The 137,520-nt window shown below is 39.0% G+C and overlaps 1 protein-coding gene across 1 annotated transcript; it reads right to left on the reverse strand.

Moving 5' to 3' along the window:
* Positions 1 to 32,574: 32,574 nt before the first annotated feature.
* rasef (RAS and EF-hand domain containing) lies at positions 32,575 to 119,759 on the reverse strand. Its single transcript, XM_039750577.1, has 17 exons — positions 119,093 to 119,759; positions 98,106 to 98,252; positions 90,845 to 90,935; positions 79,696 to 79,791; positions 75,074 to 75,151; positions 74,852 to 74,967; positions 70,180 to 70,248; positions 67,309 to 67,393; positions 60,572 to 60,654; positions 57,766 to 58,000; positions 57,023 to 57,166; positions 53,019 to 53,166; positions 51,983 to 52,064; positions 51,692 to 51,806; positions 43,371 to 43,490; positions 36,488 to 36,564; positions 32,575 to 33,714 (listed from the first exon to the last, which is right to left on the reverse strand). The coding sequence occupies exons 1-17, from the start codon at positions 119,401 to 119,403 to the stop codon at positions 33,609 to 33,611; spliced, it is 2,103 nt and encodes a 700-aa protein (XP_039606511.1). The 5' UTR covers positions 119,404 to 119,759; the 3' UTR covers positions 32,575 to 33,608.
* Between the last annotated feature and the right edge of the window lie 17,761 nt (positions 119,760 to 137,520).

Here is a 137,520-nt window from a genome sequence, read left to right on the forward strand (position 1 = left end):
CGTCTTGAAACAGGAACCGGAAGTGACGTCATCGGGATGGGACGGAGGTGATGTGAATTGATGGAGCCGGAAGTGACGTCGTCGCGGCCATTTTGGAATCCGGAAGTGGAGGAGTTATTTTTCTTCCAGTTTTCTGTCAGGCAAAAGAGATTTAGGTAAGTACCACGTGACAACCCTCTATCTCGCGATGTTTCACTCACCTTTAGGCTCTTTGACTGCCTCCTAATCGCACATGTGTGACAATGTATATATATATATATATATATATATATATACAGTATACTAGGGGCTTACCCCCTGTTTGCTTCACTCGCCAACACCCCTTGGCTGCACAACGCACCAACCACTTCGTGTCTCTGCTGCTCGTGTTGTGAAGAAGATGGCTGAACGCACCCCAAGGAGATGCGGTCGCTCCTCCGAAACCCCCTCATAATGGTGATACAATGGGAAACAAATGCCTCCTCTTTACTCGATCACCTGCTGGCTTGCTGCTGCTGCCGTGCTGCGTGATCTGCATCTTGTGCAACGCTTCAAACATTTAAAAGCCTGTACAGCAGCTGTGCTACTCTTTGTCTTTTATTTCCAGCCCCGGGCGTGGTTAAATCTGTTAGCACAAAGGCTCATCTGACATGTCTGAATTAAAGAATTATGGTGTCATTTTGCTTGGCTTTTCTCTAGATTATAGTTGGATTATTTAGGGAAGGAAGTAGCCACAATGTGGTTTCTGTAGCTTTAACCAGCACTAATACAAGTTTAGAAGCAGGCCCAAAGTTGTTACTAATATTTTATCAAATAGCAATTAGTCAATCAGCCTTTATTTTATGTGGTGCCATCACAAAGTTCTTTACAGAGCAAACTAGACTGACATTCAGTAGCATATGTATACACTAGATACTATCCTACAGTGCATTTACATGATTATTTTGAACATGCATACTGCAGCATCTCTCATCGTGTACATAGTTTTTTTTTTTATAAAAAAAATGTCATATAAAAATATTTTATTTCTAAAAAACAATTTTCTTTAACCACTAATAGAAAACATCATTATCTTCAACTCTGTGCCATAAGTAGTGTTCCCACGGATAAACCATGACTTACGAAGGACAAAGAAAAAGCAATTAAATTTTACAGCGAGTGAATTTCATATGGGAAATTAATCTAGGCCAGTGCCTGAGTTTCTCAGGAAGAGCAGGTTTAGCACCCCTAATCTTAAAATGGGTACTGTGAGATTTCTGTTGACTAGAATTAGTCACATCTCACCTAAAAGATAAAAAAAATATATTCTATAATAAACATTGGAGGTATACTTTCTTAGTTTATAGGATATTGCATTTAGGGATTCGATCAATTTGATAAGTCTCCTGTATATTGGCTATTAAAAAAGAATTCAGAAGTTCAGGAGAGAGAACATATAAAAAAAGGAAAATGCCATCATTTAGTGTTTTACACGTATTCCTGAAAGATATCTGTAAATGTGCAAACATAACTTGGCCAAGCCAATAATTGAACTCTGCAGCTCCTCCAAAGCAAACAGTTCTCAACTAATGAGTAAAGTTCAGGCTATCTTGAAGACCTGATTAGAAGTAATAAATCTGACAAATAAAGACATTTTGTGCTTTCTTTATTACTCTTGGAAAACACAGTGAACGTTTTTCTCAGTCTCTGTAATAAAACCAAAAGCTTGATTTTTACACTAGTGGATACGCCTGGCAAAAGTAAACTTGGCCATATGAGAAAAGAAAGGCAGAGAACACAACTGACTGTTTGTTTCTAAGTTGTTTTTTTTAACTTGGTCTTGACTAATGGAAAAGTACAATTTCTTTATTGAAATGTTGATTACAACAAGAAATCGCTTACTGAGGTTGTAAATCCAGACTTCTTTTTGGGAATAAATAAATTGTTTGCTTAGAGGTGCTTAACATTACTGCTTGGACACCTAAGGAAACCATTTGTCTCTTTATGAGCGGCCAGTTGTCCATTGGAAGTGCATCACAGTACCACACATTTCACGTGCCCACAGACATTTGCAAGACTTAAAATTTCTGATTTCTCACGTTGCATAATCAACAAGTAAGCTTTTCACAAGTGAAGGGCCTTGAATATACTCATTATTCTGTTTTTTTAACTGTCATCCCCGGGAAGAGAGATATAAATTATTTGTGAGAGTCAGAGATTTTAAAGGACTTTCTGTAAGGTTAAAGCAAGAGAATATTCACATTATTCAGGTTATTTAATCTTTCAGCCTGTTAATAAAACAAAACACAAAAGGAGATTTTTTTGAGAATGTTTGCTTGAGCGATAAATCTCTTGCAAAGTTTATTTATTTTTTTGCTGATTTATCACAGAAAAGCTTTCAGGGACTCCCTCCCCTCAAAATATTTATACCTTTTCGTACCTGTGTAGATTTCTTTTAAGTGTCCCAGAGTATAATATCTTATACTGTTTTACTCTGACTTTTATTAGCACTTGGGGAATGCAGTATAGCCACCACTTAATTCTAGCATTCTAGTGTAATAATTCTATACAGCCTGCACTTTATTCTATATTGTGCTACTGTAACAATTCTATTGGAGTGTCCTCCTCACCTGCTAGCCTAACTAATGCACTTAGGCACCAATAGTGGAGTAAATATGTTTACAAGCCAGAGAAATGTTGGAGTGAGTGAACTCTGTTTATTTTTATAAAGTTCAAATTAATGGCAAAGCAAAAGCAAACCAAGATGTTTCAGTCAACACCATACAACCTGGTAGTGCAAGATGTTTAGTCTCCCAGACAGTGCTGTTCTTTGGATGCTTTTTGGTGTCTTTACCTCTTCCAGCGCTACACCTGTGCCTCAGTCATAATGGTAGTGGAAGACTCTTGGCCACTTCATCAACTAACCCAAGTAAGCTAAAGCTAAATATGAAGTGTGGTGATATTGCCCCAGATTGGCTCATAATTTTCGGAGACAGCTAGCTTCACATTGTTTTAGCTCATAACTTAACTTAAGGTTTCTGGCATCTAAATCAACTGCTGCAACAAATGTGCTTGTGCAACTTTTAATACTGTCAACAGGGTGCTTCCTTCTTTCAGTTGAAATCATTTCATAGTCATTGCATACAGACAATAACCACAAATATCAGATGTGACAAATATACAAATGACGGCTCAACGCAGCAAAATGCATTTTGTGCAGTCCTCAGTACAGTTTCTAGCTTTATTGTTGAGCATTCATTTAAATGTTCCTGACCATGATGTAGAAACAAATAACAATGACAAAAATGAACAATCCACTCAACCATGCAGTTCCCACATTAATGTTTATAATTCCACAAATTTAAATTTAAATTAAGTTTATTTTTTCTTTTTTTGGTTTTGGCCCTGGAGACAACTTTCTTCAGGTATTGGTGTCTCAATTTTATTATAAACTCACCCCTTGAAATTTGCAATGGTTCAGAGTGAAAGACCCCTACAAAAGGGTACATTCATGAATAATGCATGGTCTGTCCTAACTGTGGTGGAGTATGTGACAGCAGGATGTTTTTTAGCTTTCTTTTTCTTTTTCCTTTTTTTTTTTGTTTGACTTACCCTGCTGGTTAATTGGTGCCGCCACTTACGTGCACTCGACTTAATGAGTTGATTGCCGTTTATTGGCTTGGTGAGCACATGGATAAAAAAGCAAGGCAAGGGACAGATAAGGAAAGAGAAAAAGCAAAACTGGAAGAAAGGAAATTGAGAAGTGAGCCAGTGGAGGAGGCGTTCATGAGTGTGAGCAAATGAGAGAGAGTACAGAGTGTGAACCAGCTAGGAGGAGAAGTCTGGCTATCATGAATAAGAAAGTAGTGATGGCAGCTAGCTGGTGTAGATTCCACAGTCCTTTTTTTTTTACCAAATACTACAAACACCTTTTAGAAACACTAATATTTATATATTATATGTTTTTGTACAGGGTGGCGCACGTAAAACCGAACCATCTCCAACTCCAACGTCGACGTACGTTTCTTAGCCCGTACACGAAATGAGCAACGGGGGCTGATTCTTTTGGCAGTTTGCAACTGACCCAGTCTTACGCCACTTCTTCACCAACTCATGAATACTACTCTTTGCTGATAGGTTTACGCCAGGAAACGTCTGTGTGAAAATGTCCCGCGTTTCCATAAAACAACCAGTAGACATACATGCCTCCATTATTCTAATCCTCTAATACACCTTCCGGATCTCTTTTCATGCACGTCTGTACCCACTGGTTCACAGCTTCCTCATTAATGCACAGTTGGAGCTGTTGACCCCGTTGCGACAACAAGGCTCTGTGATTGCGACGGCACCCACCTGTATAATAGCTCTAGCCAGCCGGTTGGAGACAGTTCGGTTTTTTGTGCGCTACCCTTTATAACTGAAACTGTGAATGTCAAATTCATTAATCTTGAGGGGTGAGTGTATGTCAAATAATTGAGATGTCCTGCATTATACTCCCGATGAGGTTTTCTAAAGCAATGAAAACAATACAAGCCCAAAATGGTAACCTTCTAAAAATCTCTAAACCCAACTTCAGAGTGATATAATATGGTTTGCTACAAGTAGAGGCACACTAAAAAACAGATTAATAGGACCTGGGGCAGGACGTACGGCGCGTGGTGTTGCAGTTGAGCAAGATATTAGCGTATCCTTCAGACTGAAACAGAACGTCTGTAGTGAGACTCAATGGAAATCAATAACAGGGACTCATCCATCTTCATCTACTCTAGATCTAACATCAACATTAACTGGCTAGACCATGGCACAAAAGATTGTACAGGCAATCTTTCTGAAATTAAGTAATTTAGGAACCTGAAAATTAGAATGGGGTGGATATATGGAGAAGAGAAGGAGGGTAAATGAATGAAGAAGTGAAATGTTTAGTTAATCATTGCCAGGAAGTAATGGAAAAAACAGATAAACAGGCTATGATTGGTGTCCAACTTGACGATGTGTAATGCATGTTAACATGCAACACTGAACGGTTTAAAATATTGCAACTATGGCAGACAAGAGAGTGGGTACCACAGTAAATGAAAATGACATCTTTGGAAATTTACAGATTTTGAAGACAGCTTGAAGAAAAAGTATGAGAGCACTTCAACATTCTAAAGAGTGAAAATGTGGAAATCCCACTAAATTCAAATCCTGGGAGACACCTTCAAGAAGATCCCAAAAGCTGAGAGCACATTTTACTAACCTGGTAAATGCTCTCAGAGGGATTTTACATTCATGTATTGAGAAAAGAAAATGTATTTTACCGAGCCAGAAAGAAGAATTTTTTTTTCCTGATAATTGGATGTACATCTTTCCAGACTTATATGCTAAGGAACACTGAATAAGGGCTACAAAGAATGCTAAGAATTGATGACTACCTCTTATAGGCATCAAGTAAGATTATACAAATCAAGATAATAATAATTCAAAATGATAATAATTCATTACATTTATATAGTGCTTTTCTCAGTACTCAAAGCGCTATCCACACAGGTAGGAACTGGGAAGCGAACCCACAATCTTCCACAGTCTCCTTACTGCAAAGCAGCAGCACTACCACACATACTGTGCAATTCACCTCAGGAGTTGAAAAAGAATTTAAACATCTTACGATATTTAAATTAAGTACTGCAACAAAGAATATTTATGGACATACAAAAGTAGACAATGGAAATTAATCTATGAAAATTAAGATGTAAGAAGTGTGGTGGAAATCAACATCTTCATTAAAGGACAGGGCAAATCAGTAATCAGGCAGGAGAAAAGCTGTTCATTGTATCTTTTATTTACTCCTCGGCAAAATGCCTTAGAGGGAGCATTCATCAAAAGTAGTCTGTTACATCATGGTCAGAATGATCAGAAAAACAAAGGAGAGAGGTTCATTTTATAAACTATTGAATTTACAGACCGTATCAATTAATGCATACATTTTATTCTGATTGATTCATTGGTTTACACCCAAATGACTTATATACAATAAAAGTTTATCTGGGTGTCCCAAAAGTCACTATACACTTCCTTTTTTCTATTTCATTCCAGGTATCATTCGGAAAGACTTAAGTCATCAGCATATGACAACTTAGGCTTTGAAGTTTTTGTAAGCATATAATTCCATTAACCATAGTTTGCCGATTGACATTGAAGCAGTGCTGCAAAATTGCCGATTGGCAAGAAGTTTTTCAGTCCCTGACTGAAGTTCAGCGTGAGTTTGAGAAGTTTTATGGCCGTCACACTGCTCCAACACGTAACACAATTTACACTATCCATGGCAAGTTTCTCAAAACAGGATCTGTTCTTGACAAACCACCAGCGGAAGGCCTGCTACTGCCACCACCGATGAAACCACCAAACTCCTGGAGCAGGCGTTCGTGCAAAGCCAAGGAAAGTCAGTCCGGAGGGCTGCATTGAACCTCAGCTCGATTCAGCAGATGCTTCAGAGAGTGATAAAATTCTACCGCACCAACTTCAGATTGTTCAAAAACTTCAAGCGGAAAAATATGATGCTCGTGTGTAAATGTGTGAATCACTCCTACACCATTACTAAAACGACCCTCCGCTCTTGGAAAACTTATAATTCAGCGACGAGCCTATCTTTCATTTTTTTGGTGAGATTAACCGACACAACTGTCGAATTTGGGGAAAATGAAACCCAGCAGAAATTCTCAAGCATGAACGAGACTCTCTGAAGCTGGAGGTTTGGTGTGCAATGTCTAGCACTGGGCTGATTGGACCATTTTTCTTCCGCAATGAATCAGGTAACATGACCACGATTACAAAGGAAAATTACCTGGAGATGCTGCAGTAGTTTGCTGTGCCACAACTTGAGGCGAGGACGGACCTTACCTATTTCTTTTTTCAACACTTTGCCAGGTTAGTCAGAGATTTCCTGAACATCAAGTTTCCTGACTGATGGATCGGTTGAAGGGGTCTCTGCGAATGGGCTACACGCTTCCCTGACCTTACACCTTGTGACTTTTTTTGTGGGGTTATATTAAAAGCAAGGTGTATGCCACTGAGCCCCATAACCTGTCACAGCTTCAGGAAAGAATCTGCACGGCCTTTACAGAGGCCTGGGAAGAGATGCTGCAAATCGTCGGAGACGATGCGTCCGAAGGTGGCTGAAAGTTGTCGAAAATGGAGGCGCTAATGTGGAGGTATATAACTAGTCTTCAAGGCATTGGAACGTGATGGCAAACCTAGCAAGTAAAACTGCAATGACTCGTTGATGCAAGAAATATTAATAAACTCAGTTTCTTGTGTAATTTTTAGGAATTTATTAAAAGTGTATAGTGACTTTTGGGACACCCTATATATTATATTCTGGTTCTTCTTATACCTTTGAGGTGAGCCACTACCCTTGAAATTCCTGTGCATTTAACAGCTGTTCCATTCTGGTTGTTTTACAGGACATCTACTGATTTCTTAGTCATCTCTCAGTACATTATGTTGTTCACTTGACCTTTATCTGGTTTCCTGATATGCCTGAAAAGGTTTCTGACATTCATTAATGCTTTATGCTATTTCTTTAAGATGATTGCTATATTACCCTAAAATTATTCTTCCACAGAAGGGGGCTTTGCTACATCAGCCTGGCTTTGGTCCCAATGTACTGTATATGCTATACTAGTATGGAATAATTTCAAGTATTTGCTATCTCTTGCTCTACATATACTTTTCAGTACCTTTCCTCGTGATCTGTGTGTCTGATCATCTCTCCACCAGTGTTCCAGTCCAGTCACACCATAGAGAGCGTGAAGGACTGGACACACACACAGTCTGTAGTGTTTTATTTTGCATATATAGTCTGGAAGCTTCTTTTTGCATAAACATTTTCAACTTTGTTTTATTCCATAATGTACAATCAGACAGTGCTCTCCTCATTATCACCTATGCCTTTTGCAGTTGATTTTGAACTCTTGGAAATCTGTGTACATAACCATGCAGAGACAATATAGCTGAATGTTCATAAGCTTGAAAAAACTGGTATAGATAGAGAACTGCCTGCTTCTTTTACACTAAATGACAGCTTCCATTTTCATGTCTAGCATGCCTTCACACACTAAAGAGTAACGGTCCTGTTGCTGTTGTACTGAGTGTCAGTGTGTCTTTTATATCCATCTAGTTAACCAATGTTCTTGTGTTATTTCTGCCTGATTTCAACACACCATTCAAAACATTTGTTACATATATTACACATTTTTTTTGCTTTTGGATGGCTAAATAGATGAACATTTCTTTCATATTAATATTATTTAAATAGATGTGATCAGAATTAGAAATTTTACCATCAAATATAATATGACACACATACAATTTTCTAGATATCTTGATCAATTTTCCTAAGGAAAAACGCTAAGTAACCTGGCATGTTCTTAGACATACAGTATTCTAATCACTCTAAGAAAATAAACCATAGCCCACTAAAGAACTGCAGTTTATTCAATTTATTTATTAGTGTTCTTGGATCTCAAAAGAGACCAGTCTGTAACTTGATAAGTGAGTGTTATTATTGTCCGCGCTCTTTCTAGTAAATTAGATGTAACACTAGAGCAGTGACTCCTAAACTTATAATTTGAGAGCCAAAATAAGAACATCAGTACCATACTGGAACCCAAGAAGAGTATTATTACCCTAATGACAGCAGAGCCACACATAGACAAATAACATAAAAAAAAATACAGTAAAATTTTTGCTTTTCTATTCAAGCATATTTCTCACATGAATATTCCTAAGAGAAAAAAAGTAGAAAGAATATTGTGAATAAAGCGATAATTATCATTCAAAATAGAGAGTATGTTCTTGTGCTATATCATATGCATTAGTAAAGCTGAGAGAAATTAATTTACATTTATAACAAAATTATGATGATTTTTAAAAGGACTCTTGGTCTGGAATCCCTACAGATTTTATTTTATTCTCTAGCCGTCTGGAGTTTTTTTTTTTTTTTCTGTCCCCCCTGGCCATTGGACCTTACTCTTATTTGATGTTAATTAATGTTGACTTATTTTATTTTCTTACTGTGTCTTTTATTTTTCTATTCTTCATTATGTAAAGCACTTTGAGCTACTTTTTGTATGAAAATGTGCTATATAAATAAATGTTGTTGTTGTTGTTAACTTAGTCACTTGATTAATGCCACTGGATAAGGAATAAAGCAGTTACAACATTCAATGTACTCTATTAAACTTGTTTTAAATAGCATTATTTTTTAAATAATATTTTAAAAGAGTTCCACCATTACCAATGCATTTTTATAAATGAGTTCACAGATTATTTGGCATATCCTGGTTTTCATTTAATAATTTAACAAACTGAGTTTAAAAAGTTCAATTGCGTAACTAAATTATTCCTAAGAAATGTATATGCTATTTGTATGTTATACAGGATAAATCTTGAAGAAGAATTCTGAGAACAATCCAGTTCGAAGTGTTTAATGGTACCAGCTGATATTGTACTGAACACCAAAGGCTCTGCTCTATAGCCTGGTTTTCTTCAAGTTCTCAGGGGTCCAACAAACACGTCCTTCGCAATATCAGTAGACTGAAATTCATTGACCGACTTTAAAGTAGTGTGACTTGAAGAAAGTCTTCAAGAGGCACATTACTCTTAATCGAGAATCTTCTTTGCACTTCAGTTACAGAATTTCAATTCAGTTAGCTGCAAACACACATTGAGGCACCATCAAGCTGGCCTTGGCCACTGAAATTGCATTTATTATACAATACTGCTACACCACTACATATACTCCCAACTTATTGGCTCAGTCCCCCACAACCCCCAAAAATAATCAAATCCTTGTGTCTTACCTGTTATTTATATTTTGATATTGCTAGTTTCTACCAAGGCTCCTTCATCTCATAAGCTTGTGTGCCATTCCCTCCTGTCTCCCCGTCTTATTAATGCCTTTGCTGTGAGTCATCTCAGTTAAATTGTTTTGCAGGTTGCAAGGAGAATCATTATGTTGTGGATACATGTATTATGTTTCTGTACCTTAGAAAGAAACCTCTCTGTGATGCAAAAGTTTCATTATTGGATCACATACTACCGCAACAAAAAAAATATGCTAAATAATGAACGATATTTCACTCCCCACACAAATCATATTAGGATGGATTTGACTAATTTTACTACACAGTCATTTGGAGACCCATCACAGACATGTCTGTGACCCAAAGTTTAAGAAACACTGCTCTGAAGCACAACAGCAATAGTCGACAATCGTTTGAGAGGCATCCAGTAGTAAGACATTTCAAGGAAGGTAATCACAAAGCAGAAGACCTGACATTTATGCATATTGAAATTATTAAGACACACAGTGGGGAAGGTTATTTAACATATTCAAAGGAGGCCTTTTAGATTTTTAAATTCAACACAATCAGTATTTTCAAATGAACTTACTGAGAGAAATGGTGTATCTTGTTTTCTATGAACCCATCATGTTTTGATCCAGTATCATAGCTGGATACTACATGAGACACTACATATTTTAAATTGGTAAGTTTTTGCTAATTATATTCTGAATGGAGACTGTACGGTCTGGTTGGGGCCTGAAAACAAAGCTAGATGACCGTTGGTGTTTATTCTGTCTTGTTTGCTGTGTGTCAATATCTTTTGTATAAGATATTGTAAATAGGCAGATAGGGACTCTGAAGAGGAGGATGGATTGGTTTAGGAAAGACGAGTGAAACAAAGCATTGACAAAGACAGTGTTTGCTTCTGGAGTTACAAGATGTGGCTTACGCATGGAAAGGCCAGTCTATAATAAGAGAATCTGTATACCGTGTGCACTCTTCCTGGCATGTGCGTGGACTTTGTCAGTATTAAAATTTGGGACTATTCTGGCGAGTACTTGGTGAATGTGCTTGGTTGCTCTCCTTCCAGATAGGAAATAGGAATTTTTTGGATCTTAGTATTGTATTTTTGTGTAACGTGTTTATTTTATGTGTATTAAATATATGCTGAAATTTTAGGGTATCTAATAATATTCATAATTGAGGTACCTGTATAGTGTGAGGTTTGGGAGCTAATAATAGTAATAATAATAATAATAATAGTGGGTTGGGTGATATTAGTTATGTAATAAGAGTATAATTGAAAGATAAGGAGACAACTACAAAATAATATTTATAAAGGTGTGATGTAATGATATAATAGTATATAATAGTATCTTTCAGATCAGAAGTGAATTAATATGTTTTGATTAGTGTATACATGCACAACAAGCTGATCTGTGCACATAACCTACACATGCTATTCATGTACAGTAGTTGATACAGCTTTTGTTTAGGAGTTTATTAACTCTTTTTGTGTAAAGGCAGTTTATTAAAGCTACGTTTATACTGTAACTAGACTGTTGCAGAAATTCAAACCAAGCTGATGACACTCACACTAAAATGCATATATGGCCACTACCTGAGGAGCCATTGTAGTTAAAGCACTCACTACTGTTTTCAATAAGTGATATGTAATAAATATCACCAGTGGTATGCAGCTCACCAGCTCACTGAAGTGTAAATTCAAATCCATTATTTTCCTTCGGATCCTTAATGACATTTTACATAGCTTTTTGGTTTAATTAAAACATCCTTAACTCATCTCATGTGACAAATGCATTTTCATGCCTTGTTAGATCCATGGCCATGTAAACAGATGGACTTGTAACTTGAATGCCTACCAATGGTAATCAATTCCAAAGCTATCAAATGAGGAATAACGACGTCCTTCATTAAATGCTCTCCTGAAAATCATTTTTTACATCATTATGAAATGAGAAGTTGATGATATGTCAGAGATTTTAAATTATGTTAACCTTTCAAGTGTGAAAAGATAGGAAGTAGAGCTGTCCATTTTTTAAATATAAATGTTACTTTAATGACACCTTCAGTATCTCATAATATCTCGAATTATAATCTGCATGAGGGCAGTACAGTGATGAAGTGGTAAGCAACAGCAAATCTAGGAATTACAAAGTGAGGGTCTGGAAAGAAATGGGTGGACAAGCCATAAGCTGTTTTTAAATCCTAAAACTCGAGTATCAAGTGGGGAGTTTACAACAGCTCCCTTCATTGACAATTGATTTAAAGTTTGGGCAGGGGGGTCTTGATCCATTCATAGTCGATATAAAGTTCAGGGTGGCCCTCTTGGAGGTGAGCAGCTCCAATGATTGACAACTGACGATGTATATAAATCAAACAGAAGTGTTTGGGGAGGGGTATTGTTTTCTGAATGTGCCCCCCAGTACCTTCTGCTACTGCTTTAAAGCTACAGAGACTTGTGTTAAATTTCCTGCAAGGTCCTTGTGGAATTGACATGGTCTTCCTGAGACTTAGTAGGTTTTCCCAATCTATTTGAATTTTTTTCTGTATCCCAAGTTAATTTGTGTATTTCAGTTGGCCCAGTATAAGTAAATATGAGTGTGGGTGCGCATATGTATACTCTGCCCTGGACTGACATCCAGTTCAAGGCTGGTTCTGGCCCAGTAACAAATGCTACCTGAGTAGTCTCCAGCACCCTAATACTCTGTCTACACAATAAGCTATTTCAGAAACTAGATGTATGGGTGGATGTGGCACACAACGTTCTTCCTTTAACTACAAAAGTAGAATCCTTCTATATAAAAGCAGTCAGGATTGTCCTACCGTCCCGTGAGTGCTACGCAGGTGCGGAGTTTCACACACGCCCTGTCCATTTTGCAATGCACGATGGGATTTGTAGTTTCGTTTTTCCATGTAAAAGATGATTTTCTACTCCAGACTGTGCGATATCTTCTTCTTCTTTCTTACTATTTAAAAGCGGTCGGGATTGTCCTTCCATCCCGTGTGTGGAAAGTGTAGCGGACTTACTACTTGCAGCTTGCGGTACGAAGCGACATGATGTGAGCAGAGTTCTGGTGCTCCCATCGTTCCCTTGCTTTTGCGCGATGCACTGAAAAAATAGACAAAATTATGTCTCTGGAAATAATTAATGTTGATGGAGTACAAATGCCTCACTGCGTAGTAAATATCAGGGGGGTTCAAAAGGGCGACCTCAATATAGAAAAAAAGTTTAAATTTCATCACAAAAATAACAGAAACTACGAGTATTAAAGTAATACCACTCAAATGCAATATAACCAAATTAATGAGTTTGTATAAAATACCAAATTGATCTACATATTGAATTGCCTTAAGAAGTGGTCAACTTAAAAGTTGGTCGCCTTAAAAGGAGGGTCAGCCTAGTGCTTTATAAAGTGTGTAAAGAGACAAAAGGCAACAGAATCAGAATAAGAAACAACACAAAGCAAATATATTATTAATTTGTGGGTAAAACATTGCATTTTTCTATAACTATTTAAGGAGGTTAGTTGACATGAATTCTCATTCATAAACACTTTATACTTCCCATTTTTTATCATTTTTTTCATTTAGGAAGAAATACCCCAGCCACAGGGGCAGGTACAGTGGAGTGGTGCTGTTTGTGTATAGTGTGGGAGCTTTAACATCTATCAGAGATACAGACGGTTCACTGCAGTTTTAAACAGCTGAAGTGAGCTTGAGTGAGATGATGGCTTCACTCTGAGTTAACAGGTTCATCCACAGGATGATTATTTTGGGCAGCAGGAAGACTCTATGATGAGTGGTGTGTTAGCAAGGTATGGTAAGAAAGCAGTTTTGTCCAGCTGAGATTTCTGGTCCCCTGATGATAATGACACTTTGGGACTATGTCTGCCAAACCTGGGGATATCACCACTGAAACATGGTGGTATAGAAAACATAACACTTTGGCTATGTTGGCTTAGGGCTTATTTATACTTCACGCTCAGAACACGTACGCGTCTGCATCATGGCTGCCACACGTTCCCAGCGTTCATTTCACGCATCCTCTGAGCAGGTCCTCAGAAATTAACGCGACGCGTGCGCGAGTTGCATTACCAGCAAAAAGTCGGGGGGCGCAGTGTGCTAAAAGTCGGAATGTGACGTCAGAGTCTCTGTTTACTATCTACATGTGACAGCAAGCCTCTATGGAGTTCCTACGGGGATCGATGTGCGCATTTTGCTGTTTGACGAATGGTTCAAATACAGCGCTATACATTATGTAGCCGATGTGAAGTTGCAAAAAAAAAAATAGACGGCACAAAAGATGGTATGTGAGACTTTTAAAATGTATCGTGTCATTTATATATGTCTTTTTTATGTTTTAATTTTTTCAACTTAACAACAGCAACATAATGCATAGCATTGTATTTGAGCCACTGAGAAAAAAATAAAGGACTCAGTGAAAACGTGTATTTTGTGATTAAAGTGGAAATTTCGGCTTTAATCTCGAAATGGCCACTTTAACCTCGTAGTTTACTTTATCATTAAAGCAGACGGTCGTAAACGTCATCCCAGTTTTTAATCGCTACGAGCTTCTTGGACCTGACAGCAGGTAAAGTAAAACAATAAAAAATAGATGGCACAAAAGATGGTATGTGAGACTTTTAAAATGTATCGTGTCATTACGATCGGAATATGCGACGCTTGAATATAAAAGCACCACGAATGCATCTGTATGTCGGCATTTTGCTTCAGCAGCGGAAAGCAGCAGCCAAACAGAACAAATTAAATGTATGATATTCCAACTCTCTGCACATTTAGAATCTTTAGATTTATACTTGATATCACTTTCATGATGAAATTCATTAAAATGTGTATGTTACATTTTACATATAATTTCGTTTAAATAATGAATACTGTTAATAAATACACATATGGGGGAATAATTACACACATGAGGATGTCACGGTGGCGGAGCGATAGAACTGCTGTCTCGCAGGGAGTTATGTTGCTGGTATTTCCTGCTTGTATTCCAAAATGTGCTCCGGTTTCCTTCCAAAGATATGCAGATTTGGGGATTTGGTGCCGCTAAAATGACGCTAGTGTATGCGTGTGCTTGTATTCACCTTGCGATGAGCTGAGGTCTCGTCAAGGGACTGTTTCTCACTCATGCCCAATGCTTCCTGGAATGGACACATACATCCCTGGATTTATGGATTTAATCAGTAAACATCTTTTTCAGAGATATTGCGGTAAGGTGTTATCGGAATTTAATAGGTGTTTTAGGCAATTCACAACACAGAGAAGCCAAACATGTTCTCACCGCGATAATATCTCACACTACCACCTGGTGGATTCCTCCAGATTTACATAAAGTACGTGCGCAAGTATAAACACTACAACGCTTGCGTAGCAGGAGCGTCCGCTGCAGCATGCGTCGCCTCGTGTGAAGTATAACTCCGGCCTAATATTCTGCTTTCTGATTGCCTCAGAGTTATGTGGATCTAAGGTAAAGACACGGAGTGTTCTTCACTGAAAGGAACTGAGCAGGATCAAATCAATGGAGAGTTCACTAGCTCACAAAAGACAGCAATGCTCTGTGCTTGGTGGTAGTTCAACAGACAAGGTTCTGCTCTAGTACCTATGGACCTGAAACCTTCCCAAGAGAGGTGACAATAGAGGCTAATACCAACAACAGCTAAATAGTTCTCCTCAACCCTTGTTTGGCCCTAGCAGACAATGGTAGGATAAAATATCTCAACATTCAAGATATGCATGATGGTGAGGATGTTTGTCTTTCCAGCATTGAATAAAATACACAAAAACTGTTTGTTCAGTGGATAAGCAATATCATGGCAGGCAGTTTTGAATGGAATCACTTAGTCCAAGGCAAGTGTTGAAAGTTGAAATCGACACATTACCTGGTTTATTTGGTTGTTTTTAAACACCAGGAAAAGCATGGGCTTTCAGAGAATACCTGGAAGTGTACGGGTATTTAGGGCATGAGCTGCCAACTCCTGCTGAGATATGATCTTTTCCTTTCTAAAAGGTCACATGCTAATATGTGTGATTGTCTAAATGCTCTAAAACCATTGAACTCCTAACCAGATATTCATTCACCCATTCATTTTAACCTTTTTTTTTCATTTTAAGATTTAAAGTGAATAAGTGACCATCCTGGCAACATCTGTTGCAAACAAAAGGAGAACTGACAGATTCTATATAGAGGACACTGGAGCAAAAAACTCCCAAGTGTTGAAAAGGAGTGACAGTTAAATGTGGAAAAATCTGGCAGGAGTGAACACTTTCACTTTAATTGACGTTCTGTTGTAATTCTAACTTCAAGGTGAACTAGTTAATTCAGATTAAGAAAGACAGAAGTTTCAAGGTGAGGAACACAAAAGTTCAGACTAAGTTGTTAAATTCATTAATTACGGTGCCAGAGGCTAGCAATATGTTTCATGTTAATTAGTACAATCAAGTAAGAATTTCACTGTACTCTGAACATGTGACAATATACTGTACACCCTTTAAACCTATGAACTTGTGTGGACTGCTGTGCCAAATTCTGTCTCAAACCGAACATGGTATTAAAAATGTTTAAACTTCTTTGTCCCAAACGTGCCACCTGTATTGTACACAGTATAGATATATATGTGTGGTAAATAAGGAGAGCAGGAGACTCAGAAAGGTTTGGCAATGGCTACCCTGTGTACTGAAAAATGCAGCAAAAATAAACACTGATAAACAGAACTGAATTCAAAAGGGAAAATAGAGGCATTTATAAAGGAGAGATAGGAAGGGCATGGTCCGGGGTCCTGGAAGAGGAAGTGATGACTTTGGTAGGTGGTGTCACACACATGTGCATAGGAGGCAGCTGAGGGGCTCACAAAGGGATAATTATGTGCCAGAACAGGGGGTGGCAGAGTGCACTAATCTTTCCTCTTTTTCATTGCCAGACCAACCATGGGAAATTTTGCATGGACCCGAGGACGTCACTTCCAGCTCTGGGCCCAATGATGACACTTCCAGTTCCAGTCCCGATGACATCACTTCCGGTTCATGACCTGATGAAACCACTTCCCCTGCCTGGCTTTAAAACCGCCATGTTTGCCTGTTTTTGGTGTTCTATTGTTGGACTGAAATCTGTTGAAGCATGTCATTTGGAACCAATCTTTCATCTTGGCAGCCTGATTCAAGTATAAAGGTGGCTGCCCTCAAACCTCTTTCTGTATCTGTTCAATCATTTCAGACTGGGTTCTGAGAGGGAAGATGTCATCAGGAAAGGCCGGAAGTAACGTCATCAGAGGTAAGGTGGTGGTGACATCACTGTTTGGGTGGTTCTTCTGCTGGTTTGCAGAGGGACAAAAGGAGAGTTGGTTAGATGACAGCGCCAACCATTGATCTGGGTGAGAAACAACGTTATTTGAGCCTACCAACCTTTTCCCAGGCACACGTGTGTGACACAGCCCTCTCCCCATCAGCCCAGGCTGGGTGGCCCAAACCGAGAGGTCGTGAACAGGGGAAAGAGCATCAGTGCTGGCCTGAAGAGAGGTTTGACAATAAAGGACAGAAATATGTAAGGTTAGAGATCCAAGAACCACATTGTGATGTGGGGATTTGACTCTTTATTCATAGTCATCGACTGTAAAGCGGTATCGTCCATGACAAGAGTAAAATAATTTCCCAAGAGGTAGTATCTCAGCTGTGTTACTGCCTTTTTTGATCACCATCACCTCCTGCTCCTCTGCTGCAATTTCCCTGTCATACAGGTTCTGGCTCAGGTTCATTACTGGGTGTTTGACGCCATCAATGCTTTGTCTTAAAATGGCACCCAGTCCTGTGTCTGCAGCGTTGGTCTAGAGAATAAAAGGGAGAGAAAAGTTAGGAGCAATTAATAGAGGTGCCGATGTAAGGGCCTGCTTTAGGACACAAAATGCAGCATCCGCAGTACTGTTCCATACCACAGTATTAGGGACCCTACTCTTTGTTAAATTAGTCAAGAGCGCTGCTCTTTCGGAGAACCAGGGTATAAACCAGTGGTTGTACTCAACTAGACCAAGAAAGGCTTGGACCTGCCTCTTGGTTTTCATACGGGGCCACTTTAGGATGGCATCAACTTTATACCACTGTGACTTGAGCGTTCCCAGTCCCACCAGGTAGTCTAGATATTTTGCTTTGATTTACCCAAAGAAACATTTCTTGGGATTAATATGAAGATCAGCTCTACCAAGTGCCAGGAGTACAGCCCCAATCTGAAGTAGGTGATTCTTCCATGTGTTGGAATAGATGACAATGTCATCCACGTAGGCAGCACTATAGGCATTGTGGGGACAAAGCACTCTATCCATCAGAAGCTGGAAGTAGAGAGTGCCCCATGCAATTCAAATATTCCCCTCTAAAGAGTAAGCATCAAATTGGAAACTTGATTAAGGCAGCACAAATTGTTGCAAAACTTCCAACTTCCATCAGGGTTAGGGATCAATACGATTGGGCTGGATCAGGAATTATGGCTTTCCTCGAGCACTCCTAAGTCCAGCAAACTTTGATCTCAAGTTCCACTCAAGTGTGTTTTGCCACTAGGAGACGATAAGTGCACTTTCTGACGATCACCCTGGGTTCGGTTAAAATGTCATGCTTAATCAGAGAGGTTACCACCTTAGTGACAAACAGGATCACTACTTCAAGCTCCTGTTTCAGTTGGGGAGTCAAATTAGAGCTGAAGCTACAAGATACATTTTCTGCGATAAGGAAACAGGGCTAGTCAGAGTATGGGTCGGTTTCTCTATTCTTCCATGGCTTCAGCAAGTTGACGTGGTAGACCTGTTCACTCGGTCGACAATTCAATTTTTTAACAAAATAATCAGTTCTTTCCATTCCAGTTCTTTCCATTCCTTAACTTCTTATGGAGCTTGCCAATGGGCTTTCAATTTGGAATGAGAGGTAGGAATGAGGACCATGACACAATTGCCTGGGCAGAATTCCTGATGCACCATCCCACTGTTAGAACACTGTGCCTGCCATGCGTGTGCTTTCTCCATATTTTCTTTAAGTAGGGATCTGATTTAAGCAAATCTATTGTATAATTGTGAGATATATTCTAAGATATTGGTGGGTAGTGCTGCTGCCTCGCAGTTAGGAGAACCAGGTTCGCTTCCCTGGTCCTCCCAGTGTGGAGTTTGCTTGTTCTCCCCGTGTCTGCATGGGTTTCCTCCGGGTGCTCCAGTTTCCTCTCACAGTTCAAAGACATGCAGGTTAGGTGCATTGGCGATTCTAAATTGTCCCTAGTGTGTGCTTGGTGTGAGGGTGTGTGTGTGTGTGTGCCCTATGGTGGGCTGGAGCCCTGCCCAGGGTTTGTTTCCTGCCTTGCGCCCTGTGTTGGCTGGTATTGGCTCCTGCAGACCCCCTGTGACCCTGTAGTTAGGATATAGTGGGTTGGATAATGGATGGATGGAATCAGAGGAGTGTGGTCCTTCCTAGGAATCTGCCATAACTGATACTCTGGACAAGAAGCACAGAAACTGCAGACCTCCTCATGGATTCCCGGCTATAGAAACAGAATTTAATTCTCTCCAGTGTTTTTTTTGGCTTCCAAATGAGCACCCAAGAGGTGGGTGTGAACCATTTCACAGACCTGACCCCGGTAAGTCCTTGGTACTAGTAACAGTGACCTCACCTCCCCCTTATGCTTAGCCACTCGGTATAATAGACCATTTTCAATGACAAAGTGGGGACCCGTTGGCATGGGATATGATGTGACTTGGCTGTTTACTGAGACCACTATATTTCTGGCAGACTTCAGGGAAATGTCATTCCACTGTTTGTATTTAAAAGAAACCAGAGTTTACCAAAACTTGAATTGTAAAATAGATAAAGGATCTGGTCTAACGTCAATGTGCATGGCGACCGGCTTTGACACCACAGGCACAGGCACTGAAGATTCCAGCTGTGATGTCACTTTGTCCACCACGTTACACTGGGTAGCTACTTGGGTCCTACTTGCTGGCTGTGTAAACGGCGCAGAGAAAGGTTGGGGCATATTATCTCCATCCAGCACAAGGCCCATGTCGATGAGAGTGTTCTTTGTGCTACCATTTTTGTTATCAGATCACTCACAACCTAAAATATCATGGGAAAGGGTAGGTTTGTGAGTATTGCTACGTGCAGCGCCCTAACAGTGTCTTCATAGCTGATAATCCAGGACATGGAGCGGTACCACCGTTAGACTAGTCTTTCACTTTATGCATTGTCACAGTGGTACAAAACAGCAAGGTACAATAGAAATGTTGCTGCCAGTATCTACTGTATAAGTGTTGTCACCCAGTATCTCTTCTCCACCACTCCTGTTCAAGGAAAAGATAAAGGGTTAGCAACTACACAATACCTCTCCCCCTTGGCCCAGCTGCAGTCTATGGGTTCACTGAGCTGCAGACAGTTGGCGATGGTACTCCTTGCCTCCCCACACTTGAAACAGTGCTGGGGGACCATGAGCTTTTCCTTAGCACACGCCACATTCTCCATAGCATAGCAGGTAGGCTCAGGATGAGTGACACGTCACTATCTATTTTTCTCGCCCCAACGCTCATTCTGGGCTGCTGCACAATGTCTTTTCATGACTTCCATGTTTTTATACTCTTGCCTGTGGACTGGCTGGGCCATGTTTGCCCATTCCGCACACTCCCAGAGCATGCCTCATTGTCATGTGTTCAAAGATAAGGAGATATGACTTGATATTGTCATTTTCTTGCAATGGCAAGAGCACTTGGGATGGAGCCTGCGACCAATCCTGTGGTATAGAGACACATGCTTGAGCCCGTGCCTCAGACGCACCGAGCTGTGTCCAGGTTTCACCTAACTGGACCTTTAGATTCTGAATTTCCAATGCCATATTGCAAATTACAATCGTCAGGTCCTGCTCTTCCATCATCTTTGAGCTATATCCTGCCAACTATGGCAATGTAAATAACAAGTGCAAGAGACTCAAAAAGTTTGAGAATGGCTACCACGTATACTGAAAAATGCAGCAAAAAAAAAATACGTGGTTACAACCAAGTTCAAAGCTGAACTGAATACAGAAGGGAAAGCAGAGGCATTTATATGGTGGAGACAGGAAGGGGGTGGTCAAGGGTGGCTGGAAGAAGAAGTGATGTCTTTGATACAGTAGGTGGGTTCTGAGAGGGAGGATCTCATCAGGAAAGGCTGAAAGTGACATCATCAGAGGGAGGGTTGCTGGTTACGTCACTGTCTGGTTGGTTCTTCTGCTGCTCTGCAGGGGGACAAAAGGAGAGATGGTCAGATGACAGCAGCAAACCTTGGTCCGATTGAAAAACATTATTTGAGCCTACCAACTTTCTCCTAAGCACAGGTGTGTGATGATACATATATATATATATATATCAGACTATATAAATATATAGTAAGAAAATAGACAAACAAGGAAAAAGGTTTGAAGATCCATCCCGTATATTATTAACAGCAATTATCTCTCTCAAAAAAAAAAACGGCAGAGTAATGGCCAGTGTGGAGTCCAGAACAGGACTGACTCATAAGATGAGGTGGATGGGTTTTATAGGTGCTGGGCAGGAAGAGGCGGGTCCATGATGGAAGGGGTGGAAATGAGGTCAGCAGGGAGGTGTGGTTAGGAAGGAAGTGCAGGAGCAGGTAGTGTTTTAGCTGGGCTTCCCTTCTGGCAATCTGTAGTTGTGGGAGAAGAGACATTAGTGCACTTCGTCAACCCTTGACTCCTCGTCTTACCCTTAGTTAAGCCCTTAGACTTCCTCCCAAGTGCACGTGTGTAACAATATATATACAGTAGGAAACACACAAAACAGGCTCTCAGGGTGTTGAGGTGCCAAGGTGGTAACCCCATTTAATCTAGAACGAAAAATCAAAGGACTCTCTGTCCGTCAAACAGGTAACTTTGTTTCTTTAACACCACATCTGTCCTAGAAGGGATCAGGGTCCAAAATGAAAAGAGATGTCCACTTCCTCATCGTCTTATATATATACAGGTCAAATCCTGTTATAGTGAATACCAAAGTAACACATTTTTCAGAATAATGAATACTTTAGAAACATTTAACAAACGTTTTTTAGACCAAAATGGCCACCAAAGATAATAATGTGATGCTAAAAATATTTAATGACGCAACTACACTTTCATAGAGTCTCAGGGATCCTTCAACAGGCTGTCTCTTTCTGGTTAAACAAAAAGAAAGTAACAGTCTGTTGTGAAATTTAAGGTCAATCTTGGCATGGTATGGCAGTATTCTGATTCAGAGCTCCACTGAGTGTCCACATGGTTAATTCCTGTACAGATACTGTACTGTTGGAGTTTCATAGCGCTTCTCAAAGCTTTCTTTGCAATGAACAAAAAAAAACACGAGAAATGTCATCAGTTTACGCTGAAAGAAAAATTAACAATCCTGGAAAATGTTGATTCCAGAATGAAGAAAAATGATGTGTCAAAAGCATTCAGAATGGCATCTTCACTGCTGTCAACAATTCAAATGGATTGCAAAAAAAAAAGTGGAAGACAAAGTTAAAGATCAGACGTTGGGACCTGAACAAAAAAATTAGTAGCGTGTTTGTATTATTATATCTAACATCTCATGTTCATTCTGAATTCATACTTGTATTTCTATAAAAAAAAGTAACATCAAACGTGAAATTTTCAAATAAGATTTTTTTGTAGTTTAAGAAGCACTGCTTTTTAAACAGGTATTGTCAAGCTTGTCACAGAGTTAGTTGAATGAGAGACAGAAATGGCCCAAATAAATGATCAATATTAAAATTATATACTTTGACATTTGTGACAATGAGACAAGGTCAATCAAAGAAAGCTGTTGACCGTCTTTCATTTGCTTCATAACTTCATCTTCTTTCGGCTGCTCATTTGCTTCACAACAATGTCCTTTTTTTTTTGCTCTGCAAAACCGTGGATTTGAGAAGTTGCCACACTATTCTCCATATGTGTTCCTGCTTGCTCACCAACTGTCCCCTAATCTGAAGGGTCACCTACAATGCATGGGACACCAATGATGAAGACATCACATAACCATTACAGAGGTACGGTTACACTTGAAAGACAAAATGCTTAACATGTATTACTGTTTACAGGGTTAATGTTGAAAATACTTTTTTGGTACAGTGCCTACAAGGCCTTGAATTTTAGCATATTTTAGCATGGGATTGTTGGAATCACGTCTATAATTTATAAATTCAGTATGCTTTAATTTAGTAAACTGACAAAAACCCATTGCTCTTTGAAGGCAAAAAGTCTTTCATTATTGCCACTTGAATGCTGTTATTGAATTTGTTCAGATATAAAATTAGGTGATTCCTTCTTGCTATGAGAACACAATGATGTGATCAATCACCTGAGAGTTGCAAGCATTTTAACTTGTAGTCTGACACGTTGAATAAGAGCATAATACTGAGATGAATCACTTTTTATACAGTACCATACACAGCCCATATAAAGGAACAGAGACTTTCTAGTTATACTTTGAATATAATGCATATGACGGCATTTACTCATCCATCCAACCGTCCATTTTCTAACTAACGTATCCAGTTTGGGGGTGTGGGGAGCAAGTGCCCATCCCAGCTTGCACTTGGTTCAAGGCAGCAGTTAACTTAAGATGAGGCACCATCCTCTCTCAGATCCACTCTTACACATTCGTGGCCAATTTAGAGTCATCACATAATTTAGCCTTCAAATCACTGGGAAGCAGTAGGAGTATTGAATGGTAAATAAAAACGGGCAGTGCCAGCTAAAATTGTAGCAAACGGAAATCATGGCAAGTTTCAAATAAATTGTCTATCTCTATACCGTATATACTCGTGGATAATTTTTCCAGTGGAAAAGTCAGAGCTTGATTTTACATTATAATTTCTGCTATTTTATAATGTTGCTCATATAAGTCGAATGTGGAAAACTCACGCTATTGGTACAAGAGATTATGATATGCTAAAGCCCATCTGAGAGAGTACCATATTTACTTGTGTACCACGTGCCCTCGTGTAAGATGCGCACCCTAATTTTTACAAAGAAAATCGCGAAAAAAGTTTTGCCCCATGTACGACGCACGTTGTGATTGTATAGGAAGCGTTTAGAGAGCGAGAGAGCGCTGTCGAGCGAGAGCGCAAGCAAGCGAGCGAGCAAGCGAGAGAGAGAGAGCGCGAGAGCGCAAGCACGCGAGCGAGAAAGAGAGTGAGCGAATGAGCCCAAGCAGAAGAAGTAAACATTACAGATTACATTTCCTCGTGTATGACGCGCACCTGATTTTCTAATGCTAATTTTCGGGAAAAAATGTGCGCGTGGTACACGCGTAAATACGGTAACCACGGAGCACACTGCTTTTTTGTTCTATGTATAGGGCCTACGTGACCACACAGTAATACCCAAATTATTCTGAAGCGACGTTTGCACTGATTTGTGATCTTTGTATCTCACACCCTCATATACTTTTATCGTAAGAGCATCCCTTATCTACAATGGAGCGTTCGATCAGAAAACATGAAACTGGTTTTAAATTAAACGTCGTTGAAGTAGTGAATGAAATTGGTAACTACACTGCTGCAATAAAATTCGATGTGATGTGAGACTGGAGGAGGCAAGAAGATGTAAAAAAAAAATTAAGTGTAGTTTTGAACAGACGTATAAGCCTGGGTCTGATTTTATGATCAATTTTTTCGGGTTTCAAGACCTGACTTATATGTGAGTATATACAGTACTTGTATCTTATTAACATTGGTGACAAAGTGAGCCTTCTTATTTGTTAATTCCAAAATAAAATGCATGTATTTAGTGCTTCAAAACTTCCACATTGGACAGACATTCATGTGGCTCAGCTCGTAACTGAAGCACTAGGCAAATATTTCTTATGATAGGACATGTGATGCATTAATGGAAGTTCATACTGGCAGAGAGGTGCAGTTAATTGAAAACAAATTAGCAAACAGTAAATAAAAGAAATATTCATTAGTATAACAACAAACACATTGCAAGCATACAGTTGTACTTGAAAGTTTGTGAACCCTTTAGAATTTTCTATATTTCTGCATAAATATGACATAAAACATCATCAGATTTTCATTCAAATCCTAAAAGTAGATAAAGAGAAACCAATTAAATATATGAGACAAAAATATTATATTTGGTCATTTATTTATTGAGGAAAATGATCGAATATTACATATTTGTGAGTGGCAAAAGTATGTGAACCTCTAGGATTAGCAGTTTGTTTGAAGGTGAAATTTAGAGTCCGGTGTTTTCAATCAATGGGATGACAATCAGGTGTGAGTGGGCACCCTGTGTTATTTAAAGAACAGGATCTATCAAAGTCTGCTCTTCACAACACATGTTTGTGGAAGTGTATCATGGCACGAACAAATGAGATGCTCATCAGGCTGGAAAAGGTTACAAAACCATCTCTAAAGAGTTTGGACTCCACCAATCCACAGTCAGACAGATTGTGTACAAATGGAGGAAATTCAAGACCATTGTTACCCTCCCCAGGAGTGGTCTACCAACAAAGATCACACCAAGAGCAAGGCGTGTAATAGTCGGTGAGGTCACAAAGGACCCCAGGGTAACTTCTAAGCAACTGAAGGCCTCTCTCACTAATGTTCATGTTCATGAGTCCAGCATCAGAAGAACGCTGAACAACAATGGTGTGCATGGCAGGGTTCCAAGGAGAAAGCCACTGCTCTCCAAAAAAAACATTGCTGCTCGTCTGCTGGAAGAAGCTGGAAGAATGGGGGAAATGTGTGGCAATGAGGGACACCGTGGTGACAGCTTTTTGGTCACGGACTGCTTTAAAAGGAGCTATATTCTCCCAGTCCACTGGGTGGCAGCAGAAGTATTTTGCTGCTCTATTTCAGGCTCTGCTGGGAAATGTAGCATTTGGCAGAGTTTCCATGGAAACAAAGGTGCCTCCTGTCAGATTGGCGTGGCCGTAGAACTGCTTCTGGGATTTGCCATTTAAGGGCCTCCACCTCCTTAGTCAGGTGAGCTTGAAGTCAGGAGAGGAGCTGAGGCAAGAGCTCATCAGGCAAGGAGGAAGAGGATGGCAGTTATTACTGGAAGAGGAAGACTGGGGGGTAGGAAGGAAGGAAATAATCATGTATTATGCTAGAGAGTTTTGAAAAGTGTTGGTAGCCCCAGAAAGGTACATTGTTTCTCCTTTTTTGTAGTGTATTTACTCCTTTCACTATCCCTTCCCTTGCGTGCTTATCTTTGTTAATAAGAGTCCTTCACTATTTTTTCTGGTCCCCGTGTGGTTACAAGGCATAAGGAATATTAAAGTATGATCATTGATGTGAGACAGCTTGAAATTTAAAGGAAAAAGGTGTGACTGGGGAGGAGATGCAGGACCGAGCTGTGTGGAGAAGGCTGATCAAACACCTCGACCTCACATAGAAGTGGGAAAAGATGAGGAGAAAAAAGAAGAAGAATGTGAGGCAGCTTGAAAACAACACAACACAACCCAACAACACAACAATGACAAGAATTCTGAAATAGCAGATTGTTCTTCAAGTGACAAGTTTAATTTCACAAACTTGGGACAAATGTAAAAAAGGAGGGAGAGATTTATAGAATTAAACCATCAGGGGTTTTTGATATCTGAAACTGGAATTTGACTTGCCCGTTAATAATTATTCTTCATTAAGTCTTGTTAACCATCTAATGTCTCCTCCATTTACCTATCCTTACCTTTTGTCACATTAAATCGTGGAAGTGAAAATAAATCAACTATAACCGTTTCCATTTAAATTTGCACATTATAACCTTTAACATAAAGTAAAATAACATTTAAAAACTCTTAAATAATTATTAAAATTGAATTAGTGAAATACCTGGTTTGGATAAATGATGCCCCCCTTAGAGTAATCATTATCAACTTGCTCAGGTACAACCAATCACTTTCCAGATCACTCACCAGGTTGGCCCCCTCCTGACGTCAATTATGGTGGTTCTGAAAACAGGTGGTAAATATGGTGGTAAATCTCAAAACAGCAAATGTCACAAACCCGACAAAGTCATTTTTTGTGAAGATGAGACAAGTAATCATAGGATCGTTACTACTGTAAATGTTACCCAGGCCAATAGAGGGCACTGGGGGTTAGGCCTGCAGGAGTATTGGAGAGGAGAGACAGCCTGGCCCTCCTCAGTCACACTCTGTGGTATTGAAACCTGGTGCCTCCTGGGGGAGATCCTTAAGGGTACCAGCAGGTCTTTGAGGGCTGGCCAGGTACCCCAGAAGTATTTGTACAAGTTTACCTGGATCTAGGCTAAGCCCCTGCATAAAACACAGGTAGCCACTGCCAATGGCTAGGACAGGCAAAGAGGCCAGAAGTGAACAGAGGAAATAAAAAGAATGGAAGGTTTAGGTTTTGTTTCTCTCAGTCCTTATTTGCTTCTTCTGTATTCGCTTTCATTGTTCACCTGCATTGTTGATAAAGCCACTTTTATTTTGTTACTTTGGTCCTTTTGGTCATTGTTTGGGTTCAAGGATGATGCATGAGTGCCTCCTGCAATCCACATTACAAAAGCAACTTGGTATAAATAAAAATATCCTAAAAAATGTTGGTATTCAGTAATTCATGTGGCGCTGATGTAATGATTTTTAACTTTTTATGTGGTTTGATTTTAAGCAGCATTTATTTTTCACTAATAATATAAAACATAGGTGACTAAATTTAGTAGGTGACATCTATAAATACTAAAATATACTATACTATAGACTATACTATAAAAAGCTAAGGGTTGCCTGTCTGTCACGCAGGAAGTAACAAATCTTTTCACCCTGATTTTGGTCTTAATTGACAGCGCATGACGTGACATGACAGCACAGTAGTAGCAAAAAATTGAAGGTGCTTGGTATGTCACTGACATAACACGCCTCGGGTGTTTCTGACGCCAAGTCATGGCTCGGGTGTGTGCACTGGTGGCTGGACAAGAAAAGAACAGCCATGTTGGTGTGCTCCATAGTCAACAGGAAAATCACAGAAGTGACTTCCACTGTCGATGACATGACAAACAATTCTATAATAGGAAAAGCACTGCAACACGGCCACAAACAACTCCATGAACCACATTGCATAGGTGATCCCCATCTGCAGGATGCTGACGCTGATCGACAAAGAGACCTGCCAGAAAGAAGAGCAGTGACTAATAACTCTGTTACAGGAAAGTGCAGTTATTGACACAGTGACATTGCAGACATCACAACCCACAAGCTACAGAAAACAGTACACACAAGTCCTCGTGGCGTGGACAAGAACAAGAGTCACGGCCTCAGCTCAGAATAGGAAAGTACAGTGATGGACAGAGTGCCGTGGTGGAAAGAACAGAGGTACCAGACTGGACATCTATGTGAATCCTGCAAGTAAGATAAACAGCTCCACTTTAGATGTCAAATTTCACAAGTAAATTTCAGACCCTCAGATAATTTAGCTGTTTGATTATACTGCACAAAGACTACATTGTACATTGTGAAGGGATGTCCCTATGTAGGTAGTAGGATGGCTGGTTTGAGCCTGGGCCAGCATTTTTGCACAGGTCCATATAAAAATTAATTTCTGGCTATGCCCTTGTCCATTGAAGCCCATCTGGTCAGTGGGTGGTATCTTCTCAATGTACTTTTGTTTTCTTCCAGCACGCCAAAGGCGAGAAGTTTACTTTGACTTGTGGAGTTTGACCCCCGGGCACAGACAGACGGACTGATTCAGAATGTGCACACAACACCAACATAAATCTCTTCAATACCTCAGTCCTTAACTTTCATTTCCTCTCCTCTCCTGCAAGCTCCCACCTCTTCCACCCGACTCCAGTTCCTTCAATGGAGTGAGGTGGCCCCTTTTAAAATGCACCTGGATGTGCTCCCTGATGGTCTCCCTGCTGCATTTCCTGGTGTGGCGGAAGTGCTGCATGGGCACCCGGAAGCACTCTGGGTGTACCTGCTTCCTGGTTCGGCAGCACTACCTGGTGTGGCAGAAGTGCTGCAGTCCAAGGCTCCTTAGTCCTTCGGGCGCCCCCTGGCTGTGGCCACGGAGCCCCACAGGGGCCCTAACCCTAACCCTAACCCTTCCAGCTCCATGGCTTCCACACTATCCAAGATGGCTGCCCTTTTGCGTCCTAGGGAAAGGAATTGACCCTCTCCTGGTCCCCTGCTTCTCCAGGCCTCCCAGTGGGGTAAGGATCCCCTGGCCATCTATCACAGACTGGAAAATATGAACAATGAAGGCCGACTCAAGATCTCCATGACCAGCCCTGAGACGGACAGGTGAGTTCAAATGGATAAATGTCACTCTAAAGCTAATAATGGGGTTGCTGGTTTGGCGTCACTAAAGGTGAAGTAACAATTAGTTGATGCACTGCATGAAAAAAGCAAAATAGCTGCATTGTTTTGTTGTCTGCAAATTGTTTGTTAAAAACTAAGCAACATAAGAGATTCTTTCACTGTTACCGATTTAATCAATTTACAGAAGAAAAAACACTGTAAAACATTACAAAACACATTAAACAAAGCAGATAATACTTTTGTGTTAGTTATATACTCCAAAAATAATTGTTTATTTAAAAATCACATTTTAATTATGGTAACATAGTGTATTAAAGACAATTTCACAAAAATAAATATACAGTATGAGAATAATAAAAGACATGGTAACTAAACATTAAGCTATTTTTAGTAGGACTAAAGTATCAAATATTCTTCTTACTACAGAAAACAAATGAGATTTTCAGCTTACAATGACAGACATACAGGCGTCAGGCGTCAATACTGTGTTATTGAGCAGGATGTCATTCACTGAAGTAGTACATAATGAAATGAAATGTCCTGCATTGAGTTCTGCTGTACTTCTACCACAAGGGGGCACTACAATATAAGAAATCATATAAGCTTTGAAGTGTAACTCATGCCTTAGCTGACAAGTGCCTTTTGAAGTGAGCTGTGTCCAGCCAGTCATTAAACGAAACAATGCTATATTGAAAAATTAACGCATATGTAATATTTTAACAACATAAACCTGATTTCTATGGGCTGTTCTGCCTTTTAGTGTTGTCTATTAGGCGTATCTTTTATAACAGATTAAAAAACAGAACAGAGAGGATCAACAAGTCAACTGGGAGGAATGAAAAGTCCAACAAGAGGAAGTCTAAGGATGCCATTTTAGAAGACAATAATTTGGAATATTGATATATATACGATAGATAGATACTATACCAATGAAGTCAACTATTATTAACTAGTAATGTAATTAATGAATACAAAAAATAGTTTATAAATGCTCCACACGTGTTTTCACGTAATTCTGTGTAATAGTTCTTCATTTCTTTCATAAACAAATAAAATGTATACAGTATATTAGTAGATTTGACACATACAAGGTCTTACAATGAAGTGAAATACCATAATTACATTACTTTTGTAGATCAGTGGTACCAAATTACCATTTTAGTAAACCAAATTCCTTATTGGCTTTCTTGAGTTCATTTAAACACTGATTAGTATTCCTCCTCTTTTCCCATGTCTGCCCTGCACATCCAACACCTCAGGCTTTGGCACCCTGTCCTGGATTGTTTCCCGTGTTGTGCCAAGTGCTGCCAGGACAGGCTGTGGCTGTGGCCCCAAGTGACTTTCAATTGCAGTAAGAAAATTTCAGGATGGCTGATTGACTTCCACATTTCTTACATACTTTTGTTTCTCAAGGCAGACATTTAGAATGCAATGTATATTAGAAAGGCTTTTACTCTGCGGCTGGGGTTGCTGGTAACAATTGACAATAGGAGCTTTAAGGGCTTACTGGAGTGCCTGAATTAGCCTTAGTCTGCTGTTACTAAGTGACAGAAACACAGTCTTTGGTAAAGTCTTCCTAAATAGCAATATCTAATAAATGCACTGTAGGGAGCCCTTAATCTAAAGTGTTACCTTGCTGCTTCCTTATGGCTTCAATTCCCAGCCACTTCACTGTCAATAAGAAGTTCTCCCTGCACGTTTCCATGTTTCTGTTATGGGCACTCCAGTTTCTTTCATTTCCCAGAGATGGGTGGGTTAGGTTCATTAAGGATGATTATTAACGATTCCTTTTGTGATTGTGGGCATATGTGTGCCTTGCATGGAACTGCCATTCCATTCCAGGTTGTGCTTAGTTCTGTCAGAATAAGATCTGACTTCCTGTGAGGCTATGACGCTAAAAGCACAATTAGACAAAGGACTGGCATTTTTTAGAGGTTATCATTTAACATGTTTGTATTGTTGCTCCAATTTAACTGAAGTAGCTATGAATGAATACTCTGAAGCTCTTTGCTAGTAAATCTCACAGGAGTTACACTACATGTTCTCCATAAAAAGCATACAACATGCAAATATGCCGATAATGTTGTATTTAATGATGGAATGTGCTTTATGGGTTCTTGTCAGTCCCATGAGCTTTATTATCAGCTGTTTAGTGAATAATAGTAATGACTGATGTGTAATCAATGGAAGCTGACTGCGAGAACATCTAGCAGTAGAAAAGCTACTCTCTGAATAGCTTAGGCAAAAATATATATAGTAGCAGCAGCATACTACAACATACAACAGCAAGATACAGAGGACAGGAAGTGATGGAAAAAGATGATCCACTGTGGCAACAGCTAATGGGAGCAGCCGAAAGAAGAAGAAGAAGCAGAATACTATAACAGATCCGAAAATGTAATTTTATTACTTTTCTAATAAGTTTTTTTGTGCAAAATAACAACTGCTTCAGATTGTTAGCTAATTCTTAATGTTTATTATTTCCTTATGCTAGAGCTAATGTGACTCTTTTTTGAATGAATGGTATATCAGTGCTGTAGAGGGGTGAGACCAGAACTGCAGGCAAGGTGGGCTTGTGTACCCTATGCCTGACCCCCCGCTATATATTATGCTGATGAAGCTACCTGGGATTTGTGAAACCCTAGGAGTCTGTGATGGGATCACTATTTGGTTCTCCAAGTCCCAGAGGGCATTCCTAACCCTAAGTATTTATCAGGATGCTTCCGGATGTCATTCATGGCCGGGGCTTAACAGCAATTCTTGGTCAACACCATCAGCAAATTTGGAGGTTGCATGTGAGAAGCTGAAGGATTCAAGAAAGGCCAGAGATTGGAGAAAAATAAATATATATATACTGTATATATATATATATATATATATATATATATATATTAGCCATCCCCTGTATTAGTGAAACAGGGCAGTGTGGAGGGCCCCGTCCAGCTCTCTACTCCTGATGTCACTCTTCCCCCTCCCCTCGGCCCATAGCCTCTGTCTCAGATTAGTGCGAATATATCGCTCCTGCAAGCGAACTATGATTCTTAGTGCAATGAGAGAAGTCACAAAATCAACCTGAATGTTCAAGCAAATTATAGAAAAAAAAGATCTAAATCCATTAAGTAGTTCTCTCCTTCATTAACTAAGTGGAGTTAAGGTTATGCCCTGAGGCAGACGCGTGAGTGAGGAGGGCCCCACCCACCTCCCTGAAGCCCGATGAGTCTTTCTCAGATTCGGGCTAATAAATCGATACCGCAAGCGAAATATGATGCTTAGCGCGATGAGAAAGTCACAAAATCAACGGAATTTTCAAGCAAATTATAGAAAAAAAATGATCTTAATCCGTTAAGTAGTTCTCTCGTGAAATGTGGACAGACATACAAACGGGTCTAAAAAACTATAAGAAATTTTGTGCTTGGACCACAAAATTTCTAAAACCGTTTCTTACTGAGCACCTATGGGCCAAGGGTAACCTGTATTCCAAATTTCAAATCCCAAGTCCTCATGGTTCAGGAGATTTCGTGATGTGTGAGTCAGTGGTATTTGGCTTATATGTCATGGAAGGCTCAGTGAAGCATAAGGCCTTCTCTTTGCTCAGGAACTTGCTCAGAACAACTCCCCAGATGTCAATTTTCCCTGAGACGGCATCAGTAGGGCTTAGATTTGGGCTATAACAGCCATCTATGCACTAACTCCAATCAAGCTGCTAACTACAATATGGCCTCCTATAAAATGGTAGGCTACCTCTCTCTGTTCCTCATGCTACTCACCCCTTCTTGTTGCTGATCTTTTATTTTGTGCTGTTTTCACTCTATTCACATAAGCCTTTGTTCTTCTCAACTTTGGCATTGTTTTTGGTTTATAGTTGACTCAAGAGTGTCCCCTGTACCACACAGTGTATAAAACAACACACATCATTACTAATTTTATAACAAAATTAATATACACACTGTAAAATAAATCTGAACTGGACTACTGGTAAAAAGTTAAATTAGGTCATAAACTGGTCATATTATTAATTTTTAATTAATAATCTGGTTGGAATGAAAGCCAGTGAGCACAGGAAGTTCCATGGGACTACTCTTTTAAAAGACTTGACATAATCAGTTTTCGAAGCTATTAAATACGTTGGTCATCAAATACTAACCAAATGAGGTAACAAAACAACTCTCATTATTGACATATTTACAATATTCTATTCTGACAAATCTAATATTGATTCCTGTAAAATCAGGATAAACACATGTTTGGTAGTGAATCCAAACCATAAGAATCCCACCAAAGGGCCTGTTTGACTTAACACTAAATTGAACGTACATATTACAGGGAAGAAACCATTGTTTTTCAATTTGATTTCCAATCCACATACATTTTATAATTAAAGCAAAGAGATAATAGATGTCTTTTAATCGCACACATTTAAGTGCAATTTTGAGTAAAGATTAAATAAATAATTAGGAGCAGAGTCTCTGAGATGAAAATGCCTGCATTTCTCAGCTACTACAAACAAGTTTTAAACTGTGCAGCAGGTCTTCGCGTTGGCCTTCTTAGAGCTCATACCAGACAGGCTGGTCACTGATTCCTTGTCTTCATTGGTGTTGCATCGTTTTCTAACTTCACTGTAAAAAAATAACAATAAAAAAATAAATGCCAATCTTCTGAGTACGTCATATCGTTCATTCAGTGTTTAATGAGCTAGCTTTGCTGATTTTGTCCGTTTCTTTTTGGCAATGTAACATAACATGAAGGAACATTCTGAAACCAGCTAAATTCATTTCAGGGATGTACGATACTGGAGGCTATTCTGGCAACATTGAGTGCAAAGCAGGAAAAAGGCCCAAAATGGGGCACCAGTCTCATGTAGGGTACACTCACTCCCACGGTGGCAATTTTTAAAGTTAGCAATCACCAATAGAACATTAGAACACTCTAGACAAGAACAGGCCATTCAGCCCAACAAAGCTCACCAGTCCTATCCACTTATTTCTTCCAACAAAACATCAAGTCGAGTTTTGAAAGTCCCAAAAGATTTACTGTCTACCACACTACTTGATCTCTTATTCCAAGTGTCTATCATTCTTTGTGTAAAGAAAAACTTCCTAAAGTTTGTGTGAAATTTACCCTTAACAAGTTTCCAACTGTGTCCCCATGTTCTTGATTAACTCATTTTAAAATAACAGTCTTGATCCACTGTACTAATTCCCTTCATAATTTTAAACACTTCAATCACGTCACCTTTTAATTTTTTTTTATTTAAACTGTAAAGGATCAGCTCTTTTAATCTTTCCTCATAATTCAACCCCTGTAGTCCTGGAATCAGCCTAGTCGCTCTCCTCTGGACCTTTTCTAGCGCTGCTATGTCCTTTTTGTAGCCTGGAGACCAAAACTGCACACAGTACTCAAGATGAGAACTCACAAGTGTGTTATACAGCTTGAGCATAACCTCCTTGGACTTGTACTCCACACACCGTGTTATATAACCTGACATTCTGTTAGACTTCTTAATGGCTTCTGAACACTGTCAGGAAGTCGATAGCTTAGAGTCCACTATGACTCCAAAATCCTTCTCATAAGGTGTACTCTTGATTTTCTGACCGCCCATTGTGTATTCAAAACTAACATTTTTACTTCCTATGTTTAATACTTTACATTTACCGACATTAAATTTCATTTGCCACAAATCTGCCCAAGCCTGTATGCTATCCAAGTCCTTCTGTAATGATATAACGGATTCCAAATTATCTGCTAATTGACCTATCGTGATATCATCTGCAAACTTAACCAGCTTGTTACTTATATTCTAAATCATTTATATATATTAAAAATAGCAGCAGCCCTAGCACTGACCCCTGTGGAACACCACTCTTAACATCGGCCAGTTCTGATGAGGTTCCTCACACCATCACCCTCTGCTTCCTGTGTCTGAGCCAATTCTGCACCCATCTAAAAACATCACCCTGAACTCCCACTTCTTTTAGTTTGATGCCCAACCTCTCATGTGGCACCTTATCAAATGCTTTCTGAAAGTTCAGATAAATAATACCATAAGCTCCACTTTGATCGTATCCTTTGGCCTCCTCATAGAATTCCAGCATGTTAGTAAAACACGACCTCCCTGTCTGTACCTTTGCTGACTGTTCAGAATAACTCCTATCCCTGCCAGGTGCTGCTCAATCTTATCCTTAATAATTCCTTCCATTAATTTCCCACTATAAACTAAACTGGTTTGAAACATGTGAAAAGAAAACCAGAACACCCAGAGAAAACCAGCACAGGCGTGGGCAGATTGTGGAAGGTCCACCCAGATTGTACCCTGATCAAAACTTTAACCCGGGATTTAACAGACTGGCACGATCCCAAATATAACAAAGTAACTTTTCCAAGGTGATGCTACAAACAGAAAGGTTTCTCTTTTAACAATTCCAGATGTACTTTTTGAGGTTGGAGGGAAATTCTCCTTACCAATGGCTTGAAAATCTCCACAGAGGCCTGCCACCTCTCATTTTTATTCCTGAATCTTTGGGAGAAGCACAAAGTCAACTCTACTTGCAAAGATGCAATCTTTGAAATCCATACATCCATCCATTCATTATCCAACCCGCTATATCCTAACTACAGGGTCACGGGGGGCTACTGGAGCCAATCCCAGCCAACACAGGGCACAAGGCAGGAAACAAACTCCGGGCAGGGCGCCAGCCCACCACAGGGCATGCACACACACACACACGCCCACACACCAAGCACACACTAGGGAAAATTTAGGATTGCCAATGCACCTAACCTGCATGTCTTTGGACTGTGGGAGGAAACCGGAGCACCTGGGGGAAACCCAGGCAGACATGGGGAGAACATGCAAACTCCACGCAGGGAGGACCCAGGAAGCAAACTGCGAGGAGGCAGCGTTACCCACTGCACCACCGTGCCACCCTCTATGAAATCCACTCTGTCCATTAATATGATGGTAAATTCTATGTTACACAAAATCACCAAATTCTGTACTCTAACAGGTGAAACAACAGCACAGCCCATCACCCTTCCCTGTTCCTCTCACACCAACACCTTTTCCGTTGCTGATCCTGTCACTCTACAAAAGCACGTAGCTGACCTTTAAAGATTACAACGTGAATACCCTGTATCTTTATTCGTATTGTACTGGTTAGTTTTCTTTATTTTTTTTCCACACCCAAACTGGAAAAATTCTGACTTTGGAAGTTGAAAAACTGGTTTATGCAAACAATGCTGAATGTTTACTACTGTGGCAGGCCAGACGCAGTGTCACTTTACATACATCTGTAATGCTTGGAGGTTTTAATCCTGTTATGTATTAAGAAGAACCTGGCCATACAGCAGTAATAAAATGGCAAGGATTATTGTTTCAAGTTTAAGACATACCGAGCCAAATGAAGAACTGCCTCAATAATATTGGAGCCATCCTTGGCACTGGTTTCACAAAATAAGGCACTGTAACTCTGAAAAAGAAAATGCACCACATTGTTTAAATATTTAGTCACAAAAGAACAATTTAGACAACAAAATATAGCCTTTACTCTACTTCAACATGTTGTTATAAACTGCTTTGACTCCCTGTCAAACTTGTTTGCACATCTGGTTTCTTTTATCTTTATCTAGCATCACAGTTTACAGTATGCACCTAAAGATATATATTAAATGTACAAAATATTTAAGCAATGAACTCTATATTATCCCACTCACTGATTCTGAGAAAATCTTTCTGGTTGTCCATATATTCCATTTTCCAACCTGCTGAATCCAAACACAGGGTCACGGGGGTCTGCTGGAGCCAATCCCAGCCAACACAGGGCACAAGGCAGGAACCAATCCTGGGCAGGGTGCCAACCCACCGCAGGACACACATAAACACACCCAGCCCAATTTAGAATCGTCAATCCACCTAACCTGCATGTCTTTGGGAGGAAACCGGAGTGCCCGGAGGAAACCCACACAGACATGGGGAGAACATGCAAACTCCACGCAGGGAGTACCCGGGAAGCGAACTCGGATCTCCTAACTGTGAGGCAGCAGCGCTACCACTGTGCCACCGTGCCACCCTTTCTGGTTGTCTTTTATTTTAAATATGAATTCTAAAAATTGTGTTTAGTATTTGACAAAGTACACAGTGCAGCTCATTTTTGATTTTTTCACTGATATATTACAAAGAGACGGTCTTTTTAGAGAAATGTGAACAGCACAAAGTAACATGGAATCGCAGGTTTTCAGATTTTATGTGGTACTTAACACTAGAATTACCAGAGCCTACGAAAAACTCGTAATTCCGTCCCACCTTAAACTGCTTCTTAAATCCCTTCACACCTCTCCGCCAGCGTCCTTTGTTCTCTAAATGTGCTGATAAAAGAAGCTAGGAGCAGCCGGCTATTCCATCCCCCACCAATTTAGAGCGTGCACGAACTTCTCTCAGCTCATGCCTTGATTGAGTATCTGGGAGTGAAGTGGAGTTTTAGAGTGAAATAATAGATCGTTGTTTGGAACACACGCATTTCATGTCTGTTCCGTTTCTACAGTAATCTGTGTCAACACATTGTTAAAACAGAAACTTTTTTATATTCTAGTAGTAGATGACAAAATGTAGGCATAAACTATATAATGTATGAAGCCTGAAGTCCAAATAGCAAAGAAACATTTTCACAAGAATAACACAATTGCACTTTTATTCAAACATATAACTGCAGAAAGAAAAAGCCGCCTTAACATGCGACATTGACACCAGTTTACTATAACTGACTCCGTGGTTCAATAGATACAGCCCCGCTTGAATCAAGGGTCACGGGTTCGATCCTGCGCCCTCCCTTTTGAGAAGTAAACTGTTCTTAGTCTTACTGTTTTAGAATAAAACATACATTTGATTTCAGTCTGTAACAGCCGGTGCAATTTATGATCTTTGTAAAGGTTAGCTTTTTTTTTTATTCACTTTTCACTCTCTCAGTCGCGTTCAGAATCAATCCATACAACCCCATCTGACACGGCTGTTTTCACTAAAGGCGCTATAGCTCTGCAGTGTACCACGATGCATACTAACGCCCCCCACCCCGGTTCTGACACACAAGCGCTGGCGAAGCTGCCTTCTTCGTATCTCACCGTCACTTGCTTTTCTTTTTATTCAGTTTTATTGAGTGTTCCTGCCAGTCCCGCATGTTGCTGTATGCTTTTCTTTTGTACTCCAGGACATGCAGAGAAAGAATGGTAAAGACCAGTAACCGGCTATATGCAATCATCAGACACTCCCCATCTGCCCGTGTCGTTCAAACACAGGAACATATATTGGTGTAAAAGTATAACAAAAGTGCACTTTTATTCAAGTGCACTTTTTCCATCGCCTTTTCCTGTAAGAAGCAGTGTACACACTTCTCTCTATGCTGTGGTTTCTATTACACACCTGAAAGAAAGACAATATATGTGAAAATATAATCGCACTAATGCAATATTATTTGAAAGCGAACAGCGTCAGATCGGTGTGAATTTATGCAGGAACTGGAAATTCTCTGATCGGGACCTTCCCCAGGGAAGAAAGTACAGTGTCAGGTGCTCATTCAGTGTAATAGAAACCATAGCACAGAGAGGTGTGTACACGGCAACAAGTACACGTGTCGTAAATGTAGGAAGGACGGTCCTTGGGTGTGTGGGAACTGTTAATATTTGAATGTGATGATTTTATATAGCACGGAATGAAAATCTGCACTTCTTAGCATTGCACCATGCAAGATGTCGTATCAATCGCCTACTGTATCTTGCTTTCTTTTTTCTTGGTTATACAGGTAGTTTTGAATAAAAGTGCACTTGTTTTGTTTGCGAAATGAAGTGTCTGCGTGCACTTTTCGTGGCATTACCGTGTATTTTTGAGCATGCCCGTTTGAGCAGTATAAAAGTATTGAAAAGTATAACAAAACAACGGGCAGATGGAGAGTGTCTGATGATTGCATATAGCGCCGAACTTACTGCTCTTTACTATTCTCTCCTCTGCGTGCCCTGGAGTACAAAAGAAACAGAATACAGGCGCTATAGCTCTGTGCTGTACCACGATGCATACTAACGCCCCCACCGGTTCTGACACACAGGCGCTGGCGAAGCTGTCTTCTTCGTATCTCACCGTCACTTGATTTTCTTTTTATTCAGTTTTATTGAGTGTTCCTGCCAGTCCCGCATGTTGCTGTATGCTGGATATGTTCATATGTATTGTCTCTTTCTTTCAGGTGTGTAATAGAAACCACAGCATAGAGAGTGTGTACACTGCTTCTTACAGGAAAAGGCGATGGAAAAAGTGCACTTGAATAAAAGTGCACTTTTGTTATACTTTTACACCAATATATGTTCCTGTGTTTGAGCGACACGGGCAGATGGGGAGTGTCTGATGATTGCATATAGCGCCGAAGTTACTGGTCTTTACCATTCTTTCTTCTGCATGTCCTGGGTGCAAAAGAAAAAGCATACAGCAACATGCGGGGACTGGCAGGAACACTCAATAAAACTGAATAAAAGAAAAGCAAGTGACGGTGAGATCTGAAGAAGGCAGCTTCGCCAGCGTTTGTGTGTCAGAACCCGGGGCGTTAGTATGCATCGTGGTACACTGCAGAGCTATAGCGCGTCTTTAGTGAAAACAGCCGTGTCAGATGGGGTTGTATGGATTGATTCTGAACGCGACTGAGAGAGTGAAAAGTGAATAAAAAAAAAAAGCTAACCTTTACAAAGATCATAAATTGCACCGGCTGTTACAGACTGAAATCAAATGTATGTTTTTATTCTAAAACAGTAAGACTAAGAACAGTTTACTTCTCAAAAGGGAGGGCAGGATCGAACCCGTGAACCCTTGATTCCCCAGCGGGGCTGTATCTATTGAACCACGAGTCAGTTATAGTAAACTGGTGTCAATGTCGCATGTTAAGGCGGCTTTTTCTTTCTGCAGTTATATGTTTGAATAAAAGTGCAATTGTGTTATTCTTGTGAAAATGTTTCTTTGCTATTTGGACTTCAGGCTTCATACATTATATAGTTTATGCCTACATTTTGTCATCTACTACTAGAATATAAAAAAGTTTCTGTTTTAACAATGTGTTGACACAGATTACTGTAGAAACGGAACAGACATGAAATGCGTGTGTTCCAAACAACGATCTATTATTTCACTCTAAAACTCCACTTCACTCCCAGATACTCAATCAAGGCATGAGCTGAGAGAAGTTCGTGCACGTTCTAAATTGGTGGGGGATGGAATAGCCGGCTGCTCTAGCTTCTTTTATCAGCACATTTAGAGACAAAGGCGCTGGCGGAGAGGTGTGAAGGGATTTAAGAAGCAGTTTAAGGTGGGACGGAATTACGAGTTTTTCGTAGGCTCTGGTAATTCTAGTGTTAATCAAACTGTTTATGCAACTTTGTTATACCTCTGTATAGAAAACCAACATGGATGACCGAGCCAAGTCAGTGTGCCACAAGTTCTGGCTCCTCTTTTGTGTCCACAGGTTTCTACTTACAAAGTTGGCTATGATAACTGAGCTCAGGGCAACAGCTACCACCTTTTGTTTTATATTTTCAGATGTCTGGCACTGTAAACAGTATTAAGTAACAAAGCAGTCTGTATGCTGTTGGTGTATATTGTGGTCCTTTAGTTTGCATCTATCTGAAAATCATATTTTTATAATATTTATGCATGTAGGGCACATTTAGGACAGATATCGATACATACTCATATCAGAGCTGGATCTTTTGTAAATTTAATTTGAACAATCAAACAAAAAACTGAGCCAAAAATCACACAATGAGTCACTTTTAGCTGCAGTGGGCCAGAGCAACTGAGTCACAAGAACTTATGGATGTCTTCTTTGTGGTATGTGCATGTTGTCCTTATGTTACTGGGCCATCAATTGCCTCCCACTTTATATACCAAGCAGCCATGAGGCACTGTGACTCCACACTGCTCCAATATGCATTCTTCCTGTACAGCAGTGGTCTCAAACTCTGGTCCTGGAGGGCCGCAGTGGCTACAGGTTTTCATTCTAACCCTTTTCTGAACTGATGACCTGTTTTTGTTGCTAATTAACTCCTTTTCCTTTCATCTTAACGGACTTGTTAATTAAGATTTGTTTCCCTGAATTTCTTCATCGTTCCTCAAAATTGCTTCATTTCTTTCCTTAAATGGCACCCAAACAGAAATGAAATGTGAAGTGAGTGAGCCAACATAAGACCAACTAAGTCAGGGCCTGAAATTCCAACCAATTTCACTCCAACCAGTTGCTTAATTAGGCGCCGAGTCTCGTTGTTAATGAAACCCATTCTTTAATTCCACGGCTTGTTGCTGCTTTCATTGTGTAATAGCAGACATTTTGATTTTTCTCTTTTCTAAGAGCGCTGCTAAAATGTTTTAGGGACCTGAGCAGATCAGCATTCCTGATACCTTCATCTTTCTTAATTTTCAGATATTTTACGATGGACACAGTTTGCTGGTCATGTTCTGGCTCATTTTGTATCTCATTGCTGTTTCGCTGCTAATTAAGGAAAAAGAAACAATTAAGGGGGCTGAGTCTTCAAGAGCAAGTCAATTATAATTAATTTAAAAGAAGTTAATCAGTAGCAAAACCAGGTCACTAATTAAGAAAAGGGTTAAAATGAAAACCTGCAGCCACTACGGACCTCCAGGACCAGAGTTTGAGACCACTGCTGTACATGCATACTAATAGCAGCTATCACCTTGTCCATGGTGATATCATCTTCACACCACTCTGTAACTCTACTCATCTGGCTGATCATTCTTATTTTGGTCTTTCTCATCCTTCTAAAATCTGCTGGGTGTTCTGTCTTCATCGGCCATGTTGCACTCACATATACCAACACAACTCCTCACATACTGTAGCTATCGCAAATATTTCCATTAAATGGAAGATATGTTGGAAAGATTGAGAAAACCAGAACTTTATCTATGCACATCTTGTCCTTGCTGCTATCACCACTTTAATATTAAAGCTTGTCTGATTTCCCTTCTGAATTTTTGATTTTCTAGTTTATATTATTGTATTGTATATGAGCATCAGTTACCCTGAAAATAAAAGTACTACAAATAAATATCCTGCTCTAACCCTGTAGATATCACAGATCCCACTGTGGACGCTGGCCCAGACACAGACAGACAGACAACATAGTTCACCCAACACACTGTTTATTTACACTATATACAAATTTACCGTGCACTCCAATCCCCAGTGCCTCCAGCACTAATCCCCCAAAGTCCAGGCCTTACAGTCAAACAATGCCTTTCTGGCCGCCTCCAGTCCTCTCTCCAGCTCCGTCCTTCTTCCACCCGACTTCCGCCCATGACTGGAGGGAGGCGGCCCCTTTTATAGGAACCCGGATGGGCTCCAGCTGCTTCCCGGCAATCAGTCCTAGCCACACCCCAGTGTGGCGGAAGTGCCGGCTGCACACCCGGAAGCCGTCCGGGTGTCCCCTGTCATCTTCCCCCCAGCACTTCCTGGTGTGGCGGAAGTGCTGGGCTCCAGGGTTCCTCAGGCACCTGGGCGCCTGGCGGTGGCCACGGGCCCCTACAGGGTTGGGCTTCCAAGCCCTCTACCCGTGGCCCCCAACATAACCAGTTCTGGAGGAGCCCGGCCGGGGACCACACCATCAAATCTTTTATGATATCTAGTGAAGAACATTCCTCCCAACACTTTAACTGTACAAGGTACATGGCCTTGCAACACTCGTATCTCTCACGCTCCTTCAGGACGATTGGGATTTTAATTTCAAGCTAACTTTTAATTTCAGTATTCTTGCATTTAGTTTTGGTTTGCTTTCCACCAGTGGTATGAGATCACCAATATAGATGAGCTTTCATAGCAGACACTGAAGTTCTGATTGACTCCTCACATGCTCATTTATGTCACCAACCGGTGACTCCAACTAAGGCATCACCAACAAATATGTCTAAACCTGTCCATTCTTTTCATTTGTTGTACTAAACTTTGGATTTTAAGCCATGATAATTTTCTAAATTAGAAAATACTCACTTCCCTTCTTCTTTTTCAGTCATGAATACACCAGATTTAACTCTTACTCCTCCCATGTTTGATGAAATGCTCAAATTTAGCCCATTACAGTAAGCATCGTTTTATATCTGCCTCATTTTCTGCCTGCTCTGGTTCAGTTCAGCACCTAAACACCTTCAATGAATTTTTTTCTAGTACAAATATATACAGTACTATAATATTAAAATATCTATTAAAAATAGATTTTTAAATGTATGTTTTGCAGACCTTACCATAGCAAGTTTTTCTCCAAAGCTGGTTGATACACATTTCAACCCTTCCTCGGTTGCCTGTTTGCGCAGATCAGCTTTGTTTCCTACTAACATGATCGGAATCTCTCCAAGGGACACATCCTATAGATTGAAACAGATAAGAAAAAAGGACAGATTAAGTAAAGTTGTTCTTAAAATATAAGATATATACTGTTATGTATGCATTATTGTAGGAAGGAAGTGTGTATGTGTGTATAATAATAGTACTGCACTGGGAGTGGGAGGCTGTGTATAATAATAGTAATAATAGTACTATTACAGTAATAATACATGTTTTTTTTTTTTAAATAGTACAGTGGAAAAAGCATAAACTTTTTTTCTTTTTTTTTTTAAACATGCATGATTTTTACAATAAAATGATTCAGACATCCAGCATCCAATTTGCTTAGCGGCCCGAGTACTGTTCAGATGTTTAGTAAGAAATTTTGAGAGGTTCTGTGGTGTTTTCTAAAATGTAAATCAATATTAGGAATAACTTTGCAACCCACAGGATTCTACCCCTTACACAAATTGTGGGACAATTTATGTAATGTAAAATATTCAATTACATAAACTTTTTAGGAAACAATTATTCATATTAAACAAAAGGTGAGTATATTATATAATACAGTATGGGTCATTAAACAGATTAGACCTGGGACCAAATGCCAAAACCAGTTTTGGACAACAAAAAATACATGACAGCTTATTTAGCCTTCTTTAAGGCATTGACACAGACCCCATTTACAAATATTCCTCAGTCTGACAATAGGCATCATCTTTATTGGAATATAGAAGTTTAAAAACTGAAAATGTAGCTCCAGGTTAGATCATAGTCAATCTACTTTTGCAGCTTCGATTTTGTGAATGACTGCAGAAGTCAAGTGAGGTTAGGTTACACCTTGCCTGATGAAGGGGCCTTAGCTGCCTCGAAAGCTTGCATTTGTAATCTATTTAGTTAGCCAATAAAAGGTGTAATTTCACCCTACTTTCTCCTGTATCAATCTATGGCTAACACGGTACAACACTCTGCTGCTATGCAGAAGTCAAGTTAAGATTTAAAGCCTACTGTATATGCAAAAGGTGTAACTTGCAGATTAATAAATTATAGAAACAGCCACCCTTAATTTTGTCACAATAGTGAAAAATTTTATTTGCTTATGTTTAAATGATTTGCAGCCACTGAAACTTCCAAAATGTTTGCTGCCCGAAAGAACTTTATTATTTATGGAATACACACAATACAACTTGTTTTGTTTGGTATGATTTATTATGCATTAGAATGCATGACATTATTTCATCTCTCTATTATAAAAAACAAACTTGCATGATACGAGACTTTTTTCCAGAGACAAGACGTGATCTTTTGAAGGGAGATCTTTTGAAAAGAGACACTTTCATGTCCCATGAGACGGTCAAGTCAAGTCATACTTATAACCGTTGGAAGCAAGTCCCGCAATACACATGCAGAGCAGGTTAGAGATAATGGAAGTAGGAAAATTCGAAAGTCTCAAAAAAATGAGAGTAAAGATCGCATTAGCACAAAGAAATGGAAAATATTACTTGGTGAAATAACAAAACAGCGAAAAGAGATTGAATATTGTTTGAGGATGTCTGGGGGAGAAGAGAGACAAGGCAGTGAGACAAAAGGACAGCTGCCGTGCAGGCTTTTAAATGTTCAAAGCGACACACGAAATGCAGATCACGTGGCATGGCAGCAGCAGCAAACCAGCAGCTGATCGAGCAAATAGAAGGTAAAAAAACAACTGTTATTTGTTTCCCGTATTACTGTTTACTGTATATTGTATCACCGTTTAAGACGGGTTTCAGAGGATCGGCCGCATCTCCTTGGGGTGCGTTCAGTTCTCCAGTTCACAATGGCATGTAGTGCTGGGGGGAAGAAGTAGGCGAGCGAAGCGAGCTGGGAGCAAAGCACCCTAGTGTACTAAAATTTAAAAAAAATTACATTTTTGTGAACAGTTAAAAAACACATATCAGATACTTGAACTCTTACCATATTTTTATATAGATCTGATCTATCTATCTATCTATCTATCTATCTATCTATCTATCTATCTATCTATCTATCTATCTATGAATCAGTGCAGTACCCTTGTGTTAAGATCTCCCATCCATCCATCCATTATCCAACCCACTATATCCTAATGACAGGGTCACAGGGGTCTGCTGGAGCCAATCTCAGCCAAACCCTGGGCAGGGCACACACACACACACACAATTTAGCAGTTAAGATCTTTGCATTTCCTAATTATGTGTAATAATATAGACTCAGATGCATATGCAAAAAATGGTGCACCAAGAGTGTTGGAAGCAATATGATTTAAAGCAAACTGACAACAATTTACTCTACAGTCTAGTGATGAAATCATATAAAGGTAGCTAAAGTCTTATGTTCTCGCAGCATCCTTATGTTTAAGTCAGTGTGCAGAAGCTGCCATCGAGGGTAGGTGTTGCGAGGGATTCGATCTTCCCATACAAGAAAGAATCGATGAGTAAGCATGGCAAAATATACATTAAAAGGCAAGAGTCTTCAGAGTCAGGTTAGGGTCATTACTAAATGTTCTGAAATCATTTACTAAAATAGGTTGGCTAGACAATATTGAAAGTTAGTGCAAAATCAAAGTTAAAAGCAAGAAAATAAACTGCTCAAGAAACTTAATGCATTAGAGTCTTTCTTTTTTTGAAAATGAAGTCCAAGCATTGTCTGAGCACTGAAGCTGAAGCTAGCTCTTCAAAAGAAGGTTTCCAAGACCACGTTATCAAATCCTGTGACATCAAACACAGAACACAAGCCCCAGCAACCCATTCCAAAACAGTGCTGCATGATGATGTTGCAAATACACAGCTAAGGCAATGGTGAAAAAATAAAATAAACATCGGAAATATAAAAACAAAGACACAAACCTTTATTATTTTACTGAATCGCAACAGGTAATCACTAGGAAAAGCAGTTTGAGATGATGAGATGACAGGTAATAAGATGCCAGAACATATAAGAAAATTATCCACCCATTCATCATTGAAACTGCTTAATCTGGATCAGGGGCTATGGGGGCTGAAATCTGTCTGAGTAGCTTCAGATACAAGACAGGAACAAACCCTTGGAGGAAATATCATTGCATTGGTGGGTACACTTACACAGACACACAAATTAACTCATGAGGGTCAAATTGCAGCAGCCAATTAAACTAACATGCACATCTTTGGCATGTGAGAGGGAAACAGAAATGCCAGCAGAAAAACCCATGCAGACGTATGGAGAAAGTGCATACTCCAAACAACCAGAGGCTGGGCCATGCTTCAAACCCAGGAGTTTTGAGCTTTGAGACAGTAGCACTGTTCAGAACTTTGCTGCCTTTTCTCTTCATTTACCTCTCTATTGTAAAAAAAAATCCTGTGGGAGGGAATGACTAGGAGACGATACGTGAACTTCACGTTAAGATTATGGAAGACAAATAAAAGACCCGTGAGATGAAAGATCGTGGGGATATAGAACATGATATTCTTGCAAGACACTCCCTACTTATAAGCAATATCAGAGCACGGCCAGCAAAAAATATCAGTAATGTAAAGGGAAGCAGCAAACACAGATACAGGTGTCTCAGTGCATATAAAGCGTATAAAGGACAATACGTTATAAATGAAATGTCGACGATTAAATGATTGCATTAGCGCAAACAAAAAAAAATGAATCATCAGGCCCAGGTGTAACAGAAAAAATAGAAGGACAAAGCAAGGTCAGAAATAAAAGGCAAAGAGCAGAAAACAAAGTATTTTCGCATTTGCATCATTCAATGCACAAAACGTAGATTTACACAATATTGGAACATACGCTGTGAGAATCTGTGGTCCCGCAACAGTTAAAGCAACGACAAGTTTAATTTCAAAGAAAACACAATTCGGTCAGGTGTATACAGTATTTATGATCACGGAGAAGTGAACACAACGCGAGCAGCAGAGACACGATGTGGCAAAAAGGAGAGCAGCTGTACAGGCTTTAAAATGATCGAAGGGCAGTGCGACAGCAGCTGCTCCCCCCCCCTTCATGTGAGAGAAGGCAGTGAGCCATCATTTAAAACTAGTCCACAGAAATCTAAGCTAGCAGTTGTTGGATTGCATTTGGCAGACAAGCATCATGTGCTCCCAGCTCTTAAAACAACGACATGCAACAAGCAGAACAGGCAGCTCACAAGCAGCAAAAAGAGAGCAGATGATCCGACAGCATATCCTTAGTGTGTGTTCAGCTGCCCCCTTCACTACACAAGCAGCATTATACGTCTGACGAGAAAGAGATGTAACCACGCACGGGGCTGGAAATAAAAGACAAGTACTGTTTTTACAAAAGTTTTTAAAGTAAAAGAGAAAATAATGTATATGTAACAATTCCCATTAAAATAACAATCCCTTTAAATTGTATATCCGGTATACCAAACACGGGTGTGTGCGAGCGAAGCCGCCTAGTATTCTATAATAAAATCTACAGGATATAAATAGAGAAAAGATGGCAAAGTGCTGTCTGATGACTCAACACCCATTCGCTGGAATCCAGGCCCAGTCACTAAATGGAATCCCCCTCCACAAGTCAGCATGGGTTTGCCCCAGGTACTTTCCATTTCTTTGTATGTTAAAAAAGAAAAGCATGGATAGATTAACTTGTGATTTTCACTGGGTGCCATATAACAGAGTGTGGGTTTGTAAGAATGCCTTACAAGTGATCTGCTACAAGATGGGGAAAGGGTAAACAGTAAGTAAGAGGAGAAGAGGAAAAGACCCATAGACAAAAAAGAAAAAGAGAATTGAAAACAGTAAGTCAAGTGATCTTTAGATAGGTCCAAGGCATAAAGCAAAAATCAAAGTCAAGAACAGCTCTTGCCATTAGTCAAAAAGCAAAGACAGTATCCACAATCATGGATGATGTGCTTACTGTTCTGCTGACCTTTTTACTGATATACATATGATGTCATCATTGTTGACTACTGACGCCGCACCCCTTGTGACACCATAGCAACCACAGCCCAAAAAGGCAGCACCCACTAAAAAAACTAAATGGTAACTGTACTGACTTTGCTACGTAGCGGCAGTATTAATTAATAAGGATGGAAACCAGAGAGAGATTAATAGATAAAGTTTGGATACTGAGAAGACAAAACCTTACAAAATCAAAGAATGCAATGGACAAGTTGAAAATGAAAATAATTTCATATAATCACAACCAAAATTTAAAATGAAAGTCATATGTATATTAATAAAAGAATCTGTTGCCAAAAATCAGATTGAAACACTAATGGGAAGTAGCAAGTGTTTCCTTTGTCATATCCGCAAACTTGGACAAACCAGGCAGTGCATGATGCTGACCAATTCAGATCATGATACTGTTGCGGGAGAAATCCAAAACATATTAAAACTAAATAAATAACCCTTAAACAAAATATACTATCAAATAATGTTACATTTGAATAATTCATACGTTAAATCATTATGAAAGACAAAGACCCTTAGCAAAGATGTTTAAACCTCAAAATCAATTAACATAACAAAAGTACTCAGTGCCATATCATAATTTCAACAGATTAGCATTCTCCCCGAGAGCTAAACCTGAGTTTGTGCCCAGTGATAGGCTGAAATTGGCTTTGGTTCCCTGTAATCCCAAACTGGCCTAAGTAGACTAACTAAAAAAGTGAATAAATAAATCAAGTGAGGTTGCAGGAATTAGATATATTTACATTTCAGCCACTTTGTACAACAAAAATAACAGCATTAGTTAATGAGATTCAGGCACAATGCTAGTGCTAGCTAGTGCCATTTTGCTATGAAATAGCAATTGCTTTAACTAAGCAGATGTTATGATAAAGACTGTGACATATTGCATTTGTGGGTAGTGTAACAACTCTTTCCACTAATGCTAGTTTGCAGCATCTGTTCCTAAAACTGGTTAATCAGCAGGCAAAAGAACAAAGGCACCAGCACTTCTTCTTCATTGTAAACAACAGCTGAATGACTTGGAACATCAAAATGAGGAGCTGTGTGTAACTTAAACTAAAACTGAGGTAATGAACAGCTGTTGCTTTATGTTAAGAATTTGTGTAGGTTTCAGGAAAGTGGCAATGAAGTAGGGCTCTGTGGGTTGTGTAAAAAACATAACTAAACCAATGGCCCATGCTTTAAAACAAACCATATTGAGTGGCTGAAGCAAGGTGACACCCATTCTGTGCACACATCAACTTTTTTACAGTAGTGATTGCAATAAACTATCTTTATTTAATATTGTGACCTGCTGGCTAAAGCTTAATAAAGCAATCAGGAGATTAAAAATACTAGTGGAAGTGGGGAGAAGTGAATTCAGGGACAGGCAAGGGTCCAAATACAAGGATACGTTCAAATATCAATGCAGGAACAAGAATCATCAAAAAAGCAAGGAACATGTCCTAAAACTAGCTTGTTTTAATTACCTCTAATTAACTAAAAATAAAGTCATTTAAATTATATATTGAATCCCAAACTGGTATGACAGAAGCTGTTTACCGTCATCTTATATAGGTGGGATAAAACAACATAATGTAATATGACTTCTGCATTGTATGACCAGCAACAAGAGTAGCAAATGAAACTAATCTGTCCATTGCTATATAATGAGCAACACAAAATGGTGGTGGCAGTAAGAAACAAAATGGTTTTGACATAATAATAAAATATTTTAAAACTCTTAAAACAAAATGTACTAAGACAAAAAAAACAAAAATGTGTTCTAGGAGTTTATAACCCAGATTGTAACATTTGTCAATTAAAATGTGCACCTATAGTTTTAAATATTACTGGTTTAAATTTTATTTCCATTTGAAATATGTCTAACTACTATTAAAACCTGATTGATGGGCAAGGTAATCTTCTTTACCCAGTCTGAAGATGTGCTAGGGGCATTACCATAGACAACTGCAAAAAGTGGTGCATAAATGGTGCAAGATAACAAAAAAATGGACAATCATTCATTTGTATGACCTTTCTATTAAGGGTGCTTGCTTGAGCAGCTTTTCTATTCAGAGGTACTTCAGCTTTGTATGAAATTTAATATTTGACTCATTTTAAAAACTGAACAGCCCTTTTGAATTTTATACCCTAGAAACAAATACCACTGGAACTGAGACTGCTTACAGCACACATTGTTTCAGGTAAAGCAGTAGGTCAACTCTAAAGACAGGATGCATTCTGTGACTTCTCTGCTATTTTAATCAAACAAAATCTCCTACAAAAAATGCATTTTCTGCTGTCTCTCTTCCAATCCACCACTGCTTCTGCAGTGACAGGTGCTAGATCACAGCCAAAGCAACCAAAGGACAAAGCACTTGTTATATGGAACATCCGGATTCCTGTTAACCGTTTTTTACCAATACTGTAGATCCAGATTAATACATGTTTTAAAAGCCACCATTAATTAGTTCTTGTGTAATATGTTTACTAACCATTCATGGCCATTTAAAGTCACAGTTTGTCGTCTACTTTTACAGTAAGAGAGAAACGATATTTTCCAAATCACAAAAAAAGATTCTTTGAATATATGTGACTAGCTGATTAATACAATGACAAAACCTTCTTTTTGATGTCGTATGTGTACCTGGTATTATTTTTTTACTTCCCCAAAATATTATTCCTTATCAAATGGTGGAACACTGAAGGGAGCTACATTTGGCAAGAAAAATATTAACTTCAGGAGCAGTGCAGTAGAGACACAATCTGGATCATCTAAAAGGATGGCAACTTGCATGCATGAACTAATCACCATGCCTTAGTCACAAAGGTTAAGGAAGAACAGCCATTAAGGGCTTTTTGAAAACTAAAATGATAAAGTTCTGATAAATGTGAAATATACTCTATCTTCATACTCAAAAGAATTTTGGCAACTGGTGAACATAAATGAACATTAGGTGCACAATATAACATTTGTATAAGGTGTAGAGTTCTTTGTAGTGATCTGCTACAAGTATTTAAATATTTTGGGTTATTTTTCACATATTTTATTACTCTGTGACTAGTCAAAAACATCATGAACCTGTGCTAAATTCAATTAAAATGAATCAGTTGTAAATTGGCTTTGATTATAAATAAACCTTTTTTCAGGTATTTAAGGAAGAAGGTGGTTAAATTCTTTTAATATTTTGTTTTCATTCTTTTAATTTGTTATTTTGATTTTACTTTTCATTTATTAATTTGCACTATTGTATAACTGCTTTATAATACCATAAAATAGAAAGAGATCTAGCAACATACAAAATGGCAGTCTGACTTACCTCAATCATGTCCACCCATTCTCGCACATTTATAAAGCTTTTCTCACAAGTGACATCATATAACAGCAAAACCCCATCAGCTCGTCTGAAATAGGACTTTGCAATACTGCGAAATCTGTAGAAAAAAACCCAGGAAATTGGCACAATTGTCAATATCACGTAAATGGCACATACCGCTTAAGAGAACACAACACAAAATAAAAGAGTTCAAAAATAGTGCCAAAGTACATTAAAAGAGTTTTTACATATCAGGTAGAGGGTTATAAACAAAGATTATGCAACTGCTAATACCTTTCCTGTCCAGCTGTGTCCCACAACTGCAACATAGTAGGTTCCCCATCAACAATTAAAGTCTTCATTTGAAAGTCAACACCTGAGCAAAAAAAAATTGTGGGGATTACATTACTTTGAATCAATGTAAAACTTAACAGTTGTTTCATCTATATTTAATAGGCTGAGATTTAGTAGACTGTTAACCTGGATCCTAAACCTCTCCCTGGACTAATTTGTTCATGATATCTCAGATTTTTCATTGTGGCGGGTGGCCGGTACTCTTGCCCGGCTGGGACACCCAGAGTGTGGAAGGACCGGGGGAGAGAGTACTAATGGTAAGTAGCGAGTGTTTCTTTTGACATATCCGCAAACTTGGACAAACCAGGCAGTGCATGATGCTGACCAATTCAGATACTGTTGAGGAAGAAATCCAAAACATACTGAAACTAAATAAATAGAGTGTGGGAGGACCGGGGGAGAGAGTATTTTCAGGACAGAGGGCAGCCTCCTTGGTTTCCAGTAGGGCCACGGGTCATAAGCATGGGGGCTCAACCCTGTTGGAACCCATGGCCACCTCCCAGGGGGTGCATGGACATTTCCAGGGCCTTATTTGGCCACACTTCTGCCACACCCGGAAGTGTGGCCGGAAGAAGCTCATTGGGCACCTGGAGTCCTTCTGGCAGCCCTATAAAAAAGGGGCCAGTGCCACCATTCAATGGCCAGAGTTGGGGGGAAGAGGACAAAGCCTGAGGAGGAGTGGAGGGAGAAGGACTAGCAGCAAGAAGGAACTGTCTATTGTGTTGTTGGGTGATTGGTACACTGTGCTGTGGGGAGCTGGGTGAAACATTCCCCAATTGTAAATAAACGGGTGTTGTGTGGCAAAATCTGTCTCCAGCCTGTCTGTGTCTGGTTTAGGGTGGCTGTACATACCCTGGTGGCTCACAGCATACTGTAGTACTTGCATTTGAGTTGTAATATATTACATTTCATTAAAATCGTACTGATCAGTTTAATCAGCAGCCAGTGAAATAATTAAAGGAATGATAAGATGTACCCAGGGTTGCACTTGTATTTCCTCGAAATTCATTTTTGCAAAGTCTAAGCAAGAAGCTTGATTTCCCCACTGCCGCATCTCCAGCTAGGACAATCTTGTAAGCTTTTTCAGATGAAGGAAATTTAAAATTTCCATCAATTTTATCAACCTGAAATTTAAAAACATAGTATGTTATAGTCAATTATAAATATAGTATAGTATGTTTGTACTGCAGGTTCCACTTAAATTAATTATAAACTCATTAAAAGCAAACATTTTGCAAACAACATTTAACATCATAATTTCTATTGTTTATTATTAATAATAATAATACTTTCAATTTATACAGTGCTTTTCTAACTACTCAAAGTGCTTTACATAGTGAGTGAGAAGCCATTTCAACCTTTACTCATGTGTAGCATCCACCTGGATGATGTGACTGCAGTCATTTAAGGGCCAGTACGCTCACCGCACATGAGCTATTAGGTGATGAAATGGAGAGAGAGATAGACAATTAGAGACCAGGGATGATTAAGGGTTTCAGAATGACTACGCCATGACGGACAATTTAGTCTAGACATTGGGATACACTCGTCTCTTTACGGTAGGATGCCCAGTGATCTTTTGAAAGAACTGAGAGTCAGGACCTCAGTTTTACGTCTCATCCAAAGGATGGCTGAATGTGGTGGGAACAGATGAGCGTATGTTACATATGTCTCTCACTGATCACGCCTGTCTGCTATGCTAAACTTTATTATCCTCTGCTGCTTTTCATTTTTGATTTTTTTTGTACTCAAAGATAACTAAGTGCAAAACAGAATACAATTTAAAAAATAGTGGTGTATTTAAATCAGAATAAACAAAGAAAAGACCACAAAAAATACCCAAATAAGAAAACACTGAGGTAGGCCCTGCTGATCCATGATTCTCTCACAGAAATGCAGCATACTGATCTCACCTCCCAAGAGACTTCTAAAACATATTTTATATTCTTCCAAAATGACTGTGCCTCTGGGTATGTCTCTATCTGAATATGTCTAATGTGGCTAGTTTAGATTGTAAGCACACAACATTTTTTTCTGAAAGGGCCTTTTAGCGTTTCACTGGGGAGTATAACAATGTCAGGAAACTACCTAGGTCCATGGTTTCATGTACTAATTTGCATGTATTTACAAGAATGTGTACTACTCGTTATCTCGTAATTCCATTTACTTATTTGGCACTTTTATCTAAGGCACTTCATAACATCTGAGACATATGATTGGTTGCATTATTTTTGTTTTTCCAGTTGTAGTACAGGCAGGTGAAGTGACTTGCTCATGGTGACACAGTATCATTAGTGGGGTACCAAGAACTAATAAATTATCATCAGCAATATTTACAGTAAGTAGAAAATCAAACTGATCATTTTAGGTAATTTATTTTAAATAATACACTCTCAGTGAGCATGTTAAATGTTCTTTAATAAGCTCGTTATTAACAGAAATCTAGTCCCAAAAAAGCCATGTACAATATACTCTTATTCCAGTTAAAGAAACCGGGATATCAGTCTCCCAGAAACTGAGTTAACACATACAGTATAGATGTCTCCGTGAGAAATGGATGAAGAATGTAACTTATAGCTTGATACTAAGATTAATTCATTAAAGCTCCTTTTTTATTTGCAAAGGGCCTCTTGGTAACTCCCTGGCAGGCTTTCTTGCCAAGTAATCAATTCTGTAGAAATGTATGGAATCTTATTCCCACCACTCAATATAAAAATGATATGTTATTTAAGAAAAGTGTTGCATTATTTCACAATAATTATTGCATTCTTTTGCAAAAGAATTGCATTTTTTTGCAACAATTATAGCATTATTTTGCAATAATTATTGTATTATTTTAAAAAGATATTGCCTGCTGTGGTCGGTGCATGTGCGTGCTCTGGTCATCTAGTGACAACTAGTGAGGAAAATAAGTACGTGTGTAACATGTAGCAAGTGATAAGAGCTGAACAGACATTATAGGTATACATTTAATCCTGCATGTGCTAAGCGATAAATTTAATCTCTTCAGTTTAGTGTAAGAGAGGTTAGCAGTGAATATTGCAGGGCTCAATAGCACAGGAAAGAGTGTGTTGTGTGAAATCAAAGAACAGAACTCTATAAACAAAGTGTTTACTTTTTTCCAGTTATTTTCTATAGATATTTTGAAAGAGTGTGATCTGGCAACACAGAAATCAGGGTTTATACCTGTAGTCTTCCAGGGCTTGGGTTGAGGATGGAAAAAGTAAATGAAGGACTAAATGTATTTTGTTAAGTGAGAAGTATTACTGACACAGCTCTACTAATCAGTGTTAAAATGGGTAATCATCTACAGTTACGCACACACACTCAATCCACAAATGCATTAAGAGAACAGGCAAGTCACATGCAGACCCTGGCATTGTGAGGCAAGAATACCAGATCTGTGCTACCACTTTGCCGATGTTAAAACATCTGTACTAAACTTGCAAAACTTTGGCCTGATTAAAACTAAATGTATACCTATACCTTTATTTCTGTTCTTGATACTTGATTGCATGCTGCGTGCACATTTAATCTTCCTTCCCTCAATGGGTGTCACTAGAAGACTGAAGCACGTGCATGCACGATGTTACTGGCATCAGAAGGCAAGATTTCTTTGTGAAATAACACAGTTCTTTTGTGAAATACCGTAAGTTGTTTTTTTTTGAGAAATAGACTTCTATAGAGGTGTCCTGATCCTCAAGAACAAGCTAATTTTATGTATATGTGACAGTACTAATACTACTGGTTTGGGCTAATCAGAATTAATTTATTTAATGTCCCGTAGCAGCAATTTTAGAAGATGTCCTGGTGGTTCCAAACCTCTTATATTTCATGCTTTTTGAGGACGCTGGACTGTTCAGAAGACTGAATGCTTTAGAAATGGCTTTACACCCCTACACAGATCTTTGCCTCACCACAGTTTTATCGTGGAGATCTACAAAGAATTCCATAGACTTCGTGACTTGATTTTGTTAAAGCAAACAGGATACACCTGAGCACAATTCAGAGAGCCAAAGCAAAGACTCCCAATACTTAAATAACTGAGAGATTTCAATTTCTGTTTATTAATAAAAAATTGCCACCCTTTATGAAAACAAGTTTTCACTTTGTCATTTTGAGTTATTGAGTGTAGACTGATGGCAGAAATAGCAAATGTATCCATTTAATATTAAACTTACAAGTCAATAAAAATGTACAGAAAGTGAAGGGATCAGAATACTTTCTGAAGCCCCTCTGTATACACTCACTGGTCACTTTATTAGGTACGCCAGTTCAACTGCAACTACTAACATAAATATCTATCCAGCCAATCACATGGCAGCTGCTCAATGCATTTAGGCATACAGACAATACAATCTGCTGAGTTCTGAAGCATCAGAATTGAGAAGAATGGTGATTTAAGTGACTTTGAACGTGGTATGGTTGTTGGTGCCAGACAGGCTGATCTGAGTATTTCAAAAACTGCTGATCTACTGGGATTTTCACACACAACCATCTATACAGTTTGCATAGAGTGGTCTGAAAAAGTATTCAGTGAGCGTCGGTTCTCTGGGCAAAAATGCCTTGCTGATGCCGGAGGGTTTGAGGAGAATGGCCAGTTGGAGATGATAGCAAGACAAAATAATTATCAGTACTAACCACGGCCCCACCATGTTAAACTAGAAAAGAAAGAGGAAATATTTATCTAGCAATGAAATGTTTAAATCTGCTAATATAACATGCTGGATGTAACTGGAATTAAACAAAGCAAACATATCAAAATACCAAATTTAAGGGAAACTGATCAAAAATGTTTGAACCTGTAAATGTCATTAAACATTTTTTCCATGTTTAACTTTACCACAACTGTACATAAATATACCTACCTAAAAGAAAAATATATATGAAACCATTATAAACTGTGGATTGGTAAATCCTATTTCTACTATTATTACAGCAGCTGAAATCTTTGTAATAGATGTGGTAAATGTCTAATACCTGAGGTGATATTGCAGAGATACATTTTCGTGTTGAGGCTCCGGAGCTGCTTCTGCTTACTGGGTTCACTGGTTTCCAGTCTAACATCGATCCATTCCCTTCTGAACTATATGCAAATGCAATTTCATCTCGAATTTCTGGTACCTATACATGGCAATAAATTGGCTCTTTAAAAAAAAATACAGGTACCATATTCAACAATATATATTATTAAATTTAACATTAAGGTTGTTAATGCTGTTTAAATATGTGAGTGTGTGAGGTCATGAATTTTTTGCACCATTAGTTAATCATCTCAAACATGCTTGCAATTGAAAAATTTTCAAATGTTGTAAACATACAGTATCTATTAGAGAAAACATTGTCTAGAGTCCTCCTTCAGCCTCTTTCCCCAATGTTGGTTGCTAAGAGAAGAATGACAGACCTCAACAGGGAACATTTTAAAACAAGGTGTTTTTACAGTATATGATCCATTGAAACTTAAAAAGAGACACATTATTATTAAAGTATTGGCAAAATTTACTGAGCATCTTTCCTGTTACAGTATACATGTATATATTAATATATTAATAAGTACAATTACACAAATTGTAGCTGTAAGGTATTGTAAATCAAAAGCAAACAATTCTATGATGGGCTAAAAATACAGAAAAGCAACTCCCTCCTGTGAAATACTAGTTTGCACTTTACACAAATGGCTTTTTAAGACAGCAAAGGTCAGAACTGAAAGATGAAAGACGTACGTCATTGTCAGAAGCATCTCCCCCAAAGTTCTCTTGCATCTCCTGTGACCTTTGGAAGTTCCTTTGAAGTCTGTATTCTGACTCAGAATCACAATCATTCGAGTCTCGGAGTGTAGAGAGTCCACTGTCAAAGCCGCTCTCAGCCAAGCTCTCAACCTCACAACTGATTCGCCGCATGGGGTCACAAAGTGCTAGAGAATCACAGTCCTCATCTACATAAGAAGAATGAGAAGATCTGCAGAGACAAAGACATATATAAAATCTTTTGTAAGTTGCCTAGGATAAAGGCGTTTGCTAAATAAATTTTACAATTATAAAAAAGGCACAAAAGGTATGACTCATGGTCAATGAGTAAGCTGTTCTCAAGACACCCACATCTTGCATAGCTTTGAATGTTTCTCACACTAACTGTATAGTACAAAAAATAAATATTATTAATACCAATTTTAAAGACATAAAAGTGACCTTTCCAAATAAATACTGTAGGTTAGCCTCCATTTGTATTACAGCTCAGCTCACACATGAGATCACACCCCAGCTCTCATCATCATCACCCAAACAACCTAAATGATTAAACTACAAAACTGTCTTCCCCTCACCCATATACAGTAAATTACATGAGCATCATGTTTGTGTTACTAAACATTCTTTTTATTTATTTACAAATTTCTGATTCTCTTTGATCCAAAATATTATTAATTCTTGTTCATTTTCGATAGATAGATAGATAGATAGATAGATAGATAGATAGATAGATAGATAGATAGATAGATAGATAGATATGTATTTGTTCTTAGGGGGAAGTTTGGCTTCTACTGCAGCTCTTTAAAAATAAATAATAGATAAATAAGACATTTAAGATAAGATATATACATATCTATGCATACACTATGGTCTACATATACACCAGAATGACTAAAAATAAAGAAAATTTAAAAAGAAGGAAAAGTTCTGACTTGGCAGTCACAGTCACACTTCTGCTGAATAATTTAATGGCTGAAAGTTCTCGGAATATATTAGAGAAAGGATGTGTAGCATTGTTCAGAATGGCACTCAGTTTTCTTTTAAGTCTCTCCTTTGATATTAATCAGTATCTAGCACTGCAAATAGGCCCTCCAACCTGCAGAAGTGGCACTCCAGCCACCATAAAAAACCTCACACTGTTCCATTCCTTCTGAACTAGTGAATTAAATGTTGCAATGTTGCAATTCAGAATAACAAAAAAGGGTTATCTTTAAACTATACATAGCACACATTTAATTTGTTAGGGTGAACTGATGATTTCTGTTTCAATGGATGTTTTTACTGTTTTTATTATTTGTTTTAGCTTCTTATAAATTCCTCTTCAGTTTTTAAATAGACATTAAGAAAATTTCAAAATGTGCAGTAAATATATTATTTAACTATTTATATATTGGGGTGCTACAACAGGGCACTGGTACAGTCCACAAAATTCAGAATACAGATGTTCTGCCCATGTGTCTTGCTCCCATGTTCCAAAGATGTGTGTTAGGCGACTCTTTATATGTGAGATTGTGGGTATTTGCATAAGTGTGCTCTGTGATGCATTGACACCTTCTCCAGGCCAGGGTTGGTTCCCACACCTGCACCCAATGATATTTATAAACTGTAGGCACTAGCTGTCTGTGCACCAGAGTTGAAAAATGGATTGATATAAATATAAAGCAATTTGACAAATGAGAGGAGAACATTCAGTCCATCAGGCTGACAAATGAGAGGAGAACATTCAGTCCATCAGGCTCATTTGTTTAGGTAATAGCTAAGGTGTTCCAAAGTCTCCTAGGCTAGATACTTCTTAAAGATTGACAAGGTTTGTGCTTCAACAGCAGGTCTCAGTAGTTTGTTTCAGATTCCCATAATTCTCTGTGTAATCAAGTGCTTCCCGGCTTCAGTTCTAAATTAACTTAATTTCCACTCATGTTCATAAGTACGTGAGTCACCGTTATGCTGAAAGAATTCTTCTGGATCTACTTTATCAATACCATTGAGAATTCTGAAGACCTGGATTAGGTCCCTATGTGGTCTCCTATACGTGAAACTAAGCAGGTTTAATTTTTTAACCCTGTCAGAGTACGACATGACCCTAAGTCCAGGGAAGCATCAGGTTGCTATTTTCTATACTTCTTCAAGTGGCTGCTTTACCTGTTTTTGTAGCGTGGTGACCAGACCTGCACATAAAACTCCAGGTGTGGTCTCATTAGTGCCTTTTAAAGTTTAAGCATAATGTCCCTTGACTTATACTCAACAGTTTGTATGATATAACCCACCATTTCATTTGCTTTTTTAATTGCTCCTGTACATTGATGTAAAGATATACAGTAACTATACAGAACAACACTATGTTTAGTACTCTATATTTATTATGTGAAACTCAGGATACAGTAGGAACAAAGAAGGTTATTCTTATGCAATGTTTTTAAAATATAACATGTAAATTGCTGTAGAGAATACAATTCATAGTTTGAAGTTTAAGAATTATATTCCCTGTAAAGTACAGTAATTAGTAACAATTTATATTTCTTGAAATTAGCAGATTACTTCAAGTTCTTCCTCCTTTCTTGGTTATGATCCATCCTCTGCAATATACAGTACAGTGATCCCCATCACATGATTGGCACTCAAGAACAAATGTTTACCAAGCTTTACTGCTTTCGTGCTAAGGCACACAAGGATTTGAAAACCAGGAAATCCTGGATCTATTTCATAGCTCTGTTCCTGAACACATGCACTCTCTATGAAATGGCTCACTTCAGTAGAATAATTAAATAAATAGTTTTTAACATACCTATCAAAAAACGGAGATTGGCGGCCACTGAATTTTTGGCTGGATCTTGAAATAGTGCTTACAGGAGAGATGTTGAGCACACGCTGAAAGAGATACGACTGAGTGTCAAAGGTGAAAATAAAAGTAATACAAGGAAATGCAAGAAAGCTGAAATACTTAACATTACATTATATTGAGTATATTGCAGCAGACACACATCAGGTAAACCGCATATTTTAAACAGGAGGAAATCCTACTGTTTCTTAACCTATCAAAGTTTTCTATATTTAACGGAATGGTTCCTTGAAGATAAGTCAGGTATGCATTCCTTGTATTTTTTTAACGTAATCAAGCTGGCACAAATAATGTTCTGCCTAGATTAGAGAATCCATCTTCTGAACCAAATATTCCAATTCAGAGTTGTGGAGTCTGCTATATTTGCATCATCATTTGCAAAGCTGGACCCAACCTTGGATGGGACCTCTCTCTCTCTCTCTCTCTCTCTCTCTCTCTCTCTCTCTCTCTCTCACACACACACACAGGACCTGGTTAAGGCTGCCAGTCAAAGCAATACACATTTCTTTGGGATATGGAAAGAAAACCTGAGATATGGAAAGAAAACCTGACTAACATAGAAAATGACAAAAACAATTTGAAATTCCAAACTCCACACAGAAAGTAACCGAGTCATAATTCTAATCCTGGAACTGTGAGTCAGCAAAACTAACAACTGTGTGACCACTGTGCCCATAAAGAAAACTAAAGTGTATTCATATTACAGTGTTTCTAACCCTGTGAAATGAGCAAAGAAAACATGACAAGTAGACCATTTAAAAAACCCTTTCAAATATCAGTGCCACATTATGCCATATTGTCTAAATTGTTTTATCCATATGCCAGAGCAGGCCACTTTTACTCATCTGTGGCACAGATGTGGTGCGTCATGTATAACTTGCTTATGCTTAGAAATGTGTGTAAGCTATTTTTTATGCAAAGGTTGAGGTTTTATATTTGGCATGGAAAACCATCCATACGTTCTATGCATACGTTTTTGGAGTTGACATTTTAGCCACTTCAGGTGGCAGGACAAGGAAGTGAACAGAAAATCTCATTTCATTGAATATTTCAATGACGCATCAGTCACATCCTGATGTTCATCAATCCATCCATTTTCTAAACACTGTTGTTCTGAGCCTGTAACAGAACAGAGGTTGTGTGACTTCTGCTCAATGGTCTCTGTGATGTACACGCCACTTCAGCTCTAGGATCTCTAAATCAGTTTATAAGTCAGTCATCATCATGAAAAAGAACACAAATACCGCTAACAATACTTAAATGACGGAAAACACAGATTAGAGGAGATTTAGCATCACCAGTCCACATAATCTGCTTGTCTTTGGACTGTGGGAGGAAACCAGAACAAACCCATGTTGTCCCATGTACGAAGTTCATGCAGAGAGTACCCGAGTCACAACCCCCAGACTCCTTGCTGCAAGACAGCAGCGCTACTGATACATCACCGTACAATTATTTTATTGATTAACATATTTACAGTATATTAACTGTGACCTTAAAAATTATGGACAAAATATCCTTGATTTGAGATTTATTTTATTAACATAGGTTGTCTGATTTGCTCTGGTCACTCCTTAAACTCTGTCAAATGTCAGTAATGCCTTAATTTCACATTCAGTGAAGCTTCATTTTCTGTGTCCTCTCGTGGTTTGAAAGTAAAATCATCACTCAGGAATATGGCCAAATTTATATGGTGATTAGATCATGAATATACATGGTTACTGGCAGGTGGTGGTGGGGAGTGGCTAAAAGTGCGTACATGCATGCATAATTTTAAGTTGATCTGAGATTTATAAAGGAACTTAGTGTGTGATCTGGTGTACGTATGGTTTTATAAATCTGATTTTTTTGTGCATACGCTGTTTTTGCCTTTCTAGCATAAGCAAAATTTTCTTTGGAATCTCAGCAGTCTTTTTAGACAGGAGTGAATATCAAAAAGTCACACGTAAACACAACTTTTCAGATCATATACATGGCACCAAATCTAATGAACACATACACAACTTGATTTAGCATATCAATGATGGAAAGAATGAGAGGTGGCAGACTTTGTAAACATTTTATTTATAGTCCAATTACTAATTGTCTTCCAATGAAAACTGCACACTTTAGGTGCATACTTTTCAAGAGAGACGTTTGGATAGATAGCATAAATAATCAAACACCCTCCTTTTGCACCCAGATCTTCCACATCTCACTCCCATCAGTCTTGACTCCTCTCACGTTCACAATTCTACATATAGTTTCAGTAGTGATAACTACACTTAAACTTACAGTTACAATTTTTAATTTTCTGTTTCTCTTTCATATCAGCATAAGCCTTGAGTTTTCAGATGTCTTACTCTGGAGATAATGTGAAGATATACAGTGCTCCATGTCCTGTTGGAGTCTATTAGATGGTATTTATTTTTATTCATTTTGTGCATGTGTGACATACTCAGGATAGATACCTGTTCAAAATCCTACCTGATCTGTATTACTTGCAAAATTAACTTGAATAGTCAAACAAAAAAATAATGGAAATGAGTAAAAAATCAGAATTGAGTTACCTTCAGGTGCAGTGGGAACGTAGTCTAAGCTAAGCAGTGTAATGCACCAGCCTCATAATGTTTCACTGATTCTTAATTCATATTCAACATGATAAATTTAACTGCTTCTGAAAAAATCTCCATGGTTCGTAAAGAAGCCTTTAGGACTGCTATAACATCAATTAAACTTTTTCTTGAAATATCTGAAGTGCAATAAAGTTATAACAATAATAAACAAAATTTATATGGTGCTTCCTTCACTACTACTTTACATAAACAGTAACTCTCATAGAGCCACTTCATCTACCACCAATGCATAGCATTCTCCTGGATGATACGCCAGCAGCCATTTTGCACCAGTGCACTCACCACATGTTAGCTATTCGGTGATGAAGAGTTGAGAAAGATAGTGCTGAGTCAAAACATGCCATTTTATCAACCATTCAAATAAAAGCTGGTAGTACCAGAATGAGATAGCAGAAATTTGTATAAAAGGTAAGAGCTGATAACTGACTACCGATAACATGGTGATAATCTGTGGTGGCGCATTATCTAAACAAAACAGGCTGAGTTGCTCTTAGCGAGCCAGAATAACCATCCATTCATCTGTTGTTTTAGTAAACCAATTTAATCCAATTTTAGGTTTGTGCCTGCTTATCACGGTAGTGACTAGCATAAGGCAGGAGCAAATCCTGGACAAGGAGCTAGTCCATTAAAGGGCACTTTCATGTAAACACTCATGAACACTCATACAGGGCCACTTTAAAATCACATCACCAAAATATCCTGACATTAATGCCTTTGGAACATGGGAAGAAATCTGAGTACTCGGAGAAGATCCACACAAGCCAAGGAAAGTGTGGAATCTCCAGCCAAACACTGACTAGGCTAGGATTCAAACTCCCAGACTCCAACCACTTTGCTAGGATGCCACCTACAAAAGTATAATCTGTAGCAACAAGCCATGTACTTCTGATGTGATTCTGACTAACTCTTTGGCAAATTACAAGCAAGTCAACTGCTGTTAAGAAGATTTTCACTAATCAGGAGTCATGAAAGTAACATTAGATGGGAGTCATAAAGATGAAATTCAGACATTCTGCAATTTCACTTCCACACATGTGATTTTCTTTCAACTAATTGATGCCTTCACCTGAGCATAAGGTTATGTTCACATGCCTATATTCCCCTGTGTTATTTCTGCATCACAGTGAATCCGTAGAAAACCGTAAAAGCAATAATAAAATATTCCTCCATATTCATCACTGCAGGGCTTTGCACTGCATTCTTAAATTTTTGTTTAAATAAAATTATTTTATTTACTTTAGTTATAAATGCACTAAAAATCAAAACTTTTTTTTTCTTTAAACACAATTTTCGTGGTTATATGTCACTAAATACTAAATAAAATCGTGGGGCGCACATACATTTTTGAAACTTGTTTAGCATGGTGGGGAATTACAAAGTTGTTTTTTTTAATATTTTATGATGAAAGTAGCTATTCTATTAATTATTTGAATCAATTCATTTATGTGTACCCCACAATATAACCACAAAAATTGTGTTTAAGGAAAAATGTATTTTTTGTTTTTTAGTGCATTTATAACTAAAGTAAATAAAATAAATTTACTTAAAAATTTTTTTTAATATATTTGATTTTTTACTTTTTGAGTATTTTGCAAATAATTTTTCTTTAATATTTTTTTATAAACAGGAAGCTTCTTTAAAAGTATTACAATAATATATCTTCATTGCAGAATTATTTGAATACTAAAAATAATTATATTTTGGTCTCTATTTTTCTGTTCAGTCTCTTATGGGATTAGTGCTCAGTCACTGTGAAAAGAAAATATTGACGACAGAATGGCAAGCTTAGGCCAATACTTCCTCACCATAATCATCAAGGCTACTTCTTCACAAGAGTAACCAAGTTAAGTCGTCACACATATTTACCCCCTCCACTCAATGGAAGAGGCAAGTGGAGGCAATCCGATGCGTCTCTCACTTGTACGCTCCTATATCGCACTATATTCTCTCTCTGTCATTGTTGTGTGTGCATTAATTGACATCACATAACAGTTGATTATGGAGAAATTTGTTATGTAATTACATCGGTTTTGACAGATATTGTATTGTCATCGATACTAAACACGTATGCAAAATTAGAAGAAATTTGCTTCGCCAAAAGTGGGTTTAAAATATGTCAAGTCAAATACAATTGTTTAAAAATGTAACCTGCTGATATTTTCTATGCATCTATGCACCAGACGTGTAAAAATACCACATAGAAATGCACAACTCAGGAACTTCACTAATTGGAAATCCCATAGTTACTGGCCTGCTCTGTGCCACAAAATGGTAATGCCCAATTTTTGCTGCAAACTATTAGCCTATTTACCATTCATTTGATATTAAAGTACACAGACAAATGGTGTAGCTCTATTCCTTACATTTTCTTTCCAAAACTAGGCTTCAAAGCTCCCCGTGAAACATTTTAGTTCAATTTTTCATAAAATTCAAAAGTTCTCCTTAATCAATGTGAACTTATTTGTTAAAATGTACTAATTTGATCACAATAGTATTTAGAAATAATAAGAAATATGCAAAATAACTCACATCCACAGAACAGATCAGACTGCACCCTAAAATGTAATGTGGTGTACACCTGCATGAAAACAGTGCGCATTGTGGTGCAAACTGGGTAGCTACACAGGCTTCAAGTCGCCATGGATGAAAGTCCTGTGCTCTCTGCTGAGTCCTCCTTTTGAATGAGCAAGCAAGGAAGTGGACTTTCCTCATCCAACAGTAGAAAATGAATTTATGTGACTAAATATGGTGCAATGTATATGTACAATCTCTGCTAATAGACATATGTGCCCAGTACGTCACATTGTTATAACTACAACTGGCATGATTGCCATCATAAACAGGTATTTTAGTGGGACTAAGTGCAAGTAGCAATACACTGCTAAACATAATGATCCAATTTACAGACTTCTTTTAACCTGAACTTCATTGGGACACAGATCTTTGGGACTCCATAACTCAAGAAATCACTCAGACTCAGGCTAGAAAAAGAGACCTCTGAGACCGCAGTACTTACCAGTGCACCACCTTGGCAAATACTTGAGTTTCAATTATACAAAGTATGAATTACAATAGTTTAATTTTTCAATAGTGCCCTTAACAAAGGAATTGCTCAAATGAGGGTACAGATTTCCAAATTCAAACCATCCATGTATGAAGATAAATAAACATAAAACTTCAATATTAAGAACATGACACAGAATAAGGACCTCTGTTGCTCTTAAGTAAACATCCAGCAGACTAACAGAAGTTAAGTTGTACCCACTTAATAGTTGTCCTGCTATAAAGTGACTGAATATAGTGGGCACAGAAGGGTTGCTTTCTATAGTGCTTGTTTTGCTGCCTTCCTGTATGCACCAAAATTGCATTTTATGTGATTTTTAGAAATCCTGGTCAAGCAACTACTTACACTGCACGATACAGTCACCAGTCATATATGTGCTCAAACTGCACAAACACGTTTGGTCCACTTGACATGACAGAAATTCTTCTGAATGGCTGATCATGGCAGGCAATCTGGCAATGCAACCATTCTCTTACTGCACATGAAACGGCAGCCAATGAAGCTGAAATTTGGGACAACTCAAAAAAATCAGTCAGTGACTACAAATCATGCTTAAAATCGTGCCAAAATCATACAATGTATGTCCGGGTTAAGAAATCTATGCTGTGCACATGCCCATTGTAGATGGACAATATGTCATCTGTGTTTTTGGTCATTTTAGTATGGATGAAAAGACTTTTGTAAATGACATGAAAATGCTAAATGAATGGAGATTATTTTAGTTTAAAAATGATGTTTTTAAATGAAAATGTTTTAGTGTGGACATAGCCTGAGACAACAAATACAGCACAGCTAATACTATTATTTTATTATAATTAAAGATAGTATTCATAGATGAATAGAAAGGTTGCTAAAACTGGCAATATTACATGCCCTCAAGGTTTGAACAACTGGGTATCAGAAATACAATTCTGGTAACTGTACAAAAAACAAAAACAGGATTGAAAATAAACAGAAAGAAATACATTCACAAACATGAGGTACATGTTCACTGAAACACTTACCAGAGATTTATTGCCCTTGCTGAAGCTGTTTTCTAATGCACTTCTCAGGGCGTCATTACTGTCTTGCAGCCTTCTGTTAGCAGACCTTAAAAAGAAAAAAGCATATTGTTAGCTATAATAACTTTGACTAAATCGAATACCAGGTATGGCTATCTGCCAGCCTTTTTGAAAATGAGCAAACTCCAAAACACAGAGTAGTTCTTCCATTTCTCTTGTTTATTGGGTTTGCTGTCTAAGCAGAACAGAACTGTACAACAGCAAAATAAAAATCATACATACATATTTAAGTCATGAATGGATAACTAAGTGGCACAATGTTAGTGCTGATATCTCACAGTTAGGAGCCCAGGGTGTGCATCATGGGTATTCTCTGTATGGAGCATGCATGTTCCCCCTGTGCCTGTGTGGGTTTCTTTTGGGTGCTGCGATTTCCTCTCACAGTGCGAATACATGCAAGTTGGGTGAATTTCATTACTAAATTTTCTCTAGTGTGTATATGTGTGTTCGCCCTACAATGGACTAGTGCCAGGTATTGTTTCTGCCTTGTGTCACAGATGAGAAAAATGGATGGGTGGGTTACTTACTTACATTGGGGATAAGAAATAATAAACGTCCTTCTGTCTATCTAATCTAGCAGCACTGCGTCTTGGATGGAATGCCAGTCTGTCGGAAAGGCTACTCTCAAGCACTCACACACACATCCACAAAAACCAGGTCAGTTTATCCAGCCATCCATTCATTCACTATTTAACTGCCTTAACACAGTTTAGGTGTGGGAATTCAAAGCCTGTCCAGAAGCATCAGGGCACCAGACAGTCTATCTATCAATCTATCAATTTATCTATCTATCTAGAATGTGATGCACCTAATTTACAGTATATATAAGTTCAAAGAAAGCGACAAACTATACTAGCATCATCCAGCACTCTTGATGAGATGCTTTTGGACTGCTGGCCAGTTTGAAGTTACCAATTAACATTGTGGACAAATTCCATGCAAACAGCGATCAGATAGGGATTTAAACCCAGTCTCCCAGCTCCAAGAGAAAGCACAACCAACCAATATGCTGTCCCTACTACAACTCACCCTTAAATAAAGTAAAAATTACTTCAGGATCATAATATAAAGACAAAATATTAGAACATATTTTAAAACAATTAATATGTGTGTATAGCATATGAATGGTAATGATAAGTAAAGAAACTTTACAGGAATATATTTATTTTTCTACACACATACTGTGCAGTCTTTTTGTGTTTTCTATGTTTTTGTTGTATGGTATTTTTTTTATTGCAGATACATTCTACTTTGTGCCACAGAGGCTCTGGGACTAGCACTGCTGCTGCTAAAGCTCCAGGACAATGGATTCAAATTCTTCTCTGTGTGTAGTCTGTCAGTCTGTGTAGGTTTTTTCATCAATTGAAAACATTTGTGTGTTAGATTAATTGATGATTGTAATGTGCCCCAGTGAAACTGTGGCTGTGTGCATGACTGCATTCTGTGGTGGTGCCAGTTGCGTGTTGGAAAATATTGCCAAGCTGCCATGAACTAATTTGAATGTAACACCCTGAAGGAACTTGGGAGATTCACACGTTTGGTTGATTTCTTCCTTACTCACAAAATACAATAGTCTGGATGTGCTCCTCTAAGTGTATCTCTACCTCCCTGCCAGTCCCTTACATTCTCGTCTCCAGGTCTCATAGCCCTTAAGATGTCACAAAAGCCTGTCAGAATTGACAAGTGACTGGAGGTGGTACACTGGTGTAACTGGAATGGGAGCTTTTGTTTTGTCTGAGCAGTGCCTTTTCTTGTGTGGTATCTGATCTCATCTTTACAACTGGCACCCTATACCATCCAGATCCGGTTTCTTTGATGTGTCACATGCTGCTGGGATTGACTCTGGGCACACAATACCCTGAAATGGATTAAGCAAGTTTGAAAATGGATGGATAGTTGTTAATAATATATTCTTTTAGAGCATAATAGAAATGTGCATTATGAGAATAAACCAAACTAAATTGTAAACTATGTTTTCATACATTGTGTGCTTTGTCATGATAGTTTTTGTTCACTCTATACAATCCTGCGGGCATCTTAAAAAGTGTGTAAGTACAGCCCACACAGAATAAAAACAAATCTTTGCATTGTCTGGCCTTTTGCTGACGGGAATTGTTCTTAGTTAAGAAGGTTTACCAACCCCTGTTCCATACATCACGAAGATTTTCTTGTAAGAGAAGCAGCTCTGATTACAACATTCAGAGAATTTAATTTCAGCAAAATACAATGCAGTAGTGGCATCAGCTTTCCTTAGTAAAGAATGCAAATTATGTTAATGTACAACATTTTTAAACAACACTTTTATAATACTTGTAGCTTAACATAAACTGCCAAGTTTGACTAGCATAGCTCAAGAGACATCTGATGTCAACCTGAGCATTAGAGCAGCATGTTGCAGTACCAACATTAAACGTCCAAGAGTTTATCCCTGAGTTGTTTGTTTATCTAGTTTAGTATAACATCAATTATGAATGCAACTGGAAAGTTTGAATTACATAATGCAATATACCAAGCTCAAACTCACTAAAACTAACTCGCTGCAAGAACCTATTTAGCATCAAAGAATGAATACCAGTGTATATGTAGTGATACTTGCATTAATATCTTAGCATAAAGTCCTGCCCAGTTTGTCAAATATTGTACCGTAAGCTTCTGTTTGCTGCACCCCAGAGTCACCTGATATTTACCAGTTATTTAGGTTTTCTGGATTGCGCAATTTTTACAGCACTGCTCAGATATCAGAACATAACACCCAGAAGAATTGAATACCAATGACTCATACTAATTAATATTATTAACTATAAAAGGGCTTACTGAAATATTTCTGTTTGTCTAGCGTGATTATCTTGTTCATCACTGTAACCTTTGAGCAATTCTTCATACCTGGACATAAAACAAAACAGAAAAGAACCAGATTATACAAATATCTCTACTGGTATTAATAGAACGATGGTACAAAACATTTTCTTGGGTATATTTCCCAAGACCTACTTTATTTGTTTCAAATAAAAAATCAGATGCATCACAATGGACATAGCTAAATGCAGTAATTTCAGCAGACTGCTTTCAAAATGTATTCATTTTTGAAGCAGCTTAATTTAGTTCTGGGACACAAGGACTTCAGTCCATTGTGGCAGCCTCAAGCTAACAGCAGGAACCACACATTGAACTCACTTACACATTCACCCATTCATTTAGAGACAATTTACAGTTACCAACTAATCTAACACATACGTATTTTTGGGACGTGGGAGAGACAGAACCCAGAGAAAACAGACATGAGGAAAGTTTTAATACTTTAAGTTGTAAAAAGATTATTATCAATTGAATACCTTGTAGGGATAAGAACATGTGGTTATAATATTGAGAATAGTCAACTATGATAAAGGGGGAAAAAAGTACAATGACTCAAAGTGACAACTTTAGAAGAACAGAATCTTGTTTCAGCTACAAAAAATCATGATGCTTTAAACTGAAAGGTACAAGACAGAAACCATTCTTAACAGGTCCATTTTACAGCTGTCAAACTAACTTGCAAGTTTTTGAGATGTGGAAAGAATCTAGACAAGCTGGAATGGAAAAGCAACAGTCAGTTAGAGAAACTGGACTGGTACTTGGAGCTGTAAAGCAGACATGCTCACCACACAAAATTGCATATTGAATTATTATTGATTACTCAATAGACAGATAGGAAAAGAACTGAGTTGTGGAGACAGACAGACAGGCAGGCAGGCAGGCAGGCAGACAGACAGACAGACAGACAGACAGACAGACAGATAGATAGATAGATAGATAGATAGATAGATAGATAGATAGATAGATAGATAGATAGATAGATAGCAATAAGGCATTAACTAAATTAGTAACCTTATCTGCCAATAAAATGAATCAAAAATTAAAGTTAATCAGAGCTAACTGCTCTTTTTGTATGCTAAAGTTGCTTATGTGGTGGTTTTCCACAATTCAGCCAATAATTCATTGGTAAAGGAGAATGCCTGTGTGCTTTTAAAAATTAATGAACGTGTCCTCAATGCAACAACACTCAGGGCACTGTAATTTGTTGACTAATGTTATCAGTCTTTAAGCACATGTACAGTTCCTGAATTCTATATGGAGGTAATAATCTTTAACCATGTGTCAGTCTGTTCCACTCCATCTGAGCTAGTGTGGTGCCGAGGTGTCACCCGTTGCATGGCTGCACTCAGGTCCTAATCTCGATCCTGAGTTGGTTTGTCGTGTGGTGGGTGCGGCAATACGCTGCATCAGCACGTGCTCCTAACCTCCTCCTCTTCCTCATGTGTCAGTTAGGCACCATGACATCAGATAATATTTGCTAACACTCAATAACAAAACTATTACACATAATGATATTGCTGCTCCATTGTTATTCCAGTAAACTGCTAGCTTTAGTGTCATGGCAACTGATTTATTGTTAACCAGCTTACGGGAAGTTGGACAAATAGAGATTTCTAAAACATACCTACAAATGCAGCACAAGCTGCTCCTTAATGCTTTCATTTTTATCTTTTCTTTGCTCCTCACTGGTTTTGCCCTGAGTCCATCTCTCTCTCGTTAATTGTAAATTATCACAACAGGTGACTGTCAACAACATTAATTTGTTGATTTATTAAACAGCAAAAACCTGATTAGTGTAAAGAAGTGGACCTCCAGATGTCCGGTCTGTTGAGGAGGTTGTTGCTTTGCATTGTATACCAGTGACGTTACGTCATATGCCCTGTTACACTTTACAGTTAAGATTAGGGTTGTGGGTGGAGTTATCTGACTCAAGTCAAGAAAACTAAGTAACAAAAACTTGACATCCAATTTGTTGGCCTGCAGGGATCCTGAGTTGCGGAAATCTACGAACCCCCAACAGACACTCCCGACATTGGTCCTTTTATCATGGGCCACATGCATAGTGCATGAGCTGTGTATAGTAAGGGGTGTCTTTCGTCTTCTTTTGTGCTATGTTGGATGCTGCTCTGATACCTACCTTGTTGTTTTCTCAACCTCTGATTTACAGAACTTACAATTAGGTCTTTCCACTCTCTCAGATACAGCATTTGTATCTTATTAGTTCTCTCTGATTTCTCTATGTACATCTTCCAGTTTTTTTAGATTGTATTACTAACAACCAATTTTACATTCAGCCACAGACAGATAAATAGATAGTTAGACAGATGCTTTATTAATCCAAATGTCACTTCATGTCACTTCATCCCCTGTACTGTTTGTTTTTCCTGATAAGGTTGAGCAGTAACTTGCAGCACAGGTCTGACCACTTAGTCATGATCTGAGTAGAAGCCTCTAATTCCCCTAGAGCTGGAGAATTGCCATTATCATGACTCTCAAGCCAGGTGAGTGAGGGAGATATAATTAATCCAGCATATTTTCATTGAGCTCATGAGTCACCTACATGTGCAGCATATCTGGTAAAATATTCCTGGGAGACATCCAACAGAGGGCCATATTTGATGCACAAACCACCTGAACTGGTTCCAATTACTATAATTATGAACTTCAGTGTTATTCAACACTAAAATCCTTCCATATTGTGAAGTTGCGTATCCCATTCATTCTTTCAGTCATAGCCAAAAGCTTCTTACAATTGGAGAGCACAGTAAACTGGTAAAGTGAAAAAATTTGTCTGACAATTTAGCTCCTTTTCACTACCACTGTCCAACACAAAACTGCAGTACTTTACCCCAGAACACTACTAAACGAAATTCTGAGGTGCTCATACTTAATATTACCAAACTGGAGTATTATGATGTAAAATTTACAGATATGAAGGAATAGCTAGAATGAGACAGATTTGTTTCCTATGTAGCAGCACTGTCATTGTGCTTTTGAGCCAGGTTTTTAACTCTGCTATAATGGTCAATTATGTAAATGAAACATATATTAGGTCACTTTGTAAAATTCTAATATGGATTAATTCAGTTTGATTAGAGAAAAATATCACACATTTTGTGTATTTTTCTATCTTAGCTGTGTCTGAAAATGAGTCTGGTCAGTCTCTGTGTGGAGTGTGCATGTTTTTTCTCCCATGGCTCCTAGCTTCTCTTGTATTTCAAAGATGTTTATCTGAGGTTAATTAAAGCCTGTAAGTTAACCCAGTATGAGTGTGACAGGGGTGTGTGTGTGTCAGTGTGCTCTGCAGTGGGCTGTTGCCTTGTTCTGGGTTAGTCCCTCATGACTGATGCTGTTCTGGTAAACAATTGACCCATAAATGACTAAGTGGGCTCACAAAGTGATGATGGATAAAAAAGAGAGATGGCTAGACAGTTTAGTAAGATGAATGTACCGAGTTAATTACTTATTACAGTTTGTCTTTATGTATCATTTTTGTCATGTTATTTATCTTCATCAATGTGAAGAAGGTTGCTGTCAGAAAATATTTTCATACTTTTCAACCACAAAAACAAATTTCCCTTAACTGTAAAGAGCATGCGGATCTGGAGGTGCTGATTTACAGCTCGACTGAATCACATTTGACTATGAACTGCTGTTGTGACTAAGATGATGACCACAATCATGTGATGCCAAACATACACCACCCACAAAAAAAAAATGTTAATTTTGTTTTATATAGCAAAATTCCGAGTATGGCAATATTCACCACAGTGTTTGAAGCCCGAGTTTTGTTTTTCTTTTTTTTATTTTGTCTGGGATTCCTTCAGTGTTCAGTTTTGTTCTTCTGATCTCCCCCAACAGTCCAAAGGCAAGTAATTAAGTTGACTGACAAATCTAAAATGGCTGAGTGTAGCCTGTCACTGATTGACCCCTTTCGAGGACTAGTTCCTTATTAAAGGAACGTTGCTGAGACAGGCCCTTGATATCTGACAATCTACAGTGGATAAATGGGTTAAAAATAGCCAGGCAGATTGATGGATGGGCAAATGCATGGATCTCACATTGTAAACAATATCACAAACTGCTGTACAAAGTAAAGTAATTACAAACATTACAGTAAACCAGTGCCTTGATTGGCACAATAACTTAGTTAATGTATGTAAAATTAAATAATGTAAAATTCAAAGAGTATCTTTGTGGTTACTCGTGGAGCACTGTGGCTAGAACCTTGACCTTGGTGTTAACTGAAAGTATATGACATTACATACACTAGTGAAGCAAAAAATGTGGCTAGCGGCAACCTCTACAAAGTTACTAGAGTTCACACCTTTCTTACAGTAAACTGCATATGCAAATTGATTGAGAAGGTGACATGGCAGAAAAAAAAGGAAAAGCAGCAGTATCTCCTGAGTGTGAAGAAAACTGTGAAAGTCAGTTATGTGATAGAAAGAAGAAGAATGACAACTCTTGTATCCACTGTGTGTCAAGCACATGCAACACAGTAACCTGCTGCTACTCGCAAACTACTGGGGCTGGAATCTTGATCATGGGAAGACTGGAGGTCTTAGAGTACCATTGAAGAATTAATGCCCAGGTTTAAAAATATAAATTATAAAGAAAAACATCTCACCTTTCTATGTTAATACTTTGATCGGTGTATTCGCTTTTCAAAGTATCGAGCTCAGTCTGAAGAATTGCAATGTTCGTCTGAGATTCAAGTAGGTCTTTCTTCAATTGTTGATTTTCCTGAAATAATGGACGACTCATCTTTAGTTATCATAAATTTTTGTTTAACTTGGAGACTACTGTTTGGAGACCATAACTCATTTGTTTCTGAATAACATATTCTTACCAAAGTTAATTCTGTTATCTTCCGTTTTAATCCTACAACCTCACCTTTGAGGTTGGTGTTTTTCTTTTGTTCTTCAACCTGTAACAGAAAAGGTCTGAAAAGTTGCTTTAAGAAGTAATAAGGAAAGGAAACAAGTAGCATAATGAAAGAATCTTAATTAAGTGTTATAAACTGGTAAATGCTTGCTTAGCGATAAACTTCAGAATCAACCAACGACATACATTATGCATCTTATGCAGCAACAGAAGCTCTACATGCTGACTGCTTGGTGCACAGAAGTAATAAAACATCTCACAGTTTTTTAACTGTACCGCTTAAAAAGAATGGAAAAACACTGTTAAAATCTTAAGCATGGCCATGTTGGATTTTTTTGCATTCACACTTTTAAACCAAATTTTCTCACAGCCATTACCTTGTGGCACATTGGAGTGTTTTTTATTTCCACTTCCTGCATTCCCATTTCAAAACATCACAGGAAACTATAGCTGATTTTGTTTCATAACAGGCTACTAAAATCACTTGTTTTCTCCCCAGCTGTGCTGATTGGATTGACATTCACTTTCATCCAATCACCTTTTAACTAAGACTCTGACAACATAAAAGGAGGGACTTTATTCTTGACAATAGAAACCCAATCATATCAGATCCATCAAGCCTTTCGTGTCATGGTGATGAGACTCCATATAGCCTGTATTCCGATCTTAATTATTCCTAAATCATCATAAAAGTACATGCAGCCACTGGTCAAACTATCACACCTACAGTATATAGTGATCCCTCGCTATATCACGCTTCGACTTTCGTGGCTTCACTCCATCGCGGATTTTAAATGTAAGCATATTTTAATTTATGGTACATGCTTTCTCAGTTTGTTTGCTCAGTTGATTTCATACAAGGGACGCTATTGGCGGATGGCTTAGAAGCTACCCAATCAGAAGCATGTATTACATATTAAATAAAACTCCTCAATGATATACGATATGCTTCCCGTGCGGTGCTTGATTGTTTGCTTGTCTCTGTCTTTCTCACTCTCTGTGCCTGAAGGAGGAGGTGTGAGCAGAGGGGCTGTTTGCCTAGAGGATACGGACGCTCCTCTAAAAATGCTGCTTTATCGCGGTGCTTCGGCATACTTAAAAGCCCAAAAGCACGTATTGATTTTTTGATTGTTTGCTTTTCTCTGCTCTCTCTCTCTTACATTCTCTGCTCCTGACATGCATTCTTTGAAGAGGAAGATATGTTTGCATTCTTTTAACTGTGAGAAAGAACTGTCATCTCTGTCTTGTCATGGAGCACAGTTTAAACTTTTGACTAAAGGGTGTTATTTCATGTCTAGAGGGCTCTAATAATGCTAACAGTGTAGGAGAGTTTCTAAGGGCTTAAAATATATAAAAATAACCATACAAACATATGGTTTCTACTTCGCGGATTTTCATCTATCGCGGGGGGTTCTGGAACGCAACCCCCGCGATCAAGGAGGGATTACTGTATATACACAAAGCAAACTTTGCCTGGGTATTATTATAAAGCAACTTTGGATTAAATAAGATCAGTGACCCTAATCCATTATGAGATTTGAGTCAGCTGTGGAGTTACAAATCCTATAAGAATCATGGCCAAAGACTAATAAAATGCCTACAAATAAATTATTTATACAGTTTGCAGTATTCCTTTTCCTCTACAAGTGTAATCCTCAGTTAGTTTAATTTACAAAGCCCATTCTGGATGTTTACTTCATTGACTCACAGGAATTTAAAATCCTAGCAACTGTAAAGAAAAAGTTATTAGTTCCTAACACTTTATTTTAATATTTGTTGAAAGCAATGGTGTAGCATTTCCAGCACGTGTTCTCCTAGTTTTCATATTTCTGTATCTTCGCCTCTCAAAGATTTGGAGAAATATTTATGACAAAATTAAATAAATACTGTAAGTACACAAACAAATAAATATATTGTGAAATGTTACAACATAATGCAACATAAATACAAGAACGTAAATAATTAAATATATGGTTTTACCAAGCAACCCAATCCTGGATAAGCAAGTTAGGAAAATGGATGGATATACTGTATATTTTTTGTTACTTATTTTTTTACATGTTTATTCAATTAATTCTTTATTTACTTATTTATTTCAGTGACACCACACACAAAATATACCTTGTAATGAAAACAGCCACTTTCAGCCATTAATTCTAAAAGGGTGGGCTTTACCGAGTACTGGGTTTTGATTGGTGAAACACCAGTAGAGGGAACGCACACACTTGTAGCTTTGCAAATTAAAGTTATTTAAAGGGATTCAAAGGGCAAGAAAAGTATAGGCTCAGAGTTGTGACTGTGCAATACCCATGATGGACATGAATGCAAGAAAAGTTGGGCAGAATTACTACATGAAGCAGCTACTTTAATTTAAGAAGCTTTGAATTCATAATTGTCTCAAGAGCCTGCATCAGATGTGACACTTGATGGCCACAGATTTCCATACACTCTACCACTGATTCACTGGTCAAATAAAAGTGCTTTGACAGATGAAAATGACATAAGGCACATTTCATGTTGCATGTTTTGTAACTGAAACAAATAAAAAAAGAAATAAATGCATACATAAAAAAATTAAATAACATATTATATGAAGCTGATCATGCTCATATACCATCATATTTGTATTAATTTATTGTTACATTTTACTATACAGTCATTTATTTTCATATGTACTTTGTATTTATTTCATTTCATTTATCCATCCATTATCCAACCTGCTGTATCCTAACACAGGGTCACGGGGGTCTGCTGGAGCCAATCCCAGCCAACACAGGGCGCAAGGCAGGAGCAACCCCGGGAAGGGCGCAAGCCCACCACAACACACACATCCCCACACCAAGCACACACTAGGCACAATTTAGGATCGCCACTGCACCTAACCTGCATGTCTTTGGACTGTGGGAGGAAATCAGAGCACCCGGAGGGAACCCACGCAGACACGGGGAGAACATGCAAACTCCACGCAGTGTGGACCCAGGAAGTGAACCCAGGTCTCCTTACTGCGAGGCAGCAGCGCTACCACTGCGCCACCGTGTTGGCCTATTTAATTTAATTTTGTCTGAAATATTGATCCATACACAGAACCCCTATCTAGTCAATATCATACCCTTTATGAAGCATTCCCCAGCAAGCAAATAATAATGCATATGCAATATGGAACTCCAAAGAAAGACAAGGATTTGCTGTTTCATACTGAATCGTATATTACCATAAAGTATTTGTTCCACTATCCCTCCTGTACCACTTGTGCAAACCACAGTTTTTATTTTTCATAATGTTTTCCTGTTTAATGTAGATGGGTCTGATATTGTCAGGTTTCTGTTTTTTTCTGAAAATATATTGAAGTGGTCACTTCTGGGCAGCCTTTTACTTTTCAGAACATTTCACTCATGTGCACCTAGGAAACATCTTGTTGGCTCTGCCTAGATAAGAGATACCACCGCAGCATGAGAGATGGCTCTGTCACTAATACTGCCTTATTTTTCACCTACAGTTCTGAAAGGCAGCCCATGGAAGAACCCTATCCACCACTTTGAGCCCGAAGCAGGCTATGTCCCTTCCAGTCAGGATGCAATAAAAATGGGTGGTCTGCAGAAGATGGCGATTCATTCTGGAACCAACCGGCAACGGAGCTCCTGCTGATGGACTTTTGCTTTTGTCATTTAAATTCTATGGCTAAGAACACCTAATTCTTGCACCTAGTGCATCACAACACTTTTTTTTATTTCTTTTTCTTTGGCTTGATGCCTTACAATTAAATGGGTTAGCCTGGCTGGTGCCCCAACTATTCTCCTGGTTCCATGCAGTCTGTTCCCTGGTCACAAACATTACAAAAGCTGTGATGAGAACAGGCCATTCTGCCCAACGAGCTTGTCTATCCTGCTCCTCTAGATTGTCCAAAATAACATCAAGTCGAGATTTTACTGTCCCCAAAGTCCTACTCTGCACCACACAACTTTCAACTATATCTGACCTCATAAAGCTGGGACTGCATCTAAAGGCACAAAGAGTTCTCTGTTCGAAGAAGATAAAAAAAGAAAAAAACCTTTCATTATTCATGAAAACAGGCATAATGAGAAGTCAAGCAATATGACACCTTTTATTGGCTAACTAAAAAGAATACAATATGCAAGCTTTCAAGGCAACTCAGGCCCCAGATATATGATGATTACATCTTGCCTGAAGAAGGGGCCTGAGTTGCCTCGAAAGCTTGCATATCGTAATCTTTCTAGTTAGCCAATAAAAGGTGTCATTTTGCTTGACTTCTTGCTACATTCACAATGGATAACATGGTACAACACCCTAGTACTGAAAACAGATGTAAAAAAACTTTGAACTTGAAGGAAAAAAATATCATTTAAATTCATAAGGTAAGCAAGACTTTTTAATCAGTATCGTAGCCTGTACACCTGAACGCCATCATGTATACAGTCCCTAGCATATGATACCACAGGCAAACTTTAAAGCCATTTGGCTGAAGACCAATTAGTCTCCTGGAACAACAATCTTGATGAGGTTCCAGAAACAACATAGACCAGACAATACTACATCTACCATTTTATGCTGATAGTGAGTTAACATTACCATTTTTAGTTTCTTGATTGTGATCTGTAGCTCGCAGACTTCTGATTCATACTGACGTTTAAGGTCAGTGAGCACCAGATCTGTTTTTTGACTTTCCTGCAATACAGTTAAGACAGAAGATACAGTATTAATAAAAGGCAGGCCCCTAAGCATTTCTGTATCATATGATATTTGCATGACTTACTAACTGGGATGAAATAAATTTAATAACAGTCATAATTTCCATATTGAATTTATGCTAAATGTTATGTTGAAAACAGTACAACAACACTTGATACCACTTCACACAGAAAATGACATGAAAAGTTGAAAATTGTTTTTGCGCTCAACAGATTAACTCATCCAGTTATTTTTACTTCAGGTCACATAGAATCAGAACCAAACATGTCAGCACTGAGCACAAAGCATAAACCAACACTAGCACAAGTCCGCTGCAGGTCACACTTGTGCACACACCCTTATTTAATTAGTTATGGACAACTTAAACATTGTCTATTAACTTAACAGGCATATTCATGGGACGTGAAAGGAAAACTAGAGAATCTGGGGGGAAAAACATGCAAACAAAAGGAGAACATGCAAAGTCAGGACAATCAGTAGCAGGGTCAGGATCAGCCAGAGTTTGACAGTATTTATCCAGTTAAATGACAACTTGAACTTTCTCAAGTAATATAGTAACGGAGAAACTTCATTAAGTAGGCCAAGAATGATCAGTGGCAGACCTACATTTTTGGGGTCTGAAGATTAATTTGTAATGGAGGCACCTTCACAACCAGCAAGGAGGTCTGGGTAACCTCTGTTCATAAAAAGCTAATCTAACACTATTTCACCTTATTACTTACCTTACTGTTTACTTTTTCATATACAAAATATAGGGAAAGCATTGTAATCGTCCAAAGATTTGATGTCGAAATTTTGATGAATCTTGACGTCTTAGACCTCCCTGAGTCTGAAAATACCATTTTGGGAATTACAGTATCTGTGTGTGTGTGTGTGTGTGTGTGTGTAAACATGATAACTTAAGTACGCTTTCACTTAGGTCAACCAAATTTTGCTTACAAGTATTAGATACAAAATGTAGATTTCTATCAACTTTTGGGCTATTTCCGTTAACCGGAAATGGTACTTTACCTTTTATTCATGCAGCTGCAGAGTCCGATTTATTCAACTTTACTTTTATAATAAATTTCCATTATATTATTAATTTGATTTAATTTGTTGTTGATGGTTCTTTAATGTACATAATATAAAAATATAATCATTGTCTTTACTCCTCAAATATCCAGCCTCATATCTGAGTATATGAAAAAGTCTAGGGGAGACTACTCACGATTTTTTAAATATAACATTTGTTTTGAGTAGAGGTAATTAAAATATTATATCCTTATGAACACTTTGTTGAAAAAATCTTTTCTAGACTGTTATCACATTGAAAAGGAAAATGCAATGCTAACTTGATTCAGTTTACCACTGTGTTTGCCTTTTCAAAAGCTCCCGTTTCTTGTTACGACATATCATATATTGTTTGTATCTACCAAAGAAGGTATTTTTATTACCTTTTAATTTTTACTATATTTTAATTGTACATCGGTAAAAATGTTATTAGTTATTGTGACAGTATTATATGTTTAGTATATTTTAAGATTTTATAAGATTATTTGTGTAAATGAAAAGTAATTAAAATGTCGTCCTTTACAGTGACCTCAAGCAACAAAATATGTTTTTTCAATTATGACTAGCCTAAGATAAATAATTTTGATTAAAGTTTTAATTTCTGTCATAAATGTTAATAGTGTTTTAAATTATTTATAATTATTGTATATTAAATATATTTAGAATAAAATCCCTTAATAATATGCTTAATTTAAATGTTTTTTTTTATGGCTAGCCAACATGATACTTTAATAACCTTTTAATTTGTATTTTAACTATTATTTTGTATTGAATTACACTATTTTATTAATTACATTCATTTTGAAAATCCCTTCTCTTACTGCAGACACCCAAACGTTTTAAGCACTGTGGACTAAAGTCGCTTCTGGGGCCTCTCTAGGATTAGGGGCCCTGAAGCTTAAGCTTCATAAGTTTCATAGTAGATCCCCCCCTGTCCATTATATAAATGTAGTCTGTTCAAATATAAATTTCAACTATGACACTGCCTTCATAGAATTATAGGAAGAGAAAAAGAAATGAATGACAAAGTGTTTTTGGGATGGCATTACATAGCCAATGAAAAACAGTTTTATTGTGAAACCAGACAAGCAGAAACCTATTAAAAGTTATGTTAAACTATATAAACAAGCTATACAAAAAATATATGAAAATTGTATACTTTTATATAATACAGTTTCTATTGATAAGTACAGAGCTCAGCTTGGGCTTATAATAAGCAAAAATGTAATGTAAAGTTTCAAGGAAAAAAACAACATGCAATAGATAGATAGATAGATAGATAGATAGATAGATAGATAGATAGATAGATCCTACCAATATCCTACCAAAAATTTTAAGTGTAATTACAGAATAGACAGATCATTTCTAACTGCTTCAAAATCCCATTTGTGAAGAACAAACAGTCACAATAATTAACCAAGAGAAAACAGGATCTTTCTTGATGCCATCCTCATCAAACTTTTTGCCACTTCTTTGCCCTTTTGAACAGTAGCCAAAACTGCATTCATCTGTTCCTCCTTTCTCTTTTAATTTAACCATCATTAGAACAATATATCTGAAAAGACTTCGATTACCTAGCACTCTGTAGACCACATTACCTGACCATTTATTTGTACTGCAGTCAGAAGTGTGTCCACTTTGGTAACAGAGCGTACTGAAATTAGTTCAGGTGGTATTTCTGCCTCATGGATCCATTATTCCTGTGCCTGGTCATTGCTTGTGGAGTTTGCACTTTGTCCTCATGTTCGTGTGGGATGTCGTCCCACATTCCCAAAGATGATCCTACATTAGCCCTGTATGAGTGTGTATGTGTGCTCGAGGGAGCTTTATCATGGACTGGTGATCTGTCCAGGGCTGTTTCCCATGTAACTCCAATATCTGCTGGGACAGTGTCTGGCCCACCTTGCCGTGTCTGGTGCTTCCTTGCGTATTAACTTAGTAACACACTGCTAAACAACAACTTATGTTTGCAGAGCTGTAATCTCCAACACAAAAACTGGGCCAGGACAGGAATTTTCTTGCCTGTTATCACATCCCTTAACGTTCAACAATGTAAATGAAAGAACGGTGCAGTTTAAAAGTAAATAATACAAGCAAATATAGCACAGCCTAGTTAATACCTAGACTAGACGTACAGAGTCCTATATACACCAGAGCTTATAAAAAAGGTCACGCCATGGCAATCCTTCCCAAAAGAATCAAATTCATCTTTTCATAATAATATTTTCACTAAATTTAGGAAACCAGTGCAGACTCACACATATTTAAACCAGTACAATGTCACTCAACTCAATGACGATTAAATATGTAAATATTTGTTAAGAATGCTACTCCTACTTAAAAATCCATTCAAAGATAAATGACAACTTCAAATTATATACCAGTGAACATATGTTATAATTTTCATAACTTTTACGCAAACCTGGGCAGCATGGTGGTGCAGTGGTTAGCTCTGTTACACAGTATAATGGATCTAGCTTCCTAGGTTTGTATCTCATGCCCAGATGGTGTCCTTCAGATAATCTGTTTTTCTCTGGCATCCTCAGATGTGCAGGTCAGCTAATTTAGTAATGCTATTTTAGCCTTGTGTGAGTGTGTGTGGAGTGGGCCCAATGAAGGACTGGCTTCCTGTGCACAGCTATTTCCTGGCATTGAGCCTTTTGTTGCCAGGATAGTCTTTAGCCCACATCAACCCTAAATTGTGTTGAGCATTTTGCAGAATGTGTATGCTACTTTATTGAGCCAAGCAGCTTATAACAATAAGCAGAAGATGAGACGACTCTTTATTTTAACAGTGTTTTATTCCTCATACAGTAAAATCAACAGTACAAAAATTCCAAGAAAACAAAATGGCACCTTTTATTTAGACAGCCATCATGGATTTTCTTAACTAGATCTTCTTCAGCTTCACTGAAGAATTACTTTTTTGGATATTTGGAGTTACAAGTCTACTAAGAAAGCAGTAACCGATCCTCTCCAGGTCATTGCGGTGGAGTCACCTAATCACGCCCAGAATTAATTTCCTAGAATTTGTATTTTAGCAAATCTCCTGTACATATTTACTTATTGGTCTAATTAAGGTGTTACATTAGGTATCGCAGAGAGTCACCTTGCCATTTTTTGAACTGGCGCAAGTACATACAGGCCCGTAATTTACCAACCAAACTCTTTAAACTTCTCTTTGCTAGAGAGTTGAAAATGGCAGCTGTCTTATCAATATTCATGCTGACCTTGAAATATAGCCAGCAAATGTTTTGTTGATTAAAAGTGTAAGTATTTCCACTTTGAATTTTCCATGAGCAAACGAATACAAAGTCAGCAAAGCCAAGCTGTGGGAAAGACTAAACAGTAATTTAAAAAACACACAGAAAGAAAGGCTGAGTACAATTCACACCAGACTTAAACAACAAAAAAAATATAGACAACTAAAAAGAGATAAGGACAACCAAATTAATGAAGTTTTCAAAGTGATTTAATTGTCTCTATACATATTGCAGTTCCACAGCGTCTTAATATTTGCCATATTTTTTTTACTCTTTTACCAATTATCTTGCATTGTTTCATAGCCTTTTTTTGTGAATCCAAAGTGATTAACTGACACATATCTCCTCTGATTCCATGCTGTTTGCTGTAGTTGTTTGGTTAATTTACAAAAAGTGGAGCAACAATATGTTCATTAATAACAAATATGTTCTGAGAATTTTCAGATAAGGAAGTTTTGAGGTAAGGTAGTTCTACTCAATAAGAAGCTGTAGAGTGGTGACATGTTGTATGTTGATTAGCACGTGCACGTAAGAACTTTACTATAGTCTGCATGTGACGACAATGAACGTATAAACCTATACAACTGTTACTTATCAAACTCACTTAAATCACTTTATTAGTGCCATTGTTAGAATGTATTCTGGCGACACTGAGCCTGCATGGGTTTTTCTCCAGTTTTGTTTCACATCTGGTGACCCTAAATTAGCCCAGAGTGTACATGACAAGTGTAGCCTGCAATGGAGTAGCACTCCATCCACGGTATATTTCCTGATTTCTGTTCAAAGCTAATAAATTTCCTCTTCCTTGGTTCCCCCAACCCTGGACTATGCATATGAATGGTTAAATAAAAGGAAAAATGACTGTTGTCCTTCAAATGTCTCTTTTGTGCTATTTTGGTGCAGCTTTTGCTATCTACCTCAGTTTTTTCTCAAAATCTTCTTTATTGAACTTACAACTAAACCTTTCCAATCTCATATACAGAATTCCAATCTTATTAGTTCTCCCTGATTTCTACATGCAAATCTTTCAGCTTTTTGAATCTTTATTTTAACAATCAATATTCCATTAAGTGATAGATAGATAGATAGATAGATAGATAGATAGATAGATAGATAGATAGATAGATAGATAGATAGATAGATAGATATTATTTGTCCTAAAGAGGAAATTAAAACATTACACAAACAAATACATGTATATAGCCACTGAATTCCAAACCTCAGACACAATCTAAGGCTTTTTATTTACACAGACAGGGTACCTTTTGCAGGCTTCCTTTCCCCATTGCCCAGCACAAACCAAACTTTTCCTATTCATTATGTTTTCCACATATTTATATATATATATATTTATATATATATATATATATATATATATATATATATATAATAAACAAACAACAAAAAAACAGACATAAGAACTTCTCGCTTGGATAATGAAGGGTTGCATTGTAGGTGGCAGTAAAATGGTGAAACCTGTCTTGATGTTGAAGGGTATTAAATATTCGAATACAGTGGGTCGAGCTTGCCAAGTTCATAAATGGCTCATGCTGTTAGATCCAAAGTTGCCTGGTTGAAGACAACAGCATTCACAATGATTCATCTTTAGAGATTTTACAACTGAGTGAATCATTTCTGTTTGCAAGTTTAAAAATAGGCATTAACAGGATAATGAAACCCTTTCCTAATCAGCAACTTGGACAAATTGGTCATTTTCTGCCATCTGTTTTGCAGATCCCAAACACTTTGCTCTTTTCTCCTTTATTTAGTAGGCCAGTGTTACCTTAAACATTTAACTTCTTTGTAACCTGCTTTGGTTCATTATAGATTTTGTGACACCTTTACTTCTTGCTACTACTTATAGCATCTCATCTTCTCCCCAACTGCCTCGATTCGAACATCACTTCTCCTTGGGCTTAGGTAATCAATGCGTCCAGACAGAAAAGATTTGCTTAGTTCTCAAATAGACAGCCTTCATTAGACTGATGGTTCTCAAACTTCACTTGATTGTACTACCAATTTCGCAGCAAATTAGCAAATTTATGTTCTACTCCTTTTACATTCTACACCATGGCCTTTGCACTTTCTAACCTGAATCCTGATCATCATGAAACATCATACATTCTGTCTTCTTCCTATTTATCTTCAGCCATCTATCTTCCAAAGCCCTTCTCCATTCTTCCAACTTCGTCTCTACCTCCTCTTTTCTGGTGCTACACAACACAATGGCATTAGCAAAATGCATGCACCAGGAGGATTAGTCTTTTATCCCTCAACTCAACACATCCATAACCAGATCAAAGAGGTAATGGCATAAATAAGATCCCTGGTGCAGACTTACTCTAACTGGGATCTTGTCTTGTTATCCCAACATTGCTTTTAACCTGAGTCCTGACTCCCTCATATATATCCTGTATAATTCTCACATAACTGCTGCTTTCTCTCTCATGCACCTCCAGACCTCTTGATATGGCACACTATCATAAGCTTTCTCCAAATCAATAAATACCATATGCAGTCCGTTCTGTTTTTATTGATGTTTCTCTGTCAGCTGTCTCAATACAAAGATTGTATCGGTTGCTTCTCTCCCTGACATAAAACCAAACTGCTTCTCCCCTATAATCCACTCCCAAATTTTTGCATGAAGTTTTGCGAAAGTATCCCAATATTTAATATTACACATAATTTCACAATTGTAAAGCACAAAACCCACTAAAATTAATTGTTGGGGGTTTTTAAGTATATTGCTCCCTAAACTGTTATTCCTCCACTCTCCAATTGGGGCCATATCTTACATGTCTCCTTCCATGCAACCCCATGTGCTCTCATCTGCCTCATGAACTGCCTGCCTGCATGTTCGCACTGCCAGTTCCACTTCACACGGCTCATTTGGGGCCAGGAGTAACACCATCAACTCACTTTCCCCAACTACATAAGCTGATCCAAGTCAGGATCTTTCTGGAGGAATACCAGGGGCCACATGCCCAGGTAAATGAATTTTAGCAACAAATGCTGTCTAGTGTTAAAGTGGTTGCACAATTCTGCTCTCTAGCTTGTGCCTTCTCATGCTCTGTACCAGAATAAAACTTGATATGCTTTTGCTCATGGAGAAAAAGGTTACATATAAGCTGAATAAACATGTGCCAATTACATGAACTTCACTTGTGGTGAAACACCATTTGGTTTGTGAATTTCCTGCAAAGCAAAACTGTGTGAAGCTACGCCGGGGTTGTTATCCCAGCAACCATGGACAAACAATTTGGTTGAGCTGAGGATTCTGAAAGGTCAGGACTGCCTGCTATGGGCAGAGCATTCCCCTGCACGCTAGGTGGCAGTTTCCTATTTAGTGAGTATGGATGCCTGCAGGGCAGCATGAGAGTTGTGGTCAAAGAAGCCTGCCCTGTTGGGTTCTATGGGGGCTGCCAGGGGAAGCTGTTGGATACTGAAGGCACAAGGACCACTGGGGTCTTGCCTGACCTGGAAGTGTTTCCCAGAGGTAATAGATTAAGCTCTGGAAAGCACTCATGGGTCTGGAGTTAAAAGAGAGCCCTCCACTTAGCCCAGGGAGTCAGAGTTGGGAGCAGAGAAGGGCAACACTCCTTTGGGAGGAGTGCAGCAGTAAATAGCATAAAGAGAACAAACTGAAACAATGGAAAGGTACTTTGTTAAATAAACACTGATTGTGAACCTGAGATTGTATGGCACCCTCTAGAGGCCACAACATAAATACAATATTTTATCACAGAACACTCGTCAGCACTTTTACCTCAAAGCACCAGAATCCTGAGTGCAAATCCAGCCTAACCTTTGTCTTAGTGAACCTGTATATCCTCCCGTGTCAATAACAATTTTACTCTTGCGCCAGTATCACTGCCAAACACATCTTACAGGGATGTCAGCTGATCAACACCTCTAAATTAATCTCATTTAGGCGAGTATGGATGTAGTTTAATGTTGAAGCAAAAGCAAATTTCAATAAATCTTGGCAAAAGCAGCAAACACAAATGTACCAATTACATGTACATACTCAATAGAGCTAAGCCTTGTTATAAGAAGTCCAGTAAATACAATGGTGTAACTTATCAATATAATATGACATAGGATCCCATGTGTATTCTTAAAATTTTGTAATTATACAGAGTTAATGTAATTAACACAAAAATCAAGAGAGCACAGCAGACTGCTTTTATACTGGGCTTGTTTTAGAAAGCCTACAACATAAAGGAATCATGGGACTATAAATTCTTCCTCAAATATGCTGGCATGATATGACTATATTAGTGTAAACACTAGTTATCTAATTTTGTCGACCCTGTGCCATAATGCTGCTAATTCTATTCAACGACGTTAAGCAAACTGTTATCTTTCAAAAGGGTGTCAGCTCGACACATTAATACTCCACCCGCCATTCACAAAAGCTCTATGCTTATAGACAAGTCACTTGTGTCAATGTAGGAATGTACTTCCATGGTACCACTTGTTATGCAAATGAATGTACCTTTGTAATAATTCAGCATAACCCACTGGATGGGAAATCCAAAGCACATAAAGCATAATGCATTATGAAATGCAGGACACTATAAAGAAGTTGAGCAATTGTTCTATACTCTGAAGGAACCTGTAATGGCTTAATACTATTATTAAGATTATCAAGATTTTCCAAATTAGCATAATGCTGTGCTGCGAAGGATCTTGCATAGAAGGCTCACAAAAGGAACATTTTATACATTGTGGTGGATAACCAGGGCCCTTACCCGGCCAGGACACCCCAATCATGGAAGGATCAGGGGAAGAGGCATTTTTGGAGCATTACCTCCCCCAGGGTGCTAGAGGGCAGCCCCCCCGGAGTGCAGTGGTACCATAGGTTTGGAGCATAGTAGCTGAACCCTGTTGGGTCCCGTGGTCACCGCCAGGGGGCATCTGGAGAGCTCAACATGCTGCATCAAAGGGCTCAAAGTTCTCCAGGTGCACTCTGGCAGTGGCCACAGGCCCCAACAGGGTTGAGTCCACCACAACTGTTACTAGAAAACACGCAGACTTTCAGTCATTTCAAGATCAAGGTTCCAGCCTCAGTTGTGTGCGAGTACCAGTGGGTTGCTGAACCACATGTGCTTTACAGCAGCAGATGTTGAAGCTGCCATTTCTTTTTCTTATCTCTTTTTTCTGCAATTTGCCTCACATTTAAGAGATCCAGCTGCAGTAGTTTGTAGGTACCAGCCTTATGATTCATGGATTTTTTTCAAATAATTTTTGTTTTGTTTTGTTTACTTTTTCAGTGTAAACGCATCACATGATGTATTTCTGTCTCGTTCAGCTCTGGTGCTTCACATTTCATAATTGGTGGAAGTTTTCTTGTGACTGTGGGTCAAGCCAATTATCTCCAGGCTAAATACAGACATGCTCCCAATGTTCAGTATCTCTCAATGGACAAAAACAAACTTTTGGTCATTAGTTATTTGCGAATTTGGTGCGGAAATTGAGCAGTTTTCAGGCAGGTGGTGATCAGTTCTCATTTTTGTTTTTTGATTTACGTCTCCCAGTTTCCCCTTTTTTGTTTGTCTTTCTGACTTCTTATCTCTTGTTCATTCCTTTAAACTGATCTTTGACAAAGTGCTCTCAGTCTCCCAGCAGTCTTTAAGCTCACAATAAACCTGTGGGACGTTGACCCTTACCAATCAGCAGGTTTTGTGCAGTGGAAGGCAAGGCTGTCATTTTATTTTTCCTAACATGTAATGGGTTTCTGCAAGCTGCTGAACGCGCAGCTGTTGTACTCCTGTTAGCAACAACTTGCCATGAAAAACCCAATTTCGTGGCTGAGGTTGTCTGCAAGTCCAATTCATGGGTCCTGTTACACATGTCACAGCATAAGCGTTCAATTAAGAGCACTATCAAGGTTCACGGCCCATTGTTTCTTGAGTAACAGATAACCCTCAACATTCTACAGTTTATATATGTTATGGGTAAAGCCCAAAAACTGGATGCACCTAGAATTACCTGGGTACAGTTCACATTATCCAACAAACCTTGATAAACCTCTCATTATCCGGGTGAAGCTGGCATTATCCATCAGATCTGGGTAAAGCTGGAATAAAACATGACTTTCTAACTTTACCCAGGTAGTCTCTTTGGATAATGCAAGTTTTACCCAGGTAATGTTAGGTTTATCCAATTTCTGGCTCTACCCGTAACATATACACATTTTACATTATTTTATATCACTAAGCTGGGTAGTCTAGCGGTGGGTGCCACATTTAGCACTGCTCCCTGATCACCATCTTTGCCAAGTTTATATTTTCTCTCCTTTTCTTTGCAGGTTTTTAGGCAAGTACTGAGGTTTTACATCCACACTCCACATCCATGTATTTTAAGCTGGAAAGACTAAACTTGAAATTAGCCAACTTGTATGAGTAAATGTGTGAGCATGCATGGATGAGCCCTGTAATGGATGGCCATCCTACCCAGGGCTGCGTCACTCCCTTTTGTTCAAGGATGCCAGAATAGGCTCCGGCACTCTCTGATCTTGAATTGAAAGAAGTGAGCTCAGTAAATGGATGGGTATATGTATTATTTCAATGTAAATATAGAATTATCAAAATATAATCGAATTTAAAAATAAAAATCACTGTAATGAAAGTATATATTTACAGTAGACACAACTAAATGTGAAATAAACAAGAGACTGGAAAGAATTAAGACAATCTGTAGTGGCTTACCTCTTGTCTAACTCTATTCTCAACCGCATGTAACCTCTGGTCCATTTCTTCTTCAATTTCACTCAGTTGAATTGCTGCTTTATCTTGAGCTCTGTTTTAAAAAAGAATTGTACATGATGAGGATGCGGTTTTTTCACTTCATTTTTTATTTTATAATTTGTATCCATTGTGGAATTCCTTATTAGGTAGTGCCCATTCTTAAAGTATTAGGCACTAAATGGGAGCCAACTATGTACAACATGAGAGTACTTTCATAACATTTTTGAAGCTGCTCAATTCAATTCACGTTTGAGGGGGCCAAAGCCTACCCTGACAGAACTGGCCACAAGGCACATAAAATAGGGCGGAGTGGTGGCTCTGAAGCTAAGGATCTGCGCTGGTATCCTGAAGGTGGCCTGTTCAGATCCCCGTCACTGCCAAAAGATATCCTAATCTGCTGGGCCCTTGAGCAAGGCTCTTAACCTGGAATTGCTCCAGGGATGCTGTACAATGGCTGACCCTGCGCTCTGACCTCAAAGGGTATGTGAAAACTAACAAATTCCTAATACAAGAAATAAGGCGAAATAAAGAACCAAAAAAAAAGTGGCTGTGGTCAGAGTGCCAGTCCACAACAGGACCCTGTCACATACAGTATGCACCTCCACACAGTACAAAGCTGGAATCAACAATTAAACAAGCCATTATGGAGTACACTGGAGAAAAGTGGACAAGCTGCAATTTCAAAATAATCTCATTACTTTTTTTACTGTAGGAGACATTTTCTCTCATGCATATAACTTTCACAATGGAATGAAAGACTATTCTAAAGGATTTATGTTTTATAATAAGTAAAGATGAAAGCTTGGTCCTTTACAATTAATTTGCTTATATTTACTTATATATAATGCATTATAAAATTTTCTTACATGCACACATTCAAAGCGACATTCTGACTACTATGCAAAGTAGGCTTTTTAGATACAGAGCCCAGCACATTTGCATAACATAACTGCTCTCTTTGGGAATGCAGTTGAAAATTAAATGCTCCACTGAATGGCCTGGTAATACGTAATATGTAAAAATTTGGAATGTACTTTACTTTAAATTCTGCACTTTACTTGTCTAATGTAATTATGCCACAAAGCTGCAGTAGCACAACCCTCTAAGAAACTATGGAGGCATGATATTTGGGTTAACAAGAAAATCAATATCTGAGGGAAATATTGTATTAAAATGTATATTAAGACAGCAACAACAACAGATAGCCTCCAGCACTGCAGGAAACAAGTTGTTAGACCAGATCACATTTTACAACAGTAGCCACCAGTATCAGGACACCACCCATACATTCAAACCAGCTATTAAACGTAGGTCATGTATTAATATTTTTTTATCTACACACCTTGATAAATATATTTGTTGGTAATGATGAAGGATGTGGCAGGTTATGTCAGGTCAAGTCAGGTCAGGGAGCATGCACTGGTACAGCGCGCTGCTGCACCCACCACAAGACGTAACAGCTTGGGATCGCAGTTGGCAACCCCCAGGCAGACATGCAGTGCAGTCCCCGGAAAAGTAATGACCATCTATCTGCCGCAGCCAGGTGTTATATGAGCATCCCCTTAGACTGGTCCAGCCGCATGGGCCCTCAATTATAAGGATCCCGTGAGCTGGATCACACTCAGGGAATCGAGCCACATGGCTACAGCGCAGTAACTGAGACTCCCTCACAATGCAGGTAATGTGATTCATTAGGGACTCCATGAGCAACTGCTCATTCAATACAAAATCAAACCAGCGATACCCAATGATTCTCAGAAGAGACACAGTACTGAAGGAGTCCAGTCTTCATCTTGGGTCACTGGATAGCGTCCATGTCTCGCAACCATATAGCAAGACAGGAAGCACCAGGACTCTAAAGACTTGGACCTTTGTCCTTTTGCATAGATATCGGAAAGCCACACACCCCTTTCCAGTGACCCCATGACCCCCCATGCTCTACCAATCTGTTTACTGACTTCATAGGAAGAGTCACCAGGGACATGAATGTCGCTGCCGAGGTAAGTAAACCTCTCAACAAGGTTGACACTCTTTCTGCAGACAGACACACTTCTGATGACTGTGCCCAAGAGGTCATCAAAAGCTGGAATCTTGTTTTTTTTATCCAGGACACTTGAGACACTCAAGACTCCTCATTCAGTCTCTCGAGAGCATCTGTCAGAGCCTCCATCGACTCTGCGAAGATCACAGCATCATTGGCAAAGTCAAGATTAGTGAATCCTTCTTCACCAACAGCCACAGGACCCCATGACCATGCCCAGCAGCCAATCCGTGCAAGCATTGAAAAGAGTAAGAGCAAGAACACACCCCTGACGAACCCCAGAATCAACTGGGAAAAATGCAGAGGTTCTGCCTCCACTCTGCACAGCACTGACAGTACCAGTGTACAGGCCAGCCATGATACCCAGCAGCCTTGGGGGGATCCCGCAAAGTCCCAGGATGTCCCAAAGGGCAGCTTAATCAGAGGAGTCAAATGCTTCTGAAAATCAACAAAGGCTGCAAAGAAACTCTGCTGATATTCCTGTTTGCACTCCATGACAGCCCTCAGTGCCAGGATGAGGTCGATGGTAGACTTCTTAGACATAAAACCAGACTGCTCTGGTCACTAGTAGGTGAGCAAGTGATCACAGATCCTATTGAAGATGACCCTAGCAAGGACCTTACCCGGCACAGAGAGCAGTGTTATCTCCCTGTAATTGCCACAATCCTACCGATCACCCTTCCCTTTCCAGATATGGATGACAAGTTCTGTTTTCCAGTCAGTTGGGATGACTCCTGTCTCCCAAATGGAAGCAAAGACTCTGTAATATATGGAGGACAGCCTTACTACTAGCCTGGAGAAGTTCACCACAGATTATGGTAGCCATCATAATGTTGCCATATTTTTCTAACTTTCTATACATAGTGTAAAACAGTGGATGGCAATGCTTGAAACTTGGCTGCTTCTTCCACAGGTCCTGCTACAGTTTTCAAAAGGTGAAGCCGGACACAAATCTAAGGGCATATTGACACAGTAAACATTCTTGTCCCATTCTGTCCGTTCCCAGTCCTTTAAACATTGTAGATTGGCATGTATTCCGATAAAAGCAGGGATTGCACCATTTGAAGAAAACCTTATCTTATGTTGACTGAGGTTTGTCATAGCCCTTTGAATCAAGAGGTGATACAAGGCAACTTGGAATAACTTGGGGTGTGACAAATGAAATGGTTGTATTAAGAAAATAGAAAAGACACCCAGTTCTTGAGGACGTAAGCCTGGAGTGGTAGGAGCTTTATTTTAATTTTTTTTGCATTATCACCTCAAATTCATGTCTTTGTGTGAGTGTGTGTGTGCGTGTGTGTGCATGTTTGAGAGATTCATACAAGAATGAAAAGTAATGCCTGCTTGTTCATATTGATCATTAAACTTAGAGGTTGTTGCTCACAAAGACAAATAAAGGTACTGCAAGAAGAAGGTATAAGTTCCCAAAAATTTGAAATGATCTACCTGCTAGTATAAGGGACACCCCATTGAACTCAATATTTAATTTGGGACTGAAATGTCTTACTTTAGAAAAATTCATCTCAGATAAAACAGCACTGGAATCATGTGGAGAAGATTTGCTGGCCCAGCACTGACTCACTAACACTGACTGTAGTATGGCCATGGGGGCGGGAGGCAGCTTGTTGGCAGAGTTCTCCAGGACTTCAGGACTGTGTCTGGCTTGTCTGATTCTTTTTGTACAATCTGGATGTGGTTCTACAATTAGCAGATGGAAAGAAAATGTTGTTTTTTATTTATGTTAACTTCTAATTTGTATTTGACTAGCTACCCACCGTGGCTCCATCCACATAGTGGTGAAACAGGACAGTGAGGAGGGCCCTGCTTGCCTCCCCACTCCTCATATCATGCTTCCCCCTCCCCTCAGCCCGCAGCCCCTGTCTCGGATCAGCGTGAATATATCGCTTCTGCAAGCTAACTATGATTCTTAGTGCAATGAGAGAAGTCGCAAAATCAATTGGAATGTTCAAGCAAATTATAGAAAAAATCCAATCTAAATCCATTAAGTAGTTCTCTCATTCGCTAGCTAAGTGGAGGTAAGGAATGTCACGAGGCTGGTGCGTGAGTGAGGTGGGCCCCTCCTCCTTCTTCTCAGCCCGCTGTGTGTCTCTCAGATTCGCGCAAATACATCGGTACCGCAAGTGAACCATGATACATAGTGCAATGAGAGAAGTTGCAAAATCAACCAGAATGTTCAAGCAAATTATAGAAAAAAAAACAAATCTAAATCCATTAAGTAGTTCTCTCGTGAAAAGAGGACAGACATACAAACAGACAGATGTTGTATTTTATATATAGAGATGTATTTGAATAACTCCGTATCGTTATATGCAATAGTTGTGTATTTAGCGAGCAGTACAATCGAATTCTTGCATTTTGCCTTGAGGATTGTCATTTAGTGAGGAGTGCTGTGCAAGAGCAAAGTAGTTTCTACTATTATATTGTATTTTTGACGTGGCAATGATAGATTGACCATCTAGCTCTGTTATTGTTTTTGTATTTACCCCATTTTTGACTGTGACCCAACATTTGCTCGATAGACATATGCGCGCCGATTAAAACGCGCCATCAAAATCGCGCCGACAAAATCGTGAAAGTTTAATTAAATATGAATTACTAGTTTAAAGCATACTGTATATAATAATGTTTATTTTAGAAGTTAATATTATGAGACACGGCATGCCATCAGCACGGCACGCAGATAGTCCTTAAGATCACGCCCTGCATATGTAGGAAGAATTGCAGCAAGGGCATCCCACTCTCTTGGCTTCTCTCGCGATTTTGCCTTGGCGATTCTGTCGACGCACATTTGTCGAAAACCAGTTAGCGGGTTTGTCGCCACTCATTTGTCTGTCGCGGTTTTGTCGGGGCGCATATGTCTATCGCGCTTTTGTCGGTGAACCTTTTTTGACACCCATTGCACACCCAACCTACCTGGAAAGGGTCTCTCTGAATTTCCTTTCCCATGATTTTTTACATTTATTTTTCCCCTACAAGGTTTTATTATTTTCTGGGAGTTTTTTCTTGTCTTAAGGAGTTAAAACTGGGGGGCTGTCAAAAAACAGGGCCCGTTAAAGCCCACTGAGGCATTATTTCTGTCATTTTGAGCTTTAGAAAAATAAATTGTTGTTGCTGATACTTTAGCATAGGATATGCTTATACTGTTGAAATATCTATCAGGTTTTGCTTTCACTTGAACTTTGCAAATCATTGTGAGTGCCATGATTTGGTTTCATATTTACATTTTCCTGTCTTTGTTATATCTCTTTTTCAAATTTCAGAACAATAGTAATTTTTGCACCTAAACTTCAAGTGAGAATAATATTTGACATTATTGATTTTGGTTTGCCTCTTTTCTAATGTCATTTTGTTTTTCAAGGGATTCGCCATTTTCTAAGTTCTTTGTATAGTGTTGCTAGGGCGGTTGCTAGCATAGGATGATCAGAAATCATGGCCTGTGATGTCATTAGCTCAATATTATGAAGGTCAGCGATACTCATTTCCTGTTATCGGTGTTTGGATAAAAATTTTAATGGTGTGTGCTTTTGTCTTTGATTTTCTTATTCAAAGAATTCTAGCTCTGTTTTTCTGACTTTGATTTCTGATTATGAGTCTTGGCTTATCGAAGTTGGATTTCACTCTCATATACAGTTTTCATCTTCTAGCCACTATTTTCCTCTCTATTTCATCACGGACATAACAATGACCATCTGTTATCAACTATTTCCCATACTCTATTTCTTCTCAGTAACATGTTTGCAGGTTCTGCTTCTACTTTGATCAAGTTACCTTCTCAGAGAAGGAAATGTATTGTAAAATTAGCTCAGAGAAAAAAATAGCCCTCATATTAAGTGAGAACCAGGTATCCCTGGGGGTCCCCCGCATAAGGACCAGCCCAACCACAAGTTACATGTTAATTAAGCAATGCACTACTCTGCCACCACCTATCTGTCTGGGGATTTCTTGAAATCTCCCTCAAGTCTTGTTTTGTCCCCAGATAATCACTAAGTTGCACCAGGGCTTCCTATTGTGCATCCTCTGTCTTAAGATCATTTAATTCATTCATTGCAGTTGTAGCCCTGCTGGTCTCTTCTCTACACTACATATGTAAATTAATTAGTGTTCTTATATCTATTTACATGTTGCATAATCCTGTAATTGTGTTAATGTTTCTTCTGAGGTCGAACCTATCAAAGAATAAATGAAATGTTGTAAATGTTGCTCATATTTGACTCTGTGATCCTCTACCTTATGCTCAACAGGATACTACAGTTCATGCCTCTGGCACTTACTGATAACAAGATGAACAATAAAAGTCAACTTCAGCATTATCTTCATCAGGAAGACACCTCTGAGAATTCTGAGAGCTGATGAATGTCAGTAATTTCAAAGTGTAATCTTCTTAACAAGCTTAGCACTAGAATCCTTAAAGCCTATGAAAAAAGTCGTAATGCCGAGCCATCTTAAATTTCTTCACACCTCTTCATCAGTGTCTTTGTTTTGCAAATGTGTCGATCAGCACAAGCAGCAAGCAGCCTGCTATCCCATCTCAAAAAAATACCAAGATTGTGGCTGAACTCGCCATACACAGAAAACATTCATACAGTTGTGAGGCTGTCTATCATCCACTGCAACTTCTAGTCATGTAATCTGACATCCTCAAGTCGATGAAATCCAACAACTGCTGTTACTAAGTCTAATAGATTCTCCAACTATAAATTATGTAATGTGCTGCTGTCTTGGGACTAAATTCAGAACATTCTGTAAAATGAATTACAGAATCCATGTATAATACCAAGAACAGAAATTTGGCACGCTGGTCCTGTAATTAGTGCTGATGTCTTTAGAACACAGTAGTCTGTGTTCAATCTTATGCCTAGACATTGTCTATATGGAGACTGCACATTCTCTTGTGTTCCATGGGTGTACTCTAAAATATTCAGATTTTCTTGCCATAATCCCAAAGTTGTACGAGTGAATTACAGATTTCAAAATGACTTCATATGGGTGTGTGGAAGATGGGCCACGCAATAGAGTCAGCTTGTCTAGGGCTGGTTCATGTCTTATGATCATTGCTGCCCAGTTACATTCTGACTCTCCACAACCCTGAAATGCGCATCTGAGAATGTTATGTTACAATATGCAATAGAAATTATTTGAATCAAGAGAATGATTATTTACCTTTTTGCTGTCAGTGCTAAGTTTTCCATCTCTGTGGTCTGCAGCTTTATTTCTCGAGTAAAGCCCATTATGACTCGTTCATACTGTGGAACGAGCCTTGGTTCTGTCAGATTGATATTCTGGTATAAAATACCAACTTGTTCTGGTCTGTAAGAAAAATGGGAAAATGAAAAATTAACCATCCATTATATAAAATGCTCAATCCAGTACAGGTTTGCTGAGGAGAAAACGTCAATGTCAATAAAATCTGATTTTAAATTAACAACTCATAAATAACATTAAGGTGTTTGGCATTTACTTCTAAAGCAATCAATAAGCTATAATAAGTCATTATTGTGCAACTCTTACACACATTAGATATTAAGGCCTTCCCATTGCTTCAAAGCCCAGTTATTGTCTTAAAATATGGTCTGATCTTTATCTAGGTTACAATAATGAACAAACACAATCTGTTTTACTAATAACAAAGTATTGTACTTTCCTTGGACATATTGAACATACTGTATGCATTATTCAAACATTCATAGTGTACATTGGAAAAAGTATGTGAACCCCGGCTGATGACTTCAACAAAAGCAAACTGGCTTTTGTCTGAAGTTGGCAAACCAGGAGTCCAACCAATGAAATGAGACTGGAGGTGTGGTATAGACAAACTTTAACCTATAAAAAAAGATTTAAACATTTTAAAGTTGTCATTTAAAAGAAGCATCTCCTGATGTGAAGTATGCCTCATGAAAAAGACATCTCAGACAATCAAGAATTGTTCATTTACAAAAAAACTAGAAAGATTCACAAAGTAATTTCAAAGAATTTCGATATTTGTCAGTCTATAGTTAGACAAACTGTGTATAAATGGAGATGATTTAATACTGTGGTGGCTCTCTCTAGAAGATGGCACCCAGACAAGGTGACTCAACCGGCAAAACACAGAATCCTCAATTAGGTAAAAAAAAAAAAAACATTGTAACCGCTAAAAACTTGAAGAAATCATTTAAAAGGTTAACATCTTTGTTCTTGAGTCTACCATACATAAAACATTGAACAAGGCATAATGTCCATGGTAGGACTCCAAGGAGGAAGTCGCAGATCACCAAGAAAAAAACAAAAAAAAAAACATCACTTCACACATAAAGCCTGCATAAGACCACCTTGACATTCCACAATGCCAATGAGAAAATATTTTGTGGACTGATGAAACTAAGATTGAATTGTTCAAGAAGAATATGCAGCGGTATGTTTGGTGTAAAAGGGGTGCCTCATACCAATATGAAAACATCATTCCAATAGTGAAGTACATGATCTGGGGCTACGTTATTGACTTGGGGCCTGGACAGCTTATCATCATCAATTGGAAAATGAATTCCAGTTGAGAATAAACATCAAACTAAATTACAATGGTATGGCTTCAGAAAAAGAAATTTCTCCTTTTAGAGTGACCCAGTTAGAGCCGAGACCTTAACCAAATAGAGGTGCTGGTGAATGACCTGTAACAAAGGATGGTCCAAAATTGCTCATGAACTTTGTTCAGGCTTGATCTGCGGCTACCAAAGGTGCTTGTTTGAGGTTATTTCTACCAAAGAGAGTTCACTTGCTTTTTTCTTAGCACACTGTGAATGCTTGATGGGTGTGTTCATTAAAGACATGAAAGAATTGTATGAATTACTGTAAGCATATTGTTTGTCGGTACTTGACTTAGACAAAGGTCAGTTCACTTTTTCTTGCCACTCTATATATACTCACTGGCCACTTTACTAGGTACACCTTGCTAGTACCAGGTTGGACCCCTTTTTGCCTTCAAAACTGCCGTAGTTCTTTGTGGTATAAATTCAACAAGGTGCTGGAAACATTCCTTGAGGATTTCGGTCCAAATTAACATTAGAGAATCATTCAGTTGCTACAGATTTGTGGTGATGATACGAATCTCCTGTTCCACCGCATCCCAAAATTGCTCTGTTGGATTGAGATCTGGTGACTGTGGAGGTCATTTGAGTATAGTGAACTCATTGACATGTTCAAGAAACCAGTTTGAGATGATCTGAGCTTTGGGACACGGTGCATTATTCTGCTGGAAGTAGCTATCACAAGGTGGATACACTGTGGTTATAAAGGGATGGACATGGTCAGTAACAAACTCAGGTAGGCTGTGGCATTTAAACAATGCTCAGTTGGTACTAAGAGGCCCAAAGTGTGCAAATCATATATCCCCCACACCATTTCACCACTATCGCCAGCCTGAACCATTGATACAAGGCAGGATCCACCCGTGCTTTCATTTTGTTGACACCAAATTCTGACCCTATCATTCGAATATTGTAGCAGAAATCGAGACTCTTCAGACCAGGCAACATTTTTCCAATCTTCTGTTGTCCAAATTTCATAGCTGACAGGAGCAGCAGCTGGTGTGGTCTTCTGTTGCTGTAGCCCCTCTGCTTCACAGTTCCACATGTTGTGTGTTCAGAGATGCTCATCTGCATACCTCGGTTGTAACAAGTGGTTATTTGAGTTACTGTTGCCTTTCTATCAGTTCGAACCTGTCTGGCCATTCTCCTCTGACCACTGGCATCAACAAGGCATTTTAACCCAGAGAATTGCCACTCACTGGATATTTCCCCTTTTTTTGGATCATTCTTTGTAAACCCTAGAGATGTTTGTGCAAGAAAATCCCAGTAGATCAGCAGTTTCTGAAATGTTCAGACCAGACAGTCTGGCACCAACAACCACCCCACATTTAAAGTCACTTAAATCACCTTTCTTCACTGTTCTGACATCTTGACAATGTCTACATGCCGAAATGCATTGAGTTGCTGCCGTGTAATTAGTTGATTAGATATTTACATTAACAAGCAGTTGAACAGGTGTACCTAATAAAGTGGCCAGTGAGGGTAAGTTGGCCGATGTAAGACACAATTCTCTATTAATCATAGCACTCAAATCACAGCTAAAGAGTCACATTTTTCAGTTGAATTTTACATCTACTATCCCTGTATTTCAAGCATTGATCCACTTCAGGATTACGGGGGGTCTAGAGTCTATCCCAACAGCATTGGGCACAACGCAGGAAGCAGTACTGGACAAGGTGCCAGTCCTTTGAAATGCCCACTGACACACACAATAGCACTTGCGCTCTCACTGGAAAGAGTTTGGAGGTGACAACTGACCTGAACTGTACATGTTTAGGGATGTGAGAGAAAAATCAAAGTGCCTGGAAGAAGACCCATTAAGAGGCTACATTGTGACCAACAAGGACTCCTGATTTCAGTCTCTTAAAAATTAAAATGTTGTTATTTTTGCATTGAAATAAACTCTGCTGTGATGTCTATCAGTTGTGACTGTTACTCAATTCCCCCTTGTGCATTCAAGTGATAGGTTTAAATTACTACATTTCTGGATTTCTTTGTGATTTGCTTTGAATTTGAATTACTCTTCAGTTACCTTGTTATTTTCTGTTGCTCTGTGTTCTGCCACAGTTGAAAAATCTGGTAGGCCACAAAAGCAAAAAAGAAAGGGGCAGGAGATGAACTGAAAACCACAATATTGGAGTATGGTGTCCAACTGTAGTCACCGCACTACCACAAAGACATAGGAGCACTTGAAACTGTGCAAAGGAGAGTGACCAGGTGCATCCCAGAACTGGAGGTCACTTCCTAACTCTGTCAGGCTTAAAAAATTACATCTGTTTAATCTCAAGCAGGAAAAGTTGACTGTGAGTGGATAAGGGCTGTCGGAATGGAGCATCACTAAATAAATATAATTTGAAATTATTTTAAAACGGTCTTATTCAAGGACAAAAGCTGACATTGGATTTTAAAAGAATGGTTGTTTGTTTAACCTGTGCAGATTTTGGTATTGAGTTACTCCAGATGTGCTATCAGTATTTTATTGCCTTTTGATAGTTTTGAATGGTCAGCTTATTATTTTATGAGTAAACCTTAAAATCAGACCCCTTTACAAGGTAGTTTTTTTTTTACTATCCCATAGCTCTGGTAAAGAGCCTCGTCAGCGTCTGCCAACACGCTTTGTCCTACAATTTGTCTCTGTCTTACGTGACTGTTGGTTTGACATGTAATGTCTAAAACAATGAGGTATAATTAAAATATTCAGACCACCTCTATTGCTGCCTCTCTAAAGGACAGAATAAAAAGTACACAGATTGTGAATACCCTGACCTACTAACTGAGCGGTGTTCCTCTTCAATCAGCAGTGAAAAGGAGCATTAATCCTTATAAGCCACATGTGCTGGCACTGTGCTTTGCTACATTGTTATTAACAATTTGCAAAGTATGAAGCCCTTATGTTCTGTGGATCCCATTCGTAGCATTCAGCTGGTGCCCTGTTCTACAAACGTATTGTGACATATCTTGCTGCTGCAAGGACAACTGTGAGGTATGGGAAGAAGGGATGGGGTGGAGCCCCAGCTAAGGACAGCTATGAAGAGGATGAAGAATGGAAAAGCCGTTGGTCCAGATGACATACTTGTGGAAGCATAGAGGTGTTTAGGAGAGATGGCAGTGGAGTTCTTAACCAGATTGTTTAATGGAATCTTGTGCAAGTGAGAGGATGCCTGAGGAGTGGAGAAGAAGTGTACTGGTGCCGATATTTAAGAATAAGGGGGATGTGCAGGACTGCAGTATTTACAGGGGAATAAAATTGATGAGCCGCAACATTAAGTTATGGGAAAGAGTAGTGGAAGCTAGGTTAAGAAGTGAGGTGATGATTATCAGTATGGTTTCATGCCAAGAAAGAGCACCACAGATGCAATGTTTGCTCTGAGGATGTTGATGGAGAAGTTTAGAGAAGGCCAGAAGGAGTTGCATTGCGCCTTTGTGGACCTGGAGAAAGCACATGACAGGGTGCCTCGAGAGGAGCTGTGGTATTGTATGAGGATATCGGGAGTGGCAGAGAAGTATGTAAGAATTGTACAGAATGTGTATGAGGGAAGTGTGACCATGGTGAGGTCTGCCGTAGGAGTGACGGATGCATTTAACGTGGAGGTGGGCTTACATCAGGGATTGGCTCTTAGCCCTTTCTTATTTGCTATGGTGATGGACAGGTTGACAGACGAGATTTGACAGGAGTCCCCGTGGACTATGATGTTTGCTGATGACATTGTGAGGTTGAGGAGACCCTGGAGAGGTGGAGATATGCTCTAGAGAGGAGATGAATGAAGGAGGAACAAGACAGAATACATGTGTGTAAATAAGAGGGAGGTCAGAGGAATGGTGAGGATGCAAGGAGTACAGTTGGCGAAAGTGGATGAGTTTAAATACTTGGGATCAACAGTACAGAGTAATGGGAATTGTGGAATAAAGGTGAAAAAGAGAGTGCAGACAGGGTGGAATGGGTGGAGAAGAGTGTCAGGAGTAATTTGTGACAGATGGGTATCAGCAAGAGTGAAAGGGAAGGTCTACAGGACTGTAGTGAGACCAGCTATGTTATATGGGATGAAGACGGTGGCACTGACCAGAAAGCAGGAGACAGAGCTGGAGGTGGCAGAATTAAAGATGCTAAGATTTGAACTGGATATGACGAGGATGAACAGGATTAGAAATGAGTATATAAGAGGGTCAGCTCAAGTTGGACGGTTGGGAGACAAAGTCAGAGAGGCAAGATTGTGTTGCTTTGGACATGTGTATAGGAGAGATGCTGGGTATATTGTAAATGGATGCAAAGGATAGAGCTGCCAGAGAAAAAGAGGAAGGCCTAAGAGAAGGTTTATGGATGTGGTGAGAGAAGACATGGAGGCGGTGGGTGTAACAGAACAAGATGCAGAGGACAGAAAGATATGGAAGAAGATGATCCACTGTGGCGACCCCTAATGGGAGCAGACAAAAAAAAGATGAAAAGTGGGAAAACCAAGGACCTGGCAACACTGCCGTCAGTATTAGACTAAGAACAAGATGGCAGCATAGATGCTTTCATTTTATAAGGTGCAGCTGCTGGGGATTTTGATGGCTCTTCCAGTTGTCAGAGTACCGTTAGGGTTTTTTTTTTTTTGCTGTTGGCATTTGTTTTTACTGTGGCCATTGTTATAATAATACAGTATCATTTTAAAAACGCACATGTAAATGCCCAGAATCATTAAACTAAGTTTAAATACATTTGAATATTAACTTATTTTTAATCTGAATATTCAAACCTTACTTTTGGGCTAATTTAATATCACAAATGGGGACCTAATCCAGGTCTTCAGAATTCTTATTCTCATTCAATTGGGTGTCTTATGTGATCAAAATTTTAGTAACCAAAAGTCATTACGAAGAAACTTATGAAGGGTTGTTTTAATTTGATAACCAAAGCTTTGGAAAATGTCTGGTAAGTGGCGCCATTTGTGCTGATGATGTCACGCAAAGTGGTGCCCATAAAGAAAACAAGATGACATTCTGAAATAATATACTGAAACACATAAATGTTTAAACAAAATGAGGTATCAAAATGAAACAGAAATTAGAATGAGAAACATTCAAAACACTAAAAAAACAAGGGCTCTCAAAAGTTCTATCTTGGAGTTTGCTAAAAGACACCTGAAGGACTCTGAGATGGTGAGAAATAAGATTCTCTGGTCTGATGAGACCAAGATAGAACTTTTTGGCCTTAATTCTAAGCGGTATGTGTGGAGACAACCAGGCACTGCTCATCACTTGTCCAATACAGTCCCCACAGTGAAGCATGGCAGTGGCAGCATCATGCTGTGGGGTGTTTTTCAGCTGCAGGGACAGGACGACTGGTTGCAATCGAGGGAAAGATGAATTCGGCCAAATACAGGAATATCCTGGACAAAAACCTCCCTCCAGAGTGCTAAGGATTTCAGACTGGGCCGAAGGTTTACCTTCCAACAAGACAATGACCCTAAGCACACAGTTAAAATAACGAAGGAGTGGCTTCACAACAACTCTGTGACTGTTCTTGAATGGCCCAGCCAGAGCCCGGACTTAAACCTAATTGAGCATCTCTGGAGAACCCTAAAAATGGCTGTCCACCAATGTTTACCATCCAACCTGACAGAACTGGAGAGGATCTGCAAAGAGGAATGGCAAAGGATCCCCAAATCCAGGTGTGAAAAACTTGTTGCATCTTTCCCAAGAAGACTCATGGCTGTATTAGCTCAAAAGGGTGCTTCTACTAAATACTGAGCAAAGGGTCTGAATACTTAGGACCATGTGATATTTCAGTTTTTCTTTTTTAATATATCTGCAACAATTTCAAAAATTCTTTTTTTTTGTCTGTCAATATGGGGTGCTGTGTGTACTGTACATTAATGAGGAAAAAAATTAATTTAAATGATTTTAGCAAATGGCTGCAATATAACAAAGAGTGAAAAATTGAAGGGGGTCTGAATACTTTCCGTACCAACTGTATGCATTGAGAGGTTTGTGAGAAAAAGACTAATATCTCACTCACTGGACTGTAAATAGCCCCAACAAAATATATGTAGCAGCTGACCCCTTTAGGTGTGTCCGGATATAATGTGAAAATTACCTAATGTGATAGTCATATTTGCCTGCCTGTCTGTTTGGCCATTTGTTTAAACTTGGCACACTTATTCTTCACAGTAATGTGTCAGAATTTCAAAATCGCCGATTGTGAAGCTTTCATGATTTTTTTGTGATCTTTAAACAGAGAAACTTCCTTTGCGATATCAATTACAGATTAGTTTACTGCGTCAATCCTATCTTGGGAGTGGTTATTTTAACTTGTATACTTTTAATATCTTTTTCTTTCTCTTGTTCGGGAAAACCGGGAGTCATTTGGAACTGTGTGCGCTGAAGCAAGTACCCTGGGATTCAGGACAAGGGATTGTGCAGGGTTGGATGTAGATGGGGCTGGATGACCAAGTATTATTATATAAAATAATACGACTTAGATGTGTATTTATTTTTTTAGTTAGCTAATAATGATATTATTTATTCATTCAATATGGTAGCAATGATATTGCTTGTTTCTTCATTCATCCCTTAGTGTACTAGAACGCAACAGTAGGCCATGTTGTATGCTAACAGTCCAGCTTCTGCCTCCACTTCATTCTGCCCTCGTCTCTGCAGCTGTATGAAGTAAAAACCTGAGTCACAGCAGCTCACTTCTCTTGCTCCTTAAGAACTGAAGTGGGTAAATGACATAATGTTCTTGTCCATAAAAAAAAAAATAAATGCATTTAACTTATGTAGAAGTGTGGGAAAGACGGCTAGGTGACACTAAATTCTACAGTGACTAAACCATACTAATTATTTCCGTTAAACTAAAAACAACTTTAAGGCTGCATTATATAAAATTTATAATAATTTAATATTTTAAATCTCAATCTGGTTCTTCCTGTTTAAGAAATGTAAACTACAATTAGCCACTGACCCTCCACATCCAAAAACTAACAACTAAGAACATGATTTTTTTGTTTCTTCAGTTGGACTCTGCCATCTATGAAAGCAATTTCAGTCACATATTACAAAATTGTATTAAAAAGCATGTTTTATGTACACTGCTGACATGTGTAGTTAAATTCTATTATCGCTGTTATTTTTGAACATGACTCACTATTATAAAAATATGTAATAAATAAAATGGAGATAACAATCTCTTTGTTGAAGTGACTAGAAAATTTTAAAGTGCTCCAACTTTCAAACCAACTAATCAAGGCTACAAACGCGTCTGAGTGTAACTACATTCATTTTCTTACTTGTTTTACATTGGTATTCTGGTAATAAAGCCACTAAAATACTGAGGATTGAAAGGTTAAAAACTGAAACAAAGGGAATGTTTTCTTTATTTTTCCTGTAATCATTCTAAACACACACGTGTTTCATAAGAAGGCTCCATTAGAAGCCCATCAAAGGGCAGGATTCTTTTCCCTCCACCCTGGACTTTCAGCACGGTGTGGTTAGTGTAAGATAGTAAACTATTTATTCACCTTTCTTTTGAATGATTTCCACATAACTTGTATTGTCTACTATTCCTTTGCCTAACTTCATCAGAGACTGGGATGTCACCCTACTTGTTTCACTGGCTGGTTGAAACGTCAGTGGGAAGTACTTAAAGATCAAAGCCATTGTCACTAAACTGAAAGTGTCTAAAACAGGATGTAAAAGGGCGCAGGAAAATCTATCAGACTGTTCGCTGTTCTTTCTTTTTTGTGCTGTTTTACAGCTCCTGGAACATACAATACATCACAAGGAAAAAACGTAGCTTTTCAAAGAAAAAATGTGTACATTACAAAAACATTTTGTGTGCTCTTCTCAAATTCTAAGCCAAGCTTATCAGCTACAATTCAAGCAATGGGTCGAAAAAGAATATACAAATGAATTTTAGAAAATTATAAACTTCTTTCACGTAACAGTGGCAGTTACATTTGTTTGCAATTATGCATGCTCATTTTTCACCATATTAATTGTTATTTATGCAAAGAGAAGTCCAAGTCTGAATACCTAATTGATGTTAGTTAACCGCTTACCTCTGTACAAGCTCTAGTGTGCACTCAGTATTATCCTAAATCCAAAAACCGATACTGTTATATATCAGTATCACCTCATTTTGTTATTCATTATCTTTGTTTCTGGATGTACTGTTGATTCAGAAAGTATTTACACATTTTTACATCTTCACTCTCAGTTGTGCTGTAAGAGCATGGTGGTGGCATCATCATGCTGTAGGGGTGTTTCTCAGTAGCAGGGACTGGTCTGGTAAATGAATGATCAATGTAGTCAAATACACATACACAGAATGTTTGTGACCTCAGACTGGGGCAGTGGTTCATCTTTCAGCATGACAATGACCCAAAACATACAGCTAAGACAGCACTTGTGGTGAGACCTGAAGATGTCAGCTTCTCATCCAATGTAACGAAGCTTGAGAGGATGTGCTAGTAAGAATGGGATAAACTGCCAAATCCAGGTTTGTAAAGCTGGTAGACACTCACCCAAGAAGCCTCAAAGCAGTAATTGCTGCCAAAGGGGCTTCTACAAAGTACTGAATTAAGGGTTTTAATACTGTACATGAATGATAGATATCAGTTTTTGATTTCAATACATTTGCAAACCTTTCTGCAAACATGTTTTCACTTTGCAATTTTGGGTGTAGATTAATAGGCAAAATGGCAAATTTATCAATTTAAAATTCAACCAACAAAACAATACAGTTTGCAGAAAAGTGAAGGGGTTTGAATAGTTTTGGAATCCACTGAAATAGAAACAACAGAGACACTCAAACAGGCTTGCAAAAGCAAAATGAAAGCCATTGTCCAAGATAATTATGTATTTGCATGCCTAAACAGGCAGTTCATCTTCGCTGACATAATGGGCTCATTGTAACACTTTAGTGTCTTTATCCCAAAGCTCTTTGTATATCAATTGCTTGTACACTAATCCATACTTTAGAAAGCATCCCTGTACTAACCACAGATATCTATCTGATGTGGAAATTCACCTTAGATATTTCATAAACACACAACTTTTCCTATGCATGCAGTATTCCTTAAATTGTCTTAGACTGATTCATGTGAAATACTTTAATAATGCTGAATAAAGTCATATTTTTATTGTGTATATTTTGATATGTATAAAGACATACAATATCAGTGACTGACTCCCAAAATGGATGTGCTATCTGAAAGTGAAAGAATATCTGTTTCTAATTTCTGGTGATCAATAGTAAACAATGTGGCTTCATTCTGCCTTCTTTGAACATGGAAAAGGATATGATAGATATGTGCTGACAAGAAATATTGATTTGCTTACATTTAAACAGATTTACAGAAGTGTAATAACATCATTCAATACTGTATATGATATCCACTGCCATATGGCACTTTTCACTCTAAGCAGAGCTATAGATGCTTTGGGTGCATCCTTTGGCAAACCTTGAGAGGATTGGAGAATATGGGCACATACTTTAGGAGAAATAGGATAAATAGGATCTCCACACAAGATTTAGCTCATTTTCTTGGTCTTGATGATGCTGCAGTGTGTGACATTGGATAGCAGAAAGTAAAAGAGGTTGCTGCATTTTGACGGCATTCAGAAAACAGAAGAACAGGGCAGGCTACTTGTGTCTTCTATCAAGTTCATGTTTGTTATTTTAGTGGTGTTTCATGTAGCCCAAAACAACAGGACATGAAGCAGGACATGTTTTTGTGTGTGTATGGTTCTGACTTTATTATTTAATAAACGCAACATAGAGGGTTGGCACCAACTGCAGACTGGTGACTGTAAATCAGAGTTTGCTCTGAGAGAACCTCCAATGAGTCATGATGCCAAATTAAAGAAAGACTGGAGTGAACTATTGGCAGGTGAGTAGACTGGTTTAAGTTAACCACCAAGAGGGGACCAGTGAGTATTTATCCCCAAGAAGAAAAAATCAAAAGTTGGTGGATATGACAGAACTCTTGGGACGTATACATCTGCTAATTCATGTTTATGGCTTCTGCCCATTGATGTGGACTGATGACGACTCAGACAGGCAGGTGCTGGTAATATTAGAGGATATGACCCCTGAAGATCAAGTGGTGCATTTGGCCACCATAGGGTGCCAGCTTGTCCACTGTGAGTTGCTGTTCAGGCTGCAAAAACATCTGTTTCAAAACGCTTGGTGTAGTCAGCAGGATTTTCACAGTGGACGGGTGGACTGCTGTGGGCCATTGGTACTGTGCAAAATACAAAAATGCATGGGCTTAGCTGATGTATAAAAGAAGCACTCTGTTTGCAGTGTTTATTGGCTGTCCCTGTGTAGTGAAGGATAACAGCTCTGCTATCACTCACAGCATAAAAGGAGCTGCTTCTAAGGGCCTTTGTAATCCAGATGTTGGGAGATTGTGGCTGGCCAATGGCAGTTACCACATTGCAGATGTCTAGACTGGCATGGACTGTGGTTTGCACAACCCATTCCACGACAAACACTGAGGTGTGTGCGTCCTACTCTGTGACAAAACATGAGGTTCAGTCTTTAGTCTTGCACTTCTCTGATACTGGACATGTTTTCAAAGGGTTTCACGCCTACACTGCTACACCAGCCTGTCTGTCGTGTTTGCATATCACACAAGCAGGCTGGTGTTTGCTGATCGTCCTACTTAGGAAAAGGACAGCAGCTGAAGACTTTGTACTGACTGCAATGGTGAAATGGTATGTATCATGTCCACGTTTATGGATATTTTCTGAACAAATAGTCACAGTTGTTTAGTGATTTGTAGGTAGCCAGGATTTTCATTCTCATATTTTGAGGAAGACTTTGGCACCTGTTTTTTGGACTGGTGCCAAATTGTTGCTCCCTCCAGTTTTTTAATTTTGCCTGTTAATACTACACTTTTTCATGTCCTTCTTGTTCATTACATTTCCTGTCTCATTACTTTTTCGTTCTTGATTTTTGGGTGACAAATGCCATTTCCAATAAGGACCTACACCCGCTGCAGTATATGGACAAGTATATGGACTTAACAGTAAGGTCAAGTTGGTTCACGTTCCTTGACCTGCACAGTTAATGTTGGCAGGTGGTACTGGCTTCTGGAGTGAAAAAAACAATGTTCACCAGTGGGCTTTTCTTTTAGAGAATTCCTGCCATTAAGAATGCAATGTGTATTGTACTGGCCACTTTTAAATTGCCAATGCACAGGGTGCTATCAGACTTGAAGTGCCTGGACAACTTATTATTACTTTCTAGTATACCAAGTATGGCGAAAGTATTGTAATCATCGAAAAATTTTACGTTGAGATTTTGATGAATCTCAGTGTTTTAGACCTTTCTGACTTTCGAAGTATACGAAGTGTAGGGAAAGTAATGGAATCCTCCAAAAATTCCGTTTTGAGATTTTGATGAATCTTGACGTTTTAGACCAACCTGAGTCTGAAAATACCATTTTTAAAATTATGTCTGTGTGTCTGTCTGTGTGCGTGTGTGAATGTCAACACAATTACCTGAGTATGCTTTCACTTAGCTCAACCAAATTTTGCATCCAAGCATTAGGTACAAAGCATGGATTTCTATCAACTTTTGGGCTATTTCCTCTACCGAAAGTGGTACTTTTTTATTCATGCAGCTCCAGAGTCCAATTTATTCAACTTTACTTTTATAATAATTGTTCAATATCAATTTGATTTGATTTGTTGTCGATTGTTCTTGAATGTACACAATATAAAAATATAATTATTGTTTTGCCGTTTACTTCTCAAATATCCATCCCAATATCTGAGTACACGAGAAAGTTGAGGGGAGACCACCCTGGATTTTTACATGGATGGTCTTTAACGCTGCTGTGGATTCACTGTCAGTGGTTTTTCAGAGGGCACAGGAGGTGGGTCTAAAATTACATTGTAGGAAGATCCCGCTTGAGCCAAGAGGTTACATTTTTGTTCCACTGTGTCACAGCCATGGCCAAACAGTGTAGAAAAGAGCCCTGTTAAGCAGTAAGCTCAGGGATATGCAGGTGGATGAGCCTATGGTGTCCTGTATTACTCACTATCCATTGGGTAGATGGCAGTTTATGAAACTCAAGGACTATGAGCAACACTGGAGAACCACAGGAGTCCTGTCTTCTTTTCTCTTCACTCTGTACAACTCAGACTATGAATATTAAATGATACTCATGGTGTTTTCAGAAATTCTCAGATGATCTGCACTTATGGGGTATGTTAATAAGAGGGAAGAGACAGAGTAGAGAAGTCAAGTGGAGAATTTTGTTTCTTGGTGATAGAATTGACTGCAATTCATCCTCAGAAAAATCAAGGAACTGGTTGTTGATTTTCACAGCACCAAAGAGACAATATTGAGAGAATGGATGTAGAAGCAGTGCATTGCTACAAGTACGTGGGTGTCCACATCAATGACAAGATGGACTGGTCTCACAACACAGAGAAGCTATAAAAAGAAATGGCTGAGCAGACTCTTTTTTTTTTTCTTAGACTAATGTGAGTAGTGACATCCTAGACATGTTCAACAACTCTGTGATGTCCAGTGTGATTTCCTATGCTGTGATGTGCTGGGCCATTAACACCCAATCAACAAGCCGATTAAGCTCAGTTATGGAAAGTACTCTCAAACTGCTGGAGATAGTCTTTGATTTGATATACTTCTTTGATTCACATGGGAAAATTAGACGAAAACAAAACTGTTATCAACAGTGCCATACATCCTTTTTCTGACACACTAGCATTGAGGACTGTGAAAAAAAAATACTAGGGTTCCATTATACCAACAGAAATATGCTTTATAATGCCTCACAATGACTGTGACAGTTCTTTTAATCTCTTTGTTCATTCTTTTAAGCAAATCTATAGGGTGGTCCAGATCTAATTATGCATTTTTCATTACACTATAACTTATTAAGTTTATTACATAGAAAATCATAAACCATCGAGAAGTGCGCAAACTGACGACATGAAGAATCATCTTTGCGCCGAACTGGAATTGTCCTCACATAAATCAAAGTCATCCAGACAATCTGGATCTGCATAATTAGATCTGGACCACCCTGTAGTGTGCAATTGAGGGTGGCTATAGCTGTTTTTTTTTCATTTATTTATTTATTTACCTTCTGTAAAAAGCTACATTTCTCTAATTGGGACAAACAAAGTTATCTGTCTATCTATGTTATTTCCATTTTCTAAGCTGTAAAAACAATATTTACTATAAATGCCAGAAAGGATGGTCTGGCATCCCATACTTGGCAGGACTGATAAAATGGAAGAAACACTGGAGCGGAGATGCACCTCAGCCGAGAGGAGCCCCACTTGGTATCAGGGGTGAGTAATGGAAGGACTGGGGGAAATGGCATTTTATGAACAATTCATTCTCTGCCACAAGACGTGGTAGTGTTTCTCTGACTCGCTCCCAAGTTGGACACCTGCAGAGCTGAGTGGGAATTGGAGTCCAGAAGGACAACCATGTAGGAGACCTTGGGTGCCTCCAGGGGGCGCTATAGAAAAGGAGCTTGTAGCTTCCATGTATCCAGGAAGTGCTCCTGCAGGTTAACGTCTTGACCCTGGCAGAGAAGAGCAGATAAAAGGAAGTTGTCTCACTGCATCAGAGAGCAAGAGCTGGGAGGGAGTTAGATGACGCTCAAGTAGTTGGAAGAGGAGGAGTAGGAGGATGAGAAGGAGACAGAAGCTGTTGGTATGCCATTTGATTATTGCTGGTGGATTAAAGCCTGTAAAGGTAATACTGCTAATAAATTACTATTTGATTGAACCTGAAGCTGTTTGTGGTTGGGTTGTGTTTGATGTCGGGGCACTAAGGTGCTCCTTGGTCGTCACATTACTTATATACCGCATAACATACCTGTATTTTATTTTTCCAACTGTGTAATATAAACTACTACAAGTTTCCAACAACACTAAAAATCATAGCTGTGCAAAAAGGAATAAGCACTAGTAATAGAACAAATGTCTCACTAACTCAGGTTTAAAAAAGTGGCTGCTTGTATGACCTCTGAGCAGTGGATATTTTTTTTAGCTGACTAGATGAGCAGGGACTCTCTCCCAGTGGTCAAAAGCATTTAGTTTTCAGTAGGCAGCAATAGCTCATAAAATATTATAAGCATGCGGTCCACCCATACAATGACATATGTGGCAAACAGAAGCCCAGACTCATTTCTCCTAATGCATCCATTCCCCTCCCCATAAAAGATAAAGAAAATTATAACATTAACCAACTATCAAAGAAGCCTGCAGAAAACTGTGTGCTGAACCTGAAGTATCTTCAGACTCCTAAAGACCATGCATGCACTGATAAATTTGCATCATCCTTGAACATTACCGCTAACCAAATCATTCTAAATAAATTTTTAATAAAAATTAAACAAATAACACAATCAGCTTTCTTCCACCACACAAGCATATGTCTTTCCATCCTTTTTCAGCTCAGATTTTCCAACACCCAAGTGAACAAGACAGTGAAGTAGCTGCTCCCCCTTAGCATTCTGTGTCATTTGCATCTTTGCCTGCACTGCTTGTCACTAATTGTCAGTTTTGGGTACAATTAAGTGAGTAAACGTCACAGAAGAAAGGGGGTTGAAAAGAAAATGATAAAATAAACTTAGTTGTTTACATCTGATTGAAAAGAAAATGATAAAATAAACTTAGTTGTCTAAATCTTATTGAAAAGAAAATTATAAAAGAAATTTAGGTGTTTAAAGCTATGGCAAGAAAATACAAAATACTTAATTTCTACTGAATGTATCTATCACACTTCAGTAGAGTGGATAATTAAACAATTAGATCAATTAGACAAAGGAGTGACGCAATAATTTGTGGAACTAATTAGAACGCAAATCTTCAACCACAGTAGTACCCCTGGGCTGAGCTTGATAACCACTGGCATGTGCACATTTTCTTTTTTTGACAATTTTCAGAATCCGTTACTTTTATGTTTTGACTGAATTAAAATGACAAAAGAATGCAACCTGGGCATCCAGAGCCAAAGCTTTGTGTGTCTGGTCATTGAATGACTTGCATCGATCAGTCACAACATTAAACCGCCTGTCTAATACTCGTACAGTAAGAACAGCTCTGACCTGTCAAGGCATGGACGCCACAAGACCTCTGCAGGTGTCCAATGTTATCTGGCACCAAGACGTTAGCAGTTGCTCCTTTAAGTCCTGTAAGTTGCAAGATTGGGCCTCTGTGGATCGGATATGTTTTTTCTGCACATACCACAGATGCTCAGACAAATTGAGATCTGGAGAATCTTGAGCCCAAGCCAACCCCGTGAACTATCGTTTGTGAATACTGTACTGGAATGTGGTAGTGTTGGGAGTTAAATGTTTGTCTGAAGCTATCAGTTACTAGTTAGTCCACATCTCAATCCCCACCTATGGCAATCATTTTTGGGTGGTAACCTGAATAATGAGTTTGCATACAGAAGCAACCAAAACGAGGTTCCTGCTTTGGACTGTAAGGCACATTTTCAATGAAAGGATAAGAAGGTCAGGAGCAGGGGAGAACCTCAAAGTTGAAATGCTACTTCTCTGGATCGAGTGGAGCCAGCTGAGATGGTTTATGCATGCATTTATGATGAAGTCTCAGGGCATGTTCTAGGCATGGCCAACAGAGAGAGACCCATGAAATGCTGGTGGGATTTCGTTTCTTGTTGGGATTGGGATTGTTTTGAGAATTCCCTTGATGGCCGGGAAGTCAAAGCAATGCTCTTGTGCAAGGCCTCAAATTAATTAAAAATCTGGTATTCACAGACTGCATCTGCTAATCAGTAGCCTGAATGTATATAGAAAGTTTCATAAGCAAGAATTTGTTATTATTACAGACTCAATGAAAGCAAGTGAGGCCTTAGGCAAAGTCTGAGATATGGTCCAGGAGGAGAACGACATTTTGAAAGAGCAAGCAAGAGCCCACATACAAGAAAAGATTTAAAACAGATGAGAACAGATTATAAGAAATCTGTCTCCAAAAAACAGAAATGTTAAAATATAACCTTATATTAAAAACTAGCTGTGTAAGCCCATGCTGTAAAAAGCCCAGGGTCCTGGAAACTATTGAAATCATCAGAAAAAAAATAAAAATGTAGAGATATCAGGTAATTGAAAGGAACTACTCTGTGCATCTCTCACCTAGGAGGATTCATTTTGCAGATGTGCTCGCCTCACTTCTGTATTAGCAATGGAAGGAAAAGTAAAAGGGATACCTAGCCGATGTCAGCAGCTAAGCGAGTTTGTCTTTCTTTGGAGGTTTCGCTTTGTAGACTTGCTTGCCTCGCTTGTGTTATTAGTGGCGGGAGGAAGAGTAAAAGGAATACCGTTTTGCCGATGTTAGCGGCTAAGTGACTTTGTCTTTCTTCTGAGGTTTCGTTTTGCTGACTTGCTGGCCTCGCTTGTGTTATTAGCAAGTTTTCTGTTTCCTTGAAAATGGAGCCCTTACCCCTACTCCATGTCTAACTTCCGAGCCAGACAAACACACACACATCCACGTGTAGATGTTTATATATAAGATATGGAGGCAATGAAGGCCTCAGACTAAATTATATCATGCAAAGAGCAGCCATTCATTGCAATTTTAGCACCAATGGCCTCTGTAACCACAGACTAACAGTTTGCTGTCATCATTACAGCCAAATGACTACTGTCCTATTACGGAAATATTCTTATTCAAAAATTGATATATTCAGTGCAATTAACAATTACAAACATCTAGTAATACTAACAATTTTTACAAGAAAAGTTATCCAAGAAGCCTAATAGTGTAGTTAACAGTCACTTCTGGTACAGAGTGATGCAGGTTAATGAAGTGAGAGTACACAGACAAGATGACGTTTCTGTACTAATTTGATTTTACTACAGCACTGCTCAGTCAGCACAGTGATACAGTAGTCAATCCTGCCATCTCACAACTTCAGGGATGTGGGTTCCATTGCTGGCCTAGCAGTTCTGAAATACTATATTTGCATGCTCTCCACATGTGCAGTACATATGGATTCTTTGTGGAGACTCTGATTGCATCTTCTTGTATGCCAGGTATGCACATGCTGCCTAAATTTACCCAGCCTCAGTAAGTATGGGGGGTGTTTGTGCGTTGTACCCTTTGATGGTTTGGTGCCTTCTTCACAATTGCGTTCTGCAATCCTGCTCATGTTTCTGTGATACACTCCAACTACCCACAACGCTAAAACTAGACAAAGAACTTGCTGCAGATGCATAGAGGGATGGATGGGTAAGCTGTTCCAGTAGAAGTATGTCTGTGGGTTTGAAAGACGACAGCCTACACTCTACACAAAAGTAATGGTTCTTTAATGGCACTTTACTAGGTTGAATGACTACTTAACAACGAACCATTTTGTTCTGTAAAGGGACCTATGCATATGAAATTGGTTCTTTTGGCTTGGAAAAGGGTCCTCATATGTGGACAAAACAGAAATGGTTAATGTATAGTAGGTTACCTAGAAGGTTACAACAGATCCAGAAATCCTGAACTCTGCCTGCGTTATTGTATGCAGCAAAAAGTCCTTTAAAATCAGGGACCCACTGGGATTTTACAAATCTGTTATCATCTGTTCATGGTTATTTATGGAGCCTGTCACAGATCTAAATCTAAATAAAAAGTTCTTTCTGGAACCTTAAAGGTTCTTTTGGGAACCAAGAACAGTCCCCTGTGGCACCACTCTAAAGAACCACTCTGGCATCTTTCTTTTTAAGAATGCGGTGTCCTGTACAAGACAAGTTTCATAGCTTGTGCGAGTTACCATCAGAACAGGCATGTTACATTTCAGAAAATGGATCGATGGGGCAGTGGTACTTAGCTCAGTCTACACAGGGCTCTAGCTGAGGGGTTTAAGTGCAATAAATCTCTAATTTGTGCTTGTTATTGCCCAACCTGTAAACAAGGATTTAACCTGTGGGGTGAAACTGGGCCAAACTAGGCATTAACATTACTGTGAACAGCTTGATCATCCAATGGGTGCATTCATTCTGACTCTTCCGCTGCTTCTACAATCCAGTCAGTATGCAGTAAACAGGCTACACCGTAGAGGACAGCGAAGGTGTAACTCAAGCCTTTGTCTACTAACAGCTCACTTTGGAACCGCCGGGCACTCAAATCCTATAACAGAATTCTGCTCACTGGTGTTAAAAAGCAAAACACGCACTGCTACATGATTCTGAATTCTTAGTCTGACTTAAGAAAGTAGGAGCCAACAAGTTTAATTAAATTAGTCTGAAAAAAAAAACAAAAAAAAACATGTCTTTGCCTGTGTAAAGATAATATTGTTGGCGCTGTAGGCTTTTACAGACAGATTTGAATAGATCACATTATCACAACAGCCGGTCGTCCATTTTCTCAACTCATGACCATATAAAATGTGGGTGACACTTAATGATAACTTTCTTCAATAAGTCATTAACTTTATAGAATGCGTAACAGATTATTGGTTCAAGTGCATTCAACTATTTACAAATGTTATTAAATAAGAAATCATATGTCAGTAACACAATACCTTACTGTTAATAAGGCATTTCCAAATGTTATGTAATACTTTATTACATCTTTGATTTACAAATCATTTATTCCTCAGTTGAACTTTTTTAGGCACTACCTCATCTATAGTTGAGACTTTACATTCGTTGTAAAAGTTTATTAACAAAACTTACTATAAATTCTTACCAAAATGTGTATTTACTCATTCAACTCTTTTTTCTCTTTACTTTCTATGGCTGTGAGGCTCATCCTCGCAGCATTGACCGAAAGGTGGCAACAAACCCTGGAGGGGACAGCAGTCAGTCCTAGAAAACCAAACTACCTAGAGGACACACACACACGCACACAGGGAGGACACACAGACTGCACACTGAAAGGGACCAGGCTGGAAGTGAACACAGGTATCTGCTGCCATTAGACTGACGTGATCCTTATTAATAATACAAGTCCAAGGTCATTTTTAAACAAATCACTCACTAAACCCGTTTGCGCTTTCTTTTTTTTTTCTCTTTTAATAAAGTAGTTGGTGACAACTAAATAAATAAGTTATTGTAACCCTTTCCTGTCCCATGAGACACTCTGTTGGAGCCAGCAGGTGTTACATTTATGGAAATCCAAATGATAAATGGTCTTTCTTGACGAAATTCGAAATGTAAATTCACAAACTCTATATCATCTGTTTTATTCACTCTTAAATTCACTAATCTGTTTTATCTCTCGTTTCTTCTCTCCATTTTAAGCCGCTTAAGAGAAGGTTCGGTGTCACGGAATTCCGTACCCCATTTCGGCAGCAGCAACAGCAAAAATAAAACTTTTTATGTATTCAGTGTTGCCATCATCCGTACAGTATATTTAATTTTTGGTTGTATACGATATCTTTTCACTAATAACTTACAAGCTTACTATTCAAATTTCTTTAAGTTCAACGTGTCTAAAAAACTTTTTTTTGACAATGCCCAGATGATCTTAACTTTATTAACATATTCATCGGCTATTTTCTAGAGATGAGGCCACAAGTCGCCCGCCTGCGCGCCGCTCGTCCTTGCGCTTAGGGCACATCTGCAGTACGCGGGCGCTTTTTAATCAAAGCGTTCTCACCTCGGGATGAATCGGGCTTCCTCCCCAAGTCTCCGCCGGAAAGCCCCCCACGCTGCAGCGTTGTCGCCTTCCATATCCCTGGGGCAGATCACCTCAGACACGGTGTGAAAAGCGGTCACAAACTCTTCGAAATTGATTGAACCGTCTTTATCAAGATCTAGCTTCGTGAAGATCTCCTCGATCTCGTAGGGCTGCACTCTCAGCTCTGAGCACACCAAGAAGAGCTCTTCTTTTTCTATCCTACCCGAATTATTCGCATCACAGGCGTGAAAGAGCAGGCGTAACCGGTCCAGCTCCTCTTCGTCCTCCATCAGGGGGTGGGTGAAGAAACTTGTTTGTTTTTTTTATCCTATACTGTGAAAGTCTTTTTCTTTTGTTAGCTTTCGTTTAAAAACAACCATTCTTACCGATCATATCTTAAGCCTCAAACGCGTGACCTTTAACTCTCAACAGAACTACAGCCTAAAGAAGAATGTCAGCTCCGTTTAGAGCGCACGAAGGCGCTTCTTCAAAGACGGTCGGCTAAATTCCAGCGCGCTGCCAGGTCACCAGCTTTGCTTTTTTAATGAGTTTGCGACTCTTCGGACATTCCCAGACAGAAGGGTTAAACGGTCTCTGCCAAGTCGAGTAGCTGCCAGCGCTGCCTTCGTTCGTTTACATAAGGGAGGAGTACTTTTGGTGACGCGAGACCTACCTGAGTTTTGTTCTCGGGACATGAAAAACAAAAAGCAAATGGAAATACCAGTTGGGCACGAAGCCAGCGTGGAGCTTTAGTCCAAAAATCGTGCGATGCGAGAAGCCTGGGGCTGAGCTCAGTGGTTTCCTATCTGAAAACAGCGTTTGGCATTATGTGTGTGTATGTGTGACTATTACATTAAAACAATGTACTGTAAAATAAATAAATATATATAATGTATGTATATATAAATATTACATTAAAACTAGTCCTTATATGCTGTAAAATAAATCTTTATATATTGTATGTATATATAATGTAAAATCAGACTTTATATACTCTGTATATAAGTATTATATTAAACCAGTCTTTATGTACTGTAAAATCAGTCTTTATACATTCCCCAGCCACTTTATTAGGCATACCTTGCTAATACCGGGTTGGACCCCCTTTTGCCTTCAGAACCACCATAATTCTTCATGGCATAGATTCAACAAGGTGCTGGAAAAATTCCTCAGGGATTTTGGTCCATATTGACATGATAGCATCACGCAGTTGCTGCAGATCTGTCGGCTGCACATCCGTGATACGAGTCTCCCATTCCACCACATCCCAAAGGTGCTCTGTTGGATTGAGATCTGGTGACTGTGGAGGCCATTTGAGTGCAGTGAAGTGATAGATAGATAGATAGATAGATAGATAGATAGATAGATGGATAGATGGATAGATAGATAGATAGATGGATAGATGGATAGATAGATAGATAGATAGATCCCCAAGGGGAAATTCACATACTCCAGCAGCAGCATACTGATAAACACAATATTAATTAAATAGTGATAAAAATGCAGTGCAAGTTAAAAAATGCAGGGTGGAGAGTGCAAGACAGGTATAACAGACAATATCATTGTATAATGTTAATGTTTACCCCCCTCCGGGAGGAACTGAAGTATTTTTGGGGAGGAACAGTCTCCTCAGTCTGTGCAGCAGGACGGTGACAACAGTCTGTCGCTGAAGCTGCTCCTCTGTCTTGAGATGATACAGTTCAGTGGATGCAGTGGATTCTCCATGAATGACAGGAGCCTGCTCAGCACCCATCGCTCTGCCACGGATGTCAAACTGTCCAGCTCCATGCCTACAATACAGCCTGCCTTCCTCACCAGTCTGTCAAGGTGTGAGGCATCCCTCTTCGTTATGCTGCCTCCCCAGCACACCACTGCATAGAAAAGGGCGCTTGCCACAACCGTCTGATACCCATCTTATTGTAGATGTTGAAGGACGCCAGCCTTCTAAGGAAGTATAGTCGGCTCTGTCCTCTCTTGCACAGAGCATCAGTATTGGCAGTCCAGTCCAATTTATCATCCAGCTGCACTCCCAGGTATTTATAGGTCTGCACCCTCTGCACACAGTCACATCTGATGATCACGGGGTCCATGAGGGGCCTGGGCCTCCTAAAATCCACCACCAGCTCTTTGATTTTGCTGGTGTTCAGTTGTAGGTGGTTTGAGTTGCACCATTTAACAAAGTCCTTGATTAGGTTCCTGTACTCCTCCTCCTGCCCACTCCTGATGCGGCCCATGATAGCAGTGTTGTCAGCGAACTTTTGCACGTGGCAGGACTCCGAGTTGTATTGGAAGTCCGATGTATATAGGCTGAACAGGACCAGAGAAAGTACAGTCCCTTGCGGTTCTCCTGTGCTGTTGACCACAACGTCAGACCTGCAGTTCCCAAGACAAACATACTGAAGTCTTTCTGTAAGATAGTTCATGATCCATGCCACCAGGTATGAATCTACTCCCATCTTTGTCAGCTTTTCCCTAAGGAGCAGAGGTTGAATGGTGTTGAAGGTGCTAGAGAAGTCCAAAAACATAATTCTTACTGCACCACTGCCTCTGTCCAAGAGGGAGAGGGATCGGTGTAGCATTTAGATGATGATATCCTCCGCTCCCACCTTCTCCTGGTATGCGAACTGCAGAGGGTAGAGGACGTGGCGGGTCTGTGGCCTCAGGTGGTGAAGTAGCAGCGCTCCATGGTCTTCGTCACATGTAACGTCAGAGTGACAGGCCTAAGGTTATTAAGCTCACCCGGATGTGATAACTTTGGGACTGGCGTGATGTAAGATGTTTTCCATAGGCTCAGGACTCTCCCCTGTTCCAGGCTCAGGTTGAAGAAGCGCTGTAGAGGACTCCTAAGCTCCAACACACAGGCCTTCAACAGTCGTGGCGATACTCCATCTGGACCTACTGCTTTGCTGGCACGAAGTCTCCTCAGCTCTCTGCTTACCTGGGCTGCTGTAATTGTGGGTGGGGGGAAACTCTCTCCTATGCTGGTATCAGCAGATGCAGTACTCTGAGGTGAGAGTCGGTTAGGGTTGTCAAACCTCTTAAAGAAGTTGTTCATCAGGCTTGCTCTCTTCACGTCTCTCTCAATGGTGGCACCTCACTTCGAGCTGCAGCCAGTGATGATCTTCATCCCATCCCACACTTCCTTCATGCTGTTATTCTGTAACTTTTGCTCCATTTTTCTCCTGTACTGCTCTTTCGCTGCCCTGAGCTGTACTCGGAGTTCCTTCTGCACGCGCTTGAGCTCATGCTGATCACCGCATTTAAAAGCCTTTTTCTTCTACAACAACAACAACATTTATTTATATAGCACATTTTCATACAAACAGTAGCTCAAAGTGCTTTACATATTAAAGAATAGAAAAATGAAAGACATAATTATAAAAAAAATAAATCAACATTAACATCGAATAAGAGTAAGGTTCAATGGCCAGGGGGGACAGAAAAACAAAAACTCCAGACGGCTGGAGAAAAATAAAATCTGTAGGGATTCCAGACCATGATACCGCCCAGTCCCCTCTGGGCATTCTACCTAACATAAATGAAACAGTCCTCTTTGGATTTAGGATTCTCACGGAAGGGCTTGATGATGATGATGGTCACGTAGACTTCTTCCTTTTAATCCGTCCATCATTGTTGGAGCATCATGAAGCTTTGAGTAGGTGGAGGTGGCGCAGGCCACCACCACAAAGAAACCGGAAAAAGAAACAGAAAAGAGAGTAGGGGTCAGTACCGATTTTAGAGCCACCATGAATAGTTGTTATGATGAATTGAACATACAGAGTATCAGGATTAAGTTAAATTACGATTAAAATGAAGTTATAAAAAGGCCATGTTAAAGTAATGTGTTTTCAGCAGTGTTTTAAAGTGCTCTACTGTATCAGCCTGGCGAATTCCTATTGGCAGGCTATTCCAGATTTTAGGTGCATAACAGCAGAAGGCCGCCTCACCACTTCTTTTAAGTTTTGTTCTTGGAATTCTAAGGAGACACTCATTTGAGGATCTGAGGTTACGATTTGGAATATAAGGTGTCAGACATTCCGATATATAAGATGGGGCGAGATTATTTAAGGCTTTATAAACCATAAGCAGAATTTTAAAGTCAATTCTGAATGACACAGGTAACCAGTGTAGTGACATCAAAACTGGTGTGATGTGTTCTGATTTTCTTTTCCTAGTTAGGATTCTAGCAGCTGCATTCTGCACTAGTTGCAAACGATTTATATCTTTTTTGGGTAGTCCTGAGAGGAGTGCATTACAGTAATCTAGTCGACTGAAAACAAACGTGAACTAATTTCTCAGCATCTTTCAGTGATATAAGAGGTCTAACTTTACTTATGTTTCTTAAGTGAAAAATGCTGTCCTAATGATCTGATTAATATGTGATTTAAAATTCAGATTACAGTCAACAATCACCCCTAAGCTTTTTACCTCCGTCTTGACTTTTAATCCTAATGTATCCAGTTTATTTCTAATAGCCTCATTGTATCCATTATTGCTGATCACTAAAATTTCAGTTTTCTCTTTATTTAACTTGAGAAAATTACTATTCATCCATTCTGAGATACTAGTCAGACATTGTGTTAGTGAATCAATAGAATCGGGTCATCAGGTGCTATTGATAAGTACAGCTGTGTGTCATCAGCATAGCTGTGGTAGCTCACGTTGTGCCCTGAGATAATCTGACCTAACGGAAGCATGTAGATTGAGAATAACAGCGGACCCAGGATAGAGCCTTGTGGAACACCATATTGGATATCATGTGTCTTCGAGTTGTAATTCCCACAACTAACAAAATATTTTCTCCCTGTCAGGTAGGATTCAAACCAATTTAAGACACTGCCAGAGAGGCCCACCCATTGACTAAGGCGATTTCTAAGAATGTTGTGATCAATGGTGTCAAATGCAGCACTCAGATCTAAGAGGATGAGAACAGATAAATGGCCTCTGTCTGCATTTACCCGCAAGTCATTTACTACTTTAACGAGTGCAGTTTCTGTGCTGTGATTTGTTCTAAAACCTGACTGAAATTTATCAAGAATAGCATGTTTATTTAGGTGGTCATTTAACTGCATAATGACTGCCTTCTCTAGAACTTTACTTAAGAAGGGCAGGTTAGAGATGGGTCTAAAATTTTCAAGAGCGAGGGTCAAGATTATGTTTCTTAAGTAGGGGTTTAACTACAGCAGTCTTAAGACAGTCTGGGAAGACCCCAGTATCTAGTGACGAATTTACTATGTCAGAACATTATCAATTAGCACGCCTGATACTTCTTTGAAAAACCTTGTTGGTATCGGGTCAAGGACGAGGTGGAGGGTTTTAATTGAGATATTATTTTTGTAAATCAGGTAAATCTATCCTAGTGAAAGAGTTTAATTTGTTTATAACAGGATGTTGGGGTTTAGGGGATCCTTAGTGTTGGGGAGATATACTATGTTATTTCTAATATCATTAATTTTTGATTGAAAATACAGCGACAGCCTCACAGGTTTCACTGGAAGCACTTAGGAGGCATTCCTTTGAGCTACCTGGGTTTAGTAGGCGATCAATTGTTGAAAATAAGACTCTAGGATTACTAGCATTGTTATTTATAATCTTGAGAAATAGCAGCGTCTCTCAAGACGGACAGTGTTATTGTATTCTGTTATTTTGACTTTTAATATTTCGTGGTGGATAGTAAGTTTAGTCTTCCTCCATTGACGCTCAGCTCTACGGCATGTTCTCTTTAAATCAGACACTCTTTGGGTCTTCCATGGTATACCAATGCTAGAAGATTTTTTCACTGTCTTTTCAGGTGCAACTATGTCAACAGCAGCTCTCACTTTAGAATTAAATCTTTCCACCTTACTATTTACATTGTCCTCGCTATTATAGCTGGCACTATAAACGGACTGATTGCTTAAAATGTTTGTAAGTTTTAAAGCTGCTGCCGAATCAAAGAAGCGTTTTTTAACAATATGCTTCTCATGAGTGTTTTTTATCATTATTTCTATATTAAAAAGTAGAAGAAAATGGTCTGATAGACCAATATCAGTGATCTGTTTTATATCAACTTTCAGTCCTTTAGTAATCACTAAGTCTAATGTATGACCTGCTTTATGTGTAGGCTGATTTATGAGTTGTCTCAAATCAAAAGAATCCAGGAGGTTCATAAATTCTTTTACTTTTAGATCACACTGATTATCTATATGAAAATTAAAGTCGCCAACTATTAGGAGTGTGTCATAGTTAGTAATTAAAATTGACATTAAGTCAGAGAATTCCTCAAAAAAGGACGCGTTATATTTAGGAGGTCTATACACGGATAGTACTAGAACTTGAGAATCTCCATGAATAACAACGGCGAGATACTCAAAGGACTTGAACTTACCAAAACTGACATCTTTACATTTTAATCGGTAGAACCTTCTGGTTCAAAAGGCCCTTGATGTCACTTGTAATCCATTGCTTGTTGTTAGCATAGCAGCGTACTGTTGTTACTGGAACTACAATGTCCATACAGAAGTTGATGTAGTCAGCAGTGCAGTCAACAACCTCCTCAATGTTCTCACTATGTGACCCCTGCAGGATATCCCAGTCCGTAATTCTGAAGCAGTCTCTCAGAGCCTGCTCTGCCTCAGGGGACCACTTCCTGAATGAGCGTGTGCTTGTAGGTAGCTCCCTCACTCTTGGTTTGTAGTGAGGCTGAAGCAGAACCAGGTTATGATCTGCTTTCCCAAGTGCAGGGTAGCAGGTTGGCGCTGTATGCGTCTTTAACGTTTGCATACAGTAGGTCAATAGTCCTATTTCCCCGGGTGTTACAATCCAAATACTGGGAGAAAGCAGGTAATGATTTGTCCAGCGTTACATGGTTAAAATCTCCAGAGATTAGTACAAGTGCCTTGGGGTGCTGTTTTTGTAGTTTAGCAACAGCAGAGTGGATGATGTCAAACGCTATCTCCATGTCCTCCCGAGGAGGGATGTAAACAATAATGACAAAGATGTGTCCAAACTCCCCTCCTCAAACTGCCACCTCCTCAATCCCACTGATATGCCTTCGAATGAGGAAGCAGAGCCTGGGGACTCGGAGGTGGGCTCCCCCATCTCTGGGACTGAGGTCACCGAGGTGGTCAAAAAACTCCTTGGTGGCAGGGCCCCGAAGGAGGATGAGATACACCCAATACACCCCAGACACGTCTCTGCAACATCGCATGGACATCGGGGACAGTGCCTCTGGATTGGCAGACTGGGGTACTGGTCCCCCCTTTTTAAGAAGGGGGACCAGAGGGTGTGTTCCAACAACAGAGGGATCACACTCCTCAGCCTCCCTGGAAAAGTCTATTCGGGGGTTCTGGAGAGGAGGGTCCGTCGGATAGTCGAACCTCGGATTCAGGAGGAACAGTGTGGTTTTCGTCCTGGTCCTGGAACACTGGACCAGCTCTACACCCTTAGCAGTATCCTGGAGGGTGCATTGGAGTTTGCCCAACCAGTCTACATGTGTTTTGTGGACTTGGAAAAGGCGTTGGACCATGTCCCTCGGGGAATCCTGTGAGTGCTCCGGGAGTATGGGCTGCTGGACCCCCTGATAAGGGCTGTTCGGTCCCTGTACAACCAGTGTCAGAGCTTGGTCTGCATTGCCAGCAGTAAGTCGAACCCATTTCCAGTGATAGTTGGACTCCGCCAGGGCTGCCTTTTGTCACCGATTCTGTTCATAACTTTTATGGACAGAATTTCTAGGTGCAGCCAGTGTGTTGAGGGGGTCCGGTTTGGTGGACTCAGGATTGGGTCACTGCTTTTTGCAGATGACGTTGTCCTGTTTGCTTCATCAGCTCTTTCTGAATCGGTTCGCAGCTGAGTGTGAACCGGCTGGGATAGGAATCAGCACCTCCAAATCCAAGACCATGGTCCTCAGCCGGAAAAGGGCGGAGTGCCCTCTCAGGGTTGGGAGCGAGATCCTGCCCCAAGTGGAGGAGTTCAAGTATCTCAGGGTCTTGTTCACGAGTGAGGGAAGAATGGAGTGTGAGATCGACAGGTGAATCAGTACAACGTCCGCAGTGATGCGGGCTCTGCATCGGTCTGTCGTGGTGAAAAAGGAGCTGAGCCGTAAAGCAAGCTCTCAATTTACCCGTTGATCTACGTTCCTACCCTCACCTATGGTCATGAGATATGGGTAGTAACCGAAAGAATGAGATTGCGAATACAAGCGGCTGAAATGAGTTTCCTCTGCAGGGTGTCTGGGCTTTCCCTTAAAGATAGGGTGAGAAGCTCAGTCATCCGGGAGGAGCTCAGAGTAGAGCCGCTGCTCCCCCGCATCGAGATGAGTCAGATGAGGTGGCTTGGGCATCTGATCAGGATGCCTCCTGGACACCTCCCTGGTGAGGTGTTCTGGGCACGTCCAACCGGGAGGAGACCCCGGGGAAGACTCAGGACACGCTGGAGGGACTATGTCTCCCGGCTGGCCTGGGAATGCTTCAGGATTCCCCCGGAAGAACTAGAAGAAGTGGCCGAGGAGAGGGAAGTCTGGGCATCTCTGGTCAAGCTGCTGCCCCCGTGACCCGACCTCGGATAAGTGGAAGAGGATGGATGGATGGATGGATGTGTCCAAACTCTCTGGGCAAGTGGTAGGGACGCAGACTTACAGCCAACAGTTTGATGTCCCTGCAGCAAGTGGAGATTTTGACGTTTATATGTCCGGGGTTGCACCACCTTGTGTTCACATAGAGAGCAAGTCCTCCTCCTTTCCGCTTCCTGCAGGTATTTGCGTCTCTGTCTGCTCTAACTGTGCTAAACCCGGGTAGCTCCATGTTAGCATCTGGGATACTAGTTGTTAGCCATGTTTCATAAAAACACAACAAACTGCATTCTTTGTAGGTCCTGACATTTTTCACCAGTGCAGCCAGTTTGTCGATCTTATTAGGCAGTGAGTTCACATTTCCCAGGATCACAGAAGGCACCGAAGGCTTGTATCGCCACTTCCTCGCTAGCCGCTTAGCCTTTAGCTTAGCACCAGCTGTGCCGCCACGATACCGCCTTCTGGTACTCGTCAGGTAAATAGGGAACCACACTACATTAGAACATTAGAACAATTTAGAAAAAGACAGGCCATTCAGCCCAACAAAGCTCACCAGTCCTATACACTTAATTCTTCTAAAAAACATCAAGTCGAGTTTTTAAAGTTCCTAAAGTCCTACTGTCTACCACACTACTTGGAAGCTTTTTCCAGGTGTCTGTGGTTCTCTGTGTAAAGAAAAACTTCCTAAGGTTTGAGTGAAATTTACCCTTAAAAAGTTCCAACTGTGTCCCTGTGCTGTTGATGAACTCATTTTAAAATAATATGATGGTCCATATAGCAGATATAGACTTGGATGAGCTTGCTGGCCTCAAAATGCACACACAACAGCGGGATAATGAGAGTAACCCTTTTAGGGTAGAAACCTGGCTTCTTAAAAATCCGCATTTACATGCTATCACCAATAGAAGGCACCAATGAGCCCCTATATCCAAACACAATCAAATTCAACACAACCACGGATTTAAAGAATGTCAGTTTCATTGCTCAAAGACTTTAGTCCACAGTTAAGCACAACCACAGAGTCAAAGATCCAGCTGCACAAATTTCTTCATCTCTTGTTCCACTCGTTCCAAAACCTTTAGTCCTCTGCCTCCCAATGCTGACTACCTGGCCAAGCAAGGCTAAGTGGCTCCTTTTATCTTGGACCCGGGAGTACTTCCAGGGAGATGACATGGTTTATTAGAAGCACTTCAGGGGCAGAAAGAAGTTATATAAAGTAGGGATGTAACCCAACAGGTTTGTACTCTGGGACTGTAACTCCCTTCATGCCCTGTGGGTTTCCAAAGGAAACCCGAATCCCAGGGACACTGCTCCTTAGTGTGTCAGGGAATACAGTACCCACATGCTGTTGTTTAGCCCAATCCTTCCAAAGTACTGGTCTCCCTGCTGGGTAATGATTCCTGTTGCCATACAATCGGAAATCTTGTCCTTCAATTCTTCTTAATTGTGGTGTCCCATCCATCCCCTGCAATACTCACAATGCGCAAGACACGTATGAAGTTTTTCCTTGGTAAAATACACCGATGTTATTAAACAGTGGAAGCACCCACAAAGATTGCTTTCCTAAGGCAAGTAAGTACTCAGGTGATCACATTATTCCTTCTCTTAGGTAAAACAATTAGTCTCAATATTTCAGAAATCACACAATTTATATTGATTAGCTAAGCATGCAGTGCCAAGCTCAGCAGAACAATCTCAGGAGCAGTAAGGTAACACGTTAAAAGTTAATTTGTGTTACGTAGTCTGATTAATTTTTAAAGTAATTAACCAAACACAATACATACCTAATATAACACCTTTATTGTTATTATCCCAGCAGCACTGCATGTAAGTCTAGAAGCAAACTTGCCAGAAGGCTGCTCCTTTGCAGCGCTCAGTCACATAGTGAAGCAGAAGAGTATGCTGCATGCAGTCCAGTAACAGAAGCACAGATACTGTATAAAGTGTTAGTTTAGGCTTCATCCAGCTGTTTGCTACCAGACGTTGGTCAGTCAAATGTGGCGATTTTCATACAAAAGAAGAAAAAGTAATACAAATGTAATCAAACTGTTTATGCAAGTTTTTTTCAGGAGACATTTCCTTCATGCTTGTTTTTGGATTCATGGCAGCTGACGCGGACGTTTAACTCTTATTTGCACAATTTAATGACATTGGCACATTTTGCCAAGAAAGAACTCCATAGGTGGACTTGCACATATAAATGTTAGCGGTTTTTGCCTTAACTGGGTTACTCACTGTATCCTGGTTTTGTGTTTGCATGTAAAGGCACTAAATGAAATCTGCACACCTGATCATCCGAGTCCTCCCGACTGACTTAAAGGATCCCTTGTTCCATTCAGAAGTAAGCAGACTCAAAGTATACAAAGGCTGACGCAACCTACTGTGCCCACTACAACAGGTAACACCAGCCACCAAAGTGGTTAACAGCACCAAAATGTTGTCTTGTGGTTTTATTTTGGACATTTTCTAGATTTTATTCAATTTCTCCATTCCTTTGATATGCACAAACCACCTCATATGCAAAGGTAAATGATAAGGGACAATTAAATTTAATTTAATCCCAGAATGTATTTTTATGCTGTGTTTCATTTTCCTCTGAAGTTAGATGTCTGAGCTGCAAATGACGTCACACCCGAGTACAGAAAACATTCGGAAAAACAAGATGGACGCCTCCTGGATAAACTTTACTGTGCTTGTTCTTTACAGACAACTATCTGTACATGGCATTTTGTGCATGCCAACCACCTTAGCACCATGTCCACAGATAGAGGTTGAGGTTGGACAATAAACAGTATAATACTACAGCGTTCACTAAAGTTTGAGGCATATTTCGCCATTTTGGTTTGGAGTCTTAATCTGAAGATGGAAAAACGAGCACTTGATAGACCAGTCCAGAGCTTCTGAGTTGGAAATCTAACATAATGGGGCATTCCAGTTGAACATTCCTACTAGGAAGTTCTAAGTTCCTACTTCCCAATTGGAAATGAAAGTAGCATTAATCTAGAACCAATTAACAGGAGTAAAATAAAATAATGAAACTGCTTATAATGTTGTGGCCTGTTGCAGGCAGAACAGCAATCAATGAACAACACTGGAACAAGATTGCTTAACTGTACTAATGAAAAGATGTTTAGTATAGTAAAAAAAACATAACCTTCATGCTTGAGAGGAGATGGAATTCACACTGGGAAACCTCAAAGTAGATACCAACAGGAGTCAGTGTGTGGAGTGTGGAGGTAGAGCAGAGCAGCAGGGGGAAGGCAGCTAAGGAGAAGTTGGCTCAGGGAGCACCATATAACTGCTGATTAGAGTTAACAATTTAGTTAAAAGGACCATACAGTATTTACTACATGAGAGGCTGATAGTCACATTTAAGCATGAAGGTTCCGGTGTTTATTGAATCAGGCATCTTTTGATCAGTCAATTTTGGCAATGTAGTTTAAGTGTTGCTCATAGAGTTAAAGATTTGTGCTCTACTTGCAGCGAGCCCAAACATAGTAAGCTCTTTCATTACTTAATTTTACTCATATTATTTGGCTGGAAGCATAACTGAACAAGAATGTGAAAGCAGGAGCATGGATCACTGAATTGTGTTTTCTATCCACCATAACAAAAGAATAAGTGCCTATGTGTCTGTGTGCTCATCAAGTTGCTATATCTCTGTCATTCCAAAAGATGGCCATCACACACATGAACACTGCTTTAACGAAACCCATACTAAATGGCATATAATAGAGAAATACACATTGCGTGGTGCACTGCAAACGGTAACACTGAGCTTGACATTGATTACGTAAATTTAAATTCGTCTTAGACAGGTAGTACAGCTAGTCTGAAATAATTGTTTATAATGGTGCCAATGTGTCTCATGTTGGTCGGACATGCGAGTAAAACTGACTGTGCTTTGTACATATCACAGTACCACTACCACCACTACAAATTAAAGATTAAATTATGAGATTAAATCACATTTTGTTGGCTTGCTGCATTTGTGCGTATGGTAGTTAACACCCATGCAAAAATGGGGAACTGATGAAAAACTAAAGAATGCACAAACTAAAACAAAACAACACGAGGAGCTTAGCGTAAGTTTCAGATTTTCATTCCACCATTTAGTCTGTCTGCAGTGCCTTCACTCTTTTCATTTCATCCCTCCTTTATTAGAGATCTTGCTTGCTTCTGCCCTAATTTACAAGGTGATCACGGCTGGAGAGCAGCCTTTTCTGTCACATTGGGTGGATTAGGAATAGTACAGGAAGCTGTACCCCCACGGGGACCCTCCTCAAGCAGAGAAATATCATAAAATTATAGAAATTGTGTGTTTTGTTGTTATCTGGACCTTGTTTCATACTTTTTCAGCCATTTCCTTGACCTCTAAAAATAATGGAGACATCATTGTGGGAGTTTTAGAGGTCAAGGAATTAAATGGTCAGATCATTTCTTATCTGGAAGGTTTTGAAGATTATATTTTTGAAATATATCCTTTTGTGGTACCAGTTTCTGTACCATATTCTGGATCTTGACTCTCTCACAGCGTTTCTTGATTTCCAATTGTGTCTCACATTTATTAAATTCCTGCTCTCCTGGTTGTGGTCTTCGCTTGTTACTATAATTGTAGTCTACTGGAAGTTTTGGTTTTGAATAACAGAAATTGGCTTGGGTTCTTAAGTTGTGGATTTTGGCAGTTATTCTTGTCTTAATGTTGTTGTAAACTTTTATATTTTTCTTTGATTCGTTCTTTTTTTAAACCTCCTTCATTGTTCCTTTCTCTAGTTCAATGGTTCCCAACCTGGGGTGTTCACATGCCCCAGGAATGTGAGATGGCATTTTAGGGGGTGTAAGAAAAAGGATGGCTGCTTCACGCTTCACTAAACTTGAGTGAGGAGCTCTGTCTGACTTTATCGTGGTGCAATCGGGGTCATGCAGTGTGCCATCGTTTGTAGGTAATTTATTAGTTTAGTACTTCTGTTCTATGATGGGCGGAGTGGTGGTTCTAAGGCTAGGGATCTACGCTGGCAATTGGAAGGTTGCCAGTTTGAATCCCATAATTGCCGGCAGTGACTCTACTCCATTGGGCCCTTGAGTGAAGCCCTTAACCCGCAATTGCTTTGTCATGCTGCTGCATCTAGCAGTGCAAGCAGGCCCTCAACCTTGCTGAGAAAACTTGGGGGGCTGGTGACAGGACTGGCACTTCAGCCACTGTAAAAGACCTCTCAATGTTATAGTGTGGAGCTGAGGTGTCACCCATTGCATGGCTGCACTCGGGTCCCAATCCAGGTGGTTTGTCGTGTGGTGGGTGCGGCAACACTCTGTAATCAGCACATGCTCCCAACCAATGTTCTATGATATAAAAAAAATCTCTCTACATGCCATAGGCTTCACCTGGGACTGCCTTATTCCCTTTACCACCTTGATGGTGACTTTGCCCTTGGCAACCTTTTTGCAGTTGGGGACCCCTTCACAAGATGCAAAAATCTGAATTCGCTAGTGAGCTGAATATTCACTTGTGCCCTGATTATGGAAAACGTGACTAGAAGTAGCAAAAATCCATGAAATGCTTGCCTCCAAACATGTGCGGGATAGATCAGGCAGTCCTGGTCTCTTGGAATTCATAAAGCAGCTGACCATAAGCTAGCACCACCTACTTAACAAACAGTTACAGTGCACGTGCCCAGATAAGCATGAGGAGAAGGCTCTATAAAGAGTATAAAAATATTTTCCCATGATCTTCTGCAGAACTGAAGGCAAAATAATTCTGTGAACACATTCCCTAGAACTAATTTCCTTTTGATGTGATACTAGGAAAGCTGACTTCTGAGAGCAAATTTCTTCCAGATACTCCAGTTTCCTCCTATATTCCAAAGACATGGAGGTTATATTAACTAAAGAAATGTACATTTGTCTTATATCATTGGCATCCACTCCTTATACCTGTCTTCTTATTATCTGGGGAGTTTAGAAAATGGATAGATGAACACCTTTATTTAGAACAGCATGGTGGAACAGAGGTTAATATGCTTACCTCATAATCCAATGGACTCCCAGTCTGTTCACTGAATGCATGAATTCTGCACATGCTCCCCATGGCTACGGGACTCTTTTCTCTTAAGAGTCTCCAAAGATGTACACGTTGGCCTAATTGGAATTTTCAATGGTTCCAGTTATGTGTACATTTGTGGGTGTTCATCATGGCCACTGTTGCTAGGATACGATGCATAGGGTTATACGAAGAAAGGCAAGATGAATATTTTCATTAATGTACTTTAATTAATAAATTAATTGGTACTGTACATACTACAGAATTAATAAATACAAATTTCCTTTTAAACAGTGAATAAAAGAGAAACTGGAAAAGTGTAAACATCTTTGGCCTGAGGTAAAGCAGCTTGAAAAAAACCATGTATAATTAGAGGTCATTACCGTATAGCTCACAATATTAATATCAAACAAAAAATATTGCAACCTTAACACAACAACCAATATGTATAATTTGTGCCATCATTTTCATAACTATGAAGGAAGCTTTACTGGAATCCCAATGTAAACATGAGTGGAAGTTCTAGATTAACAGAGTGCACATTCATGGAAATTAAAGCCTACAAAGAACACTGGACCACATGCACAGCGCTGGCATGTCTCTTATGGAGACAGATTTGGTTACACGGGGAAGGACTTTGAGACTTTGAGAAGCTGTTGACTTACTCTTATTTTCTGCCTTCATTTGCAGTGAAACTGAGGCTCCTATAGACAGGTGATGTTTCCTCAAGTCCTGCCTCCTGTCTCATCTCTTCCGGTCAACCAAATTAACCTTAGTATTGGACCAGCAAAAGAATAAGACACGCTATTGTAATTTTAACCTCTGGTTTCCCTTTCAGCAACCAATAACCATTACATGGGATAGACTGTGGCAGCCTAACTATTCTCTCTTGTGATTTATTACAACAATTAAATACAGCATTGTTGCTTTCACCGCAATAATGTTGATCGACAAATTCACCAAAGTTTATTTTTACAGCAAGCATGCTGAGTTTGCAAAATATTTTTGCCGAAAGTCACCATGCATCTGGCTTAGACTAATTTTTTTTTTCAGCTCCCATGATGCTTTGTGAGGTCAGTGTGTCAACACAGAGCTGTAGCATCCAAGTGCAGAATTTTCATGCATGCATAATGTAAGATTTCTGCCCATTCTTCTTCATGCATGCATGATGTCTCGACCCAATCTAGCCAGATTTACACTCCATGCGTTACAAAAAAAAAAAGTCGCTGTTTTTCATTTGAGGGGTATATTAGCTGATTTAAATGAGAATATTAAGATTACTGCCACTGAATATAACACTCCCTGTGTGCTCACTCAGACACTCACTGCTACCCAGAGCCGCATGACTAATTATGCATGCATCTTTAGCCATGTGCCATAGCTACCAGTCAAACCAAGATTTAAAAGAGCCCTTCCCTTCTTCCTCCCCGAGTTAGAAAGATATATGAAATAATAATAACAACAAAAATGTATTACTATTTACAAGTCATTTTATCTTCCTAGATGACAAAATTGCAAAGAATCCACACAGATAGATTGTAAACAAAAAACATGTTTCAGCTTCGCTCTGAACTGTGACTTCAAACAATGGAATGAACCAGTACCATGCTGCCGCCTTATGGTAGGGCCAATGTGTGCACCAACAGTGGGACTCTGTAAGCGCAAATTTTTTTTTCGTGTTGCTAGTTTGTGGCCATTTATTGTATTTTGTTTTTGGTTATCATTCCATCTGCAAATACTATTGTTTAAAGGACAATGGGGCAGTGGTTAGCAGTGCTGTCTCGCAATTCATATCAATATTTTTGACCACAATAGTTGCTTCAGCATAGTTGGCAGACATTTCTCTAGCCTTCAGGGACACTTCCAAGACCAGTGCCCCAATTATAATCCACTCAAAACAAGTTCAGTCCTATCTTACTCATTAACTTCAATGAATTTTGAAGAGTTCTATAAAGTTTCCAAACATTTCTGTGATTTTGCTGAACACATGGCGATTCACAGTTCACAGGATTTGCTTATCACTACAATGTAATTTTAAAAGCCCTTATGGACTAGGCATTCATATATTTAGAATCACACTCATGTTGGCTCCCTAACACATTGATCAAAATGTATAACTCAAAATTGTGGCAGTGCTGGAGCGGGTGACAGGGGCACAGCTCATTCTACCTGCATACTGTAGTTGTTCTGATTCGGAATGCTCTCATAAAAATCCCTGAAGCAATACTTTCAAAAAAGTTAAATGTGCTTCACTTTTAGTAACATATGCAAGGTTGCTGCTTACTGTATTTTATTACAGAAAACTGAAAGTACAATTTCCCCTTTTCCCTATTGATGGCATCAGCTATGACTAAGATTAAAAAATGTATTTTAAAATCTCACATTTCCAGGCATAGCACATCATTAAATAGCCAACTGGAAGTCAGATTGCCACATGCCTTTAGAAAGGCATTAAAGTGCATCAGAACTGCAACAATGGAGAAGCGAGAAAAGAAGGGCACTACTCTCATAATAGTTTACTGCTTTTTGTAGCAAGGTTTGATATTTGAGTCAATACTGTAATGTGTACAGTGTACAGTGACATTCCTACTTGTGTGACCATTATGCAGCACATTGACACTCACTGGTGCAGTGAATAAGAACTATTACTTATCAAATAAGGTGTCCCCTCCCTTGGTTCCCTACCCCACCTCCACCACAGCGAAATGATATAACAGCAAAGGAGAAAGTGTGAATTGTTATGAGGACAGCCAAACGTCCAGTTATCAGCAACTAAAGGTCTATCCTCACCTTCTATGAAAAAATGGTGCTTTATAAATTAAACATGCATTAAAAAAATTTTATACTTTTCACATAGTTCATTAGAAAACACATTTGGAATTGTCTTGCAGGATGCAGTTTACATGTCTTTTTGCTGATAAACCAAAAGTATCCAATTGTGAAGTGGCTCTCTGAGGTCACTCTTCTCTGATTCTTCAGCCTTTCTGCTGTTGGACATGCCCCAGATAAACAGGCAAACAGCAGAACAGAATAAAGACAGGGGTTTAGGGGAATACACTGATTACTAAGCAGGTGCCTGTGTAGTCTGAAGCTAATATACTTTAAAATATTACATGTATGCTATGTTACAAAACAAACTTGTTCTAATATTTAACCTAAAAGAACAGCTAGTGCTGCTGCTGCTTCTGTCCTCTGGGGACTTACACCCGTCTTGGTCAATGTTTCTATGTGGTCTTGACATTCTCTTGTATTCATGTTGTTTAGCCATATACTTCACTTTTTTCTCACACCCAAAAGAATTCCATGTTACTGACCAGCAACTCTCATTTGACCTCGTACGAGTGAATGTGGCTGTATGTACTGTGCCAGGTGTCTCATCTAGGGCTGCACTGCTGCCTATGCCAGATGCCGTCACTGTAAGTTCAGACTTAAAAGATATGAGTAAAGCTTATAATTAAACAAATGATCCTAACTATTGTGTACAGTTTTCAGTCAATGGAGTATTGACAAGGGCATATGACACTCATTGCCTGCTGAACGCTATTGAGCTTAATTTCCACAAATATGGAGAAAACATTTCATTTTAGTTGGAAACGTCAGTAATGGAAAGAAATGAAAAAGATCTACTGTTGAATTAGCAAATCATGTGAATGTTGCAAAAACGTTAAAGTATAGTATTTCGATAAAAAAATTAACCTGTGTGTTATGAGAGCAGATGAGTGACTAATTTTATTTATGATACTATTGCTACATTCTTTTGATTTGAATTGGAAAACTTGAAACCTTTTAATAGTTGACTAATTTTAATCCCAAAACTTTATC

The sequence above is a fragment of the Polypterus senegalus genome, chromosome 4 (assembly GCF_016835505.1).
Source record: "Polypterus senegalus isolate Bchr_013 chromosome 4, ASM1683550v1, whole genome shotgun sequence".
NCBI classification, from domain to species: Eukaryota; Metazoa; Chordata; class Cladistia; order Polypteriformes; family Polypteridae; genus Polypterus; species Polypterus senegalus.

Bases quoted from the DNA above. Each gene is read 5' to 3' on its own strand.
- rasef (XM_039750577.1), bottom strand. From the start codon at position 119,403: ATGGAGGACGAAGAGGAGCTGGACCGGTTACGCCTGCTCTTTCACGCC. The intron at 36,565-43,370 runs GTAAGGTCTGCA...TTTCTTTTTCAG, and splicing joins TTGGAGAAAAACTTGCTATG to AGTTACAGTGCCTTATTTTG. The intron at 33,715-36,487 runs GTATGTCTTAAA...ATTTTTTTACAG, and splicing joins GCAGTTCTTCATTTGGCTCG to TGAAGTTAGAAAACGATGCA.